The sequence below is a fragment of the Eurosta solidaginis genome, chromosome 5 (assembly GCF_040869045.1).
Source record: "Eurosta solidaginis isolate ZX-2024a chromosome 5, ASM4086904v1, whole genome shotgun sequence".
In the NCBI taxonomy this organism is placed as follows: Eukaryota; Metazoa; Arthropoda; class Insecta; order Diptera; family Tephritidae; genus Eurosta; species Eurosta solidaginis.
Window position 1 is genome coordinate 23358741 of NC_090323.1, and position 144179 is coordinate 23502919.

At 37.6% G+C, this 144179-nt stretch overlaps 1 protein-coding gene and 1 pseudogene across 1 annotated transcript; one reads left to right on the forward strand and one right to left on the reverse strand.

The window, feature by feature from the left end:
- Window positions 1–20582: 20582 nt before the first annotated feature.
- On the reverse strand, window positions 20583–99652 carry LOC137254131 (piggyBac transposable element-derived protein 3-like; annotated as a pseudogene).
- A 3873-nt stretch (window positions 99653–103525) lies between these two features.
- On the forward strand, window positions 103526–104492 carry LOC137253722 (kallikrein-4-like). The gene is made up of 2 exons (XM_067791127.1): window positions 103526–104054; window positions 104125–104492. Exons 1-2 carry the CDS (start codon window positions 103539–103541, stop codon window positions 104194–104196), a joined length of 588 nt encoding a protein of 195 aa, XP_067647228.1. The 5' UTR covers window positions 103526–103538; the 3' UTR covers window positions 104197–104492.
- Window positions 104493–144179: the final 39687 nt, after the last annotated feature.

A 144179-nucleotide genomic window follows, 5' to 3' on the forward strand; every position in this document is an offset into this window, starting at 1 on the left:
ACCCTCTCGCTTGGTTAAGTGATGAGGCAGTCCCTTCTCGGCAGCACTGGCTTTTACTGTGAGCCGGTTCTACAATTTCGAGGCGGCGATGCTATTATGTCACGTTTTCCCGCACTAAAACCAACGTATCGGCCAGATCAACGTTTCTACCGCCAAAGGAACCATCTATCGCTGAAGGAACTACTGACTGCGCCCCTACCATTCCATTTCTTGGAAATTGCAAATACTCTGATAGACAGAGTTGGTTTCCATGGGGAGGGACCCATAAAAACTACTGATGGAGATAAGCTGAGACCATCTTTCAAGAACCGTTCTGATACAAACATATCGAAAATCTGGGGATAAACGCGATTGCTTTTTGTTGGTAATTTATAATGTAATGGTCGATCGGCTCAGGCACCCAACATCAACTATCACTCATTACCTTTACATCTGAGGTCATTAAGGAAGTCAACCAAATTTCTTTCGCCACCTCTTGTCGAGTATCGGGATCCATCTAACCATTTGTTGATAAAAAGTGCTTAGCGATATTAAGATAAAAACCCTTTCCTCTATGGTGATTGGTGCGTTGACGGGGCACTGCCCTATTGCAATCCATGCAGCGCAGCTCAAGAAAAAACCTTAACTATCTCAGATGTATAGAGGACCACGGTGTTGAGTCATCAAATCACTCCATGTTTAACTACTCAGTTATTGTAATGACAATGCGTAAATGTAATTCTCGGTAGGGATGAATACGAATCCCCGGAGGAAATTTTGGCGATCGATGTTTACCTCAGTCGGAAGTCTATCGGTGCTTCTCAGCGTTTCATTTAATTATAAGATATCGCCGTTAGCTAACCTGGTATCACAACGGGTAGTAAAAGTGTTCAAGAAAAACAATATCGACTGTGTTGGAGGCACTTAAAAGCGTTCTACTCCTTATTTCACAGTAAGACTTAGTTAAGTCAACTATGCCACCATAGCTTACCCCAAGTTTAACAAGGTGGCCCCACAACTATATGTCTGAGCCCCTACTCATATAAGGAACGAAATATCCAAACTCAGTCGAATATGAATATGTATGACATCATGTCATTATCCGTCATTTAACTTCTATAGAGATACTGTAATGCATGACGCAGACGTCAGAAACCACATTCATGCAGAGTCGGTAAACTCCTTTGTTGGGTTGCGAGCTTGATGAACCCAGTCATTGGTGCCGAGTTTCCCATCATTGTAAAAGGCACATAACTTATCCGGTGATGCCGAGGAACATGCAAGGATCCAAATGCGAACCCATGATAAATCGACAAGAAGCTCTTTTGTGTGCTTTCCATGTGTTTTAGATCCGCGATATTTTAAACATTAAAAAGGAGGAAAGCAGACTTTTCAGGAAGACGCATTTCGCTGTGACTCATTTTAATTTGGACATATAAAACTCTTACCATTCAAAATCGACTCAGACGTATTGTAAGTCCTGCATGCGAAGTATTCCCTCATGATAAAAAGTATTTGGTAAAGTGAAATGAGATACACCGAGGGCTCTAAGTTAGGTTAGGTTGAACTGGCCGGTCGATAAAGACCTCACATAGACTGAATGTGCCATAGTATTACCAGAATTTGTTTGACGACCAAACGGAAGAACCCAATCAGGTGCTACGACATATGCTATAGAATAACTCCGTTCTATTGGCAAATACTAGCTGTTTTCTAGGACCCAGCTTAATTATTGCCTCGAAATCTGGCAACTCTGCCATCCCTACTCAACCGTTTCTTCCTGCAGCTCACACTTCCTATACCTACTGCTACTGACGAGGCCTAATTTATAAACATGTGACGCCGGAAGACAGTGTCCAGTCAGACGCCTCTAACAGTAACTACTTCTGTTTAAATATTGCCATTATGATTATTGACTGCTAATGCCTACTAAATAGGGTGAAGTACTGTTTCAGCAACATCTAAGTGACACTTAGTTAGTTTGGTCCTCCCAATTTCTGTGCACATTCCATTTGGTTGCACAGATGACCTATTGAAAAAGATACCATTAAAGACCACAAATACTTCAAATACATCAATCATAATCGCCATTATATTGGTATTGTCCCCATAAAGCACTTAGCGTAACAATTTCAAATGTCAAATGCCGAGCATCAAATGTCAAAGATAGTTGTCATGTCACAGCATTCAGTTGTCAACTTTTTTCATATAATCATGCATTTGCATGTAGGTTGTATGTAAATAGGCATACATACATACAGTTGTATGTAGTTGTGATAATAGCTAGTGTCATTTCAAAAGAAAAACAAACTCACAACATTTATGAATAACAGTAAGCTATCATTCAAGATGATAGTTATACTTCAAAATCAATACCTATCGGTGAGTCAGCAGGTGAGCATCTATTTATAAATAATCGTTCAGCTAGGTAGCCTTTTTCTTAATTTGTTGGTTAGTGAGGTAATAAAAAGCATTTTTTTTTAATATTTCAGCATTCAGTGAATTTTTGCTGACATCATTCGGAAAGTGTGCATATGCACTCATCATAGCCTTAAAAACATATGTATTTATAGGTGTCGTTATTATACTCAGCTGGGCAGAGCTCACAGAGTATATTAACTTTGTTCCCATAACGGTAATCCGTAATGGCATGAACTAATGGAGATAGATATAGACTTCTATATATCAAAATGATCTGGGCGAAAAAAGAAATTCATTGAGCCATGTCGGTCCGTCCGCCCGTAAACACAATAACTTGATTAAATTTTGAGGTATCTTGATTAAATTTTGTATGTAGGTTCCTGAGCGCTCATCTCAGATCCCCATTTAAAATGAACCAAATCGGACTACAACCACGCCTACTTTTTCGATATCGAAAATTTCAAAAAAACCGAAAAAGTGCGATAATTCATTACCAAAAACGGATAAAGCTTATGAAACTTGGTAGATGCGTTGACCTTATGACGCAAAATAGAAAATTAGTAAAATTTTGGACAATGGGCGTGGCACCGCCCACTTTTAAAAGAAGGTAATTTAAAAGTTTTGCAAGCTGTAATTTTGCAGTCGTTGAAGATATCATGATGAAATTTGGCAGGCACGCTCCTCCTATTACTATATATGTGCTAAATAAAAATTTAAAAAATCGGATGACGAACACGCCCACTTACAAAAAAAAAATTTTTTTAAGTCAAATTTTAACAAAAAATTTAATATCTTTACAGTATATAAGTAAATTATGTCAACATTTAACTCCAGTAATGATATGGTGCAACAAAATACAAAAATAAAAGAAAATTTCAAAACGGGCGTGACTCCGCCCTTTTTCATTTAATTCGTCTAGAATACTTTTCAGCCCATAAGTCGAACAAAAATTTACCAATCCTTGTCAAATTTGGTAGGTGTATAGATTCTATGACGGTAACTGTTTTCTGTGAAGATGGGCGAAATAGGTTAAAGCCACGCCCAGTTTTTATACACAGTCGTCCGTCTGTCCTGCCGCTCGGCCGTTAACACGATAACTTGAGGAAAAATCGATATATCTTTACTAAACTTAGTTCACGTACTTATCTGAACTCACTTTATCTTGGTATAAAAAATGGCCGAAATCTGACCCTGACCACGCCCACTTTTTCGATATCGAAAATTACGAAACATGAAAAAAATGCCATAATTCTGTGCCAAATATGAAAAAAGAGATGAATTGGATTGGTTTATTGACGCAAAATATAACTTTAGAAAAAACTTTGTAAAATGGGTGTGACACCTACCATATTAAGTAGAAGAAAATGAAAAACTCCTGCAGGGCGAAATCAAAAGCCCTTGGAATCTTGGCAGGAATACTGTTCGTGGTATTATATATATAAATAAATTAGCGGTATCCGACAGATGATGTTCTGGGTCACCCTGGTCCACATTTTGGTCGATATCTCGAAAACGCCTTCACATATACAACTAAGGCCCACTCCCTTTTGAAATCCTCATTAATACCTTTAATTTGATACCCATATCGTAAAAACACCACCCTTATTGCAATATCTCGAAAAAGCGTCCTATAGAACTAAGGCCCACTACGTTTTAAATAATCATTAACACCTTTCATTTGATACCCATATCGTACAAACACATTCTAGAGTCACCCCTGGTCCACCTTTATGGCGATATCTCGAAAAGGCGTCCACCTACAGAACTAAGGCCCACTCCCTTTTAAAATACTCATTAACACCTTTCATTTGATACCCATATCGTACAACACACATTCTAGAGTCACCCCTGGTCCACCTTTATGGCGATATCCTGAAATTGCGTCCACCTATAGAACTGTGGCGCACTCCATTTTAAAATACTCTTTAATACCTTCCATTTGAAACCCATGTCATACAAACACATTCCAGGGTTACCCTAGGTTCATTTTGCTAAATGGTGATTTTCCCTTATTTTGTCTCCAAAGCTCTCAGCTGAGTATGTCATGTTCGGTTACACCCGAACTTAACCTTCCTTACTTGTTTTTCCTTCATATCACTTATACGATTTTCACTCGAGTCATGCAGTCATTCATTCAATAAATTTACACATGCCGACAGTCTGCTATTCACTCAAACTTATCTACTTTATGCTACTTTTCATATTCACTCAAATATTCAATGCAATCACAAACATATCCGCCCGCCCCTTGATGCCTTTTCCTGTGCCTCTTGCCAACACCCACCATATTCGTGCATATTTTGCTTTTAATTAAATTCACGCAATAAGTATTTTTTTTTTACTTTCATCTCCAATTTCCATGCACGAATGGCATACAAACAATGACGTCTACTTACAATAGCGCTGAACAGTAGAGTTTTTTGCATATATATATGTATGTATATTAGGGTGCTCCTCATATTGAACATATTCGGTGTTTTGAAATGCTATTAAAGTTTGGTTTTAAACATATTTTAAAACTTCGCTCATAGAAAGGTATAAGCTCCTTTAATGTACTCCTCGCAATTCTCGCAAAGTGAATCAGAATGTCGCCCTGTGTGCCAACAACCGTTGTGACAACAAACAAAACAATGCCGACATCAGCAACTACCTAGGAAATCACTGCGTGGTCACGTTTTCGCTTCAAATAAGATTTATCTGGGCCTTGTAAAAATCCTGCGAAGGTCCAGGAAATCCGAGACAAAATACTGTCGCCTATTTCTGGTAAAATGAGTCAGTCAAGCATGAACTGACTCGATGACTCACCTAATCATCCTTCAAGCAGCTGCAGCACGAAGGGTTTTCCAGTATGATCAGATGTATCGAATAAACTGCGATATCATAACCCAAATACACACGTGGTAAGTGAGCCTTAGTGAACGCAATTACATTGGCTGATCCCCCAGACAAATCTCGCCACCTCACAAGGAGCTGTAGTAGGACACTACAGGCGACCTGCGATTCTCTGAATTCCCTACGGAATGCCACGTTCGCTTCATTTGTACTAATTCGTTGTAAGATATTCGAGTTACAGTTGCCTGGGATATTATTATGCTTCTAAACTCCCAGGTCAGTGCTGATTGAACCGGAGTCGAGCACGAAGACTTGATTTCCGCTTTGATATCCAACTAGATGTTGAATTCTCTAACCATAGTAGCTCCAGATAATATCCTTGTGGCTTATATCGAGCTTATGATGGAAAGCCCCGACTCCTACTTTCCATTCCATTTCACCAATCCGTGATCCACTGCCCCAGTTGGGTTCTACGCTCGATATCTGGTTATGCCCACCCTAATAAATGGAAATTCATAACTATACTCATATCGGAAATGTAATATACGCCTATAATACTTGTGGAGACATGACTGTTGTCAGAGTAAAACTGAATATGAGTTGAAAAAGCTTGGCTTCGTATTTCCTTTTCATGCTCTTTTTTATATAATTTACATTAAATGCATTTGTTGTTGTTTCTGTTGCCATCTCTTTTGCTTGTCTTATTTCCTTCGAACTGTCATAGATTCATAGCACATTACGGTTATAATAGAGGAAGAACTTTAAGAGCAGCAACATCTCAAGTTTTATGAGAAAACTTTATCGTACACATTTGATCGGTAGTAAACTCCTATAAAAGCTGAGCTAATTATTTGCATGTCTTTTGATAGTATATAGGTATGTAAGTATGCAACATGAGTGCATCTTTATAGGAGGAACGGAAATATTGGTATTCCCCCCTTCACATATCGCAAGTGCTGCTTTTGCTTCTGCTAGGATTTGAGCACCGTTTATGACATGTTAGTGACTGGCAAACTTAAGTTGTTTCAAACTTTGGTAATGTCTTTTATTCTCTCTTCTAGTATTTTTCTACTTTTAATAAAATTTTGTATATATAACTTCTGACTTGCCTGAGGAGAGCTTCGATACGAAATTTGCTCTTATATTTTCGATATCGTGCCACAAATCTTTAGTTATGGTTTCTTAGAAGCGTGCAGGCCGGTGTTGTTAATACCTGATACTCGTTGAAGGGTTCGGATCGATTTTAAGCCATGCACGTGGAGCCGATCGTTACTCCTTTGACCGCTTCGTGACTCAAACCTGACTATTGAAACTAGATAAAACGAAAGCGTCGAAAGTGTTTTTAGTAAGAATTATGGCCAAGATTTATCTACGCCATTTGTATAGAATAGGTTGTTGCTACCCTCAATCTCAAAGGGCAGACCACGGTTCCAGAACTAGGCACTGCAGCTTTGGTATACTGCACGTAAAGCTGTATCGCCGAAGATGCAAATGTAATTTGTCGAGAGCTGACGTCTACATTAGATCCCCCAAATTGAGTTTATCCAGGAACCTGTTAGCATCGTCAATCTTCTCTTAACACTCGCCGAAAGCGTAAGAACTGTTATGGTAATGAATAAAAAAAAATAAATGAAAGGCGCGATAACCTCCGAAGAGATTTAAGGCCGAACTTTTCTTCCAATTTGCGTCGTGCTCCTTTTTAATTTTTCCTACAAATTGGCAGGACGGGACCTACTTGTTTTTTGCTGACTCCGAACGGCATCAGCGAGGCAGATGAGTTTTCACTGTGCGCTTTTCATGGCAGAAAGACACTCGCAGTGCTTACCAAACACTGCTGAGGGGCGACACCGCCTAGAAAAATTTTCTCCAAATTGAAAAAACTTGTTTTTAAAAGTTTGATGTTGTTTGGCCCGTGGCGTGAACACAGGGTCTTCGGTGTGGTAGGCGGAGCACGCTACCATCACACCAAGGCGGTAATGAATGCTCTTTCCGGCGGTAATGAATACTCTTCCGACACGAACAGCTACCGCGGAAATATTCTAAGTTTTATTAACTCGCTGTGGTTTTCTCTTAGTTGTCATCCGGTGCTGTTGCTGCTGTGAAAATTAGCCTCCCTGATAACAAAGTTTCAAAACAGCAGAGGCACGGTTTGGCTGTTACACTGTTATTTCTTGATCACCAGGTATATTAAATCGTACAATACATTTAGAATCTTCAGCCTGAGATTCTAAAATATTTTGCTGATCTAAGTTAGACAACGCTCGAGATCTCTTCATAGTTAAAGGCGGAAACTGAAGTTTGTTTCAGTACTCGGCGGCCTACGCCTTGCAATGTTTTGGTTGTTGTTACTTTTGCTGTCGTGTCTGTATGGCAGGCATTTTGGCGAGGGCAATCTAGTACTCTTTGGCCACCATAGCTTGTCCGTTCTCATTATCCCTTTTGTAAAAACTGGCCATCTTTTCTGGGATTTATATAAAACCATTAGGTGTATAGCTTTCATCATAGCTCTTGACAATATACTCGATTTTCTGATGACGTACTTTCTATAGTATTCGTTGTCGATTGATTTGGTATGAAGGCAAGTTATGGCTGAAACCCGTGGAGTTCTTTATCTTGAAGCTTTTCTGAGGTCTTTGAAAGTGAGTATGATGTCCCAAAATTTATTTTCAGAGAATCGTTTCTCTGCTCGTACTTATAACATATGTCTCCCATTGGAAGGAAACACTCTAGGAGAGATTGCAATATAAAAATCGTGTTTCTTATACGCCGCAAGGTGATCATGAAATGAAGGACAACACTGGTAGAACTGACTTTTCACATGATACAGAATAAGAATGGGTATACACCCATTAGATTTGCTGTATTTTCCTTGCAAGCAGGGCGCAGATAGCCTAGCCGGGTCCCTGGGACAGTTCGCGTTTACGAGCCACCCTAAAAAATAAACTCAATCCAGTAAAAAAAAAATAACATAACATACATAAATTTTTCAATTCACATTGTCAGTTTTATCTAATATATAAAATTCTTCTGTCACGGTTTTAGAGGCTTAATTCCTCCGAAACGGCTGAACCGATTCTCATGAAATTTTGTGAGCATATTGGGTAGGTCTGAGAATCGGCCAACGTCTACCTTTTTTTCGGTACGTGCCTAGGGTCTTGAGATCAAAACGTGGACCCGGGTACCCCTAGAATGTGTTTATACAATATGGATATCAAATGAAAGCTGTGATGAGTGCTATAGTATAGGATAATTTTCATACAACTGGGGGCTAGGGTCTCGAGATATAGTCCAAAACGTGGACCCGGGTACCCCTAGAATGTGTTTATACAATATGGATATCAAATGAAAACTGTTGATGAGTGCTATAGTACAGGATCATTTTCATACAACTGGGAGGCCAGGGTCTCGATATCAAATGAAAGCTGTTGATGAGTGCTATAGTACAGGATAATTTTCATACAATTGGGGGCTAGGGTCTCGAGATATAGCCCAAAACGTGGACCCGGATACACCTAGAATGTGTTTTTACATTATGGGTATCAAATTGAAGCTATTGGTGTGTGCTATAATACAGAGTACGTTTTACACCGCTAAGTGACTAGGGTCTCGAGATATAGGCCAAAACATGGACCCCGATACCCTTAGAATGTGTGTAGTATGGATATCAAATGAAAGCTGTTGCTGAGAGCTCTAAAGTTCATTTTGATATTCGATTTAGTCGCATCAACCTGGCAAAACTGATAAATATGCATGCGAAGCCGAAATAAAGACAAAAATTAATAATACCCACATACCTATTTACGTACGTCCTATTCGATTTGCCTGAAATTTCGTATATAAATTTGCCTATATTAGTATTTACGATGCTTTTTGCCGGGATGTATACCAGAGACGGACTGGGACTGGGATTAGGACTCAGAGTGGGACTGGGACTGAGACTCGAAATGGGACTGGAACAAAATACATACCACCCTCTAAGACTGGCAATAAGAGACGAAGAAGAAGGAGAAAAACTTGAGAGAAGAGAAAAGAGAGAAGGAGACTGAGAAAGAGATAGAATGAGACGAAGATGGAGATGAAGCGAAAAAGACGGAGGGAGGAGTGAATAAAAAGATTAGAATAAAGTGTAGAGGGGTAGGGCAGAGTTAGACGGAAAAAGCTTATTAAAATGAATGCAGATAGGCCAAATTTAGTGCAGAACAATGTCTGTCGGGTCTGCCAGTTTCATATAAAATAAGATTTACTGGAGCACTTAGAAATTACATAACAGTTAGAAATTATACTTATACATACTACATTGTTAAATTAGAGAACATTTTTAATGAAATGTTAGATTACATTATTTGATTTGCTTACATAAACTTTTTCTAAATATATACATTTTAAGAGTTTGAATCAGCCAAGGAAAACCTTCCGTGCTTTTTGGTTTGATCTCATCTATTAGATCCGTAGGAACATCGATGCCATAAATCGTGCAAAATGCAAAAAACTAATTTTAATCGCAATGTCATTTACGGCTTCGAAACATCTTGTACTGTTACCAATCAAGCAGTCCAAAAGAACGTAAAAAACTTGCTGTTTGAATTTAGTTTCGGAATCACACTCAGATGATTCGCCAGGTAATTCATCGAACTGGCGCTTTCTTATCTTCTTTCTTTTCTCTGCGAAGGTTTTCACAACTCCTATACTCCCTGCCACAACTTTACATTCTTGAAGTATGATCGACCATTGATCCCTGAACTTCTCCAACTCATCAATCAGGCTACGTATATTTTCTGTTTCCACGTCCAGTGTGGCATTTCTAGCTTGCAGTACCAGATTTCGATGGTTGATTACCGTCAACACTTTAAGCCAAATGGATGCTAAGAGGATACACTCAAATTTCCCCATATATGCTTCAATACCTTTCAAATCCGTTACAGTTTCTGAACTCAGATTCAAAAGCTTGATTTCATCAATAGCTTTCAATATTTGGGGAATGTGAGTTGCGAAAGGTTTCACACTATCCACACGAGCAGACCATCGTGTTTGTGACATGCTGTGCAAGGAGCAATTAGTTTTTTCCTTGAGAATTTCCGATCTCTGAGGGCTTGCGCTAAAGATATTAATATTCTTAAGCAATACGACCAAACCGATAGGGGTATAGTTATAGTCGAAATAAAATGTGATTTTAAGTTAGTTGAAACATTTTTGACTGATAGCGCTTATACATTTGTGCCAAACCCGTTTATCTAACTTAAAATCACATTTTATTTCGACTATGACTATGCCCCATAGTATTTGATTGTATGCTTATGATTTTAGTTTAGTCATTTTCAATTTTAAAACAAATTTTTGTAGCAACAATAAATGTATATATCTATGAAATCCTAGTTAGAGTACTGTCAATACTGCTTGGCCTTGCGGGGCTGCCCCCGCCTCTCCGCGGCCCTGCTTGCAGCGATGTCCTCAAGCAAGATACTCGGCTAAAAGTTAACTGCTTACTATTTGAAGAGACTAAACCCCTTTATTTGAATCAATTGATCGTTTTAATACAATACCGTAAAATGCATTACAATTTTTTGTAGAGCTCGGGGAAATTTTCAGTCTAAACCCAACTTAAATTTTAGCAAGAACGAACAGTTGTAAATGCAATAAGATTTTCAGGGAATTACAACATAGTTTTATTGTGTGAAAACATTTTACATTATCAGCTGCTGTGCACACACACAAGAATATTTATACATACGTATTACCAACACACTCTTAAATGCTTATCTGCTTGGCATTTAGCACATTAACATGCACTATTCACGTTTTTTGTTGGCAACGAAATATCACTCATACGCCCTGGTGACCTTAGAAATTCGCACTTTACGTGCGCCTTGAATTATGCTATGAAAAACAGTAAAGCATGTAAAAGGGGAAAAACTGTATTGAGCATGGATTAAACGTGAAACTAGAAGCTTACGGGTGACGTGGAACGTGGAACGAGTAAACGAAAATCGTAGGGGAATAAATGTGGGAAGATGTGAATAGGCATGCAATGAACGAGGGCGTTTTTACAACACAGCACATTTTAAGCTCTCATCCAAATATTATTTTTATTGTTTTTGTTTTTTATCGGCCTATTGATAAATGATTCAAGGTTCGATTCAAGCTCAAGTCTAGAACAATAATTTTTTCCTAATGATAATTATTGTTTTTTTCTTTTTGTAATTTTTCTATAATTGAAAAATTGTATTTTATTTTTGGAATAGTAAGTAGAAAATTTTTCAGAAAACCTGCCATAGCTGCGCAGATAGATCCATTTCGAAGGGTGTTAAGCCTTCATCATCAGTACGCACGAATAGAACCTTGGATTAATTTTATTATTAGGTTCGATGCACTGTGACCTTTATTTTGATCTATTGTGCGGAACCTTTCTGCCAATTATTGTACGTAGAGGCTTCCAACGTACTTAAGTACCTCTTCCGTATTGTTATTCCATATCACAAAAGGAGAGTCATATCCCGTAGAAGGGTGATGCCTTGCCAGAGCGAATCATTTGCAGATAATGTGACCCACTTTTCATCCTCCAGCTCACAAAAGCGATAGATTTGTGTATCGAAAATATTTAATTTACTAAGGTTATATCGTCGACTACAATGTCCCGTATAGTACTCAGTGAGAGTATGAGATCTTCTCTGCTTAGATTGAATTTGGCTGATAATCTCGTTTCTAGGAGTATAAACAGTTTGGCTTACCCTCACCCTGGGCATTCAATACAATATTATCTGAACTGCTTTGTTTTCCTAGTGAGTGCTTTTGTGTATGCCAAGGTCTCTGGACCATAAAATGCTGCAATGATACCCTGTTTAGCTAGGTAGTCTCCCTGCTCAGTACATTCATATCCCTGGTGCCCCTGAACCCTTCCTAACAAAACCTTGCTTTTGGCCCCCAAAACTACATGGCAAGCAAACCTGCCTGGCTCTCTGACATATTGAACATACTCCACGAGAACAAACCTCCGTGCAAATATTCTCTATCGCAAACTTTTACCGAATGAATTTCTGCCTGAAAAATAGTGCAGCAGCATCCCATTCATATTGATTTCTTAAAGGTCGGCCTTTAGAAACCAGTTCCAGTTTTTCTGTCATCAAATTTCGATGCATCCGTGAGCCAGTCCTCTAAGTCAGTGTCGGTATAGGGATTCCCGTTTCCCGAAGAGTTTTGTTCATAATGCACACCTAAAAATTTCGTGAGATTCTGAACATAGAGGCTGGGTCTTAAAAAGTACCCGATGCGAAAAAGCACCTCGATCTTAAAACTACCCGGGTCGAAAAAATCACCTCCTAATAAAATACGCGGTTCTAAAAAAGTACACAGTTAAAAAAATACCCGGATTTATAAAAGTACCCGGTTCTTTAAAATTTATCTGTTGAAAAGGGTACCCGGTTATAAGGAACTACACGGTTCTATAAAGTGTCCTAAAAAAAATCTAAAAAAGTATCCGGTTCTTAATAACTACCAAACTCTGAAAAAATTCCCGGTTCTGAAAAAATAACCGGTGTTCAAAAGTTTGCCTTTTTCAACACATTTCCGTTTCATAAATAGTACCAGGTTCGAAAAAACAGTTACCTAGTTTTGAAAAATTATCCGATTAAAAAGGGTACTTGGCTCTAAAAGCGCATGCGGTTTTAAAGAGTGCGTGGTCCTCAAAAAGTTCTGGTACATAAAATGTACCCGTTCCAAAATAGAATCCAGTTCTAAGTAGTACCTGGATACCCAGTTGAAAAGAGTACCTGGCTTTAAGCAAGTACCCGGGTTTCAAAAAGTAGCTGGTTCAATGAAAGTACCCGAATCTAAAAATGTACCCGGTATTAAATATCTACCAAATTCTGAAAAAATGCCCGGCTCTGAAAAATAAAAAAAATTAGCTTTTTTCAACGCATACCTGTTTCTTAAAAAGTACCACTATCTAAAAAGTACCAGGTTCCAAAAACCAGTTTCCTGTTTAGTTTTGAATAATTATCTGATCCAAAAAGCTAACTGGTTCTAAAATGGTATGTGGTTCTAAAGAGTGCGTGCCCCTGGAAAAGAACTCGGTACATTAAATGTACCCGTTTCCAAAAAGTATCCAGCTCTAAGTAGTAACCGGATCGAAGAAAGTATTCGGTTCTGAAAAAGACCGAATCCAAAAAAGTACCCAGTTCTGAAAAAAACGGAATCTAAAAATGTACCGGGTTCTTAAAAACCGAATCCAAAAAAGTACCCGGTTCTGAAAAAAACCGAATCCAAAAAAGTACCTGGTTCTAAAAAACCATAAATGTGAATGTAAACTATTCTCAAATCTGCTTGAACACAAAAAGTTGTATGAAAATCGGTACAGTCGTTGAGAGGAGTTCATATAAGAAGTATATATGTAGATATGTATGTATGTGTATGTACATATGTATAAAGATATTGTATTATTGTTTCCTCAACTACCGATATTAAAAAAAAATTCTGCGAAAATTCGAATCATATCAAAATCAATATCACTTTGCCCAAGTACGGATTTTTACATTCCTAGAAAATCCCTGCCGCCTTACTTTATTTCGCTGCCTTGGTAGCCTTCGCATGATTCAATTTGGCTTTGGCATATTCGATTGCGCATGTGTGCGTGCGTGCATTCATTTATTGAACCGAATCGCATTGACAGCAAATAACATCGTAATGTAATAATTTTTTTGTTGTTCGCACTCATAAAATTCGCGGCATAAACGTATTCGATTTGCTATATGAATGAGTTTGTCGCCTTTTGTACGTAGTACACTGAAAGAAATGGTGTTAGTAAAATCAACAAATCGGTTCTGTTGTTCTTGACTTAACGGAGATTCGGTAAAATTGATCAAATTACGGTTAATTCGACCGAGTTCTTTGTCAAACGAACAAATTAGTTTAGTAATTTCAACAGAAGAGAAATTGTCGCTCTTAAGTTAACAAAATTCTGTAAAATTGACAGATTCCTGGTCAATCTGATTTTTCTGTTAACACAACTGATCTCACTGGTCATTTCAACTGCGATCAACAGTCAATACGTGAGCAAATTTCAAAGACAATTTTACGCTCACAGCGCTCTCTTCTTTGTACTTATGAAGATGGTGCCACTTGTTAAAAAAAAATACCAAAATAAGAAATCCACCAAATAGAAAAAAGACACAAAATGGGAAAACAACAAAAAACTAGTTTTTCAGTTATCAATACAAAAAAACCCTTTTTTGAATTTACTGTGCAAAAAATTATGAGATACCGGGACACCTATTTATCGGGTAAAATTTTGCAATTTCTCCTCCAAGCGAAATGCAAAATTGCGCCCTCTTGTTGCAAAATTTTTGTTTGAACGAACTGGATTTTTCCAAAGTTAGTAATATTTTGTTCAAGTTTTTACGAATTTTCACTCACGCGAACGAATTTAATAGATGATAAAAAACATCCTTTTTTAATGTTGATGTTTACGACAACATAAAAGTTTGAGTTGTTTTGGAATCGCTTCAACTTAAAGCGTTACGAAAATTAAACTTGCCGAATTACATGTAAAGTTACTCCAGTGGTGAATTACCTTCTAGCAATTTGATTCTTTACTTTTCTATAACTTACAAGTTCTTTATTTAAAATGTTATGTCAAACATTTATACAAGTTTTATTCGAAACAATCAAGTGTGGCAACTACATGCGAGAGAAGAAATTGAGAATGAGCTGAGCTGCAACCGAAAGAATTGAGAATCAATTTTGTGACCATTATTTTCATTTCTATTTGCAAAGCGAAGTTCAAAACTATAAATTAAATAAATTATAAAATATAAAATTTGATGAAAGTGAGTTTAATAAAACAAAATAATAAAATGTATAATGTTTATTGTGTGCCAGCATATTTTATGTAAGCCCAATTGACGTTTGGTTAGTAAGTGCCACCGTGGTGTGATGGTAGCGTGCTCCGCCTGCCACACTATATGTCCTGGGTTCGCACCCCGGGCAAAGCAAAATCAAAATTTTAGAAATATGGTTTTTCAATTAGAAGATACTTTTTCTAAGCGAGGTCTCCCCTCGGCAGTGTTTGGCAAGCGTATTACTGCCGTCCGAGTGTATTTCTGCCATGAAAAGCTCTCAGTGCAAACACATCTGCCTCGCAGATGCCGTTCGGAGTCCGCATAAAACATGTAGGTCCCGTCCGGCCAATTTGTAGGAAAAATCAAAAGGAGCACGACGCAAATTTTATGAGATCTCTTCGGAGTTTATCGCGCCTTACATTTATTTATTTATATGGCAACATAGGTACTTTCGTACAAAGCTGTCGCAACAACTTTTTTTGTTCATTTGACTACTAAAACGGTCAATTACGAATCAACGGTTTGTGCGCAGTTGATTCAACATCTTGTTGCGATGGATAAAAATTAACAGAAATTTCGGTTGAATTGACCCGTATTTCGGTTGATTTTACCAGTCTTTTTCTTTCAGTGCATAAGCACACAAATTTCTAAAGCTCCACATGCGCTTTTAGCTCGTGCTACGATACCACTAATTTGTTTTTGGATGTGAACAAATTGAATAAAAGCGTTAGTTTATAATTTTATTATATTTCAGCACGCATAATAATATTGCTTTTATGTAATTTAACGATATGTAGTAGTATGTCTGTATAGCTTGACTAGCTGTTTGTTGGCGTTTTCTCTTGTGGAAAACATTTTGGGATTGGTTTGTATTTTTTGTTTTTTTTTTGAAATATCGAAAATAAAAAAATAAAAGTTCTGAAAATTGATAATAATTGCATTTTGATTATTACTTGCATTACGCACTTATTTCGTTGGCAGCAATATATCACTGTTGTTGTTGTTGTAGCGATAAAACACTCGCCGAAGGTTTTGAGGAGTGTTATCGATGTTTAGGTACAAGCCGGATCATTTCGAGAACGAATTAATACGACCATATTGAACCTTCTAGGGCATCTCTCCACTCACCCTTTAGTTCCATGAGGAAATTGGGATCCAGAGCCTCGGCTGCTAAAGATGCAGGATTCGCCACGAGCAGCTAAGCTTGACAGTTGGGTTGGCGATGCTATAAATTGCGCTGGCAAAGCCTTTAATCGTTTGGGTATTTTATCATGCCGTGGGTATATTTTAAGCACCCTAACCCGATGTATTTCGCTGTGCTACAAATCGACCTTCGCGGATCTTCTACAAGCATTACGTAATGGCGCCGTAGAAGTTATAAAGGAATAGATGACGTACATGGAGCTGTAAAGGGCTAGCAATAAGACATAAGTTTTTTTGGTGACCTCAAAGCGAACTGTGGATAAGTTAGTTCTAACCATAGGAGATTATGAAATAAAGTGAAAGCCTTTCTTTAAAAATTTAGGAGTAAACATTGACTCAAAACTAACTCTGAAGGACCACTTCAGGGTGCTGTGAGAGAAAGTCTTTAGAGTTAGTGGAATCCTAACACGAATAGCGCCCAATATTAACAGCCCAAGCGAAGCTAGCAGTCAGCTTTTATCCAACGTAACCAGCTCGATAATATTATATGCAGCACCAGTATGGTACGGATCTCAAATGATCCACCAAAAAGGGATATTCGAAGCCTGCCGTATTACTGCTTTACGAATAGCATGTGCTTACCGGACGCTGTCCGACGAAGCGATCTTTCTTTTATCGCGAAAATTCCCAGTAGATCTACTGTCAAGCGAAATGACCGATTTATATGGCATTTTAATGGGTCGACCATCTAATGATACCAAGTAAAGCACAAGGTCACAAACATTAGTACCCTGGTAAGAAAGGTGGGAAGAATCGAGGAAAGGGCGCTGGACCTTTATGTTAGTTCGGAATTTACTAGAATGGTACGAGCGGAAGCACGGTGAACTAGACTCCCACCTCATGCAGATATTGGGTGGGCAGGTCTCATGATGGGCATACTACTAGATATTACATGCATAAAAAATAAGGCCTCGCTAGTAACAGCAGATGCAGGAAGTACAGGCTGCAAGAAGAATCGATTGTGCATGAGTTGTGTTCGTATCTGGAGTTCAAGGCTCCAGCTACTACTACTACAGCTAAGTCGTCTACTAGTCGTACTATTCCAAATGCTCCAACACATACTGTGTCTCATGTTTCCGAATGGAAAACTAATAATAAACCTAACCGAAAGCCTCGTAAGCAGCCTTTACTTGTTGGATCCAGGCACAGTCAGGAACTTGGTGTCGTACGATCGATGAAGTGACTCCACATATCCTCGTTCTTACCTAGCGTAACTTCCGACAATATCATATCTTATGTTTCGAAACATGCCTCAATTGAGAAGCGGTTTCTGGTGTGCATTAAGCTTGTGAAGAAGGATGTTATTGAAGTTGATCTAAGAAAAGTCAACTTTAAATTGGGTGTTGAAGATTGGTGCTATGGGAAGGTGTTAAATGCAGATATTTGGTCTGCGAATGTTAACTTCGTCCCTTCCAGTTTATTCGAAAGGAGGAGGTGTCACCACTCAAACCATAAAGGCCCAGTCTCCGGTCATAATGCATAATAAGCCCTTAAAAATATATTTTCATAACGTGTCTGGTTTAAGAACAAAATCTAAGGTACTATTCGTTTTGAGCTCTCACTCGGACTATGATATTGTGGTACTTATTGAGAGCTGGCTCAATGAAAATTTTTTTAGCAATGAATTCTTCGATCCTAAGCTCTATAGGAAGGACAGAGACTTCGCGAAAACCAAGGCTTCAAGAGGTGGAGGTGTACTCATTGCAGTTTCCACGAAATATCGCTGTTCACTGGTTTCCTTGGCAAATGGGGACTCGCTCTTAGATCAACTTTGTGTATCAATTTGCGGCAGCTCTAAACTTCTAATCTGTGCATCGTATATTTCGCCGTCTAGTGCTGATGGACTTTATAAAGCACATATTGATAATATTTTAGCTTTATTTACTAAGCATTCTAACAGTAATTACTGCGTTCTTGTTGATTTTAAACGGTGCAATATAAGCTGGAATAGACTAGATGTTATTTTTTCTTTGTTTCCTAATAATGTTACTAGTTTCGCTGAGTCTTATGTAATTGATAATTTGTTAAGTCTTAATCGTGTCACATCTGAAATGTCCTCTTTAGACTGGGATTGTCTTTTCTATGGTCTATCTTTACATAACTGCTTTGACATTTTTAAATTTAAAGTTAACAGCATCTGCAAGAGCATTATTCCTATTAATAAAAATAGATCTTATAAAATTCCATGGTATACTAAAGACATAAAGAAACTAAAAAATTTAAGAAACAAATTTTATAAAAGATATAAGTCTTCGGGTTCTTCTTCCCATAGAGATCTATATCTGCGTTACTCGAAGGAGTTTAAATCCATGAGTAGGGTTCTACATAAAAATTATGTTCAGAAATATGAAACTGAAATCAAAACGAACCCTAAAGCCTTTTGGCTTTATGTTAAAACTAAAAAATCGTTTTCTATTATTCCGTCTGAGGTATTCTATAAAGAAACCATTGCTTCGACCTTCTATGAGGCTGCAAATCTTTTTGCGGACTTTTTTCGTTCCAACTTTGAGTATGACATTGAAGAAACTGAAAACCAGGGCCCAGTCGTTGACTCTCCTATTTATTTCGGTGCTCACAACCTAATAATTGATGATGTAATAGATGGCATTAGGAATATTAGTTACACAACACAGACTGATGTGGATGCTTTATCTTCCTGCCTATTTAAAAATTGTGCAGCTTTTACTTACCCTCTTTTAATTTGACTCAATAAATTGCTTGATAGTGGCGAATTTATCAATGCTTGGAAGATTACTTCTATTACCCCTATTTTTAAAAGCGGTAACAAGAATGATATATCCAATTACAGACCCATCTCTAAATTGTCTACGGTTTCTAAATTATTTGAGTACATCGTTAAACAGAAAATTTTGTTTGCCGTTAAGAGCTTGATATCACCTAATCAGCATGGATTCCTGCCAGGAAGCTCTACCACAACAAATCTAGCTATATTTTCAGAATTCTGTTTATCATCTTTTGGTAATCGTTGTCAAGTTGACACCATCTATACGGACTTTTCGAAAGCTTTTGATAAAGTTAACCACTCGCTTTTATTATCCAAACTAGCCAGTTTGGAATTTCACTCCATTTTTTTATCGTGGATAAGGTCGTATCTTTCATCTAGAAGCTGTGTAGTAAAAGTTGACAATACTTCATCACGTTCTTTTATTGCCTCCTCTGGTGTTCCCCAGGGTAGTATTTATTATCTTTATAAATAACATATCAAGCTGCTTTCGACACTCACAATTTCTGTTATATGCTGATGACCTGAAAATATTTTCGGCTGTCACCAGTCCCCTGGACTCTGTTAAGTTACAAGAAGATATTAATAACGTTGTAGCCTGGTGTAATAGTAACCGATTACATTTGAACATAAAAAAGTGTTTTCATATTTCGTTCTCAAAGTCTCGTTCTCCCATTCCCACCTCATATTGTATAGAGGACTCTCAACTTTGCTCACTTAGAGAAATTTCGGATCTCGGTGTCGTCTTTGACTCCAACTTCTTACTTCTTGGTCATATAAATTACATAATTGCTAAATCCTACTCAATACTGGCATTTATTCATCGGTTTGGCTCAGATTTTAAGGACCCTTATACACTGAAATTATTGTATACGAGTTTGGTACGTTCAAAGTTAGAATATGCTGTCTTTATCTGGAGACCTTATTATGATTGTCATATCAATAGGATTGAACGAATTCAAAAATCTTTTACACGATTCACTCTTCGGTCGATTGGGTTCATGGATCCGTTACCTTCGTAAACTGCTAGATGCCAGCTAATTAACTTAAAATTGTTATACTCCAGAAGAATCATTCTGTCACTTTCTTTTGTTTATGACATAGTTCGTAGAACTATTGATTCCTCTGCCTTGCGAGAATGCATTTCATTTCATATCCCAGCCCGAAGCTTGAGGAGTAATGGCATCTTTTTTATTGATCGAGTTAGAACAATGTATGCTTTTAATTCTCCTATTCTAAGAGCATTAAGAGAATTTAATTTGTACTCAAGTGTACATGATGTGGATTTCTCTCTACCAAAAACTAAATTTAAATTGTTATTAAATAGGATCGTTAATTAATTTGTATTTAATGTTTTTATTCTACTTAGTCTGTATGAAAATGTATATTTTCTAGATGTCTGAAATAAATAAAGTCCTTAAAAACTTCTAGAAGAGAAAATATAAGAATTTAGTTGACGAAATACGATAAAAACGGCCACTGATAATTGCATTTTTGCTATTGCATATGTAAACTTCCTTCTTAACTTCTCACTGAATGTGGAAACTCTCTTCGGTCAGTGCGGCTGCAACTGCTTATATAACTTTACTACTACTACTACTACTACTACTACTGCTACTACTACTACTACTACTACTACTACTACTACTACTACTACTACTCATCATACAACGGTATGTCTGCATCGTGTAGAATGAGCAAATAAGTTGCAATTTTCTTATTTTAACGAAGCACTACATAACTTTTAAATTAAGTGGAACTCAATTATTTTATTATTTTATATTTTGCTACTTCAATTTCTGCACCAGAGTGCTTATATCTTTTGGCAACAAACCTTGAAACATGAGAACTTTTTTTTTTTGTTTTTTTTTTATGATTGATATGTTAAACATTTTGATACCAACAAAATTGCAAGAGTATGCAAAACTTATAAAACTATATCAACGAATCAGAAGTATTTTAGTTTTTTTTAATGTTCTAGCCATCAGCGTCAGCATTCCTTGGAATTCATTTTTCCTGCTCCATAACAATTTTGCGGTTAAATGCATACAACTACATACATACATAAACATAGACAACATCTTTGAAGCCAATTTAAAACCAAAATGCGGTTAAAATTGAAAAAGAGATAGACAATTATTGCATGAAAAGTGAAAAACGATGAAAAACAGAGATGAACAAAACAAAATATAAAAGAAAAATACAAGAATGCAAAGTTATCAGAAAAGTGCAGACAGGTCAATTCTTAAAAAGCGTTCAACTCGCTTTGAAAAGTTGAATGAAGAGTTTGTGTAAAAAGCAGTTTTTTTTTTTCAAAAAAGCGCTTTGTATGTAAAAGAAAATATGTACGTAATAGTGAAAAACTATGAAAAATTTATATTGAAATACGAATATGCAGGATAGATGCAAATAGAAGTTAAATTATATTGAAGTCGAACGAATATTACAATTCATGGCGTATGAAAGGTGAATGGAAATTTGTGTCTGATTGTAAAGCTACTTACATATGTACATATGTATATCTCTAATAGCATTTGTGTTCAATTCAAATAATTTCAATCAATTTTAACAAACGTAACCAAAATTCATTCAGCTGTAGTAAAATTTTAAGCTTAGCCTTAGCATATATATGAGGAACAGTGGCGTAGATAGCGTTTTGTGATGGGGGGATTTAATTTGATATTTTTTTTTTAATTTTAAGTTGTCTTTATTGGTTCCTTTTTATAATAATGAGAATCATTTATTATTTTGTATAAAAACAAATAAAGGATAGGGATACATTTCTTGCTTGGGTGCGCTCAATATGCGAAAAAGTCTTTCAATAATTAAATAAGGAAATGAAGTTTTCGGGATTTTTTCGATAACTTATCCATGATTTCATCACTTGTGATTGCAGTGTCATGATGAATAGCCAGAGCAGCCAGTACAAGCGGTTCTACAATAAAAAAAATTTGGCAAAAATTAATTTTTAATTTTAGAATAATATTCATAGATCTTAAAGCAACTATAATTACTTACTTCTTTTGTCATGTTTCTCAGAATCGGCTTTATCCGTTTTAAACTTGAGAAAATGCGTTCGATACTGGTAAAGTAGCTAATGTCCTCAGCAATACGCTGATATTCGGAAAATTTTCTTCTGTACAACGATCAAGCTCATCCAAAGAGTTTCGAGGTTTGATATCGCCTCTACGAATAAAAATATCTGTTCCACACTTCTAAGTCGGCAAAAACAGCAGGTGGCTCCGCAGTGAGAAATTCCTGATAAAACTCGGCTGTCTTGATGAATTTATCAGCTACTTTTTCAATTTCATTCAAATCATGCTTGAAAAGTGCCGAAAATTCTTCTGGTATATTATATAATTTTTCGGTCAGTTTATTTATAGTATTAACTAGGATTTTTTGTTAGGCTATTGTGACCATTTGGCATTTGATGCAAATAACACAACTTATTTCGTTTTTCAACCCGACGTTTCGCTAGTCTCTCTAGCGCTCTCTAGTTTCTAGCGAAACGTCGGGTTGAAAGATGAAATAAGTTGTTTTATTTGCATTAAACGCCAAACGGTCAAAATAGCCTAACAAAAAAGCCCTAGTTAATCCTTCTAGTATATTTTCATGTTTAGTGAATCTTTCCCCAAGATCCATGATGTAAGAATCTAGGAAAGGATTGAACACTGCTACACAAAAATAATCTTTTGTATTTTGAACTTCAGGATTTGCCCGTGTTTTTTTTTTTTTTTTTGTCTATTTTGTGTTTAAGCTCAATGTCAAGAGTTTCAGCAATTTCTTGCGAAGCTTCGTATATTTCAGAAGAAGCGTCTCCTTTTGTAGAAATCTTTTTTGCTTCTTCGCGCAAATCTTTGGCGAGATCCATGGCTTTAACCAAATCTAAATTAACATTTTGCAATTCGCGACGCAAAGGCAACGAAAGTTGAAAAATTACATTGATAATAGTATACATATTAAAAATTCAAAATCCATGGCGTTTTTAAATTTGTTTGCGTCTTTTTTCGAGGTTCTCATTTCATTTAGTTTCGTAAACGAACGCAAATATCTCATAAAAATCGTTGACGGTCTCATATTTCGAAACCTATCGAGTCAGGTTCAAACTTTTTAAAGAGTTCGTTCGTGGATTGATCCCCTTAGATTGGAGACTCACTGCCTTGTCAGAGCGACGCATTTGCAGAGAACTGGCGTTTCATCGTCATGCCCACAGAAACGACAAATTTGAGTATCGGATAGATTGAATTTACTTAGGTGTTATCCACACCACACTGTTCCCTATAGTACGCAATGAGAGTTTTTAAGTTTTTGTTTCCCAGTTACCTGTGGTTTTTCTGGCGTGTGCCTTTGTGAGTCAACAAAACGGTTATTGACCATAGAATGCTGCTGTAGCACCCTACTTGCGAGATAATCTGCATATTCATTACCTTCATGTCCCTGATGTCCGGGAACCCATTCTAACAAAACCTTGTTTTGATCTGCCAGGTCATTAAGGATTTCAATGCAGTCATCCACTAGCTTAAATGTAACTATGTAAGATTGCATGGCACGCAGGGACGCCTGGCTGTCCGACATAATGTAGTTGCTCTTCGAGGATGAGCCTTTCCGTAGATATTCTCTACCGCAAACTTCTTTTGCATGGATTTCTGCCTGAAATATGGTGGGGTAACATCCCATTGGTATCGATTTCTTGAAGTTCGGCTCATAGATGCCACCTCCCGTTCTTCTGTCATCGAATTTCGATCCATTTGTGAACCAGACTTCTGAGTCAGAGTCATTATAAGGATTCACTGCTTCCCAGAGGGTTTTGCCACAATGGACACTTCAAAGTTCCGTGAGATTCTGAGCTTATGGGACATTACGTCACGCAGTTGTAATGTAGGATTACCTATGAACATTTAACATGCTCTCAAGCGCTTGATGGCTCGAGATTTCTAAGGGTTTATGTGTCGATGGCAGCTATTAGCCTTTCAGTGTTTATTTTCGAGCTGCTCCATCTGCGGGTGCTTCTGTTTCCAAACTAGGCGCTTCTTGTAGAGATGTATGCCAGTAAAGTGTTCAAGTACTTTCCGCTCTCTTATGGCTCCAGAGATGTCCATGTGCCATTGTGATATCTGGTATTGTGTTTACGCAGCCTAGTCTCCTTAAGGTGGTCGATGAGCCAGAGCTTATGACTATTAGTCTCAGTCTAGCCGCTTTGTCCAGTAAACATCTTCCTCTTATGCTAGTTGATGGCATTCCCCACTTAAAGGCTCTTCCATCTGCGGGTGCGCCTGTTTCCAAACTAGGCGCTTCTTGTAGTTCTACTAGAAAATAATGTGATGATCGCTGTCAGTAAAGTTTTAAACCACTTTTAACTCTCGTATGACACCAGAGATGCTTTCGGGCGTGAAAGCAAAGAGTCTTGGCTTCAATGCGGTCTTCCACCCAGTGTCTTTGCGTTTATACTGCTCGCTAATTGATGCAGAAATAGCGATCCAGTTTATGCCAATGAACATTGGTTGGGTCAAAGGCCTAAATAAAAAAAAATGCTTGCAATTTCCTTGAACAAAACTTCTCATCTTGTGCATCCAAAAAATTATATTGTAACGAATTTTTGTGAAATTCTTGATAATTATAGACTTTCTGCCAACGTTCGAATCGTTGAACTATCAAATAAGTAACTCCAATATTCAGAATTGAAAAATGGTCTTTATTTAGACTACTTTGGGAGTAGTACTTCACAATCACAATTATACTACACTAATAACGTGTTTAAGGCGGCCACTGTGGTGTGATGGTAGCGTGCTCCGCCTACCACACCGTATGCTCTGGGTTCACACCCCGGGCAAAGCAACATCAAATTTTAGAAATAAGGTTTTTCAATTAGAACAAAATTTTTCTAAGCGGAGTCGCCCCTCGGCAGTGTTTGGCAAGTGCTCCGAGTGTATTTCTGCCATGAAAAGTTCTCAGTGAAAACTCATCTGCCTTGCAGATGCCGTTCGGAGTCGGCATAAAACATGTAGGTCCCGTCCGGCCAGCTTGTAGGGAAAATCAAGAGGAGCACGACGCAAATTGGAAGAGAAGCTCTCTTCGGAGGTTATCGCGCCTTACATTTATTTATTTTATTTAATAACGTATTTAAATCAAACTGATTGTTTATTCCTCAGCTTGCGCTGCTTTTATACTACCCATTGCCTCGTTCGCATTTTTCTCCTAAGGTCTAGATTTTTCATGAACGTGCAATCTGGAACAGTTGTATCTCATACTTGGTTATTCAGCTATACGAGTATGCGTATGTATGTGTGAGTAACAACGTCTGCTCTTAGCTAATGGCTACATAAGTGTATGTGAGACGATCTCTTTGCTTGAAGTTGCTGGTTGTTTGTGTCAAATATTCTTCGTCGCCTTCTATGTATGTGTGTAAATGGCTTACTTTGATGTGTTCATGTACACAAGTGTGGCTGCTTGCTTTATTTTTGTTGCGCATTTATTCAGTAGCAGCATATTTATGTATAGAATTGCTAATATTCAATACAATATATTCAAAAATTGCCTTAAATAAAAAACCTTTAAATTCAAAATTTGGATTCTATAAATACCAACAACACTCCCTATCGATGACATCTCTTGTTGACCCTTTCACCAGATATAATTCAATTAAAATTCATTCATGTGCACTCTAGAGGAAAAAAGGATATTCATTGGAAAATTAAATAAAAAATAAAATTAAATGAATTCAATAAGCTAGAGGGACAAAAATGTGAGAATTTATAAAAGTATTTAGAAACAAGTAAGGAAGGCTAAGTTCGGGTGTAACCGAACATTACATACTCAGTTGAGAGCTATGGTGACAACATAAGGGAAAATAACCATATAGGAAAATGAACCGAGGGTAACCCTGGAATGTGTTTGTATGACATGTGTATCAAATGGATTTAAAGAGTATTTTATGAGGGAGTGGGCCATAGTTCTATAGGTGGAAGCCATTTAGGGATATCGCCATAAAGGTGGATCAGGGTTGACTCTAGAATTTGTTTGTACGATGGGTATCAAATGAAAGGTGTTAATGAGTATTTTAAAAGGGAGTGATCCTTAGTTCCATAGGTGGACGCCGTTTCGAGATATCGCCATAAAGGTGGACCAGGGGTGACCCTAGAATGCGTTTGTACAATATGGGTATCAAACGAAAGGTGTTAATGAGTCTTTTTAAAAGGGAGTGGGCCTTAGTTCTATAGGTGGTCGCCTTTTCGAGATATCGCCATAAAGGTTGACCAGGGGTGACTCTAGAATATGTTTGTACGATACGGGTATCAAATTAAAGGTATTAATGAGGGTTTTAAAAGGGAGTGGTGGTAGTTGTATATGTGAAGGCGTTTTCCAGATATTGGCCAAAATGTGGACCAGTGTGACCCAGAACATCATCTGTTGGATACCGCTAATTTATTTATATATATAATACCACGAACAGTATTCCTGCCAAGATTTCAAGGGTTTTTTATTTCGCCCTGCAGAATTTTTTCATTTGTTGTTGTTGTAGCGATAAGGTTGCTCCCCGAAGGCCCTGTGGAGCGCTATCGATGCGATGATCCTTTGCCGGATACAGATCCTGGTACGCTCCGGTAACACAGCACCATTAAGGTGCTAGCCCGACCATCTCGGGAACGATTTATGTGGCGAAATTAAACCTTCAGGCCATTGCCCCTCCCTTCCCACCCCCAAGTTCCATGAGGAGCTTGGGGTCGCCAGAGCCTCGCCTGTTAGTGAAACAGGATTCGCCGCGGATAGGTGAGGTTGACAATTAGGTTTGGAGAAGCTATATATTGCGTTGGCAACCTGAAGGGTTGCGCTACACACCCCTTGAATCTGGTATTTTAGTCGCCTCTTACAACAGGCATACCTACCGCGTGTATATTCTTACCCCCTTACCCGCTGGGTCAACTTATTCATTTCATTCTACTTAATATGATAGGTATCACACCCATTTTACAAAGTTTTTTTCTAAAGTTATATTTTGCGTCAATAAACCAATCCAATTACCATGTTTCATCCCTTTTTTCGTATTTGGTACAGAATTATGGCATTTTTTTGTTTTTGGTAATTTTCGATATCGAAAAAGTGGGCGTGGTCATAGTAGGATTTCGGCCATTTTTTATACCAATACAAAGTGAGTTCAGATAAGTACGTGAACTGAGTTTACTAAAGATATATCGATTTTTTGCTCAAGTTATCGTGTTAACGGCCGAGCGGAAGGACAGACGGTCGACTGTGTATAAAAACTGGGCGTGACATCAACCGATTTCGCCCATTTTCACAGAAAACAGTTAACGCCATAAAATCTATGCCCCTACCAAATTTCAAAAGGATTGGTAAATTTTTGTTCGACTTATGGCATTAAAAGTATCCTAAAAAAATTAAATGAAAAAGGGCGGAGTCACGCCCATTTTGAAATTTTCTTTTATTTTTGCATTTTGTTGCACCATGTCATTACTGGAGTTGAATGTTGACATAATTTACTTATATACTGTAAAAATATTAAATTTTTTGTTAAAGTTTGACTTAAAAAAATTTTTTTTTTTAAAAGTGGGCGTGGTCGTTCTCCGATTTTGACAATTTTTATTAAGCAAACATATAGTAATAGGAGTAACGTTCCTGCCAAATTTCATAGTGTTATCTTCATCGACTGCCAAATTACACCTTGCAAAACTTTTAAATTACCTTCTTTTAAAAGTGGGCGGTGCCACGCTCATTGTCCAAAATGTTATTGATTTTCTATTCGGCGTCATACGTTCAACTCACCTACCAAGTTTCATCGCTTTATCCATCTTTGGTAATGAATTATCGCACTCTTTCGGTTTTTCGAAATTTTCGATATCGAAAAAGTGGGCGTGGTTATAGTCCAATATTGTTCGTTTTAAATAGCGATCTGAGATGAGTGCTCAGGAACCTACATACCAAATTTCATGAAGATACCTCAAAATTTACTAAAGTTATCGTGTTAACGGACGGACGGACGGATTGATGATTTTGATATACGGAAGTCTATATCTATCTCGATTCCTTTATACCTGTACAACCAACCGTTATGCAATCAAAGTTAATATACTCTGTGAGCTCTGCTCAACTGAGTATAAAAAGTAAAAAAAAATGGAATTTTAGCATAAAAAAGTTGACCCACTGTGAAAAGGATATGCGAACAGGATACCTCAACATATTAAAAAAAGTATTGCACACCTTGTAGCAAAAATATTTTTAACATCCATCACCATTTTGCGGTAAGCCATTGGAGCGCATTAAAATGACCTCATACACACGCTGCGCTTTTTCATCACAACACACCGACCAACCAGCTGACAGATGAAGTGACCTGTCTGTCAGTTCAATTGACCAAGCAAAGCGCCAGCAAAAGATGGAAAGAAAATTGCAAAAGGGATCATGCAGTGTGCAGTAAACACAAAAGACGGGAACGACAAATGTTGACAAAAAAAAAACTCATACCATTAACAGCAGCGCCATAATGGAGCTATGAATAGATGTGGAGCTTAAGGAATAAGATAAAAAAAAGTAGCAAATGCTGTAATAAAAAGAGGGTAACAATGAGGACGAACAGCGGGTTGCACGACGCGCGACAATTTCGTTACAGATTATTTAACAATTCGTTAGACATTCAAAGGAGGAATATGAAAGCATTGGAATGAAGTGCTATGACTATGATAATTACTATCGCACACACACAGAGCGTTGTGCTGTCATCGCTATAAACTTATTAGAATACTGGTTTGAAGAGAAGGGTGGGCTGCAGAAAAAAACTGTTTGCATAAGCATAAAAAATTTAAATCGTCTTTCATATTCATTGAACAACAAAGCGTTAATTTTGCTCATCCACTTATGCCAACAAGGTGCGTTCCATAACAAACCGTCCTCCTTGGATGTTGCTTTGATCAAAGCTTTGTTTCAAAATAAGCCGCAGGAATGTTCGAGCTACATATCATAACTCAACCTTTTAAACTTTCGGGACATGTGTGTGGCACATTGGTTTATGACGACTTAAACGACGTTAGGCTTGTTCAGCTTATAAATAAATCCAAAACCCCTGAACTGCCGAATATTGATACCATATGTTCCAGAAATTATACCAACCATCTCGCGGTCGATCCTGTCCTTTTCGTGCTGCACGTCGGCGACGTCGTACGCAGGACCCTTGTCGGCTGAAGGAGCTTTATTCGGAATACTGAAAACTCTCTCAGCTGATGCTTTCGGCGTGCATGCTAGGGCGCCACGAACTACGACATAGATACAGAGCTTGTTTTTTTTTCAAGAGAGACGTTAAGCATGCAGTTTCCATATTTGGCAAAGAAGCAAATGTTGGCAAGAGGGTTGAATATCTTATACTGTAAGCGTGCATGCTCGGGCGCCATAAATTACGACGGGTTTCCAGACGCAAATGTTGGCAAGATAGTTGAGTATCTCAAATGTGCATGCTAGCGTGCATATTAGGGCACTATGAATTAGGAAAAACTTAGAGAGCTTCATTTTTGTTCCAGATAAGTTCAGTACTCAATATCCTCATCAAGCCAAAAGAGCGAATTTTGATAAGGTAGTTAAATATAAGAAAAATATTTTGCGAGAATCAGCCTCTAATACAAGAAACGGCACCAAAGCTTTCTCCAAATTAACCACAAGGCTAGAATATAGTTTCTCTTATCATTTGTCCTCTCGCAAATGTGGTCGAAAGCTTGCTTACTAAGTCTGAATCCGTACTTATAATGTCAAATCAGCTTACTTATTGGTGATCTGAAGTGTTTGGCAAAATACTCTTGATAGAACTTTAATTTCGATACTAAGCAGACTGGCGCTCTTTGCGTAATGATCTTTTTTGTGGATAGGGTAGAGCGCATTAAGGCTCAAATAGGGAATTAAAGCGCACGTTACCCTGCTTTGTAAGCTCTTTAGCACGTAATGGCCAGTTCGGTTAAACTTTTTTTACTGGGACACATACAAGTAGCTCGATGACATTTTTTGTGGTAAAATCTAGGTACCACTAAAGATAGCCTCTTGATATTAAGATACGGTACATATTTTGAAATCAAGTTTTTTTAATTAGAAGAAAGTTTTCTAAGGGGGGGGGGGGGGGCGTCCTTCGGCCGTTGGCAAGCATTCCGCGTGCATTTATGCCAGGGAAAGCTTCTATGTGAAAACTGATCTGCCTTGCAGATGCAGTTTGAAGTTGACATATCACATGTAGGTTCCGTCCCTCCAAAAATTTAAAGGAACGCGAAGCAAATTGGAGGAAACCTCCGCCCAAAATCGTCGGATGTTATCGCGCCTTACATTTGTTTATTTATTTATTTATTTATTACATGGTGGGTACTGAATTTTTCGCTTATTGAACCGGAGGCTTTTGTTTTGCCCACCCTGTCCAAAGTCACTTACCAAATTTTGACAGCCTTGCGAACGTGGAACGCGTATGCTTTTTTTGAGCTCACAAAATAACAGTTGCTGTTTTGGTGCATTAGCAGTGAAGCAGTTTTTATCTGCATTGCTTTGCTCTTTTACTCATTTGGGAAAAAACTTGCTTTGGTGCGGATCGTGGCGAAATACGTTCTTCCACAGACATGAACGACAGTATTATGTAGTGCAGTCTTATTCCTTCTTCAAGTCCAACAACGTAACAGCTTTCCATTTTCTTTCTTTAAATGGCCTCTTCAGAAAGCAACACAAGACCTAAAATCCCTAGTGCCCTGTTCCATCTATCGTATTCTTGTATATCTCTGATGTTAGCCTCTGCTCTCACATCAAATAGTCGAGGAAGTTCCTCTTGTAATGATTCGATAAACTAGGGTACATGCCTTCAAATCATTGTCCTTGAAATATTTGAGTATTCGGCAGCAAGAAGTGGTTGCGTCAACTGAGTGCCGTTGATAGGGCGTAACACGCCCAAGGAACTATCCGGGTTCACCCAGCAGATCACAATCGTGTGCAAGAAACTTGAATTACGATTTAAATATAAGACATGAACACATCAAAGTAAGCCATTTACACACATATATAGAAGGCGACGATGAATATTTCACACACATAACCAGCAGCTTAAAGGAAAGAGATTATCTCACATACACAAATGTAGTTATCTGCTAAGAGCAGAAGTTGTTACTCACACATACACACGCATACTCGTATAGCTGAATAACCAAGTATGAGATACAACTGTTCTATGCTCGTGAAAAGTCTAGACCTTATGAGAAATATGCGAACGAGGCAACAGAGAGTATAGAAGCAGCGCATGCTGAGGAATAACTAATCAGTTTGATTTAAACACGCTATTAGTTGTGAAGTGAAGTAATTTTGTACTACTCCCAAAGTAGTCTAAATAAAGACCATTTTGCAATACTGAATATTGGAGTTAGTTGTTCGACAGTTCAGCGATTCGAACGTTAGCAGAAGGTATAAAATAATCGGAATCCCCCCGAATTCGTTACAGTATGCTAAGTCAAAGTTGCCTGTTAGTACCAACAAGGACTCTCCTGTTCTTAGAAGGTGTATTCTGTATCACAAAAATTGAAATTTGTAAAATCTAACTTTAATTAGAAATAAAGTTAGTTTAGGATTGTAAGAAAATATATATTTTTTATTTGTGCCCAACTTGCCATACCCGTCAAATGGTTTTGTCATATCCGTCACAGTTAAATTTAAAGCAAAAAATTAAAGAAAAAAAAAAACAAAAAAGAGAAAATTCCGCGAGCCTAGGTAGAATTGATAAAGGTATTGTGGATACAATGTTTTCAAAACTTAACAGCGATGTTTTCAAATTCAGTCATCTTTCAGCCCTTTTGCTCTATCTAACATGGAACTTCCCACATAAAAACATATTTAAATAGATTCTCATTAAATTGTGTTCAAATTGAAGCTGTGGCTAAAAATATAAATTAACTAGAATGGCGAAAAAACTTGTTCGTGCATTAGGTCGAGCGCATTGAGGGTGCCTTTAACAGCTCCACATATCATGGCTAGGCGTTTAAGTGTGGCATCAAACTCACACCAGTAAAAATTCTAATTTTATTTACATATACACTCACTTGTGTTGTATGTACAATGTATGTATTGTATTAAAGGACCAGTTTGGTTTGCATAAAAGTGTTAGTTGATGAGTAAAAATGACAAAGCTTTGACCAATAATTACCAGTAGCCACACTTAACTAGACAAGGATGGTGTAGAGTTGCCAAAAAAGTAAGATAAAGATTTTTTTTCTTAATACTAAAACCATGTAACTACCTAAAGTAGAGTGCGAATATATAAAACGCCTAAATTATCCTGCCCATGGTGAGTTCGCCTCTTAAGGTCTTCTTGATCAAAGTAATTTTTTGAAAATGAGTTTTGGATACGAGTTTATGAATGAGTTTTAGGTTAATTTAACTATGTACATGTTACGGCAAATACGTTCAGTAGGCCGGGTCGATTTGTGGGGAGGCAAAAAAATCGCCCATTGCTCTGTGAAAATCATATTTTAGGCATCAAAATAAGAAACTTTGCCGAAGGAACCATACCTCTAAAACGAATTCTGATGTCCCCCCCTTTGGGTCGTAGGGGAAAATTTTGAAAAATCCCACTTTGAAATGCCTATGTTTTTTCTTTTAGGAGTTTATTTTTCTCTTTAGACATTTATTTATTCAGAACATATGTAAATGAAAAAATGAATTTAACTTAGTAATAGAAATAAATTAAAAAAAATTATTAGAAATTAGCGTTTTTACAACCCCCTTTTAAAATCAAGGCATCACTGTGATGCATTTGTATGACGTAAACATAGTTGTGTGGGTTTTTATTCAACCATTTTAAAAAATGAAGGTATCACTGTGACACATTTGCAGATCGTAAAATAGCTTGTGTTGTTTTTTTTTAAGCCACCACAAGACACAGCAGGTAGAATTGAAATTGCCCCTACCCCAAAAGTTCTACCCAAAGGGGGGGACAGCATAATTCGTTTTAGAGGTATGGTTCCTTCAGCAAAGTTTCTTATTTTGATCCCTAGAATACGATTTTCACAGAGCAATGAGCGATTTTAAATCGACCCGCCCTAATGTTCAGGCATGAGTTAGGAGTGGATAAGACGAGAATTGCCAAAATTTTAATGTCAATACAAAGAACAGCGCTGGGTGGTATTAGCGACTCTCAGGAAAAAATCAACCGTGACATTGAATATCTTGCGGGGCTTACATCTGATGGATATTTTGGTCAAAGCGACCGCGGCCTGGTTTTTTATTGGGCCTCATTCTTACCAACTTCGATTTTACCACAGACAATACAAACTATTCCGTGCCCCAGTTCAAGCCTTTTCTATGTCATTCTGCTGAGAAATTGGGAAGGCGTCGGGCGCAGAAAGCTGTAGGCAATATACTATCTACCTGTGCTCTTGTATAGATGGGCCATGAGTTAGCTAGGCAAGCGCTGGACAGGCATTACCTCTTGCCCAATAGCAAGGTCTTTCTCTCCTCAATTGCATGGCAAGCGGCCTGCTGATATTATTGGACTAACTAGTGCTAATGCTTCAGTGTTCAATGTGAGTCCATTCGGTATAATGTAATATACTAGAAAATCCTTCTGGCTGCAACTGCACGGAGGATTATGGGGTGAAATCACCTAGTCAATTCATGCTTGACTGTACAGTTTTTTCTAGAACTATGCGAAATTATTGGGGCCTAGGCTCCTTTGGATCACCAGAGGATGTGTCAAGGATTGCAATGGGTCATTTTCGAAACTATAACGAGAAGTGGTCAGTTAAGCTGCATATTCTCTATATAGAAGTCATTGCTGTATGCTGTAAGATGAACGCCTGCAGGGCTGCTGGACTCGCTTGCGTGACTTCCTCCTTACATACGGTTTCGACTGAACACTGTATTCTCAAAGGAAGACTCGCCCTAAATTATCGTCAAAGTAATATTCTTCCCCTCTTTGCCATCTACATTTCTATCCACCTCTTCGACTTCCCCCTCTTTTCCTTCATAACAGTCATTTTCTGTTCCGTCTGTTCTTATATCACCTCGTATGAAAATAGAAAAACCCTCATTAATTTTGTTAATATTTTTCTTATTTCTTTTACTCTGCCTTCTTATTTTCGGCCCCCTCTCCCCTGTATTTGCTTTGTTTTCCCTCTTTTGCAACATGGATTGCATTTATCTGCACTTAATTACCTTGGAAATGTGATTGATTTTTATTGAAACTCCCTTCTAGGTGTATAGTGCCTGTAAGTTTATTAAAGGCTATTTCGGTTTTTCTACCTTTAGCAAAGACATCTTAAGTCAAAGAATGATACGATCCAATTAGGACTGGATCTTTTTAGATATATAAAAGACTTTTAAGAATTTCAGCATAAATACGGCAGCTTTTAGTGATCTGTGATCTAACCGTAAACCATTCGTATTCTAATACTTCAGACGTGCATGACACCGAAATCCTAGCAGACCAATTGCTTAAACATTCTAAGGATTATTTCACGCCGTTACGAGAAAGACATAAGCAACATCAAAGAGCAGGCTTTGAAATAGTAGTATTGATCGAATATTTTGAGACCAATCTTGTCTTCTGTTAGCCATAAACTTCCACTAAAAAAACAACTCTCAGAATTTCCTCTGGCAACCCATTCACGCGCACGTGCCCATGGAGGGACTTAAAGCAATAATGTACGTAAATCCTTTAATAAGTAATCACTTTATGAACACAAACATCCCTTGGTTCACTGGTTCACATTTGAAGTGATGCCCATAATTTACATAACATATGCGCCAACATCTAGTCACACATACAAACATATGTTTAAGTTCATACAGCTCTGTGTACTTGAGATGAGTAATAGCCGTTTACATGCACACAAACTTTGGTGGCCTGCAGAGACCAACAACAAAATAACATTTTCTATGTTGCTTTCATGGAATAGAAGCCAAAGTTTTCTTGTGCAACTTGCACGTAAATACATACATACACATACACTAGTACACTCGCTGTGAGTTAATAAGCATACATTAACTATATAGCTTTTTAGTAGTTGAAGATGTACATATATAAATGTGCTTTTGTGTATAATATGTATGTATGTGTGTGTGTATAACGTATAGCAGATTCGGTACGCTTTTAGTGGGCCTCAGCGTGAGCTCCTCCTTATGGCGTATTATTGTTTCAAATTTACATGCTTATTACACTATGCTACTTCCATTATGCAGAAACCATGCCGAGCTATAAAATCCTGAAATTTTAAGGACGGGCGAGCTATTCACCGGAAATGTAAATAAGAAGTTCTTTAAGAAGACTTCATACCTTTCATGAATGGGGATGAACAATAATCTTATCCCGTTCGTAATCTCCAAATAATAGGATGTATAAAATAAGAATTATATAGTGAACAGATGTAGATACCTAAACGATTTTTAAGATAAATATAAAATAAAAAATGACAAAAAACCCCCTTATCTGAACGATCGGTCGTATGGGATATATATTATATATAGTTCCGATCCAAATGATTTTTACAGGAAATCTTCTATGATATATTAGAATATATATCACCAAGTTTCACGTTTTTATTTTGGAAACTAAGGGAGAAATGGCCAAAAATCTTTCTATCTGAACGATCGGTTGTATTGGATATATACTAGATATAGCTCCGATCAAAGTGATTTTTTCAGATAATCTTCTATGATATATTAAAATATATATCACCGAGTTTCACGTTTATACTTTCTAAATTGCGGCAGGAATGACCAAAAGCGTCTTATCTGAACGATCGGTTGTATGGGAGATATATGTTATAGTGGTCCGATCCTACCGTATCCGACAAATGTGTAATATAATACAAAAATACATCCTTGTGCCAAATTTCATTGAGATATCTCAAAATTTGAGGGACTAGTTTGCGTCCAAACAGACAGACGGCCGGACAGACGGGCATGGCTATATCAACTCAGTTCGTCGCCCTGATCAATTCGGTATAATTAATGGTGAGTCTATCTTCAATATTTCTCAACGTTACAAACATCGGACCAAAGTTAGTATACCATTTCATGTTCATGAAAGGTATAAAAAGGTTTCCTAAAAGTATGCAATAAATTTAATAAAATTCTTTCGTTTAATATTGAGGAAGTAAAATGATGTTTGATATCATCTCAGACTAAACCTATATAGCAACCACTGACAACCCAACTAAAAACAAAAAAGTATTATACCTAAAAGTATGCAACATTTTATGAAAATATAGAAAAAATGATAAAGAAACGTACCGATTATTAAAAAAATTTCCTAGGGGGCACTTAGAAGAAAGCTCTTTAACAGAAATCCCAAATCCAATATAAAAACAAAAAAGTAATACTCCTAAAAGTATGCAACATTTTATGAGAGTGAAGAAATTATTGCCTAAAATAATTGCATGTAGCGTAACACTTTTCATTTGGCACTCTTCGAACTTAATTGAACAAAAAGAATGACTAACCGGTTATAAAAAATATTTTCCTAAAAGTATGCAACATTTTGTGAAAATATAGAAAACATGATAAAGAGACGTACCGATTATTAAAAAATTTCCAAAAAAAAATTGCCAAATCCAATATAAAAACCAAAAAGTAATACTCCTAAAAGTATGCAACATTTTATGAGAGTGAAGAAATTATTGCCTAAAATAATTGTATGTAGCGTAACACTTTTCATTTGGCACTCTTCGGAATTACTTGAACAAAAAGAATGACTAACGGGTTATAAAAAAAACATTTTCCTAAAAGTATGCTACATTTTGTGGAAATGCTGAAAAGACATAGAAAGAACTCTATTTTCTATCTCTTTTCTAGGCCACAAGAATTACAGATTGGGATACACAGTTTCCTGGATATCTTTAAAGTATTCAAAAACATTGTCTCCAAATATACCGTTTAGGATATAAATCTTGGCATCCATTTATTAGCTATCACCATCCTATTTAGCGAGGTCAACCTTAATGCTTATGATTATCGATCCCGCTACGGACTCGTCGAACTATAGGTTTACGCGTGAGTACAAGACGCCGAAGCATCCACTTCGTTCTTTATCAGCACTCATTACAACAACACCTAGATATATAAAGTCGCACTCTTAGTGATTTTATTGGACGTTTCCAGCCACACTTCACTACCTCGGGCTTTATTATTTTAAAACGCATTTCTCTAGCGAGCTCTCTACGTTCATTTACTACTCCGGGACAAGCGCTGAACTTCCATCTTCTTCTGAAAACTCCTTGCGCTATCAGGGATCCTGAGAGAGGACTGGTACCGGCCACCTTATCAATATTACTCAAGAGATGCGCTCTTCGCAATTAAACTCATTTCCCCAAGCCAGCGCCGATTGCTTTTCTTTCTTATGCTGGTTGTGTTGAGCTCGCCAAAGCCTACCGCCTAAAGCGAGTTCCCACATATACATGAGGCATGATAGGGTAGCAGTTTTAAATGTGGGCCTTCCACTGCGGCAAGCTCCCACGTGTCCCATCAGATGATATTGTGTATGGGTGCCGATTGAAGATCCGGAAATCTATCAAGCCTACTTTGTCTACTACTTGTCTTCGATTTGGAACCTATAGAGGCTTTTTTTATCCTAGATGTTGAGTTCCCTATAAACCTGTCATGAGCTTTGTGAAAACGAACTTCTCTGTCGCTAACATGCCGCCTATTATGACTCTTATTTTTATGCCTGTCTCTCTAAGAGCCATTTTTATAATCACCCTTGCTCCTTCTCTAAACATATTTCTGACTTAAACTCTTTTTGGGGAAATATCAATGCATTGGGATTGCTGAAATGCATAAACGTCCTGGAACATAACAGGAAGTTGTGGGACTTTCGTGATCTTACTATAGTTAGCCACTTGCAGTCGAGGTAAACCGTACTGCATATTTTAGAAACTCAAACTAAGTTGCTGTTGTTGATGCGATAAAGACACTCTCCGAAGATTTTGCGAAGTTTTATCGACGCTGATTGTCCTTTATCGGATATAGGTCTGGCACGGTCCGGTATTAAGCACCATAAGGCACAAGCCCGACCATTTCGGGAAAAATTTAGTATGGCAACATGGAACCACCTATGACATAACCCCTCCCTACCCCCAGTTTCATGAAGTACTTATGTTCACTCGAGCCTCGCCTCCTTCTGCTCCAAGTTTCGTTTCCTTTTCTCAATATGGAATACTCAAATAATGAAAATACTAAAAAAAGCTGAACGAATAATAACGGAGTTGGTTTTTTGTTGAACAGTGTAATTGTTTCAAGTCAACTCGGTTATTATTAACTGAAACTGTTTCCAGCAGTGGCTCTATCTTTTTCATCAATGCGTTTGCCCAAATGCTCAAACACGCAGATAAAGTGAAGCAAACGATTATTAATTGTTAGGCTTTACCTTAGCTTGCTGAAGCTCACTACCTGCTAAGACCGCACCTCACCAGCGTATTTTGTCTTGCGTTTTCTCACCTTTTATTGCCGCATCATTCCTTACTACCACCTTCAACATGCGGTTTCTCTCCTTGCCTCCACTGTTACTACATCTCCATCTCAATTTCCTTCACCCTTAACTTTTCTCATTCTTTTTCCTTTCAAGTACACTCTCACCTCGTTTATGTTAATTTCCCTTTGAAGCCAATGTTTTGCGCCCACTCATGCATTCAGTGAATTCACCATTGAACTGACAGCTTTAGCTCTGGTTCAGTAGTTACATTATATTAGACTTCATTGCTACAGTTTAAAACAAACAGCCAAGTAAATGTGGTTATACACCCATCCTTGCATGCACTCAAACAAGCTTTTATATGCAAACATACGTACATAACTTTGTATATGGCAGTATATCCATTGTCTTGTCGAATAATATCATAAGCAAAAATCTCTTAGTATCGGTTTGTATATAAGTAGATTGTGTTCCCAATTCGAATCGACTACAGTAGAGCAACGGAGTTTTGCTATAGTTATCCTTGAAGCTGATTGTAAAGCAGTAGGTGAGCATTTAACTGTTAACCGCAAATATACTTCCGTATGCTTAAGCTCTTTCCTATAAATCCTTATTCATTTGTTGTACTTGACTGGTTGGTTTAAGTAAGGGGCGTTTGCAGCGGATACACCGAGAACTGGGGCCAATGCGATCACTGCAGTTAGCAGTTAACGTGAAGTTCCTTGACAGAGGGGCAGATGAGGACAGAGAAAAGAGAAGAAATGCGAGAGGGATTGGATACGAAGACTGAGAATGAGAGGAAAGAGGAAGGAAGAAGGAATAGGCCCACGTAGAAATAGGTACTTAGTGGTAAAGCGCAATGGTTATAGGGGGGAATGGAAAGGTAGCTTGGAAACGGCGTTGAGAAAGGGAAAGAGTAAGGGCAGAGGGAAGAGAATTAACTTAAAGGGCAAATAAGGTGAAGAAGCGTATAAAAAATATAGGAAAGGGCGATGTAAGGAAAGGAAGGGTGAGGTATAAAACCAATAATAAACTACTTCAAAATTATGCAGGTAATCAAACAAACAAGCGCAGTCGAAGAGTTCGGTGGTTGCACAACATGAAGGTCCATTGTGATATATCTATTGAAAAATCCGTTGCGTGGCCACGACGTAGTTTCGAATACTATCGAACTCGACATCGGATAAGTCCCTCGGAGATCCTTGTGAGCCTAAACCAAGTACAGTGCCAACATTATGCTTAACGGCAGAGATAATATTATATCTAGCAAATTAGGAGACTATCTGTCTTTCTTTTCTTATTGGAAAAGTTGCACTGGTAGCTCTATCCAGGCAGGGCAATAGGAGGTTAAAATCAGCCAAATCAATGATGGTATCATGGTGGATGCACATCTTTCAAAGAACTGTTATGGCGGAGAAACTCCCATAATTTTTGCGACAAGCATTTTTGCACAACAACAGTAGAACGAGCATGGACTTCGCATCTCTTCGGTATGTAGGAAGAGTTTCTTTTTAATGTGGAAGAAACACCGAAAGCCTTAAAGTTAGTACTTGACTTCAAGACAAACGAATCTTCCTACTGTTCTAGTATCGATCCTGCCATCACTCTCATTACGCATTCTGTTGGAGGGTGTTCTGAGGAACTATTAACAGCGTCTGTTGGTTCTCGCTACCAAACGCATCTTCTCATCTCATTGACTGGCTTCCTTGATCTTCTTCTTCCCTTGACTTCTAGCTCTACTCTTTTACTTATCTTATACCCACGCTGAAGTGAATTCTTATTAGTTATGATAACTGCTGATATTTTCAATCAATAATATCACACGAAATTGGCCCCTCTCTGACATTCCGAAATTCTTTGCATAGAGCTAGTGATCACAGTCGCTGAAATCGCGAATGAGATCATGCAGTGAACCGTTGTAAATGAATCTTTAGAATATATATAAATCCAAACGACAGTCTAACCATTCTGGGATTGGCGCTTTTCACGATTTTTTAATATAAATAGTTAAGATTTAAAACTTTTCATCTGCCTAGCCCGGAATAACCAATAATGTGGCCTACGTGTCTCAACAATGATTTTTCCCTAAGAAGCGTAGACAAAAGCTTTTGGAAACTCGTTTGTATTTTATAGAATTACTTTACTGTTAGAGAGGCACCTGATGAAGCAAATACATCAACGAATATCGCTTGGCATTCAAGGAAATGCTAAACACAATACATAGTTTTATTGCTTCACATCATCTCCAACCCTATTTGCAAACCTCACTTACGTGAAGTGAGCTTCAACTTCCCCACGTAAGTAGCAGAACGGATAACCTAGAAGATCTGACATGGTTATATGAACGCGTTTTCATATAGTATGGAAGGTACTAGTTCTGCAGTGTACTGATCTGTATCCCCAACACCGGTGATACTCGAAATCTTCGGGGAGTATCTTTTGCGCTACTTCAACAAGAGATCGTTTTTTTTATTTTTTATTTTTACGTAGTAGTACTGGATATAATTTGGCTTTAGTGAGAAAGCAAAAGTTATGTGGCAATGAAAAAACGCATGCCTTGTCACTAGTCAGCAATAAGAAGAGACCTTGATTATTTGACATTACTTCGGTACATCTCGCGGCTTGACTTTTATTTGCGACAAGTTTGGTGGGAAAACCTAAAGGGCTCTTTAGAAGTCCTAAAACATTGTCATAACTAGGCGGGATAGAGAAGCGCAAAGTAGTGAATATGTTCTACAATGCACTTCTCTGGCTCTACGACGTTTAAAACGTATCATGGTCGTACATCTTAGATGGCTATTCATACACAAAACAATATAAGCCGACTGAGAATTACTGTCACGCGCTTGACGGTATAAAAAGTGCTGACATCGGTTACGCTTACTCTCACCTCCTCAGCACATTCAAAGGCTATACTTGCTTAGTATATCTACGTTAATATGTATGTGTGTGTATGTGTTTAAACATGCCGCTCATCTCCAGCAACACACACATATTGTGCACCACAATATTGTCACATTTATAGCCCACACTCATTACAGATTTAACTACACCAACAGACTCGCATTTTATTTCATTTTCCAACTATGTTGATATAATATTACACACAAGAGAGCCACTGAGTGCGCACATTTACATTCATTTCATTTCATCTCATCTCAATGATGACTGTAGTTTAGTGTCGGCAATAGGATTGGTAATAATCATAGCTAACGATTTGCCTTACACATTTAGTGCAGAGTAAAATGGCACAGCCGGAGTCATCATTTGCCACAGCTTATGACTTATTTGCATTCAGAGTTCTAGTCGTTTGCTACTCAATTACTGCCACTATTCGTACAGTAAGGTTTATTTCTTCTTCTGTGCTCGTCGGAGCTGTCGGTTGTAGTTTGTATGCAGGATGAAGGAAGTGGAAGGCTATCCAGACGTTTATTTAAATCTCTGTTATATATTTTGCTTTTTTATTGTTTTTTTTTTTTTTTGTTTTGTATATCAAGTTTTCTTTTCTTTCCTCTTCTTTTTTTACTCTTTCTTGGCGTGTTGAGTAAATTAACTTGGCTGCACTTCCAATTTGTTTTTAATTAAATTACACTTTAAACACATACCATCCACGAAAACAGTCAGTGAAGGCAATTCACTTAACGTCTTTACTTAGGCACCTATAGGGTTAAGCAATTTGGCGGAAAGCGTTGGTAACGATGACTACTGCACTGGCAGTGTCCATTAAGGATTAGCCAAATATATTTTGGAAAAATCTTACGTAAGCATATTTCCTTTTAAATGTGTTCACATCCCACTAGGGACTCATATTCATTTTGAGATATGAGAAATGGTTAATGTGGTCCCATTTCTTATGGCTATGAAGTCAGTCAACTCAAGCGTGGAAAACTAACCATACATCACAATCAAACAAGGTAAACACTTTGAGCCCTAAACCATCCTCATCATCATAAAAAGTACTCGAAAGCATTGATCTAGGGTGCTCTAACGAATATTGAAAACCCCAGTTATACCCAAAGAGAGCTTGGTGGAGACTTCCATGAGTTGGATAAATCCACTACTCCCTGGCTCAACTTGCTTTACTAATAAAGACAGCCACACATTCTCACGATAAATCCACGCCATATCCACTTGAGATAGACATTAATGGCTCATTGTTAGATAATGCTTTCGGAACTCGGACATGGTGGGACGGCAGTAACCAGGCTTTGACAAGCATTGATTTGATTTCGAGATCAGATCGTTGAGCTTGAAATGTGGTAGATCCAAAATCATAATATTTTTAACACCCGAAAGATCCTCCAGTTTTACTAGCCCTCTGTGGCTGCGACAAATAACGGTTGCCTATCACATAATATGAGACAAGCTCTCTAATTTCGGGCATGTCGCTGGTGTTAGCTCCCTCCTCAACGTCTCAACACTTGTTCCGAGATCACTGACTGCACGCTTTCCTCGCTATTCACGTCCGAATAATTGCTTATAATGGTTTCTTTTTCCTCAGTTGATACTCTCCCTTCTCCTCATCCATACAGTACTTGAACATTTTTAAGTTCATATGTGTCAGAATCAGCGGTCTAATATTAAATGTGGGGATAAATAGCCGTTCGTCGTAGCATATTGAATGGCTGCCAATCATCCAATAAGTACAGTCCAAATAACATCCTAAATTCAAGGTTTGGCAATCTTTGGTCGCCGGCATTCTGACGCACTTTTATGAAGCTGAACACAGTAGGTGCAGGCAGATAGTCCACTGAGCCATATAGTCGAGTGCAATGGAGATCGGTTAAGCCCTCACACCTTCGTCAAGGTACCTGCCATAGTTAGGGGCTCTGTCCGTGTGAGATCTTTCTAGAGGTTTTTCGACCTCAAACAGCCGTCATCGATTGCATAATTATACGGTCAGGCAGGTCTTTGGATTGAGCGGTACGATAAGCATTATTTTGCTTTATACTACCCTAAACTATTACATTATTCTCTTTTGTGAAGTTTGGATCTCGTATTTATTGTACAGGGTTTTTAATAAGAGGATAGCAGTCACTCGTCCAAATAGGTGCTCAAATATACCACTCATCTTTCGTATCACATTTATCCGTCTCTTCCAATTTATTTCTGTAGAGATGTCCTTGTTTCGGTCGTGCTAATTTCCCAGTTGTCCTGTCCTACTTTCGTTTTTGGTTTTTATCGGGTTTCTTCTTTTTCGATCACACAGGTATGCATGGCAAGTCATCTTCACTGACTAGAAGGTACGGATATCCATCTAATCCTTCTGCTGCCTCTCGAAGCTATAAAAAATATTAGGTTTTTACTTTAGCTTGTCTTATTTTGGAACATCGCCCAGAACCAATTTGGTATTCGGGTCTAAGCACGAGATCCACAGGATATAGAAACGACCACGAGCTCTCATATTATCTTTTGCTACACGGAGTAATGCTGCAAATTGCCTCAGCTTACCGCATGATTTCCGAAGCTGGCACGCCGGCCGGTGCGTGTATCTTATCGCAGCATCTACTCGCGAAGGAAGGGAAAGCAATGTGCTACATCCGCGCAGTAGTAGCACTAGTGGCACCTATCGTACAGGCATGAGAAGAATCGATGCGACCGTGGCAATAGCAATGGATTAGCAGCATTTCAAGGTAGTGTACTAAGTAATAGTTTCACAAGGTTCATGAAGCGGTCACATATCGAGATCGACTTCAACCTGACCATATCTAAACTAAATATAGGTGCAGATGAAAATCGGAACTGCTTATACTGTGAACACATTGATGACTTACGTTACCACATCTTGATTGCCGAACAACGAATGATGGAGAAAGGGACTGTTAGCGATCTATCACCAGTGAGTGCCATTTATCACCCGCGGAGCCCACGTAGTCCGCGTACATACCTTAGTTAGTTCTATACGTTCTATAGTTCCACGTGAAACCCTTCGAGATCTAGATTTCGAGCACTTTCAATCTCCAATTTGAACGTTATAAAAGTTCGAAGGCATTCTATTCCAATAATCTACTATATTTATAAAGAGTAGAATACAAGGAAGTGCTCCTATTGCAAACCCCTGTACTTTTACGAACATTACCTAGGCTATCATTCATTTTACTTCGAAGGAAGAATGCTAAAAAATAAACATCACGCCAAGTTCGCTTCAATTTATTCTTTAAAATCATACTTGCTTTTTATCCACTCGCTCCTCCATCTCCTCCGCCCCCTCCTACTGCTTTTATTACAGCTCTCCTCTTCATCTATCAACTTTGTCTCAATTCACTTGAATTGCTTGAATGGTCACGCAATTGGCTTACTCTGTCTCGAATCTGCGCTACATCCAGGAAATGCTCGTCTACGTAAGTAAGCTTATCAATGCTTTTATGGAGTGTTAGTCTTTTACTGCTTCGTTCGCTTAGATTTATTACTTTGTTTTAAAAATTATACACTTATTGATTACAATAACAATTGCTACTTACTACGAGTATCTGCTGAAGAAGTATTTGCAATGTGTTTGCTTTTGATGAATGTGAAATTATTTTCACATCGGATTTATTGGTAGAGCTTAAGGACTATGTAAACTTTAAAGTCAGCTTACATTACTTAATAGATAACCAATTGTGGAAGTAATGATACATGAGTTAAGTCGCAAATAAGTCATTGCGTGATAATCGTACAAATAGGGAAATGAATCAAAATTTTGAGAAGGACGGACATATGCCGATTAAGGAAAGTTTGATTTCCAATAAAGATTGCATGAAATTTAATTAGTAAATAACTCAATGTAGTAAAGTAACAAGTTAAAAAGACCGATCCTTTTTCGAAGGACATTGATTAGAGCCATATTTGTAATTTCGCATTACAATCAGCACAAACCTGAACAGATATGGGATAAATGGATAAAATTCGATATGAATTTCACCCAGGTTAACGCGATGCTGTAACCAGTTTGAAAGCAAACAAAATGATTAAAAAGCGGTCTGAAAATTGCACTGAAGACGGCACTATGTCAAAACCTGTTTGTATTCAAAACGAGTTCACTAAAAGTTGACAGAAAATCGGATCAGATTACACAAAAGTTGCACAATACCAAAACCCATTGATCTTCAAAGAAACTTAAACTGAAAATTACACTGACGATGGCACAACACCGAAACGGAAAACCGTTTTGAATACTGCCATGAAGTTGATATAATGCTAATATTTCTATGACCAAATGGAACCAAATTTTCTATAGCTTTGGTGGAAAATCGACCTAAAACTTAGACTGAAGGAGGCGCAACGCCAAAAGCCGTCTCTAAACTGAACTTATCAATCGTTGAAGGAAAATCTTTCTGAATATTACACTACATTTAACACAATGCCATAATCTTTTTAGCCTTCGCACCAAATTTGGCAAAGGTTTAGAGAAAAGTGGCCCAAAAATTACACTGAAGATGGCACAACGCTATTTATTGCCAAAAGAAACTTGACAATCGATGAAGGAAAATCGGTATGAAAATTACGCTGACAATGGTACAACCCCGAAACCGGTCGATGCAAAAAACAAATTTTAGAAGCGACTATGCGAAGTTGAAATCAGCTTCCCTATAAACCAGAAAGTTTCAGCGATGAAATTTCGCAGAGAAATTGCTCTAAAAGATATAGAATACGGTATCACCAAAAATTGGATTAAAATTTCTATCAGTTTTAGATTTGCTCGTGATTCCTGATATAACTGACATTCAGATATTGAGTAAAAGCGATAGAGTTGAGTTTCGAAAGGTTGTGTAGCCCAACTCCTTCAATGGGTGCCAGCTCAATTTATACCTTTTTCAACCCAATTGTCAACCTCACTTACCATTGGTGAATCCAATTTATTTAGTAAGGAGGCTCAGACGGCCCCAAGTTTCTTACAGAACAACGGATTTGATGAGCTGGTAGCATAATGGTGCATTTTTCCGGAACGTTCTGGATTAATGTCAGGCAAAGGACCATCAACCTCGTTGAAACTCTCTAAAACCTTCAAGGAGTATATTTAGCGCTACAAGAAGAAGGAGCAGCGAAAGAAGTTTCTTCATACCAGAAAACAGCCTCTGCATTACAAATAAATGTGCTAAATCCACAAAATAACTTTTGAACTCCAATCCTTGAAAAGTGTTCAGTTTTATTATATCAGTCATAACATTCAAGTGAAAACGAAAAGCAACCAAAAAATAGTTCAAGCGAGGCATATACGAATCCCATACCCGTTTCTTCATCAACCACTCTGCACTTCTCGGCTGCTCTTCCTACAACAGTCCTCCCTCCCACCATTAACATCTAATATCAATAAATTTATTAATTTTACTCTTACTCTCAACTCTTCGCTGCCGTACTGTGACTATTATTACGATCTGCCTATCTCGCTTGGATCTCCCGATCCCTTCTCCTTCTTCCGTTATCTTGCTCTATACCCTCGTTCTCCTCTTCCCTTTCAAATTTCTTCGTTCCCACATCAATCTCTTCTCCTCCCGAACTCTTGTTATCTTTCCCTTATTGTGCTGTACTCTCTATCTCTTTCCCTTCTCTCGATATTTTTTCTCCTCTCGATGTCACTTCTCTTACCGAAATCTTCCGCTTCCTCCGATTCCTTCCTGTTCCCCCGATTTCTTTTGCTCCTCCTGAACTCATCCTCCCTTCCCAATCTTTTCTTTCCTGTCGATCTCTTCCGCTCTTTTCGTAATCTTCCTATCTTCCCGATTTCTTACTTTTCTTCCGATTTCTTCCCCTCTTCCTGATCTATTCTTATCCTACCGTTATCCATAACCCCAACCGATATCTTTCTATTTTCCCGATTTCTTCTCCTTCTTCCGATTCTTCCTGTTTCTTCCTATTCTCCCGATCTCTCCCTCTTATCGCGTATTCTCGCACTCCTCCCGAAATCTTCCTGCTTCTTCCTCTCCTTATCCCTTACTCTCCGGTTTAATTCATATATCCAAATTTGTTTCTGTTTCTATATATTTCCCCTTTTCATTATTATATTTTCATCTAACGTACTATTTACCTTTCTATAGCAGCAACTGCCCCAGTTTTTCGCTTGTCCTCTTCGCCTACCTCATTCCCTTTTCCTAATGTCTACCCTTACCACTTTTTTTCTATTTGCCCTTTCTCGTTACCATCATTCCTGACCTCATTCTGTTAATCGCCTCTTCCTTTGAAATTTCTGCTGATCCATTATTTCTTTGTGGTACTTAACGCAAACTTTTAAGTAAGGTTTAAGACCAAATTTATGTTCCTGTCCGTGATGCTGACAGCGAGTATCGAAGGAGGTATAATGATGAGCTGTATGAGCTTTACGCAGATATGCGAATGGACGAAGACGTTTCGGCCAAAAAAGTATTCCAGTCGACACCGCTGTTTGGAAGCAAAGGTAAGGGGAGACTTCCACTGGGTTAGGAGAGGAAGTTGGAGGAAGACTTGAGCTCCCCTGGTGCTCCCAATTGGCGTCAGTAATCGAGAAACAGGGATAGCTAGCGTGACTTCTCACGAAACGGTTAAAAACGTCTAGGCGGTTGAGAGCCAACTAATGGTGATGAATAAGATCAAACATGCAGAAATAGCAATAATATTTTGGCGCGTTGTACCTCCGAGGATATTAAGGCCGAGCTTTACTTCCAAAGCGATATATTGTCAAAATTTAGGAAAAGTTTGCATTGGGGTCCGGCGCTAGTAGAATACATTGGTCTGTTATCATGATAGAGCCAGAACGTGAAGTACTTGTCCTGAAATCACATCAGCGTTCCTGTGATGTAGGTCAATCCTCTGTAACAAAAGCCATATAATCCCAGTTCGTATAACTACACCAGTGTAATTACCAACTCTAACAATCTGCACTCTCTACTGCACAGCAATTAAGCTTCAACCTCAACTAAAATATTAATTAATTATTTTAATAAATATGCGACACATCAAGACTTGTTCGTATTTTCAATTTCAATATAATTTTCAATTAATTTTCAGTAATATACTAAATTATTAATAACTTCATTCATATGAAATCACAATATTTGCCACACAGATTTTGATATGCCTGAAGTTATTTAATTTTAAATAGATATTATTATACACAAATTGCAAATGTATCTTGTTGTATATTTGCGATAAATCTCCCATCCTCTGTCGCTAACGCCTAAGGCAAACACTCAACATTGACATTGTTGACAGACAAAATTGCCACACTACAACTACAAGTATCGTCAAGTCAAATTTACAAACTAATTCGATTTGAACTTCATCATTAATTAACTCGTTCAACAACAATACATACAAGTATCGACTACTTCACTCCATATAGTTGAATTGTAAGTTTGTTTGTGTGCGTATGTGTGTGTACGCATAGGTAAGTCAGTTGTTACCCAGCAAAAAATCGTGCGATTAATCCCTAAACAGATTGGTCTTCGATATAACTCTTTTGTCTACATTTGGGCATAATTGATCCCCTTTAGTCCCTTTCGGGTTCAGTTGGGATTTGTCAGTTTGAAAACGTTTCAAGAAATATTAAAAAACGGCAATGAAATGAATAAAATATTAAAAATTACAGGTGATTGAATTGAATTAAAAAAAAAAACAAGTAAGGACGGGATTGTTTTCGGCTGTGCAGAAGAGTTCATACCTTTCATGAATGGAGCTGAACAATAATCTTATCCCGTTCGTAATATCCCAATAATCGGATGTATAAGATAAGAAATATATAGTGAGCAGATGTACATACCTAAACGATTTTAAGATAAATATAAAAAATGGCAAAAACCCCCTTATCTGAACGATCGGTTGTATGCGATATATATATATATATATATATATATATATATATATATATATTTTTTTTTTTTTTACAGGAAATCTTGTATGATATATTAGAACATATATTAGAAAAAATATCACCAAGTTTAACGTTTTTATATTGGAAATTAAGTGAGAAATGGCTAAACATCTTTCTATCTGAACGAACGGTTGTATGGGCTATATATTATATATAGCTCCGATCGAAATGATTTTTTCATGAAATCTTCTATGATATATTAAAATAAATATCACCAAGTTTAACGTTTTTATATTGGAAATTAAGGGAGAAATTGCCAAAAATCTTTGTATCTGAACGATCGGTTGTATGGGATATATACTATGTATAGCTCCGATCAAAGTGATTTTTTCAGGATATCTGCTATGATATATTAGAATATATATCACCGAGTTTCACGTTTATGCTTTCTAAATTGCAGCAGGAATAACCAAAATCGTTTTATCTGAACGATCGGTTGTATGGGAGATATATGTTATAGTGGTCCGATCCTACCGGATCCGAAAAATGTCTAATATAAAACAAAAATACAACCTTGTGCCAAATTTCATTGAGATACCTCAAAATTTGAGGGACTAGTTTGCGTTCAAACAGACAGACGGACGGACAGACGGACATGGCTATATCAACTCAGTTCGTCGCCCTGTCTTCTATATTTCTCAACGTTACAAACATCGGACCAAAGTTAATATACCATTTCATGTTCATGAAAGTATAAAAACATGTAAGGCGCGATAACTTCCGAAGAGATTTTAGGCCAAGCTTCTCTTCAAATTTGCGTCGTGCTCCTCTCTATTGTTCCTACAAATTGGCGGAACGGGACCTACTTGTTTTATGCCGACTCCGAACGGCATCTCCAAGACAGATGAGTTTTCACTGAGAGTTTTTCGTTGCAGAGGGGCGACCCCGCTTAGAAAATGTTTCTTCTAATTGAAAAAACTTGTTTCTAAAATTTTGATGTTGCTTTTACCTGGGGCGTGAACCCAGAAGGTTCGGTGTGAATGGCGGAGCACGCTACTATCACGCCACAGCGGCCACCAAGATTGAATCGAATTATTTCAGAAAAATGCGGAGCCATATACCGAACCTAAGTTAGTAGGACTTAACGACTACGCCGAGTAAGGGTTACATTTTTGGAGAATATTTCTTATTGCTTTTTGAAAAGCTGGCAAACAACTTATGTCAAATAGATTTGGTGGTTGCGCAAACTCTTCTATTGTGTTACTGCCATGAAAAATGCGACTGGTCTCTATTTGAACCTATGTTGAACCGAAAAGGCACTAGTCTTCATATGTGCCCATATGGTTACTACGGGGATTGGTTCTATGGATCGCTTTCGGGTATAAATGGGTATAATTAAGAGACTAATAGGACATGCTCAAACAAAAGGGAACATTTCAACTCATACAAAGAAATCAAAACTGGCATTGGTCGCATACTCCTTTGCGACTCATCCCGGATTCATCCTAGACTAATCGCATTTTTTGCATGGTAGTAATTTCATGCATAGAGTTTGTATGTGTATATATGTACATATATATGTGAGTCTGCAGTGACTAAAGGATGTACGTCATTTTACGGTATTGAGTGTTAAATAAATAATTACCTATATGTGAGTACCTACATACATACGTACATATAGATTTAAGTTGGTATTTACAAACGAAAATAGTAATAGTAAAAATGTTAGAATATGTATGATATTTGCTTCAGCTTAGAGATTTGCAAAGGATTATCCAACTTGTAGAGAAAATCTATTGAAACGAGAGCCAATGTCCGAATAAAACTATTTATCCTTGTACGGAAGTACTGACACATACATATACAGAGCTAAATATATGTATGTATTAAGCGCACAAAAAAGGCACAACTTCAAAACACAATTGTTGGAAGTCTACTTTCAGGCGTATGATATAGCAAAGAATTCCTTAAATACAGGGTGCATCATAATTTCTGCATATATATAGGACAAACATGCCCAAACTGATCTTAAAGTATATGCTGAAGTTTGCGTCCTTTATTTGCGATGTCTGCATAAACCTGCACCGGAATGTGAAAATCCTCTTTGCTTGAAATTCACATTGCCTAAAAGTCGCTTAAAAGCATGCAAATCCGAACTGCTTATTTCCCTCGTTGACAAAGTAATACTCGAGCTGAAGTACTAAAGCAAATTTTTTTAGGACACTGAAGTTTTCTAGACCTTGTCTGCCTACGAAATCTGATAACTCTACGATCTCTTGAAGCCAGTGCCTTCTTTCTCGAGCGGTGTATATGAATACAGAACGGATTTAGTTTCTGCTATTGCTACCGCACATACTGCATCTGCTCTTACCGATGATACCTAATTAATAATTATGTACCGCCAGATGCAATTCTTACACTCGTACTTGCACTCTCATCATGAGCCTTAAGTCTGCTCTTTTTAGAAAAGTTAACAACTTTCACGACATTGTAAGGCGTGCGTATTATCTCAGCGATATTGCAGCCCCACGCTTGATTCCAGCGGTCCTGTGTATTTCTCCATTATCGCAAATACATTAAGTGTTACATTTCTTATATCATCTGTTGTTGTAGCGATAAAGACACGTTCGGCTTCTTCCTCTTTTTAGCTTTCAAGGTACAAGATTCCCCGCTATATCGAGGCCCTGTATCGTCAAAGTGCCTAACTTGCCTAACATTCCGACCTCTGCTTCTTCTTTCCGCCCCAAGTCTGTTCCTTCTTCTTCCGGAAGCGACAAGGAAACTTCCCGAAGGTTTTGGTTCGATACATTCTGGAAGTAAGCACCACTAAAGTAATAGTCCGACCATCTCGGAAAGCATTGATGTGATAAAGTCGCACCTTCTATGTCTCTACCATTCCCTTGCTCATACTCTTCTCCCCTTTATTGTTATGATCACAGGCAGCCAAATAAAGAGGCGTCACAGAGCTCAATGACCCAACGTTTCCACTTACTTTCAAGATCCGACCCAGCGATTGTAGAGGTATCACGTGACCTACACTTCTAGCTCGTCTTTACCTTGGTTATAATGTTGCCTGACAAAGCGGATTTAACCGTTGAAGATAGGGAGGAAGATCCGTCTACCGGAGTTGTGCTTTTTTCTGCGGTAAGACCACCATTACTTACTGACTAAAGCGCTGGGAAGACCCCATTTTAATACAACGTAATATACCCCAGGCTATAAATCATGAAATGATACACATAACAGCCTTGGCTGCTGTGCTCAGCAGATTAAAGGCCCTAGAATTTTTACATCTTAGGTTAGGTTAGGTGGTAGCTGCCCTGATTAGGACATTTTTACATGTTACGGTATACCTTTCGTAAGTAGCGACTAAAAAAATTATCCTGAAGCGTTTGTGCGGTCACAACAACAACAGCAATCTAAAGGGGCTGTGCAGCTTCTGGTCGACGGCTTCCTTCACAGTTTATCATTACCAGTCTATGCGATTTTGGCCATTTCGTAACGAGTAACGCCAGCTTTTATTGCTATGCGATAACTGACGCCAATTGGGAGCACCAATGGAGATCAAATCTCTTTCCAACTACCTCTTCTAACGCAGCGAATGTCACTCGCTTTCTTTGCTTCCATGTGGCGGTTTCAATTGAACAACTTTCTTAGTCGAAACGTCTTAATCCATTCGCATAAATTGACTTAGCCATCAAAGCCGTTGGGTTTTTATTCACTATCTTCCTGCACTATCTTCCTATCTGCGTAAAGCTCAAACAGGTCATCAATCCATCACTTCTATACTCGCTTTTACATTACGGACAGGACCATACATTTTTTGGCAAACTTTTTCTTCGATCACTCCAAGAACCTCCTTCTATGAAGTGGAACCGCGTAGATGCAGTCTCCTTGTTCGCTCGGCCACATTGGTTAGTGGTATCGAATTCGTCTACGCTCTCACACCAGCAACAATGTACCTGTCCTAGCAAGTGGCGCATACAAATATTTTGAAATTTTTTAATGACCAAGTCCCAGAGAAATCCACAGTTTGTAAATCAGGTTTGAAAATATACTTTACTGACTTGTAATTAATCGGTATTGGTCCAAGACAGTTCTAAATTTGACGGTCTTCACTTTGGTGAGAGGTTATGAAATGTCCTTGGCACAAATTCAAATAGAGTGAATTGTGTCAGAGTGTATATAAAAGTGTTCGTTTAGTTTAGTTTATGCGCACTCACTAACCAAATTGCTTGCACATCAAAAAGCGACAGCACACCCTGTATGTATCCACACTCATACACTCATATGTAAGCAAACTGCAGCTAACAAATAAGAATATAGCAACTAAAATAAGCGAAAAAGGATGTAAATACATACATACATACAAAGATTATAAATGGACTAAATAGTAACGGTCTATTTCGAAAAGCGTGTAGTAAGAGTTGGCATCGTACGACGAAAGCAAAGCAAACTTAATTTCCTTTAGCAAATGTATGGGATCAAAGTAAACACACTTACGTTGAGCAAATACTATCTCCGGTACAGACAAAGCAACAACAACGACACAAAAATGTGGAAGGAATTCGCCTAATTATTTTGTTTACGAAATAGGGGGTACTAGACTGAAGAGGGCGACAATGAGAGAGTGAGTAGCTAATCGAAACGAAAACATTGATGCATTGACAATCAAGCGATTGTGCAGCGAGTGCAAATCTATTTGTGGTATTTTCGTTAAGAGTTTTGCACTTCTTTTCATTTGATTTTTGAAGCTTATTTTGTTGTAATTTCTGGTTTTTTGTTGTTGTTTCCTTCACTTACGTACGAACTTTATTCTAATACAAAAGCGTCAAGCACAAAAGGCTGATAGCGGCAAAGGTTCGATAAGCGTTGACAAAAATTGATTTTGTTCATTGGTGTGTGTGTGTGTGTGATGAGGTAGGGGGAAGTGTGTTTGATATTTTGTGCCATAGGCAAGGATTTCTAAAAATTTTAGTATTTTGAGTGCCATACCAGATGTTCCGTTAAAACTGAACTTTAAAGCAAAAAGATATACGATTTTTATGTTATTTCTCCCCTCCACTTTGGGACAGTTGATGAATGTTGGCGAAAAGGTAATGGAGATGCCCAATATTTATATTTTTACTAGATCTCCTTCTACTTCTAGGTCATGTTTTTTGTTTTTTTTTTGTATGTCGGTGATAAGCTCAAATAATCTTTTGGTACTTATCCGCTGTATTTCTATTAGGACACATGCTTATGATGTGGGTTATGTCAAGAGCTTAGGAAGCACGCAGTCGGTGCAGAGCTTAGCAGGGGACTTGCTAACTGCACTGAATGAAATTATAATATTTATGTATTTGAAAAGAACACATATGCCTGACATAATGGTAAACTACCCGCTTTCCGTGACAATGAGATTGAAAAGGATAGAGAAAAGGTAAAGACAGGCGAAGAATGTCCACAGCTCCCTTTTACAGCAGAATGTTCGGTAAGTGGCAATTATTGGGAGTAGACTGCGAATGGAAAAGTAGAACGACTCGTAGTTTGCGTAGTAGGAAGCGAACTTCTGAAGTAGGAACGGAAGCAGTAATTCCTGAGCAACAATTGAGTGCCAGTACGAAACGGATTATAGAGGAGATATGATGAGCGACAACAGTTGAACAAGCGCTGTGCCGGACTATGACATTATGAGCAACAGTTGTGTGAAAATTTTACATCTGTTGCTCGAAATCAAGTACATTCTGCTTCAGTGATACTCCGCGTCGCGTCTATTCCGACAACATATTCCCTATTATACATATTCAATAGTACACTAACGGTTATAAAATTCTAATGAATCGCGTATATATGTTGTGCACTTCCAACTACCAGAAAGGGAGAATAGTTTGAAGAGTAATCACTTCGAATCTGTATAAAAAACATCTGCTCAGAAACACGTCCATCCCGACACCATAGCAATAAATCAACATAATCATTAATTGGCGTTTAACTGCATAAGCGATTTGGCCGTTTTGTAAAAAGTCACGCCAGCTTATCCTGTTTCACGATAACTGATGCCAATTGGGAGCACCAACGGAGGTCAAGTATTTCCTCCACCTGCCTCTCCCAACTCAATGGAGGCCTCCCCCTTGCACTGCTTCCAAAACGCAGTGTCGACTGAATTACTTTGTTGCCAAGAGCGTCTTTGTTTCTTTGTCTATTCGCATCACATGACCGAGCTAGTGAAGCATTTGGACTTTTATTCGCTGCACTATCGTCATATCTGCGTAAAGTTCATACAGCTCATCATTATACTTCCTTCGATACTCGCCGTCGGCATCAGTGGCAGGAGCATAAATCCTCCAGAGAATTTTTCTCGCAAACACTCCAAGAGTGATCTTATCTTCTGTTGACACCGTTCATGATTACGAGCCACACATCGGATCAGAGACTTGTAGAGCGTGATTTTTGTTCGTCAAGGGAGGACTTTTCTTTTCATTTTTTTTCAAAGTAGCACTTGTTTGCAATAGTTATTCTCAGTTTGATTTGTAAGATGACATTGTTTTTGCTAGTTCTCAAATATACGAAATCCTTCACAGTCTTGGCAAGTCTCCCGAAACTCCTCAAAATGCTGCACTTATTTGAGAAAGCGAAAATTTTGGCCAATCATAGAGAACCTTAACATGGGCTTTAGAAGGGGGCTTTCAAGCTTGGTGGCGTTCTTTGTTATGGACGAATATCATCTTGACAAAAGTCTTTACGAACTGGCCTGTTTAGCCTAGCCTAAACCGGATGCGTGCTTCCTAATTAAAAGTTAGGAACTTGCGATGACCGTCCGTCGTTTTAACATTTCATCTTGCCTCCGTCTTCCCGTAGTAGAAAATACTCCCGCTGTAGAAAATATTCGACTTCTCCTCTTGTTCACCTGCCATAGCGAGACTCAATTTAGATTTACAAGAAAAAAGGCTACCAGTGGATTAATTGGCTATAATCTAAGCCCCTTAGTTAGGCATGCCTGAAGTACAGACAACTAAAGCTTACAGACTCGCAGATGCAAGGGATCGTATAAATCGTTCTCGCTACAGTACCATAGTACCAGTAAGTGCTTGTACTGGAGGATATCGGATTCTTATTCGGATATGGGCTGCCGAAATCTTTATCATATCCACAAATCTTCAAATTCCAACGAAAACAAAAATCCTAAGATACTAAGCTAATACTTGAATCTCTTCATCACGACAGGCGTCCAGCAATGAGAAGCATGCTGACTTTCCAGCGGGTTAGGGGCTTAGCATATACCCGCGGCAGGTATGCCTATCGTAAGAGGCGACTAAAATACCAAATTGATTAAAAGGGTTGTGTAGCGCAACCCCTTAAAGGGGTTGGCAGCGCAATTTATAGCTTCTCTAGACCAATTTTCAACCTCAGCTACCCGTGGCGAATCCTTTTTCTTTAGCAGCAGAGACTCTGGATCTACGAGGTGGGGGGCATTATGGCCTAGAAGGTTTGATATGGTCATACAAAAACGTTTCCGGGATGGTCGGGCTTGTACCTTAATCAACATCGATAATACTCCCCAAAATCTTCGAGGAGTGTTCTTATCGCTACAACAACAACGTCAGGAGCTTGCTGGGTATACCCTATACATTTACGACTCTTCGCTCATGTCGTTCTTTATGTTATTACCCACTTAGTAATATTTCTTAAGTACTGCATATATCATTTCAGTCATACAAACTGACAGCAAGATATATAAATCACGGTAACATGGACCATGAAAAACAAATGAAGTAGAAACTGGAATTTAATAATCTCGTTCTTATTTTGCAGCTGAATAAAGTGGAATTAAAAGGTAATTCTTATATAGACATAATATACACACACAAATATGCAGTAAACACACACACGTACAAATGACTGAATTCAATACAATTTTTCAAATTTTTTTACCACTAACGGATTTCATACATAGCTCTTCCTTTCAAATCGAAGTTGAAAAAAATCCAAACAAAGTTGTACACCTTTTTTTTAATTCACTACACCAAACCATTTGTTTCCTTTATTGATTCGATCTGTTGGTCATCCTTGTGCTGCTCTCTCACCCTCCGAACACACGAAACTCAAAGTGATGAGAGACTAGCGGTTGCTCACATTTAACAAATCCTCCGCTCATGTGTCTCGAGCAGCTCTTGACCCGAAGTGTGAAGCTGGCTTAGTAAAATTGGAGTGTGTCTATAATCCTTTTTTTGTGTGCTTACATGTTCACGCCCGACAAAAACATGCTTCCTTGTATCGTTTTATTGTATGTCCTATTGTTGTTATTGTACACCTTTACCATCCTCACTACGACTGTAACGGTCACACGCTCCGCCTTATCAATTGCAATATGCTTGCTCGAGCCCATCCGCTGTCAATGTTTATACTTTATCTGTTATTTGGGTATATTTTATTATTGTTGTTGCTTTTGTTGCTTTCACTGTTGTTGTTGTTACTATTGTTCAGTCATGCTGTTTTTATAATGTTTTTTTCGGGCGGTTTTGGCATTGTCCTTCTGTTTTATAAACAATTTGTTGCTCCACATCCTGGCATTGTTGTCAGTTGTGTTCCTGCTGTTACGGTTGTTATTGTTGCATTTGTTTTTTTGCACTGCTTCACATGCACATGTGTTCAGCGGCGTTGCGCGCTTCGATAAAAGTGTGCTCATGTGGGTTCTTTATGACAACGATGATTATGATATTAATCAATATAAAATCTTTGCGTAGCAATCATGCAACCGGAAGCCTATGAACTGTGAATCTGAAAACTCCTGTTCTAGAAAAGGTTTCAAAACTTAGCACGTCAGAGTGGTTAAAGCTGTTACGGAAAAGAGTTTACATGTCTTCTTGGAGCTCTCATAGAATAAGATATTGTTGTTGTTATACTAACTTCAACAAGAAGGTCCCTATGCTACTAGCCCCATTGCTACAGAATGATTTGTATGATCCCATCTTACCTTGCTTATCTATATACCAAAAAATGTTTCTATTACTAACTTAAAGGAAAGTAGAAAGAGATTGTTAGAGAAGAAGACTTTACATACATACGTTCATTCGACGATAAATTTAAGGTGCCCCTTCCTTAAGGAATATAAATAATATTTGATCGGATCATTACACTGCTCCTTAGGGATGGAGGCATGGATAAATGGTACCTTGAAGAACCTTGCTGGTGCTGTATGCCCCCCTCACACGTAGGACAGTATTTGTCTCCGCCTCAACACAAGCCTCATCACATAGTTGCGCTTTTTTATATGATCACCATATTAGTTGATGTCACAAGGCCAACCAGACTTCCTGACATGAGCTCATTGGCCCTGTTTATAGAGTCGTGCTTGCATGTGGGCGGTTTTACACTGCCAGACTGACATATTAGCTCTATAAAATATAGGCGGAGAGAAGTCTCTAGTCCAAAGTCCTCTAAGATGATATCTCCTGCCACTTTCCCGGCAAACTTAACGCCATCCCTACCCTGAGCAGTATGTGTGTTCTATTTTAGTTATGTCGTGTGTGAATTTTTACAGTAGAGCTCCTTGCAGACATCTTGCGAGATGCGCAATAGTCGGCTTCAGGGTTATTTTCCGTACCAACAAGTCAGGCAATGGTAAGTGCAGTAAGGATGAGTGCCCACACACGAGTGCAGAGAAGAGCACTGCCAGCGTACCACTTTTTGGAGAAAACATCCACAAGTCATCAAACGTTCTCTTAGAGAGATTTTCGTGGGTACAATTACTCACATATATTTTCTCATTAAATACTATGCCTCTCCTAAGAGGCAAATAAAATACACAAATGTTTCAAGGGGTTGTGCAGCGCAACCTTCAACTAGTTGCCAGCGCAATTTATAGCTTCTCCAACCCAATTGTCAACCTCACCTACCCGTGGCGAATCGTGTTTCATTAGCATTCGAGGCTCTAGCGACCCCAAGTTCCTCATGGAACTAGGAGGTGGGGGGCAGCATGACCTAAAAGGTTCAATTTGGTCATATTAAATCGTTCCCAAGATGGTTGGGGTTGTACCTTAATGGTGTTTGTCCAGCAACGAAACATCGATAACACTCCCCAAAATCTTCGGGGAGTATCTTTATAGCTCCAAAAACAATAACACTCTTCAGCCTCTCGGTTATATTAGCAGCAGCATATCACCATCACAGGCTGGTGCTGGCAGCTCTCTCCACTGCACCGTTTCTATACCTTGGCTTTGAGTTAACAAAAACACGGCCGCCTTCGACCCCTTGACTACGCCCATGCCTGTGCTTGTTACTACTGAATTGCAAAATTGATATTGCTTCACATTTCATCTTCCTTTTTTTGTTTTTATTTAGACTCTTTTTCATTGAAATTTTTGATATTTTTTCGTGACTTTTTTATTTACATGCTTCGTGTTTTCTTTTTCATTTTTATCACACGTTTTTCAACTTTACATATTTTTAGACCAATTATTTGTATGGTATCCATGTCACACATATCTTTTGTTGATTGAAATGTTTGGGATTTGCACTCCAACTTTTGCTGAGTGCTTTATTTTTATCCTCCATATTTGAAAAATCAATTAAGCGTTACCAAAAATCACAGTGTTGTCCACTTATCCTAACCTTTTTTTTGGGTGAGAACTGGGAATAAACAGCACACTCTGCTCTTTCCTTTTTTCTTAGCTACTAATCATCCTAAACAAATTTAAAAATTCAAGATACGAAGAGTATTTTCATTAAAAGCATAAAGATTGTGTCTAAGGAACTTTACCGACGTACGACAACGAGATGGTCTCCAGCTGGTTTCCGCCAACACCCAGTCAAGTGCCTGTTACTTTAGGTTCATGCATTTGTTTCGACAGCCAATATACGCGCTAACTGCTGTACCAGATTTATCGAGCATATCGTGTTTCCTATGGTTAGTGGAATAGGTTGCAGAGAGTTCAATAAACCTAATACTTCGACGAAGGAATATGATTTTAGTCAGACTGGCACTGAAACCTTTAGTAAGACCTATTGTGGATTTGATCCATTGACCACTTATTTTATTTATTGAATCTTTAGCTTTTTTATGGTGCCTACTCGGTCGCCGCTTACGTGTTTTATTTGGTAGATCACAAAAGGAAAGTGAAAAAGAAACGGAGGACAGATGAAAGGAAATATTAAACGTCAAAACCGAAGCAGAAAATAAAAAAGAGTGGCGTGTAATCAAACTGTTGCTATCGACGAGCTACTGGCGTGTTATCTTTTTCTTATCGACAATATATCGGTTTGGTGTGCATATGTAGCTGTGTTATCGACTGATAAAGAGGAATTATATCTTTGTTATTTATGTTTTATAAATTTGCTATCGATAAAAAGGGTTATCAATAGGGTAACGATTTTTTATCGACTATTTATCGGTTTAATATCAAAATGTTATCAATCTATTATCGAAACTTATTGGTAGGTTCGACAGTAGCTCGACATGTTAGCAAAAAGTTCTCTATTTGTTATCGAAAATTTATAAATAATTTATAGAAAAGTTATAGATATTTTATCATAGAGGTGACGATTTGCTATCGGTTTGTTGTCGGAGTGTAACCAGTTTACTATCGTAAATGTATCGATTTTGTATTGAAAATTTATCGATTCGTTTTTGAAAGATTATGGATTTTATATCGAACATTTATAGATATCTAATCGTAGTGATACTTATATGTTATGGGTGTGTCATCAATGTTTTATCGACGAGTGATTGGGTTTTAATGATGCAAATACCGATAAAGTCTAAAAAATGGATAACAATTCTGCAACCCGTCGACAACAAGTCGGTGAGAAACCATTAAGAAGCTGATGACTATTAGAAAACTCGACCTCAATAGTTTCCTATCGGTAATTAGCCGATGATTAAGCAATAACTTGTTGGCATCGGTTGCTACCGATAAGAGCTCATGAAGCTTCACTCACCAGTACAGGAATGTTCATGCTGAGCCGTGCGGCCGAAACACTCGCATTGCTGCTAAGGAGACCATAAGTTCTACGGTATAAACATAGTTTTTAAATTATGAAGAAAACATTTGATGGGGCTAGGACAAGCATAGGTAACTGCCTCTCTGACTACTGTAGTGCATTTCAGATTGCATATTAGCAATCATTTGGTGTTTTCCCCTTCAATAGGAAATAAATAATTGAACATTTTTGAGACAGCAATAAATTCCTTGAGCTCGTGCTCCGCTCTACTTGATGAAAGTTTATACAGATAATTTTAGTGCATCTTTTATGGCCGAGTTGGCCATTGATACTTTCTTTAATAATCTACTTGAATATACTTGAATTCACAACTCATGTTTCTAATGGATTTAGAGAAAATCTTCACACCGATGTTATATACACTGATTTCAGTAAAGCATTTGATAAAGTTTCCCACTCATTGCTTATCCACAAGCTTGATCGACTTGGCTTCCAACCTGGTCTCACCCAGTGGATCTCTTCGTATCTCTGCGGTAGAACGCAAAAAGTAATTTTTAAAAATACTCTTTCAAATGTTATTAATGTTCCCTCTGGCGTCCAACAGGGTAGTCATCTCGGTCCAATTCTGTTCTTGCTATTTATTAATGATATCTGTACCACAATAAAATATTCCAAAATTTTAATGTATGCTGATGATGTAAAACTTTTTAGGTCCTATGCGTCTTTTGTTGAACGTCTCTTGCTTCAAGCGGATTTAAACTGCTTAGTTGCTTGGTGCAACACAAACTCAATGCCGCTGAATCTTAATAAATGTAAATTCATGTGCCTCTCTCGAAGATCTTTGCCAGCAGCCTCTTACGTAATTAGTAATTTTTGTCTTGCATCAGTAAATTATTTTGTTCACTTAGGAGTCAACATGGATGCTAAACTTAGTTTCAACCTTCATATTATGACTACTGTCAATAAGGCTAGAGGTGTTCTATCATTCGTGAAACGATGGTCTGAAGAATTTAGTGACCCTTATGTAACTAAAGCCCTTTTTACCACATTAGTTAGACCGATACTAGAACACGGATCAATAGTCTTGAATCCCCGATATCAAGTTCATGCAGATAGACTAGAGTCAATACAGAAGCAATTTTTACTTTTTTCTTTAAGGAATTTTCATTGGGACTCTGGGTATAATATTCCACCTTATACTAGTCGGTTAAAGCTTATCAATCTTCCAACTCTCGCAATTCGAATAGAAATGCTAGGCGTATTATTCATGGCTAAACTACTGAATGGACTGATTTCTAGCCCCTTTCTTTTGAACGAAGTATGTCCCATCACGAGCGTCAAGACATTACAAACCTCTTCTTTTGAGGCAGTGCAGAACTAATTTTGAATTAAATGAACCTTTTCGGTGTTTGTGTCATGATTTTAACTCTCATTCGAACTCGTTTGATATAACAGATTCACTTTTTACTATAAAGAAAACTGTCCTATCCTGTCTTAACTCGTAACAAAATAATAAAAAAATAAATAAATCTTTTGTAACGAAGCTTTTTCCGTCCCGGCGCTTCTTCAATAGGTGCTAGGGGTATACTCGCCGTGTCCAAGGTTCGCTTACAATAGATTTGTAAGTTTGGGACACCGTGCAAATCGTTTTCATATAAATTCACTTTATTTCTCTAATTCTATATATGTATGTACACTATAATTAAAATGAAAAAATTTTACGTAATCAAAAGAAGAAATATTTGTTGTTTTCGTTTCACTGTATGCTTGCTCTATACTGCGTGGTGGGCCAACGGTACTCGTGTCCCGTTATGACGCCTCGATGGTCGTTGCTTGTTTGTGTGTAAATGTATTTTGTGACGCCCTGCGTCGGCGTGCGTGTCCCGTTAGGAACGTCCCGTTAGGACGCCCGGCTGGTCGTTGCCTGAGTGCGTGTAAAACGTGTTTCGGTGACGCCTTGCGTTGGCGTGTATGTACGCAACCCTAGTGTGGTTAACGTCGTGTATTTGCGTGACTCTGCTGTGGGCACCGTAGTATGTGTGCGTAGTGCTGTTGTGGCCAGCGTGGTGCGGTGACCAACGTAATGTGCTTGCGTAGCGCTGTTGTGGTCCGCGTCGTATGTTGGCGCTTGCGGTCAGCGTAGTGGGTTGGCGCAATGCTGTGGCCAACGTCGTATGTTTGCGTAGTGATGCGGTCCACGTAATATGTTAGCGTGGTGCGGTCGCGGTCAGCGTAGTGGCTGGCGTAATGCTGTGGCCGACGTAGTGTGTGTGCGATTGTGGCCGGGGTAGTGGATTGGCGTAATGCTATGGCCAACGTAGTATGTTTGCGATTGTGACCAGCGTGGTGGTTTGGCTGGCGAATGTCACCTGCTCGCGGGGCGCGTCACTGTGGTGGTGCCGTAGCTCACGAGGTCTCAAGCGGTGTTTGGTGGTATAACCGACACATTCACCACTTGAGGCCACGACTCACTCCTGTGAAGCGACCTGTCCGCATGGTAGAACTGACAACTTCAAGGGACGCTCCACAAGTAGCTCTGGTCACGACCACAGCTCCGTGCTTCGGCACGAGGGTAACTCTGGTACAGTTGACGTAGTAGGTTTGCGTAACTTTGCTGTGTCAACGCAGTATATATAGAAATCAAAACAATTTTGATTTTTTCCGTAAGAACGTGTCAGCTGATCGCTCTCTCACTAGACAGAGTTGCCCAGTAAACTTTTGTGCGCTAATTTTTGACCGTTTGCAGTCTTATACAAAAACACCTAATTAAAGTTTGAAAAATTGTGAAAATAATCCGAAATAATTATGTAAAAGTGCAGACTAGAAATATGTAATCTATTTATATATAATTAATATTAATTCTAGCCTTTTACAACATCAAAAATTAAATTGGAAAAAGTTGATGTTTCCATAAACATGCATGCAAAATGGTCAATGGCAACAGTGCTTATCTGTAAACAATACACACACAAATATGTTATGTACATGTACACAGACGCACACAATGATTCCTACGGGCTTGAGAGTTCGGTCAAACGTGCTTCGTACGACAAACGGCCGTACGTACGGCACACGTCGGTGAGTAATTGCCGCATTACTCCTGTGAAACGGCCTGTCCGCATGTTAGAACCGACAACTTCAAGGGACGCTCCACAAGTAGCTCTGGTCACGGTCACAGCTCCGTGCTAACTAACTTCTGTCCTGCTGTGTTGCTCCTTTTATTGCTTTGTTTGATATTGCTGGCTCGAATGGTTGCGTTGCCATGGTTGCTGTTCGATGTTGCGAACGCTCGTTGCGTTGCTGAGATTTGTTAGTTTGTTGTGTTGGCATTAAAGTGTTGTGCTTGCCCGTTGTGTTGCTGAAGCGGCAATTACCCACCGACGTGTGCCGTACGTACGGACGTTGGTCGTACGAAACACGTTTGACCGAACCCTCAAGCCCGTACGAATCAATGTGTGCGTCTGTGTACATGTACATAACATATTTGTGTGTGTATTGTTTACAGATAAGCACTGTTGCCATTGCCTATTTTGCATGCATGCTTATGGAAACATCAACTTTTTCCTATTTAATTTTTGATGTTGTAAAAGGCTGGAATTAATATTAAATAAATATAAATATATTACATATTTATAATCTGCACTTTTACATAATTATTTCGAATTATTTTCACAATTTTTCAAACTTTAATTAGGGGTTTTTGCATAAAACTGATAACGGTCAAAAATTAGCGCACAAAAGGTTACTAGGCAACTCTGTCTAGTGAGAGAGCGATCAGCTGACACGTTCTTACGGAAAAAATCAAAACTGTTTTGATTTCTACGTTCCGGGCTACGTACGTACGGGCGTTGCACGTCGGTGAGTTTTCGTTTACATTGCACACTCATAAGATAGGTCGTGTCAGCTGACACGTTTTTGGTACGTACGTTCGTGAGTAACTGCCGCATGAGACTTGTTGGTTGGTCTGCTGCTGTAGCCTTTTGTGACTGGCTGTTGTGTCAATGCTGTATTAAACTTGTTGGTTGGTCTGTTGCTATAGCCTTTTGTGACTGGCTGTTGTGTTAGTGTTGTATCGAATATGATGTATGCTGTATTGAACTTGTTGGTTGGTCTGTTGCTATAGCCTTTTGTGACTGGCTGTTGTGTTAGTGCTGTATCGAATATGATGTGGGGTCGTTTTGTGTGGGTCAAATTAATGGTGTTATATTTGGTCCTCGCACTTTATATAAAATGTTCACTTATTTAACTATGTAGTATATGTATTATTTCCAACTGTTATGTATAATACTCAGCTGATGATATTTATTCTGTAGCTGAGCAGTTTTAGATCTCAACGCTTAACAAAGCTCCGCCTATCAACAACTCGGCAAAAAGAAAATCCATGCGTCATGCGGATGCGCCCCTTGTGTCGGTTGGGCGGGCTTTGGAGGGTATTTATCCGTTGGGTTCATTATGATTATTATTATTAATTCAATGAAACTTCAGGTTTTAAGTGGCTCCTTCCCGGGTGCCACTGAAGTTAAACTTTTTCATAGCGAAACATGTGCTACCCAATCAAATTCACGTTATTGCCCATATATCGTAGGTTTCGAGCTGACTCTTTGATTCTTTCATTTATTGGATGGACATTCAGGTTTTAAGTGGTCTCTGCTCCGGCGCCAGTTAAGTTATACTTTATAAGTTAGATCACACTTCAAACTCGCTCTAAAGCAATAAAGCAGGTACCCAATCTAATCATATATGTTATTCCTAATTGCTGTTTTTATGTGCAGGTGCCTTTTTCGCTCTAATTTGGAATGCAAATCTATAAATAAAGGGCTATTAGCGAGCTCGTAGTGCTTTTGTTTAGCTTTGTTTTATTAAAATAATTTGTTAAAAATAAACGATTGTGAGCGAGCACACAAAGAAATCTATTTGTACTATGGCACTATTGTGAATATTTGCACTGCATTACCGGTAGTTGCTATTATTCGCCAGATGGCAGAGCAAGCTGAAATTTTTAATTGATAGAGAGAACAGCTGATTTCGGTTGATATTTGAGTAGATACTTTTATATTTGTTGCGCAAGATGCGCACGAGTCCGGCTCATTACAATTATTGCTTTTAACTCTTGCCTAGAATGAAGGCTTGATTTAATTAAAGCCCGCTCAGTAGATATTTGCAGACACTTTCTTCAAGTTGTGTTGTAATAAATACGTTCGCTGATAGCTAAAACCAATGAGACTCATCCACAATTATGAGATAATGACTAGGGCCATTTATTTACTCTTCATAATCGCATATACAAATTACAATGGAAATCGCACTTAAAGCAGACATGTTTGTTGGAATTTTATCAATTAATACAAAACAATGCAATGACTACATTGAATGTATTTTCTAATATTTTTTTTTACGTAGCAGTAATTTCTCTAGTTGTCAACTAGAACAATAAATACTACAAAATTAAAAAAAAAAAAAAATTGGTAAAAAGTAACGCTAAATGTATTGCCTGTGAATACCCTGTAGGGAGTTCAACTAACTATTTTTAAACTAAACATAAGCTAACTACCATTAAACTAAGTGTGATTTTAACTGGTGTGCTTTACCTCAATTTGACCCCCAGCGGGTTAGGGGGTCAGAATATACCCGCGGTAGGTATGCCTGTCGTAAGAGGCGACTAAAATACCAGATTCAAGGGGCTGTATAGCGCAACCCTTCAGGTTGCCAGCGCAATATATAGCTTCTCCAAACCCAATTGTCAACCTCACCTATCCGCGGCGAATCCTGTTTCACTAACAGACGAGGCTCTGGCGACCCCAAGCTCCTCATGGTACATGGGGGTGGGGAGGGAGGGAATGACCTGAAGGTTTAATTTGGCCACATAAATCGATCGCGAGATGGTCGGGCTAGCACCTTTATGGTGATGTGGTACCGGAGCGTACCGAATCGGTATCCGGCAAAGGACTATCACATCGATAACACTCCCCAAAGCCTTCGGGGAGCAACCTTATCGCTACAACAACAACAACAACCTCAATTTGATAAATATTACATTTAACTTTTATTCTTGGTAGAAACAAAGAAATATCGAAATATAGAAACAAAGATATATCGAAATCGATAAAAATTGATTATTTATAATGTATGTGATGAGTGTTCTTCAGCAAGCTAATATTCGACATAGACCATCTAATAAACACAAAAACAGTTCAGAAAAATAAAACTGAAACGTTAAAACCAAATGTGCTTTGAAAATAGATAAAATCATGGAGAAGGCAAAATTATCAACAGAATAATCAGCCGAGTTCGATGACAAAATAAAATACAGTTATTTCAGTATATACATCACAAATTCGTTAGAGGGTAGGTAGACACAAAAAACTATTTCCATTTTTAAATTCTTAGCCATTCTCTATTCAACTAACAGCAAAGAGACAAATGCTTCTAAGACCCGGTTTTTTCAATTGTCAATTAAACTACGCTTAACTCTGTTCAGCAGTTTTTCAGTCTACTTTAACTGAAGTTTAAGCTGAGCTTAAGCGACCGATTTTGCGGGGTTAAACTCTAGTTAACCTATCAGCTATTTTCGGTCGTTCGCAATAGCGTCCAATATACCCAACAAACATTTGGGTTTAAATACCATTGGAGCTCATGTTGATAACTAGACATACTTCTAAAATCTCAAGTAGCGTACTTAGCAAAAGAGGGATTTTTTTACAAAACAAAAACTGCTATTATAAAAAAAAAAATTAATTCCCAACTGGTGGTTCTCTAACTGGACTCGAAAGTAAGATTCCATACCACAGTATTTTCACGAAAATAAAATAAAATATATATAATTTATTTTTGATTAATTAAGCTTCATTACTGCTATCAACCAGGTGTTTATTTCTCACAATAAATAGCTGTTGGTTTTGATGGTAACAACTAGAGAGATTTTTTCAAATCCACCTCAACTCGGGTAGTATCGATGGGACTCACATTCGCATTATTTCACTTATTTTGGCTGCTCGTCCAATATCGGGATGTCGCTCCAAACGGTCAAAAATTTTTTAAATGTAATCTTTGGTTGAAAACTTGTTTTTTTCACTTTCCATTTTTTTTAAAATTATTTTCCGGGAACGTTTTACAAGAAGGTGCCCCATCTGAAGGTGGTATCAAAAGACACGTTTCGAGATCCGTTTTTAGAATCCGTCTTTTTGGGGAAATATCGTTTCCCACTATAAGACACAAGTTTGGCATTTGAGCCACACTTTAGATTTCATTAGAAACAAGTTAGATTACCACAATTAAGGGATGTGACCAACATTTTCAACTGGGAGGTGACAGATATTAACTGGAGAAATGTGTTGAATATTCATTTGAGAATTGTACATTTCTCAAAATCTCTCAAAAGTCGGAAAATAATTTAAGATCGACGTCTTATGGAAGGTTTCGACGTTGGAGATTCGAGAGCCATAAATTTTACAAAATTTCTAAAAGGTTGGATAGTGATTGGAGAATGAAGTTGGATATCAACTCGATAACTATCTGTTTTAAGAATAATTATATAAGGATGTTGGATATCACCTCCAGAACTAGATATATTTCGATGGAGAATTTTTTTTTCATGTTTGTTGGGTAAAAAAAATCCAACTGTTGCCGTATATACAAATTATCTAGATAATGAAAAACGAATGTTGCCGCACAAAAAAACCTACCCCAAAAGGCGGCCTGAAACTTTGACTGAAAAACTCCTCAGTAGTTTAAGTGGAGTTTAAATTTGACTAGACTTTAAGCAAACTTAGTTTAAACTTAGGTTAACCAACTACTGAAAAACCGGGCCTTAATATCTGCCGCTTTTGCCGCACACAGACATACCCACACATACAAATATAAATTACATATCCTGTGATTGTGCCTGCAAGTATGTAAATGTAATTTTTATCTCATTTGAAACACACATACGCACACACAATAAACTATACAAACTCATTTCAGCAACACAGGTTCAATTATTAGTATTTTTTCTACTCCTTTTTTTAAGTTCTGCATTTTTTTGCAAACTTTTTATTTGCAGCTTATTTCCCAGTTTGAGTAGAAAACGAATAAAGCGACCAAAATACGGCGCCGGTGACAGCTCATATAGGAAGCTCACACAAACGCCTGCGGGTTTGTAAGAATGAGGTGATGGCCTTTGTAAGCCTGAGCAGCTGAGTTGGCTGGCTTGATACTTTAGTTGGCTGTTTGGTGTGGACAAATAACACAAAATGTACAAACAGCTAAATGACATGAGTGCTTATCTACAATGCAAAACTTTTTTGCACTCAACTTTGTATGTGATTTTTTTTTTTTTTTTGTGCTTTTTATAAAATCAGTAACTTTCTTTTTTTGTGAAAAAGGATTTATTGTACAGTAAAACAACTGAAATGTAGTAAAAGTTGATGGATGCATAGAAAACCGCAGGAATTGTGTAAAAAAACACACACAAATAGTATTTTACATGTTAATGATATAAGTAAAGGGTGGCTCGAAATAGAAACGTTTATACAGAGAGCGATAGAGTATGATTTTTTCCGACTCTTCTTTGTGGTCTATATTGTCGTGCTTTATACATCTCCGCTATGCCTTCTTTTTCTTCTTCCTCTTTTTTCGGATTTTGCTTCTGCTTATGGTTTTTTTTATATCTCTCCTTCTTGTTATTCTATGTAAAATATGAAGTCGAACCACGTCCTTTCCCGGTACCCAAATTTAAGAAACGACTTGCTAAGTCAATTGCTTATACTCTGCAATGCCTAGTGTGGCTTGATGTCGTCGCTATTAAGCCCGTGAACCCGAAGAGTTAATTAGCTATCCGATAGTTTATTTGCTTCTCACCAGCACCCTAAGATCGTGTTATATTATAAGGTAAGTATATTAAGGCCACAGTGCTCTAGAGAATTTTCAGAACTGTAAAATTTTCCATATATTATTAGCCTCATTCACTCATTGCTGAGAGATACGCTTCGTAAGAAACCCTTTCTTCCTGTATTCCCTCTGGCTCTGGTTTCCAAATTTAAGTTATGCCATGTCGACTCCTTAGGGCGAAAGCTCAGTATCTTGTATGCCAGAAGAGGCTTATTATTACCGATCCGAGACTCACCAGGCTATCGGAGAATATGGCTGCCTTTTACCAGTACAATCCGTTGACCGAATTATCAACTACACCTCCTAACGCATTCATGCCTTGGTTTTGATAGCAGACCCCACTTCTTTCTTAACGTTTTTTCGCAGGCATAAGGAGCTGCGTACGCCCGTTTCGAACTATGTCATTTGTTAAAGCTAAGATACTTAATTTGAAGGTAGTTATATTCGTCATAATGGTGAAAAGCACTAGATATGTCTTTAACCGACTCACACTGGTACCTGACGTTTCAGCCTATTCTCAGCAGCCTAGTGCACGCCGGTAGATCTATTTGACCAAGTTGGGACACAGGAAGGTAATACCACGTGGTGTACATTTGCAGCTACTTCAACCAAATTTTTGTTGAGAAGAAAATTAGTGATATCAATGAGATAGAGGTAGGTTGACAAGATACAAGATTATTATGACTCTGGAATGCATAACTTACCCTATCAAGTTTAAAATAGAGTATTTATTGCCAACACCTAAACGAAAAACTTTAGTAGTTTTCTCCATTGAAACTCCTTTCCTGTCCACAAAAATGCAACCAGGGTAAATCCTATGATTGCAAAAAATATCTTGCGACCATGCGCGAGTAGTGGAGTTTAGCAACGTCTCATGGTCGCAAAAGTTGGAAATATAGAGCCTATGGCAAACAAGGGCATGTAGTTTTCTTTTATTAAATTTTATAAAAACCAAAGATTTATGACTAATGCATCTAAGCTAGTTTGGCTTTTCATGACGCCTTTTTTAATGAAGGTCACTCTTAACAAATGGACGACCAGCTAGCACTGATTTAACTAGTAAGCTCCGAAGGGAGTGTTAGGTTAGGTTAGGTTGAACTGGCTGGGCGTAAGGACTATTTGAAAGAGTTGGTGATGGAATCAATCAAGATCAAACCAGCACTATCAGCGAGAGCGTGTAGCTGTCATTATATAACCATGTAAAATTCGTCAACCCTTTGTCTCTCGTTTTCACTTTACCTCTATATATCTGTCTCGCTCTCTCTCCCTTTCGTATAGTGCAAATACAAAAGCACAAGTTATTGGCTCGTGAGCTTGAAATTGTCATATGGCACCACTATAGTCGAATAAGGCTTAAAAATATTCCTTTGCCCCGAAATGTAGCATTGATTAACATGTTGCTATTGAAACACCCTTTTTATGCATAGTAAATACACTGGACATGAGTGCTGAAGGCAACGTTGAAAATTTAGATGAATGATTGCATGGCTAGTTGAATAGGTGATGGCTTAATCCACACAAACACACACACACACACATGCTCACTAAAATTCTTATGCATAGTCATAATGTGCAATCTGTTTTGTGTGCAGTTGGTCAGTTATACTGTATAAAGCAGACAGTGAGTGGTTGGCCATAAAAATATCAATCCCCCATCCCTATACTCTTTCACAGCAGCTTCTACCCACACACTTAGCATTGTTTTTATTTTCTAGGTTCTGCTGACGTACATTGATGACATGGGTTGATATATGTTTGAATATCTAAGTAAGTATGTCGTGCACTGAAAGAAAAAGACTGGTAAAATCAACCGAAATACGGGTCAATTCAACCGAAATTCCTGTCAATTTTTATCCATCGCAACAAGATGTTGAATCAACTGCGCACAAATCGTTGATTCGTAATTGACCGTTTTAGTAGTGAAATGAACAAAAAAAGTTGTTGCGACAGCTTTGTAAGAAAGTACCTATGTTGCGGCATTTGCAAGGCAGATGATTTTCACTGAGATCTTTTCATGGCAGAAATACACTCGTAGTGCGTGCCGAACAGTGCCGAAGGGCGACCCCGCTTAGGAAAATTTTCTTCTAATTAAAAAACCTTATTTCTAAAATTTTTATGTTGCTTTGCCCGGGGTGTGAACCCAGGATCTTCGCTGTGGTAGGCGGAGCACGCTATCATCGCACCACGGCGGCCGCCATATACATACGTAAATATGTGCATACATATAGTACACATCATACATAAGTACAAAGTAGAGAGCGCAGTGAGCGTAAAATTCTCTTTGAAATTTGATCATGTATTGACTGTTGATCGCTGTTGAAATGACCAGTGAGATCAGTTGTGTTAACAAAAAAATCAGTTAGATTGATTAGGAATCTGTCAATTTTACAAAATTTTGTTAACTTAAGAGCGACAATTTCTCTTCTGTTGAAATTACGAAACTAATTTGTTCGCTTGACAAAGAACTCGGTCGAATTAACCATAATTCGATCAATTTCACCGAATCTCCGTTAAGTCAAGAACAACAGAACCGATTTGTTGATTTTACTAGCACCATTTCTTTCAGTGTGAGGATATTCTTGTAGTTGATGATCGGTTGTTGATGATTATGGTTTTTTACTTAGCATTCTTGTTGTCTTCTATCACGCCCCCTCTACTATCGACATTTATCATATGCTGTTTTGTATTTGTCATCAAACAAACAAAGTGTTCTTTAACATTGTCATGTAGTGTGAGGTAATAGTTAATGTAATACTGTAACACTATAAAGGTGTATATGAAACGTGGTTCCTACAGGGTCAGCTTATAAAGTGTTAGTTGTTGCTATCTCTGTTGTATATAGGCGCGTTTTGTGTGCGTAACTCAATTAACTACTAAATTTAAGCACACACAAACAGCCATTCAGTTGATGTTGACACAGCTTTTATAATGAGAGATTAAAGCAAGCTTGTTGTGTTTGGAAACACGTGCGTTGTTTTTTAAGTTTGGAAAATTATGCCTTTGGAGCTATGTATGTTTCTACATAGCGTTAGATTTTTGTCTTGTGTGACCAAACGTCAATCGCAAGAAACTGCATGATTCTTTTTCAGCTGGGTTTTTTGGCTTTCCATAACATACTTTGGAAACCTTTTTTGCTTGAACGATTTATGATACTTAATAATTAGTATCTAGCGTAACCGACAGACCTTTTCCTTTCCGAAAGTGGGTTGCCTACATTTAAAAAGTCAACTTCGCATTCTTTCTTACACTCTATCCAATTCTTTCCTATTTTATCTTCCATTTCTCCTCCTTATACTTACTTATCTTCCTCCCATTTCCAAAGCCATTCTCACTCCCACCCACTTCACTCCCACCGCTACTTCGAATCACACTCTCACTTTCATTCCTACTACTACTCCCACTTTCAGTCCCACTCACTCCCACTCCCACTCTAAGTCTCACTCCCACTTCAAATCGCAATCCCTATACCACTCCCACTCTCACTCCCGTTTCTGATTCCTACTCCAACTCCAACTCTCACTTCCACTCCTTGATTGCTAAACTGTCCATTAAACATCATACAGTTCTGGAGTCTCTCGAAAAAGGTTCTTGAATAACCTTCATTGTACATAGTGACCTGTACAGTCGCACGGTATGTGCTCCGCTTTTTCCACTTCCTCTAAAAGTTTGCAGCGTGACGCATAAACCCCAATTTTCCAATGCCCGCTGTGAACTACTACTGATTGTATATAACCTTTCCATTCATCTTAAGAAAGTATGATAATTGGGTTTCGTTGGCGTATGCTTTTGGAAACATGACAGAGGTTGGAACCCCTTCCAACCGCAGTTGCAAGGACATCCTATGTTCCTGCGTGATCAAGAGTCGATCAACACTCATCAACCGTCTCGTTTTCCTGCATGCTACGATGATTTGGCAACCAAATCAAAGATATGCTAGATTTATAGGGCCCTATTTGACCAAACAGATTTCATGTTATCGTCGCATGCCCGAGAACCCGAAGAACGCCTGGCTACTCTATAACCGGTGACATTCGTTATCAGTAATGTTTTGCAAGCCTCCGGGAGAATAGAGAGAATAATACGAAATAGTAGATTGAAGACAGCCAGTGAACAAAGACAGATTAGCATCAACAGCAGAAAGGCGGAGAAATCACCAGTACTAGTGCCGTAATGATGATTGAATAGCGTTGACGAGATGTTGACAGAGTGGATGTTGGATTGTTTACCACAATGACTGGGGACACTTTTGTTAGTATGTTGGCTTCTAAAAGCGAATCGACAGGTCCTTGTTCTGATGAACCAGTCCATGATTAAAGCCAAACCTGGTGTGTGGCTAGTTGTACGGGTAGTGAAACCTACTTTTATTAACTAAGCCAGTGGGGGATAAATAGCTTTAAAAACATCGTTTCCATAGCTATCTTAAAGTGAAAATTTCCTCATGCTGTGACATGGAACAACCTCTTCCACTGCGCTCGTAAGAAGAAGACGCTTAATAGCTACAGAAGCATGCACTTCTACCAGCTTACGAAAGAAACCAAGCCGTGTTGTATTGTCTTTCCTCTAGACACTATCGTTTTCATGTTTCAACGATACAAATTATGTTACGGGATCATGGTTGCATTGTGTTAGCCGTAAAGTGAGAATATATGCGCCCAAGCGACACAGAGACTACCCTTTCCTCGCACAAATCGGCCTGCAGCCTAGAGCTGAGGGGAAAACGCCATGGTATCAAGGTGGGCAGCGGGTCCTCCTCCACATTACCAAACCACGGCATTATCGTCTTCTCAAAGTGAAGGATGGCTCGTGCTTTGAAAATTACTCAGCTAACTGGTACCAGGCGCCTTTGTCGGCCTTAAAGGCATCACCTCCCATTCCTTTTTCCGTGACAGGGGTTTAACTTCTTGTAATTAGTACATATCTCGATCCAATGTAAGGTTCAGCTGAATATTCTTTCGGGCAAGACGTTGACTTACCGATGCAGTTCCAATGCCAATTCCAACGAAAGTTCTTCGTCTCCAACAACTTGAGTGACCAAAAGCTCTCACAAATATGGATATTCTTAGTAAAATTCACTCATACTATTTCATATTAAACTTTATCCGTTACAATCAAGCCAAACTCAAACAAAATAGGTTAAGTGCATACCTGCGGGTGTTATCGAGTACACCTAAAGGGTTGTGTGATTGGCAAAGTGCAACTTATGCAAGTAAAACGTATATACAGCTAACGGCAGATATTGACACTTGGCTAAAGGTGTGTAGGTATGTGTGTTTTTGTGTATGTGCGCGTACTCGAAATGTGGCACGCTGAATGCGAGTTCAGTTTTGGGTTATTTCAATGCATTTTGTGAAAACAATGTCCGGTGCCGACAAAAATCTCCAAACACTCAACTTAACAAACTATTGAACACCACTCGAATACTAAGGGCATATGTAGTGGATTCAGGCAGGGTTGTATATGTAATGTAGGTGTAATGGTATGCCCAATGGGGCAATATTTGAATTGTGTTCGTTGTATGAGATCCTCCAAAGAAGTTTCGGTTATTTTTATAGCTTTGGTGAGATTCGAACTTATCGGGACCCGCCTATGGAAGAAGAGGAAGAGTGCGGCCCCCACTCCGCTGGAAGGACCAAGTGGAAAACGATTTAAACTCCGTTGGTGTGAAATTGCTTCTCCGTACTCGACATCGACAATGCGGGAAGGCAATCAAGCAAATGCTTACATTTTAACCCAAAACTCATATCCGATATTATTAAAAATGGGAGTGACGTGCAAAAATGCTTTTCCGTCTTAACTTTCACAAGGATAGGAGGGCTGTAAAGCCAGAAGTGATGCTGCCAACCCAACGCCTAGTACTTTTTCTAAGCAAAGGCCGTACAAATACACTAGGGATGTTCAACAGTTTCATTTTTCTAACGGCGTCTAGACCTACACTTATTCTTCTAACAAAGTTCTTATAACTGATCCCATACAAAGCCGGGCAGAAGCCCAGAAAATAATCCACCATCTAAATCTCCTTACACTGTTGACTCAAAGTTATAATACCTGATCCTTTTTAAGGCAGAAGGGGCAATAAAGTCTACAGCTTCGTTTTTGATTCAGCGCAGTGAGGCCTGAAGTTACACCATGGCTAATACTTGTTCGCACTGAATACGGCTTGGGCCCTTAGCGACATTCCTCAATCTTTCAAAGGCCAAACAGATGACCAGATAACCTACTGTCGCATCCTCTTCAAGGCTGGTAAGGTTGTAAAGCCCAAAATTAAACTGCTATACCCAGCGTAGGCAGAGGAGATGACTTAAAAATGTTTCGGGATTACGTTTTTGTTTTAACTGTAAGAATAGTAAAGTCTTCACTTAATACTGTGACCAAAATACGCCTATCTGATCCAAGCCTTCACTTACTCTTATGCATACCCAAAGCCGCATACCTTGTCTTAGCGAAAGTGTACAGAAATGCACTAGCATTCCATTATATTTAGGACAGAGAAGAAAGATAGTAAAGTCATCATTTCCACTTTCTACTCAAAGCATAATACCTAATAGTAATCAAATCAGGTCATATGTATGTACTGAAGATATTCCGCCATCTCATACCACACAAGTCAGAAAAGGCTGTAAATTAAGAAGTTGCACTTCTGATTCAAAGAGTCCTATTTGATGCAAAAGAAAACTGCTCAGCTGTTTGTTCTTCTACAGGTCAGGGATAGAACTTAGCGTCAGTTTAATCTTCAAGAACCGTGATTTTGAGCGCCTTTTACGTAAGGAATACTTTAGTGCAAGTATATTGCAACCACACCAAATTAACCTGACAGCCAAGCAGGAATAAGCTCTGCACTCCGTACCACAGACTTTTAACAATTTTAACGTTAAAGTTGCTTCTATCATTAAAACGAAGGGACTGTAAACTCATGGCGGGTATTCTGACTGTACACTGCCATCTGGCGTCACGAGCCTTTAAATTAGGCTTGGTCAGTGATATCAGGTGTAGGAAGTGCGGCTTGGAGGAGGAAACGATCGAGTACGTTCTATGCTCGTGCCCTGCGCTTGCCAGGCTAAGACTCCAGCTATTAGGAGTGATTCAGCTGTCAGATCTAGAAGCACTTAAGTCCTAGGAAGCTTCTAGTATTTGCCTAAAGGACGGAGTAATTTTATAACATACGACGTGCTTTTTGATAGGGTCTGTCAGTTTGGTTGTTAAAACAAACTTCTGGTAACGCTACGGACTCATTAAGTCTATGTGAGGTCCCCATGGACCGGCCACTTCTACCTAACCGAAGGTTAAAGTGGTTTGGGTTCTTAAAAGCCTCAATCACGAAAAGCAAACGCTCTTCGTATCAGTTAAGCTGGTTTTAAGGTTCAAGTACAAGTCCCCATTATGCGCCTTATCAGGATTGGCCAACTTTTCACAGTAGTAATACCTTGAATAAGGCCTTAGGGCCATCTTCTGCCTCCTACTTAATTTAACCACTTCAGACTTTGCAACGCCTTTGAATATGACAACAGCATTGACAGTTCAGAGCTCATCGACGATATTCATTGAGCACTATTTGGTATGTAGTGGGCGAGTATCATTTGCAATTTTCAGTATCACCTTTGCACCCATAGCGGCAATATGAGACTTGTACGTGCAAAATTGAAATTTCTCATTTACACGCAAACTTGCATATGGACAAATGTTGTAAATGTCAGTTGTGTTGGTGTTTACATTATTTAAGTTTTTGTTGTTAACTGCCAATAGCAGGAAAGGGGATGTAATTGACGGTGATAATAGTTGTTGTTTTAGTCGCCAGTTGTTGTTGTTGTCCTTTGTGGTATATTAAATGCATACACACATATATGAAAATGTGAATTCTACAAATAACTCTCTCCCTGTTCCACTTCTTCACACTAAAATATTTCTTCCTCTCTTTGCTTATCTCAGCCCTTTAGGTGCATTTGCCGTTCGAATCGTTGTTTAATTAAATTAGGATTTATTTAATAATTTTGGAAAAATTTAAACAACGTGACATCAGGACGGACAATGCGACAGCTGTTTCGATTATATCTTGTAAATCTCTTCAAATCCTTTTCTCCCGGGAGTGGGAGTCGAACCCGCACTCCTACGATAGTTGAAATGGTTACAAACGCATTCAGCTACGTCATGCCTTAGTTGTTGTAAAGTTTTTCCCAATTGCCTTCTTTAGCATATATTATCTTCCACACATCACATAATTCGTATGTAGTTATGTGTTGAAGTTATGCATGTTTGTAAGGCGGTTTCATAGAAACTTGGTATTTTGCTGTTCTTGTTCTATTTATAGAACTACAACGAATTGACCAAATGTTGTCTGTTTGTATGAGTTAATCGGAGATTGCCCGTATTGCTTTAAATGTATGAAAACATTTATTTCAAGCTGAGAACAGGCTTTGAAGAGATTTACAAGGTATAATCGAAACAGCTGTCGCCTTGTCCGTCCTGAAGTCATGTTGTTTAAATCTTTCCCAAATTATTAAATAAATTATAAAATTAAAAATTGCTTGAAATAAATGTTCATACATTTAAGCCAATACGGGCAATCCCCGATTAATTCATATAGAGAGACAACATTTGGTTAATTCGTTGTAGTTCTATAAATAGAACAAAAACAGCAAAATACCAAGTTTCTATGAAACCGCCTTACAAACATGCATAACTTCAACACATAACTACATAAGAATTATGTGATGTGTGGAAGATAATATATGCGAAATAAGGCAATTGGGAAAAAATTTACAACAACTAAGGCATGACGTAGCTGAATGCGTTTGTAAGCATTTCAACTATCGTAGGGGTGCGGGTTCGACTCCCAGTCCCGGGAGAAAAGGCTTTGAAGAGATTTACAAGGTATAATCGAAACAGCTGTCGCCTTGTCCGTCCTGATGTCACGTTGTTTAAAATTTTCCCAAATTATTAAATAAATTATAAAATTAAAAATTGCTTGAAATAAATGTTCATACATTTAAGCCAATACGGGCAATCCCCGATTAATTCATATAGAGAAACAACATTTGGTTAATTCGTGGTAGTTCTATAAATAGAACAAAAACAGCAAAATACCAAGTTTCTATGAAACCGCCTTACAAACATGCATAACTTCAACACATAACTACATAAGAATTATGTGATGTGTGGAAGATAATATATGCGAAATAAGGCAATTGGGAAAAAATTTACAACAACTAAGGCATGACGTAGCTGAATGCGTTTGTAAGCATTTCAACTATCGTAGGAGTGCGGGTTCGACTCCCACTCCCGGGAGAAAAGGCTTTGAAGAGATTTACAAGGTATAATCGAAACAGCTGTCGCCTTGTCCGTCCTGATATCACGTTGTTTAAATATTTCCCAAATTATTAAACAAACTATAAAATTAAAAATTGCTTGAAATAAATGTTCATACATTTAAAGCAATACGGGCAATCCCCGATTAATTCATATAAATTAGGATTTGTTTTATAATTTATTTAAATTTATACTATGTTCAAACAGAAAAATAAATTGAGACTATTTCGATTTAAATTGAGTGGTGTTCATACAACTCTATTTAGCTTACACAATAGTAATTTGATAGCTGGTTGGCTCATCTCTACAGTAACAACATATCTTTGTTGAGACTGTCAAAATGTGCGTGTTGGTATTAGGTGAATGGAATGGAATGAAAACATAAAACTTTGAAATTTTTGTGTGTTGTAAGAAAATGTGTTCAATGTTTTGGTTTCATTTTGATTTTGCCATCTTCGTTTGACAGTCCCTACTCCAGTGAAATGAAAGACATAAAATCAGCTGATGAAATGAGCCAACCATATAGTTCAGCCATGCGTAAGCGACGTTTAAATATACTCAATAAACACACTTTACAATGTTGCATTTGCAGGTTGAAACAATTTATTACGCAATTTTTTTTAAATTGGCAATTTATTATTACAATTTGTTATATGACAAATTGCGTAGTAAATTGCCCAAACAGTGTAAATTGCTAATTTGGTGTGTGTTTGAACCTAGTATTAGATGGAAGAAAGACATAAACTACAGATAAACATGTATATAGCTAAATAACCAAGTATGAGATACAACTATTCCAGAAGGCATATTCGTCGAAGCTAGACCTTATGAGAAATAGGTGAACGAGGCTCACTGAGAGTATAAAAGAAGCGCAGTGCAAGCGAAAATGAATCAGTTTTGATTTTAACACGCTATAGTGAAGTACACGATATGTAATTGTGAAGTACTACTCCCAAAGTAGTCTAAATAGAGAACGTTTTGTTATACTGAATATTTCCGTTATTTATTCGACAGTTCAGAGATTCGAACGTTAACAGAAGCTGCAAAATAATTATTAGGAATTTCCCAAAAGTCGGTACAATACCCTCCTCTAAAAAAACTTCTGTTCATTTACATTGAGGTGTAAATTTCTATAGCTATTGGTTGGTAGCGAATTAATGTTATGGTTTGTGTATAGTAATTGTTTAGTGACGCAAATCGATACTAATAGATCCTGAAATATTAAATTTGTCACAATATCTCCAAACTTTTGTTTGCATTTTTCTTTAATAGATTTTGAACATAATTTAAAATACGCACACTCCCACCTTAGCAGAGTTTATATAGTCAGAGCCTCAAATAATTCTTCAAAGCAAGTAGTCGCACTATACCGTCATAAAATACACCTCTGCATCTGCAATAATTGTATGTATGCTACAAAAATTTAAATATCAACATCAATTGTTGCGTAAAGATATCGTCGATTGTAATATTTTTGTTTATTGAGAAGTAATCCACTCTGACTTTGTCATTAAATATACAAAAACAAATACATATACATATACAGTTGCGAGCACGGAAATAGGAGTGACTTTAATAGTTGTGTTACTGAATCTCTGCAAAACAGTTTGGAAAATGTTTTCGAAAAAGCCGAAATTAAATTAAAAAAAAAAACTTTCGCATTTATATTTAGTTAATAACTTTTTTATTGTGTAAAAAAAAAAAATAAAGCGCGATAACCTCCGTTGAGATTTTAGGGCGATCTTCCCTTTCGACTTTAGACAAATCTTCAATAAATTGTAAAACAGAAACCTTGCGAAAAAATTCCAAAAACAATTTCAGAAAAATTCGAGATTTCAAAAAAAAAACAAAGTTTTGCATTTTGTATTTAAAAAATTAAGCATATTTCTGAGTACCGGTTATAAGTCATTGATTGTTGATAATTTTTTTCCAAAAATTGTTTTCTTCCGCATCACATCGAAGAAAATCTTAAACACGCTTCGAAAAAAATGTGTCAAAACTTTATGCGAATTTGTACTGTTTTATAATTTTTGCTTTTATAGGGCTACAAACTTCATACTCAACCACATGCGGAGTTTTTAGAAAAGAAATTCGAAATTTTGTTTTTGATACTTCGAATTTTTTCGAAAATCTTTTCAATTTTTTTTTTTATTGAGGTAATTTTTTCAAATAAACCAAAATGAATGAAAGAGAAAAAAGTTTTAATAAAACATAAATTTGAGATACATTTTTTTTAATTTCAAAAACTTCTTCTAAAAATTCGAGTTTCTCGTAAAATCTTAACGAAAATGTTTTTCAGATTTGTTAGCATTGTTAAAAATTTCGTGGCCCTTTTTTCTTAAACTATGAAAAATAGATAAAAACAAAAACAGTTTAATTTCTACTGCTATTTTTGTGTTCGCTTATATTTTTATGTATCCGCATTTGTGTATGCAATACAATCCTATTTTTAAAGATAAATATAGTGCACTTCATAGATACAATAGCGAATTTAGGAATTCATAGCTTATTCTGCACCTTCTGTTACATTAAAATCACTGAACTGTCGAATATATAACTCAAATATTCAGTATAGTAAAATCTTCTTTATTAACAACGCTGCTTTCGTAATAGTACTTCACAAATGAATTACACGCTTACTTCACTTTAGCGTGTTAAAATCAAACTAACTACCTTTTCCCCAGCTGGCGCTGCTTTTATGCTCTCAGTTGTTTCTTTCGTATACTTCTCCTAGAGTCTAGACTCTTCGCGAACAGCCGTCTCGAATAGGTGCTAATTTATTTCTCGTGTATGCATCTCAAATTTGATTAGACTATATGCATGTATATCTGTAGTTTATGTAAGGTCATATGCGCTATTTATTTCTGTGTACATGTGTGTGAAATATTCTCTTCGAGCTTAGCTGCTGGCTATGTGTGTGAAATATTATTTGTTGCCTTCTATGTATGTATTATATATACATATGTCTTGCTATTGTTGTGTGGAAACTGCTAATACTCTCCGCTTGGATATGCAATGTTTAAAACAACTTAAATTTCTAGATGTGTTTTGTAAATGGACATCTAACTTCAGCGCTCGAACGATTGTTGAGAGAGAAAGTAATATTGTTGTGAGCTATAGAGAGCCATATAAAAAAAAAAAAAACGTTCGATCTTTGTATGGAGAAAAATCGAAAACACTCTTCGCAAAAAAAGTGTTAAAATACAATGCCTAAAACTGGTACTTTATTTGATCAAAATTGACACAAAACTGGGTACCCAAAAAAAAAAAAAAAATAAACAGAGAACTCCCAAAATTAAGTTTCGTGAAATTTTCTGGGATTTTTTGGAAAACATTTTTGAGGTTGGCTTCTGTTTCAAATTCAAAGAAGTCTCTTCTTAAGAAAAAAAAATTGTATTGACTAAGATTTGATAAAACTTGCCAATGCTAATTTTCAGCTCACTGCTGTATATACAGAGTATTTTATATATATGAAATGCACTATTGCGCACCTGTATTTCATAGAAATTGATTGCATTGATGTGCATTGAAACGTTAAATGTAAAACTTTTGTTACAATTTCAAAAATTAAATAAAATTTACAAAGTTTGAGAGGATTTCAATTTGCTATACCTAAAAGTAGGTTACAAAAGTTGTATTTATGTGACTTTTTTAAAATTGTTTTTCATGAATGCTGCAACCTACATTAATCCCGTTGTGAATGCATCAGGTAACAATTTAATATGTGACTTATCGTGTGAGCTTAAACAGTTAAGCTATTTATTGAAATACTGCAGCTTAAGAGACTAAAGAGAATTTTTTCAAAAGGATTTGTTTTGTAAAAAAATATAAAGCAATTTCACGCGAAAGTCGATTAGTTTCACGTACAAGTAACAAAAAAATTGGTTTATGCTGGCAACACCTGACCAAAAGAGCACCACCATTCGGCACTGGCGTCATGAACTAATTGTCTTCTAGTTAATTGTAATGCTGTCACGAGGCATTCTTTGTAAGCACACAACTGAGTAAACCAAAAAGTTTTTGTACGCAATTGCGTTAACGCAATGCATTGATATCGTTCATGGCGCTGCCTGTCGTGGTACACTGAAAGAAAAAGACTGGTAAAATCAACCGAAATACGGGTCAATTCACCGAAATTTCTGTCAATTTGTATCCATCGCAACAAGATGTTGAGTCAACTGCGCACAAATCGTTGATTCGTAATTGACCGTTTTAGTAGCCAAATGAACAAAAAAAGTTGTTGCGACAGCTTTGTATGAAAGTACCTACGTTGCCATATACATATGTAAATAAATGTAAGGCGCGATATCCTCCGAAGAGATTTTAGGCCGAACATCTCTTCCAATTTGCGAAGTGCTCCTTTTTAATTTTTCTTACAATTTGGCGGGACGGGACCTACTTGTTTTATGCCGACTCCGAACTGCATCTGCAAGGCAGATGAGTTTTCACTGAGAGCTTTTCATGGCAGAAATACAGTCGGAGTGCTTGCCGAACACTGCCGAGGGGCGACCCCGCTTAGAAAATTTTCTTCTAATTGAAAAAGCTTGATTCTAAGATTTTGATGTTGATTTGCCCGGAACGATTTATTAAGATAATAAAAAACATCCTTTTTTAATGTTGATGTTTCCGACAACATAAAGATTTGAGTTGTTTTGGAATCGTTTCAACTTAAAGTGTTACGAAAATTAAACTTGCCGAATTACATGTAAAGTTACTCCAGTGGTGAATTACCTTCTAGCTATTTGATTCTCTACTTTTCTATAACTTACAAGTTCTCTATTTAAAATGTTATGTCAAACATTTATACAAGTTTTGTTCGAAACAATCAAGTGTGGCAACTACATGCGAGGGAAGAAATTGAGAATGAGCTGAGCTGCAACTGAAAGAATTAAGAATCAGTTTTGTGACTACTATTTTCATTTCTATTTGCAAAGCGAAGTTCAAAACTATAAATTAAATAAATTATAAAATATAAAATTTGATGAAAGTGGGTTTAGTAAAACAAAATAATAAAGTGTATAATGTTTAATGTGTGCCAGCATATTTGATGTAAGCCCAATTGACGTTCGGTTAGTAAGTGTCACCCTGGTGTGATGGTAGCGTGCTCCGCCTGCCACACCGTATGCCCTGGGTTCGCACCCCGGACAAAGCAACATCAAAATTTTAGAAATAAGGTTTTTCAATTAGAAGAAAATTTTTCTAAGCAGGGTCGCTCCTCGGCAGTGTTCGGCAAGCGCTCCGAGTGTATTTCTGCCATGAAAAGCTCTCAGTGGAAACTCATCTGCCTCGCAGATGCCATTCGGAGTCGGCATAAAACATGTAGGTCCCGTCCGGCCAATTTGTAGGGAAAATCAAGAGGAGCAGGACGCAAATTGGAAGAGAAGCTTGGCCTTAGATCTTTTCGGAGGTTATTGCGCCTTACATTTATTTATATGACAACATAGCTACTTTCGTACAAAGCCGTCGCAACAACTTTTTTTGTTCATTTGACTAATAATGATTCAACATCTTGTTGCGATGGATAAAAATTAACAGACATTTCGGTTTAATTGACCCGTATTTCGGTTGATTTTACTAGCCTTTTGCGTTCATACAACACTTCGATCTCGAAGCGTAAGAACGAAAAATTTTAAATCAAGTACAAATAGTTCTTGAAATGAGCACAGAAGGTTCACACATCAATACCAAACTGGTCATAAAATACGAACGGTCCATAGGCCATATATAATTATGCGCTGAAAAACGCACGAATATAATAAACCCATTGAAATTTGGATAAGATATTCCCATTTAACCTTTTCTAGTCGACAAATATATATATATATATATATATATATATATATATATATATATATATATATGTATTTATTTATTTTTTTCAAGCAGATAAGATTTACAAGAAAAATGCATTTCTTTTGCGTTTTCATGTGTTTTCTTTAGAATTAATATCTTGTTGAAATCAGAACTGATTTTCCTCAGACAATCCGTTGTACATATAAATTAAAAAAGAGATACAACAATTTAAATTTTCGTCATATTTTGTAAGATTTCCCTAACATCTCCACGAATCATTTAAGAGTTTATACTCTGCTGAAAGCCCAAAATGCTCTCTTTCTGGCTAAACAGAAATAAAGTTATGGGCCAATATATGGATCAACTAATGGAAGAGATGTAATAGACTAGACAAATTTTAGGCACCAATAAAAAATTTTACCCGAACTTTCCGGAAAATGTTAGTAAACAGACCTATTTAACATCTGAAAACTTTTTAATTTCAAGCCAGGATCAATTTATAAAATCTCTCTTTTCCAAAATTTTTTTTAATGCTAATAAAAGTCCAGACTAAATTTTATTAAATGCAAAAATATAGATCTGGTTTTAATAGCGCAACAATATAAAGAAAGGGCGTTATATTTTGTTATTAAAACATCCAAGTTCGCAAACCGATGAAACATTTCTTTGAAATCATGTGATGATTTGTTATGAAGCTTATTTGGGATTGGCCCACGTATAAACAAACAATTGCATGGAAATTTTCTTTTGAAAAAGTATAGCAAAATGTTTTGTCAAAGCGGCGCTCATTTCATTTCGCTAGAATTTCAACCAATACATTTTAATTTGTTGTTTTGATGGAGCAAAATCTGTTTGTTCAGCTAATTAAAAAAAAACAAAAACAAGTAACGGTTTCTAAGTTTGGGTGTAACCGAATATTATATACTCAGCGGGAGTTTAAATTGTATAGCGCATTTCAGATAAATTACTTTTTCGAATTTTGTTACGAGGGATTTATTTTTTTGAGGCTCTGGAAGTGTTTTGTAGTGTTTGATCGGAATAGGAGCGTGGCACCGCCCGTTAAAAAAATGTTTCTTAAGTTCCTCTTACAATAAAACTTCTCTGAATTCATTGATACAAAACTATTTTTCGCTAAGATATAGCTTATTATTCTAGTCTACGGCCCTTTTAAAAATTTGTTATATAAAAGAGGGCGTGGTCTTTAACCGATCAATTTTTACTAGAAATATTTCCTGCTATAAGGAAAATATGTGTACTTAATCTTATTACGATCCGAAAAATAGACAATTTTTGGGTCATAAAAAGGGGCGGTGCCACGCCTATTTCCAAAAATTATACTTTTTCCTTCGTCGTGTTATAATTCCACTTGGGAAATGAAACACCATTGATATAAAGCCTTTTTTTGCAAAGATATAGCTTATTTTATTCGTCCCCGACCTCTTTAAAAATCTTTTTCTATAAAAGTGGGCGTGGTCATTCACCGATTTCGTAAATTTTTCTTCGAAACGTTCCTTATAGTAAAGGCAAACTTTCTGTCGATTTTTTAATTTTTATCAGGAATCTTAATATCATTAAATACATCAAATTTCAACATTCCAGATGAATTTACTAAATAATCATGTTTTATGTGTTTTCCAAAGTAAAGAGTGATTACCATCCAATTTACCAAGGAACCCTATATATGTATAAAGATTTGTTTATGGCGTTTCTGTTGGCAAAGCACGTTGAGTATAACAAGATTGACTTTGTATAGCTTTAACTTAAATTTAGATGTTCTTTTGTTATATCAAATTCCTGGAATCTTGAATAAAAAGTTGTTTCTTATTTTTTATTCACATAACTCAATTAGGTATTAACCACAGAATTTATATTGACTAAGGCGTCAACGCATTGATAGACGTCATCACTAATTATCGCTACCGAATGTGGAGTTCACTCTATTCGTGTATTTTGGCAGCTAAGGACAAATAGCAGCGTGAAATGATTTCGCGGACTCATATTAGTTTAAAACTTTTTCTACCACTTTTTAAGTAATAAATACACCGAGATACATTTTGTGGGCGCTATTTATACCTAATTGAGCCATGTGAATAAAAATAAAGAAACAACTTTTTATTTAAGATTTCAGGAATTTGATATAGCAAAGGAACATTTTAATTTAAATGGTAACCACGCCCACCCTTTACATATATAACATTTTGAAAAACACATAAAACCTGATTATTTTGTAAATAATTCATCTAGAATGTTGAAATTTGATGTGTGGACTGATATTAAGATTCCTGATAAAAATTAAAAAAATCGACAGAGGGTTACCTTTACTATAAAGAATGTTTCGAAGAAAAATTTACGAAATCGGTGAAGGACCACGCCCACTTTTACAGAAAAAGATTTTGAAAAGGATCGGGGACGAATAAAATAAGCTATATCTTTGCAAGAAAAAGCTTTATATCAATGGTGTTTCATTTCCCAAGTGGAATTATAACACGAAAATGGAAAAAAGTTTAATTTTTGAAAATAGGCGTGGCACCGACCCTTTTTATGACCAAAAATTTCCTATGTTTCGGAGCCATAACTCGAAGAAAAATCAACGGATCGTAATAAGATTGGATACACATATTTTCTTACAGCAGGAAATATTTTTAGTAAAAATGGATCGGTTAAAGACCACGCCCACTTTTGTATAAAAGATGTTTAAAAGGGTCGTAAACTAGAATAATAAGCTATATCTTAGCGTAAAAAATTTTGTATTAATGATATTTCACTTACCAAGTTTTATTGTAAGAGGAAATTAAGAGACATTTTTTTTAACGGGCGGTCCACGCCCCTATTCCGATCAAACACTACAAAACATTTCCAGAGCCTCAAAAAAATAAATCCCTCGTAACAAAATTCGAAAAAGTAATTTATCTGAAATGCACCGTACTATGCAAAATCCCGCTGAGTATATAATATTCGGTTACACCCAAACTTAGAAACCCTTACTTGTTTTTGTTTTTTTTTAATTAGCTGAACAAACAGATTTTGCTCCATCAAAACAACAAATTAAAATGTATTGGTTGAAATTCTAGCGAAATGAAATGAGCGCCGCTTCGACAAAACATTTTGCTATACTTTTTCAAAAAAAAAATTCCATGCAATTGTTTAATTATACGTGGGCCAATCCCAAATAAGCTTCATTACGAATCATCACATGATTTCAAAGAAATGTTTCATCGGTTTGCGAGTTTTGATGTCTTAATAACAAAATATAACTTTATATATATAAGTTAAAGTTAAAGTTAATTTATATTGTTGCGCTATTAAAACCAGATCTATATTTTTGCTATTAATAAAATTTATTCTAGACTTTTATTTAGCGTTAACAAAACTTTGTAAAATAAGTAGGTCTGTTTACTAAAGTGCTGGTAACATTTTTTATTGGTGGTTAAAATTTGTCTAGTCCATTACCTCTCTTCCATTAGTTGATCCATATATTAGCCCATAACTTTATTTCTGATTAGCCAACGAACAAAACTTATATGTTGTCAGAAAGAGGACATTTTTGGCTTTCAGCAGTGTATAAACAGTTAATTGATTCTTGGACATGTTAGGGAAATCTTACAAAATATGACGAAACTTTAAATTGTTGTATCTCTTCTTTAATTTGTACTAGTATCGCCTTTCGACCACAGGCGATTCGACCAATTTGCATTTTTTTTCAACTCAGTCTATGCATCCAGTGTTGGGGGTAGTGCAATAATGCGTTAATAGATAAGCAGTGAGTGGAAATATAGCAAACTGGTCTAACTTACTTAAATTTTTCATTAAGACGTTGTAATTTTTGATTGTATTTTCTTAAATTTTCTACAAAATTTTCAAATGTAATTATAATGTTTTGGTATGGAATTCCTTAAACAAAAATATAAAAAATATGTAAAATCAAAAGAAAGTGACATGGAATTATGGTGAAATTACTTGAAATTAAATTGAAAACTAGCTTTTTCCACACCACCCGGGAGGTCCCCGTTGGGCGCTACCAAAGTTAGTTTTGTGTGCTCGGTTCCCCAGTAGGCCTATATCACCCATATACACATATCGCCCATTTACTTCAATAGCGTCATAATTCAAAAAACACGAACTTTTAGTTAAAAATGAAGAAATGTGCTAAAAGAATTTAGCCTATTTCACGCCACCCGTTAGGTATGTAATTGGCGCTTTACCGAGTTTAACTTTTTATAAGTACATTTGTAGTATGTATATAAGTGTGACACAAAACGAAAATTTCGAATAGAATAGAGGATACCTTCATAAAGAATAAAAATATAAAAAAAATATGTAATGAGAAAGAAGGCAGAGTTTACTAAAAAAATTGAAATGAAAGAAAAAAAATAAAATACTTAAAGTGCGAAAAAATTAAGTGAAATAAATAAACAGTTCCATATAAAAACGCAATAAGTGCACTTAGACTTTTTGCGTGTTTTAATGTTATTATTGTGAAATATGAAGGTTCATGTTATGATGTTAGGATATTTAATGTGGAGATTGCAATTCAGATCTATGTACGTAATTAATTTATATTAAATTTGTGAACACTCCATTTCATGAATATATATGACCATATCTACCATAAAATATCGTCTGTGAACGATATAATACTAAGATATAACAAAGCAGAATAAACTAAAAGGAAAAGAAAAACAAACAAAAACATTGATATTATTCACGCAAACATATTTACTAAAATTGATTTCATAACTTTAAGCGAAATAAACTAATTAGGATTATAGGATCTAAGCATCCGATTAATGGGCATATAATCCAACAAAGTTAGCCTAATAATAAATATAGTAGGTAATGTACTGCCTGTGCAATATTTCGACCTAAAATCGAAAACGTTTTTGGGTCTTTTTTTTCGTTTAATATACAACGTGAAATTTTCCGATGCAATCAAGTTGCATTTAAATAATAATAAATTAAGTTGAAATATAAATAAATGTAAGGCGCGATAACCTCCGAAGAGATATAAGGCCGAGCTTCTCTTCCAATTTGCGTCGTGCTCCTCTTGATTTTCCCTACAAATTGGCCGGACGGGACCTACATGTTTTATGCCGACTCCGAACGGCATCTGCAAGGCAGGTGAGTTTTCATGAGAGCTGTTCATGGCAGAAATACACCCGGAGCGCTTGCCAAGCGCTGCCGAGGGGCGACCCCGCTTAGAAAAATTTGCTTCTAATTTAAAAACCTTATTTCTAAAATTTTGATGTTGCTTTGCCCGGCGTGCGAACCCAGGACATACGGTGTGGTAGGCGGAGCACGCTACCGTCACAGCACGGTGGCCGCCAAGTTGAAATATAAGATAATATAATAAAATAAAATAAGAAATATCAAAATAAATTAGCATAAAAGACAATATACAAATTTTAATGTAATATCTTTGTAGCAAATTTATTTATTTTTTGTTCACTATAAGACGTGCTATATCTAAAATTTTAATGCTCAATCTGGAAATGCAAAAAACATTTGGGTCAAATTTGCAATTGATTGTTATAAATAAATATAAATATTTCTGATTTAATTTTTTTTAAGCAACTAAAATGAAAAACAAATAATCTGTTAAATAAAGACCCATGCTTTTACGTGTAAGTAAAATTTGTCAAAAAAAATAGGCCGGTTAAGTCATTACTTCTCTTTAAAGTTTTTTTGTGCCCTAACAAATATTTTAGAACAATTTTTTAAGGATTTTGGTACAGACCAATATAGGTAAGTGGCAACAACGGGAAACAATATTTGATTTGAACTGAAAATGAGTGAAGCATTAGTTCTTTCACCGCTTGGCGGGTACGAATATATACATATGTAGAGATGAAAGATTTGAGCAACGCGACAATGCAGCATTTGGAGCTTTGTACTCAGGGGGGTTTGTGAACATAATGGGTCCTACAGATGGCATTTTCGATAGTTGCACAGATTTTCGAATTTACAAAAAACTTTTTCTATTAATTATAAACAAACAGAGTAATATTTGTTAACAAAAATAGGTCTATGTACTGCGGCTGATCAATTCGAATCGATTCATATAACTTTTATATGATTTTACGTTAGCTAAGTATGCGAAACAGCCTGTCAATTGATTGTATGGAAATTTTGTTAGCGTATTAATATAAAGATTTAGTCTGGACTTTTATTTAGCATTAAAAAAACTTTGGAAAAGACAGATTTTATAAATTGATCCTGCCTTGAAATTAAAAGTCCATTACCTCTCTTTCATTAGTTGATCCATATATTGGCCTATAACTTTATTTCTGTTTAGCCAAAGAACAAAACTTATATGTTGTCAGAAAGAGGGCATTTTGGGCTTTCAGTAGCATATAAACAGTTAATTGATTCTTGGAGATGTTAGGGAAATCTTACATATATGACGAAAATTTAAATTGTTGTATCTCCTTTTTATTTATATATACAAAGGTTTATCTGAGGAAAATCTAAAATCAGTTCTGATTTCAACAAGATATGAATTTTAAACACAACATGAAGACACAAAAGAAAACAATACAAACTACATACCCAGCCAGCATTTTTTGAAAATTTTGATCAAAAAATATTCAAATATCATACCCTAAGATGATTAAAAACGTTCAAATTTAAAAGCATTTTCTGTTCGAATATTAGCGTATCGTCGGGAGAAAAATGTACCATAAATGTGATTATTCTTGAATAATCATTTATGATTCATATTTCGAAACGCTTTTTATTCATATTTGATATCATTGTAAAATTGAGCTTTAATTGTTTTAGAGTAATATTTGACTGCTTTTCACAGTCATTTTATGATCATATTCGTGAATATATTTCAATCGCTTTGGTTTAGATTTTTGACTCATTTTTGAATGCGATAATGATGCATTTATTCTTCATATCTCATTCAAAATAAGATACTACATAATAATCTTATTTCATCAGGGGAAGAAAGCATGCGGAAGTGAGCTATTTGAACCACAGGTCACTCGCAAACAAACTTGACCGATATTCACCTGCGACTACAACATCCAACATCAGCTATGATCGTCAATATCTTAAATTACGATATGGTACGGGATGTTGAAGACATATCCAGGTACATATGTCAAGAGAGTTTCACTTACCTGGTCAAATAGCTCACAACTTTTGTATTGTCCAACTATAATGTATTATCTGAGAAGGTGGAGAAATGGTTGGGGAAATCTTCGGGAATGAGCAGCATTTGCATTAAATTGTCTTGAAGAATGTCTTAATAATAAAAATTTTATATACATATTTTTTCTGAACTGCATGATTGAAAAAATGTGTGTATGTGAAAAAATAAGTTTTTCAATGAAAAGTAAAATTTTTACAAGTATAAAACATTATTCAGTTAACAAATATAGTCAGAAAAGATTCAGAAAGCTGAATTAAAAATGATTATAAATGTTTGATCACCTAAAGTAAACACATTTGATTCAAATATGATTCCAAAATGTGATTGAAAAACTATATTCAGTTTTTGTTCATCGAAAGGTGAGCATATTTGATTATTCTTTTTGTTGACTTTTATTAAATATTAAAATTTAATCATCAGAGGACTTCAAAAATGATTCCAAAACGTGATCGAAAAATGATTTTCAGTTTTTGATCATCAAAGGTATTCATATTTGATTATTTCTTTTGTTCAATTGTATGATAACTCATTATTTAGTCAGAAAGAAGAATCAAATTGTATTTATATGTAGGGAAATTCAAAATTTAATCATCTAAATGCCGTGTGGGTAGCTTGTATTTTTCTTGTAAATCTTATCTGGTTGAAAAATATATGTTTGTCGACTAGAAATGGTAAAATGGGAATAAATAAAAAATAAAAAAATGGGAATATCTTATCCAAATTTCAATAGATTTATTACATTCGTCCGTTTTTGAAGCTAAATTATATATGGCCTCTTTAGAGTTTTGATTATTTTGTACTTTTTTTCTATTTCTGCTCTAAAACTAACATTTGTACATCGATAAAAGCACATACCCTATTGAATGACCTCAAAATTTATAGAAGAATAAACAGAGGGAAAGTCATGTACCGGTATACGCCTCCGCTTATGAAAAGGGGGTTTCTGGTCCCTTAGCCAGGACTTTGAAGGCGTATTCAAAATTCCAGGTATGCAAATTTTCTTTCCTGGACTAGACCTAAAACTTGAGGTATGTCTCGCAAAGAACATATTTTCAATGGCAAACACTCAAAGAAAAAATCATTCTTAAACGAAAGAGACAAGTTCAAAATTGGGAATATTCGTTGTCAAAAGTCTGTTAAGTACGTTTTTTCTCACACAGTACGCTATGCATAATCTTATACGCGATATTAAGCAGGCTGATTCCAAAGTAATTGAGAGTACACTTAAGTACCAATCTGAAGGCATGCACGCATCCGACCACATTTTTCATAGGAGTTGATGCATGCTTAAATAGGCCGGCGGGTATTCCGTCATTACCTGGCGCCTTGTGCTTTGTGATGATTTGTGCCGGACCGCTGCTCATGTTCTCTTTTATGCAGGTTGAAATGCGTGCGAATGTTGCGCCGTTACCAAGGACTTGCCCATGTGTATTTGCACAGTTGAATTGTGTTTTTAAGTGGATACGTGTACAATGAATGTATTTTTAATGAAAAGTGCAAACACTTAATTAGTTTTATGTGTTTCCAAGCTGAAAATATTCCATCGTGCACTGGTACAAAGCTAGAGTTGGGAGCAGCGCACCAAATTTTGAGCAACAACACTTACACCTTAAGTGGACTGTCATAATCAAGGTCTTCCCTGAAGTATTAATGAGACGTTAATTGGTTATGGATTTAAACGTGTGTTCACCTTTCACATATGTTTTAGTAAAAGTAGCCAATACCCGCGGGCCAGTCTGCACGAAGAAAATACAACATAAAGCTATTGCGATATACCAATATATGATCTTGAAAACAGGACCGAGACCGTCCAGAAAATAATCTTAGAATAGTGCCAACAAATCGCGAAATGTTTGCAGTGGCGGAGATAAAAAATACTCCCCTGAAATACTTTTATTTTTAAATGATCTTGAAACGGTTCCATTAATATTCATATTATTTATTTGTTAATGTAAAAACCGGAGCGTTAAGATGAAATTGTGTAAAAGACACAACACTGCATTGACATGCATGGTTAGGTTAGGTTGGGATGCGCCCTCTTTAGCTGGTGCATCCGCTTGTCAATTCCCATCTATTACCTTATTCCCTAGGCCCCAATATAGATGTATCCTTCTCCCTATCCCGATTTTTCCCAGTAATTGCTTACACTCTAACACACTTTTACATGCTGTGATATGCGAGATTATTGCTTTATTTGCTGCTTGGCTGTCAATATAAAAGTTGACGCGGCTGCAGTTGAAGCTATTTTCTTCCAATGTTACTACTGCTTGAAAAACGCTACAGTGAGCTCGGAGCTTGTAGGATCCGTTTTTTTCGGATCAGTAGAGTATACCGCAGACCCTTCTCCTGTGGAGAGGAGTCTGGCAACTCTGTTAGTTTGCAGAGAACGAGACAAACTGGTGATAGCGCGGAGAGATGAACAAGCAGCGAGAGTTGACCGACAAACAAGAAACACCTAAAAGACGTGATCTATAAATTCTTTAACTAAATTTATTATATTAAACTTTGCATCTCTTTTTAAACATTCAAATTTATTTGAAATCAGGTCGTATGTTCTCCTACTATTGTAAATAGAAAGGTTCTCTTAGTTATCTTGCAGTTGTCTAAGGAGTTTGAGTTGGAGATTGCCAACTCCTTGAACCTGCTTTGTATGTTTATTTTGATTGATGTAAGTAGATGATGCAACTCGAGCGCTGCTGGATCTTTCAAATGAGATTTGATCGTGATCCAGAGCTCATTGGAACGCCCTAAAGAACTTTGAGCTTTTGTTCCTAATGAAAACTGAAGCCACGTAAGTTATTGCTGCTTATATTAAAAATGTATGTATTCCTAGCCTATTATGTTAACGCAATTGTACTAGATGGTCTTTCGATGGTGCTCAATAATATGTTTGCTATCATTCCCGCCGAAAGTTAGAAGACGATTTGCGAAAAAAGGGAACTTTGCTCTCGATATCGAGAAAAGAGTTAAAGTTCTAATAGAACTTTAACCTCAATTTCTAATTGGTCATGGGTTCAACAACCGGACAAAATAACATGAATAATTAAGAAAAAAAAATACAGTTTCTATAATTAAGTTCGTTTTTTAAACGAAAACAGAATAATGTTGAGCAAATTCATAACAAGTGCTGCAATAAGTATACATTGGTATGTTTATTCAAAATTTCTCGAATTTTTGAATGGAAAACCAACGTCAGTATAGTCAATTGAAGGAAGCTTCTCCAACAGGTCAAGTACAACCGGTGCCCAATGTAGTGGGCATAATTCTCGTCTGACTGCAAGGAACAACATTTAATTTAGTATACTTCGACTATGAGGTAGAATTTCGAGATAAAAAACGATTTTCCAAAAGTTCAAAAGTTAAAATCAATTAAATTTTCATTGTTTTGTTATATCGAAAACTTTTAATGGGTTATAAGCTTTTATACTTGATATGAGAATGTTTCAAATGCTTCTTATAATCAATCAAAGCCTAACCCATGACGCAATAAAACCAGACAGGTGAAGTCAGTAGTACAACAACAAAAATAATACGGCCCTCGTAATCCGGTCATGAATTTCAAAGTAGTAAGAAGGGACAATTTTTGGTATTATTTTGCTACTTTTTTACTACCGTGGTAATGAGATGTGCGGAGAAAAGCAAAATTCGATATATCTTCACATTCGAAACAAGGAGAATAAAGAAAAGAGAATGGAAAACAGAGGAAATGGGATGGAAAAGTATAGGAAGTTGGAGGGAAGTCAACAAAGTCAAGATAACAAGAAGACTAAAGATCACACCATTCCGTGCCATTGACCAGAATATTGTCATTTCCTCTAAGCAGCTTCGTAATTCAGATGCAGTGAAATAATGCCCTCGGAATCGACGCCAAAGGCCAGCAGGCCTTATTTTATGTACAAAAGTAAATAACAACCATTTTCAAAAGGAAATACAGACCGCAGGTGTTTTTTTCCCGCACGTTACCTCATGTTTGAGAAGGGTATTTTTTATTACAGTAAAAAATAAAAACCATCATTGCAGACAAGTCAAGCAGCAACACTTTAATTTATGAGGGCTGGTGTTGTCAAGTGCGACTCCATTTGGTAATATTGACTTCACCTGTCTGATTTATTGCATCAGGGCCTAACCTAAACTAAAGTTTCGCTGTAACTTATCCCTTCAGTATTTTAGTATTGATTTGAAATTTAATGAGGGCACAGTAGATCTGCACAAAGTTCGGTGTGCTTCCATTTTACTAATGAGGGCACGTTTTCCAATCAAATAGTATGCAAACATTTTGCTCCCTTTCCCTCTTTAATTTTTTTTTTAAATAATTTTTCACTTATAATTATTACAAATGAAAAACTGATTTTTGGCAAAACTTTTGACCATTTTTAATACTTTTGTATAACACTAAGGATGAGTGATCATATCCTGCAAATAATCAATAGCTGTGACAACATTGCATTTCCAGTGTTCTCAAATAGTTCTCTAATCGCATTCTAACCTAATTTTCTAATCTAGTTTTGATTAGAGATGCACTAGAGAACTATATTATAATTCTAATAAAAAATCATAGTATTTCTCTAACGTTAAATACACTCAGAGAAAAACGCCGTTGAAAAATCCAGCACCACCGGAATTGAATACAAGCTTTTCTTGTTCTTACATTTTATTCTTGAAAAATGAACGACGAGTTCTTAGTACAACAACTTTGTGCTTGAACTGACACCATTTTCTTGAAAAGAGAACGGCTGGTCTTAAAATATGAACAAATGTTCTATCAACGAGAACAATGTTCTTACATTAAGTTACAGAAAAAACAAGTAAAGATGTCTAAGTTCGGGTTTAACCGAACATTATATACTCAGCGTGACCTTTAATTGTACAGTTCATTTCAGATAAAGTACTTTTCTACAGCACGTGGCACCGCCCACTTAAAAAAAAATTCTCCCCATTTCCTCTTACAATATAACTTTATAAGTGAATTATTATTCATTCAAACCAATTTTTTTTAAATTATAGCTTATTATTCTAGTCTACGACTCTTTTAAACTCGTCCATTTTTTCTAGAAATATTTCCTGCTATAGGGAAAATTTGTGTACCCAATTTTATTAGGATCCGTTAATTTTTCTTCGAGTTATGGCTCCCGAAACAGAAAATTGCTTAGTCATAAAAGGGGTGGTGCCACGCCCGTTTTTTTTTTAATTTGAAGTTTTTCTTATTTATTGTTATAAATACACTTGGGAAATGAAATACCATTGATACAAAGCTCTTTTTTGCAAAGATATAGCTATTCGTCCGCAACCCTTTTAAAAATCTTTTATATAAAAGTGGGCGTGGTCCTTAACCGATTTCGTTAATTTTTCTTCAAAGCAATCCTTATTGTAAATGTAACCTCTCTGCCGAATTTTGTTACGATAGATTTAACGATTTTTGAGTTATGATTAATAATATTTGTAAAATTGATTTAATCACAAGTGGGCGGTGCCACGCCCATTTTTTCAAATTTTTATCAAGAGTCTCAATATCAGTCCACATGTCAAATTTCAACATTCTAGGTGTATTATTTACTAAATAATCAGGTTTTTTGTGTATTTCCAAAATGTTATATATATAAAAAGTGGGCGTGGATATTATCCGATTTCGCTCATTTTCAATACCAATCTATTCTGGTCCAGGTAAGCTCGTGTACCGAATATTATGAAAAGATTGGGAGCAATTTTGATGTAGCACAACCCCACATTTACTGCACTTAAATTTCGTATTTTTGTGGCAATGGCGGCATCGAATTTGAGTTGTATTTTTTACGATATAATTTGCGTTTCCATCCAGTGTTGTAGAACCAGGAACTTTTGACTTGCCAGTCAAGGGTGCTGCTGCAAGTCGTCGTGGAATTGATGCCGATTTTCTAAGAATCAAGTACGTCTGCACTATATACCTCGTGAAAGATAAAAAGTCATGAGAGTCTTTACCTTTTCCTGCTTCTGAAAGCTGGTATAACTGAAATGCATTATTAACGCACACGTTTATGGGAAACATCAACATTTGCCAATACCTTCAGCCTTATTCCGATTTTGTATTTTCAGGCATTTTGATCAAGTCTATTAACTCCACCAATAAACTTGTTGTACATTTGGTAGCAATGCGGCTGATCAACATCCACGCATTTATTATTGACGCATCTCTTTACCTTGCCGACTGGGCGAACACCACGATATTGTTGTCGTTATAACGTACGGCGACGGTCACGATATTGTTGTCGTTATAACGTACTAATGTTATGTCGGAATTTATATCGGTTACTTGAAGGTAGGAGCCCCTTGCAGTTTTTTTCATATTTTTTACATCTTTGAGTGGAGCGTCTTCAACTCTGTTGGCTCTAAGAGTTCCAGTAGCATCGTGACCAGCCTTGCTGACTTCATCTAGCAAGCGCAAAGATGTGAAGAAGTTATCTATATAAAAGCTATAATGGTCTTTCTCAGGCAGGTTTGAAATAAGATTCATAACAACAGAGCCACCTACGCCTAGATATGGGTTTGTACATCCAGTTTTAGCTCCCTTATATGGTTCACCAAAAATGAGATACCCCAATCTTGTGCAGAGTGACCATATTTTATACCCAAAACGAATTGGCTCGCCGTGAATGTGCTGCTTGGTTCCATGCTTTCCAAAATAAGGTATCATCTATTCATTTATAGATAAATGTTTGTCTCCGGGAAAAAACTTTAGCCATCTTTCATTCATCATATCCCATAAAGGCCTTACTTTCGCAAATTTCTCATCAATATGGCCATCCCCACTGGCATGGAAATAACGTAGTAGTTCTTCGAACCTATTACGGGACATGCACAAGGCCACTTCTGGATGATGAGTGTCTATACTATGATCCCAATATAATCTGTATAGCGAAATACTATTATAACCAGATAGGCGTAAAATACCGATAAAACTTTTCACTTCTTCAGTTGTAACTCTGAAGTTAATTTTTGATTTTGCAATTGCATTCTTTTCCGTACTAGAACGTAGAAGTTCGTAAACCTTATCGTCAAAAATCATCTCGAAAAACTCTAAGGGATTATTTTTATCGAACACAAATTCGGGTGGAACTGATTCTTTTCCTTGCTTTGGAGTAATATCCTTTGATTTCCATTTTCTACTGACGACAATTTTAGCTTTCTTTGTAGGTGGTCCCTCTGAAGGCGATAGTGTTTGATTATCCTGTTCATTTAGACTCACGGAGAGTATTTCAATAGTTTCCAAGACGCCCTCCGTTGATGGAACCGTACATCGAACTTCGGCTTCAGCCAATAATTGAGGGCGACCGAGATTAGTTATGTCCCCAGAATCTTCATTTCCACTATCTTCATCACTAAAATTACCATCCTCAGGTGGTGTAATAAATACATATGTCTGCTGAAATTGTAGAGCTTTCATTTTCTAGGACTGATATTATTTCGTTAACAGTCAGTCTGTAAATAAGAAATGTATACATAGTATAAATTACAATAAATCGTTTATATGATATTTCACGCACGCTTCTATGCCCAGCGCAACTTAAATGGGGCACTGAATGAAAAGTATCAAAGTCATCGTAAGAAGACGAAATATAATTTTCTTCAAAATGACAAATATATAATAAGTTCAAGAACAAAACAAAATAATAACTCCAAAAATTATAGCTTAAAGTCTAGGCAAATTTTGAGTTACGTTTTCCTGGAAGTCATGTCGGTCAAAGTTCAATAAATTTCACAACCTTCTCACAAAAAAATAAGCACGCGTGGCATTCTTTAATTACAAACTGATTATGCGGAACAACGAATATTTTACTATAGATTTTAAAATCTAAGCCTACTTGGTCAACCGCGAGTAGTGCAATGGAAAGTATAAACGCACCCTATATGGGGCGATAGGATAATATGGAATAAGAACGAAAAAGGGACCTGCACACAAAAACAGCAATTAGAAATAATATATAAGATATTCCCATTTAACCATTTCTAGGCGACAAATATACATATACATTTTCAAGCAGATAAGATTTACAAGAAAAATCCAAGCTAGTTTGTACTGTTTTCTTTTGTGTCTTCATGTATCTTCTTTAAAATTCATATCTTGTTGAAACCAACACTGATTTTAGATTTTCTTCAGATAAACCTTTGTATATATAAATTACAAAAGAGATACCTCAATTTAAATTTTCGTTATATTTTGTAAGATTTCCCTAACATCTCCAAGAATCAATTAAGAGTTTATACACTGCTGAAAGCCAAAAACGTCCTCTTTCTGTCAACATATAAGTTTTGTTTGTTAATGCTAAATAAAAGTCTAGACTAAATTGTATTAAAAGCAAAAATATAGATCTGGTTTTAGAGGCGCAACAATGTAAAGAAAGGGCGGTATATTTTGTTAGTAAAACATCCAAATTCGCAAACCGTGATGATGATTCGTGATGAAGCTTATTTGGGATTGGCCCACGTATAAACAAACAATTGCGAGGAAATTTTCTCTTGAAAAAGTATAGCAAAATGTTTTGCCAAAGCGGCGCTAATTTCATTTCGTTAGAATTTCCATCAATACATTTTAATTTGTTGTTTTGATGGAGCAAAATATGTTTGTTCAGCTAATTAAAAAAAAAACAAAAAGAAGTAAGGGTATCTAAATTTGGGTATAACCTAATACTCAGCGGGAGTTTGAATTGTACGGTGCATTTCAAATAAATTACTTTTTCGAATTTTGTTACGAGGGATTTATTTTTTTTTTGAGGCTCTGGAAATGTTTTGTAGTATAGCTTACGAAGAGATTTCTCGCATCTCGAATTACTCGTAAGGCTCGCGAGCTTCTCGAAATTCAATTTAATCGATTAATTAGCTGTTTTATATATATTTCTTTCGGAGCACAAGCGAATATTTCCACAAAACCACAACTAAAAACACCGAAATGTCGAGCAGCTCGCGGGTATTACGAATATTTGAGAATCTCGCGAGAAGCCGTATTCCCGACGTCTCGTTAAAAAATAAAAAAACTATTGCGAACAAAATTATATTGTGACGAATATTAGCATCACTAAGTGATACTATCACCACTAAACTAATACTAAGCAGCCACTCGTATGTACGTAAACAAATCAATCATCATTTACTCACATACATACAAGGCAACGGAGAGATACCCACAAACATATGTAATCATCAGCCGAAGTAGTACTCATATATACACACGCATATGGCTATAAACTACAAATATACGTTTAAATGGCCGGTAACCAAGCATGAAGTTCACGAAATTACTAGATCTTAGGAGAAATGGGTGAACGAGGAAACCGAGAGTATAGAGGCAGCGCAAGCTGATGCATGACGAATCAGTTTGATTTAATCACGCTATTCGTTGCGAAGTGAAGTCTAATTGTGAAGTACTCTCAAAGTAGTATAATAAAGACCATTTTGCATCATTGAATATTGGAGTTATTTATGCAACAGTTTAGCGATTCGAACGTTAGCAGTAGGTTTGGAATAAGCGGAATTTCACTAAATTTGTTACAATATGTATAATAAATATGTTTTGAGTTAAATGTCATTGAAAAGCAATATAATCAAAACAAAAATTCACAAGTAAAAAAAACCAAGTGTAGAATACTGTCCATACAGCAACTAAGTTTATGTCGAGAAGTTCGCGAGATTTACGAGTACTTCTAGACACGAGAATCTCGCGAGAAGCCGAGTTCTCGATTTCTCGGATCTCGAAAATCTCGCCTGTGCTTGAGAAGAAATCGTATGCTCTATTTTGTGGTGCTTGATCGGAATAGGGGCGTGGCACCGCCCGTTAAAAAAAAAATCGTGATTTCCTCTTACAGTAAAATTTGGTAAGTGAAATATCATTGATACAACACTATCTCTCGCTAAGATAAAGCTTATTATTCTAGTCTACGACCCTTTTAAACATCTTTTATATAAAGTTTGGCGTGGTCTTTAACCGATCCATTTTTACTAGCAATAGTTCCTGCTTTAAGGAATATATGTGTACCCAATCTTATTGCGATCCGTTGATTTTTCTTCGAGTTATGGCTCCCGAAACATAGGAAATTGTTTGGTCATAAAAAGGGGCGGTGCCACGCCTATTTTCAAAAAATAAATTTTTTTCCTTTTTCGTCTTATAATTCCACTTGGGAAATGAAAAACCATTGATATAAAGCCTTTTTTTGCAAAGATATAGCTTCTTTTATTTGTGCACGACCCTTTCAAAAATTTTTTCTATAAAAAGTGGGCATGGTCCTTCACCGATTTTGTAAATTTTTCTTCGCAACATTCTTTACAGTAAACCTCTATGTCGATTTTTTTTATTTTTATCAGGAATCTTAATATCAGTCCACACATCAAATTTCAACATTCTAAATGAATTATTTACTAAATAATCAGGTTTTATATGTTTTCCAAAATGTTGTATATTGTAAAAAATTTAGGGAAATTCCTCTTATTTCAAACCTTCTGCTAACGTTCGAATCGCTAAACTGTTGAATAAATAACGCCAATATTCAATAATGCAAAATGGGCTTTATTAGACTACTTTGGGGGTACTTCACAATAACACTTATACTTCACAACCAATAGCGTGCTTAAATCAAACTGATTACTGACTACTCAGCTTGCGCTGCTTTTATACTCTCCGTTTCCTCATTCGCATATTTCTACTACTAAAGTCTAGACGTTTCGCTTTCTAGAACTGCTGTATCTCCTGCTTGGTAATTGAACTTATAATATTTCTCCATATGCGTTTTTATGAGTAACACTGTGAGTAACACTTCGGCTGATGAATACATCTCTATGTGAGTTATCTGTTCGTTGCCTTGTATGTATGTGGGTAAATTATGATTGATTTGATGTACACAAGAGTGGCAGCTTGCTTTATTGTTGTTGTGCCTTTATTTAATAATCTTAGTGATGTGAGTATCACTTAGTGATGTTAATATTTGTCACAATATGTAAAGAGTGGGCGTTGTTACCATCCAATTTCTCTCATTTTTAATAGCGATGGGAGATGAGCGCCAAGGAACCCTATTTATCTCGATTCGTTTATGCCGTTACGCTATGTTACCTAAATTTAATATACTCTGTGTGCAAAGCACGCTGAGTATAAAAAGATTGTCTTTGTATAGCGTTGACTTAAATTTAGATGTTCTTTTGTTATATCAAATTCCTGGAATAATGAATAAAAAGTTGTTTGTTTATTTTTATTCACATGACTCAAGTAGGTATAAATAGCGCCCACAAAATTTATCTCGGTGTACTTAATACTTAAAAAGTGGTAGAAAAAGATTTAAACTAAAATGTGTCCACGTAATCATTTCACGGTGCTGTTTATCCTCAGCTGCCTTTTAAACTATACGAATGCGCAATTTCGTGTTATAAATGGCGAAGATATACGAATAGAGAAAATCCCACATTCGGTAGCAATATTTAGTGATGGGGTCTATCGTTGCGTTGGTGCCTTAGTCAATATGAATTCTGTGGTTACAGCTGCGCATTGCGTAATAAGTGAAGAACAGGATAAACTCGTCGTTGTAGCTGGTGTTACCGATTTACGTCACCGATGCAGCAGATCCGAAAGAAGAAGAGGGCAACGTCGCAATGTGCAGCATATACATCATGATTATGATCCACCAACAAAATTGATGGATATAGCTGTGGTTAAAGTGGATGAATCATTTGAAGAAAATAATGCAGTAAAGCCAATATTGCTTTGCGATCAGCAATTAGTACCGGGCGAGACTATGCAAGTTAGTGGCTGGGGTTGGATATCCAGAACTAGTGGGGATTATTCTCATCATCTCAAAACTAAGCATGTGGGTATAGTAGATACGCAAGAATGTAAGAGTGCATATGCGAATAAACCAAATCCGTTAAAATTATCAGAAACAATTATTTGTGCTGGATGTGGTCGAGGTGATGTGTGTTTTGGAGATTCTGGAGCAGCAGGCGTTCTGAATAATCGACTTTGTGCGGTGGTAAAAGGTGGTAGTGGGACCCCCAATGTACCGGATAGGTATACAGATGTAACAAATGAAAGAGTTAAACGCTTTATAACAACCTGGATGTAACTGACCGATGTGGTTATAAACTGACTGTTGAGTGGAATATCACCCTAACCCGACTGGACGCAGAATTTCGAAACATTTTGAGATATGCCGTTTTCGAAACAGCAGCTGAGATATGGTGATATTCCGCTCAGCAGACGAAATGCCGATATTTTTTCTTGTATCTGGTATAAATAAATTATTATGATTGTGAGTAAATAAATATTTTTTATTGTATGCAATTAAAGTGTGAAGCATGTAAATGACTTAAGTTGTGAGACTAAACTTTGATCCATCGTGTATGAATAGATCATGAGATAAAAAGAAGTTGCGAAATAGCTAATTTAAGGCCCTGCAAACTCCTTGTAAAACAGCTGATTCAACGAATTCTAGGAAAGTCAATCTAATCGGTTATTGAAGGCATTGAATAACGTCGTAGTCATAACGATACCATAGCCAACCAATTAATTTTTGGTTTTCCGCCATATCCATAATATATAAATTTTTGCGTCGGCGAATTTCTATACGTTTTTGAGATTGTATTTTTCGTTTTGAAATTTTTTGCATTTATATTTTATGAAGTTATTACATGTTTTATGCTAAGGCACCAAAAAGCGATGCCAATATACATTTATCTATGACTAGCAGAACCGGCAGACGTTGCTCTGCACTAGCTTTGGTGTATATCCCTTACTTTTAAACAGTTTTTACCTGTTACTCTCCCCCTTTTCCTTATCATTTTATTCACTCTTCACTCTGCCTTTCTCTTTTTCAGCGTCTCTTTCTCCCTCCGTCTTTTCACTCAATTCTTTTCCGCTCCATCTATTCATACCTCTCTATGTCCTCCTTCTCCTTCCCATCTTCTCTCTAGTTGTTCTTGTTCTTCTTAATTCCTTTTTCCCAGTGCCACTCCCACCCCAAGTCCAAGTCCCAGTCCCAGTGGGTGCTGCTCGATATCCTGAAAAAAGTGTATAAATACTAATATAGGCAAAGGGCTACCTATATGCCTAATTTCAGGTAAATCTAACCAAGAACAAAATGTGTTCGAAAAGATCGGACCCTAGTTCCTCCCTGGAAAAAAATTCACAGGAACGTACACGGCATGCAAATGTGATTGAAATCGGTTAAGTAACTTAGGAGTCCATCGAGGAGAAACAACGGACACGAAATTTTTATATTTTAAGATTACAACTGGGAATCAATTATTTTCGTACTCCCAAAAGAGTTTTGCAAAGTTTTCTTTTTCGCAGATTGTCTTTAAGTTTCGGCGGGAATGAGAGCAAATACATTATTGAGCACCATCGGTAGTCCACCTAGTGCAATTGCGTTAAGACAATGGGCTAATTCTGGCTAGGGCGCTGGTATGAGCGAATGAAATTATCCAGCAGTACACAGCCTTAAGGCAGATTTACTTATACATTTGGGTCGCTTCAAAGCGAAGCAACACGATCAAAGCGTTTATGTAAGTCCGCCTTTGAACGGTACAGAACAATTCTCTTCGGAGGCTATGGCGCCTTGCAATTTTATTTAGTTCGTTCAACCCAACCTAAAATCCAATCAAACTTGAAAAGAAGGTTTCTTTTTCTTTCCTCTTCTAATTATATACAATTTATATTTTATACTTCTTTCAGTTGAAGTGTCTCTTTGCATTCGTATGCCACTCATATATGCAATAGGAATACAAAAATGTCAAACACAAGCAGAAATAACTTACGGGGTTTCAGTTTTCATTAAGAACAAAAACTCAAAGTTAGTTAGGGCGTTCCAATGAGCTATTCAGCTCTGGATTACGATCAAATCTCATTTGAAAGGTCCAGAGGCGCTCGAGTTGCATCATCTGCTTACATCAATCAAAAGAAACATACAAAGCAGTTTCAAGGAGTAGCAGTCCCCAAATGATACTCCTTAGACAACTGTAAGATAACTAAGAGAACCTGTTCGATTTACAATAGTAGGAGAACATACGACCTGATTTCAAATAAATTTGAATGTTTACAAAGAGATGCAAAGTTTAATATAATAAATTTAGTTAAAGAATTTATAGATCACGTCTTTTAGGTGTTTCTTGTTTGTCGTTCAACTCTCGCTGCTTGCTCATCTCTCCGCGTTGTCACCAGTTTGTCACGTTCGCTACAAACTAACAGAGATGCCAGACTCCTTTCCACAGGAGAAGGGTCTATGATATACTGTACTGATCCGGAAAAAACGGATCCTACAAGCTCCGAGATCACTGTAGCGTTTTTCAAGCAGTAGTAACATTGGAAGAAAATAGCTTCAACTGCAGCCGCGTCAACTTTTATATCGACAGCCAAGCAGCAACTAAAGCAATAATCTCGCATATCACAGCTTGTAAAAGTGTGTTAGAGTGTAAGCAATTACTGGGAAAAATCGGGATAGGGAGAAGGATACATCTATATTGGGTCCTAGGGAATAAGGTAGTAGATGGGAATAGACAAGAGGATGCACCAGCTACAGAGGGCGCATCCCAACCCAACCTAACCATGCATGTCAATGCAGTGTTTTGTCTTTTACACAATTTCATCTTAACGCTCCGGTTTTTACATTAACAAATAAATAATATGAATATTAATGGAACCGTTTCAAGGTCATTTAAAAATAAAAGTGTTTCAGGGGAGTATTTTTTATCTCCGCCACTGCAAACTATTCGCGATTTGTTGGCACTATTCTAAGATTATTTTCTGGAAGGTCTCGGTCCTGTTTTCAAGATCATATATTGGTATATCGCAATAGCTTTATGTTGTGTTTTCTCCGTGCGGACTGGCCCGCGGGTATTGGCTAGTTTAACGAATACATATGTGAAAGTTGAACACACGTTTAAATCCATAACAAATTAATGTCTCATTAATACTTAAGGCAAGACCTTGATTATGTCAGTCCACTTAAGTTGTAAGTGTTGTTGCTCAAAATTTTATGCACTGCTCCCAACTCTAGTTTTGTACCAGTGTACGATGGAATATTTTCAGCTTGCAAACACATAAACCTAATTCAGTGTTTGCACTTTTCATTAAAAATACATTCATTGTACACGTATCCATTTAATAACACAATTCAACTGTGCAAATACACATGGGCAAGTCCTTGGTAACGGCGCAACATTCGCACGCATTTCAATCTGCATAAAAGAGAACACGAGCAGCAAGTTGGACCTTATCAGTGCGCCTTCAATAAAAATCTATTATTTATAAAAAAATAACTGTGTTTCTATTAAAAAAATTACCTTCACCCTCCCGCCAATGATCAAGCAGAAACCGTTATTTAATTGAGAACGAAAAATCTTAAATCTAGCACAATACCAAATTGGTCATAAAACACGAACGGTGTGCTAGAAAAAACTGTTCTTAAAACGAGCCCATGTGTCATGAGTTAAGAAAAAACGTACTTAACAGACTTTTGTCAACGAATGTTCTTAATTTAGAACTTGTTTCATTCGCTTTAGAACGGTTTTTTCTCAGAGTGTATGACATTGAAAATATATTCTTTGCGAGACATACCTCAAGTTTTAGGTCTAGTCCAGTAAACAAAATCTGCATACCTGGAATTTCGATTATGCCCTCAAAGTACGGGCTAAGGGGCCAAAACCCCCTTTTCATATGCGGAGACGTATACTGGTATATAACTTTGCCTCTGTTTATTCTTCTATAAATTTTTAGGCCATTCAATAGAGCATGTGCTTCTATCGATGTACAAATGTTAGTTTCATAGAAGAAATAGAACAAAAGTACAAAATAATCAAAACTCTAAAGAGGTAATATATAATTTTGCGTTCAAAAACACACGAATATAACAAATCCATTGAAATTTGGATAAAATGTACCCATTTAACCATTTCTAGTCGACAAACATATATGTGACCCTATGAAAAGGTGGCTTATGACTAAAAAAAGAAATTGCGAGAAACAGCTGTTAAAGATAAAAAATGCATTTCTTCAGTTTCTGAGTAGTAGTAAGCCACCTTTTCATAGGTCGGGTCATAGGTGGGTCGATTTATTAACCGATATTGCGCCATCGATTTTTCGAAAGGATTTGGGCTCAGGAAAAAAATTTTCCACTACGCATACCTAAAAAAAATAATTTTCGAGCCTGTGAAATTTCATTTTTTTCTTCTTTCGACTTTGATTTTTAAGGGTTTTTTCATGACCTACTAACAATTTTCATTTGATTGTAAAATTTTTATGTATACCCTGTCCGACCCAAAAATGTCCGCTAAAACCGTTAGCGATGACAGTTGTTTGAGAAAAAAATATTATTTGTTATAAATATTTTTTTTTGGCGCGATGTCGGTTAACTTTCGTCCGTGCGCCCACCCTAATATATATATATATTTTTTTTTCAAGCAGATAAGATTTACAAAAAAAATCCAAGCTAGTTTGTACTGCTTTCTTTTGTGTCTTCATGTGTCTTCTTCAAAATTCATATCTTGTTGAAATCAGAACTGATTTTAGATTTTCCTCAGATAATCCTTTGTTTATACAAATTAAAAAAGAGATACCTCAATTTAAATTTTCGTCATATTTTGTAAGATTTCCCTAACATGTCAAAGAATCAATTAAGAGTTTATACACTGCTGAAAGCCAAAAATGTTAGTTATTGCAAGGAAATTTTCTCTTGAAAAAGTATAGCAAAATGTTTTGCCAAAGCGGCGCTCATTTCATTTCGTTAGAATTTCAACTAATACATTTTAATTTGTTGTTTTGATGGAGCAAAATCTGTTTGTTCAGCTAATTAAAAAAAAAACAAAAACAAGTAAGGGTGTCTAAGTTTGGGTGTAACCGAATATTTTATACTCGGCGGCAGTTGGCATTGTACAGTGCATTTCAGTTAAATTACTTTTTCGAATTTTGTTACGAGGGATTTATTTTTTTAGGGCTCTGGAAATTTTTTATAGCGCTAGATCAGAACAGGGGCGTGGCACCGCCCGTTAAAAAAATGTCTCTTAATTTCCTCTTACAATAAAACTTGGTAAGTGAAATATCATTGATAAATAAAAAAAAAATAAATGTAAGGCGCGATAACCTCCGAAGAGATCTAAGGCCGAGCTTCTCTTCCAATTTGCGTCGTGCTCCTCTTGATTTTCCCTACAAATTGGCCGGACGGGACCTACATGATTTTATGCCGACTCCGAACGGCATCTGCAAGGCAGATGAGTTTTCACTGAGAGCTTTTCATGGCAGAAATACACCCGGATCGCTTGCCAAACACTGCCGAGGGGCGACCCCGCTTAGAAAAATTTTCTTTCAAATATCATTGATACACATATATTTTTCGCTAAGATTTAGCTTATTATTCTAGTCTGCGACCCTTTTAAACATCTTTTATATAAAAGTGGGCGTGGTCTTTAACCGATCCAATGTTACTAGAATATTTCTTGCTTTAAGGAAAATATGTTTACCAATCTTATTACGATCCGTTGATTTTTTTCGAGTTATGGATCCCGAAGCATTGAAAATTGTTTGGTCATGAAAAAGGGCGGTGCCACTCCTATTTTCAAAAATTAAACTTTTTTCCCATTTTCGTGATATAATTTCACTTGGGAAATTAAACACCAATGATATAAAGCTTTTTCTTGCAAAGATATAGCTTATTTTATTCGTCCCCGACCCTTTTAAAAATATTTTTCTATAAAAGTGGGCGTAGTCCTTCGTAAATTTTTCTTCGGAAGATTCTCTATAGTAAAGGCAACCTCTCTGTCTAATTTTTTCATTTTTATCAGGAATCCCCTTCCAGGGGAGTGCTAGCTAAGTTTAGGAATCATCTCCATTTGTGCCCCAGCTCCTTAATAGCTTAGGCATATGGAAATGGTTTTTAAACGTGGCCTCAAGGTGGTAACTGGACCACGCCCAGTTGAAAAGGTGGTCCACCCCTAATCCAGGGTGTTATGCGATTCCGTGCCCATTGGATGGTTTGCAGTCAGGGGCATCCGACTGTATTCTTACGGAGCCTCCCGGATACCGGTCCACCTTCGGGAGTAACGGCGACTTGCTGCGGTATGGTATGGGGCTCTACCGCAGTCGACCGCATTGTTTCCCCTATCCCTTTAACTTCAGGCTGCCGAACGGTCTCACCTTAGTAGGCAGCTAAAGAACAAGATTTGTAATGAGTAACAAAAACCTGGCCTCGGATCCCTGCACGGGTAAAGATGGCGCCCTTGGACTAGGCATTAAAAAAGTCCACAATTCGTCGGGAACCGCACTGACGGCGCCGACCAGGCCTTCACGGCAACAAAAAAATCTTCGGCCACCTGTGCAAGCTAGCGGAAGAACTAAACCCCTTGAGGGCAAGTCCAATTCCGCAGCAGCCGGCAAAGCTAGCCCCAAAGAGGGAAAGCAATGTCCGACTGAGCAAGCACAGGAGGCCCGTCCCACGCCCGTACCGGGCACCTCTTGTCAGCAGGTGGCCGGCAACAGCACTAAATCCTCCACGGACAAAAGTACTGCCTCCACCGCTGCAAAGTTACCTCGCAAGCCGGCTGAACCCCTAGAGGGTTCCAAGGCAAATAAGCGAATCCCGACTTCGGTCCGCAACCAGCGGAAAATTCGCAATGCCGTCAAAATCGTTGAGAAACTTGGCAACTCTCCCAGCGACAAGTTGACGGCAGAGCAAAAAAAGTTCTCTGGCCTGGGCCAGGAAGATTATTGCTGCCAAGAAGAGCAGCAACAACCCCACCCCTTCCTCTTCTGCCACCAAACTAACTTCTGACCCGAAGATGCCGACCCTTAAGAGACAAGGTCTATGGGAAATGCCTCGAGCGATCCCAAAAGGCACCGGCCTTCGGCCTCTACTCCCCCTGCCCTGACCAAAACCTTCAGCGAGGCGGCTAAGGCCAACTTTACGCTGGCGGTTTTGAACCGGATGGGAACATGACCCCGGATAACTGGAAGGATGTCCTTAACGGCCTTCTCAAGATCTTTAAGGACATCATGACCAAGCATCCGGCCCCACTATCCGTGATGCCGGCTGGTACCAGGGTAGGGTCAAGCTTGTTTCCTGCGCCGATGAGCGCTCGTGCAAGCTCTACAAACTCGCCATAGCTTCGCTAGGACAGCTGTGGCCTGGGGCCAGGTTGGATGCGGTCGGTGTGGAAGAAATTCCGAACAGACCGAGAGCCTGGGCCTGGGTCCCAGACGGCATAGCGGATCCTGGCGAGATCCTTGATACCATCGCGGAGTCGAATCCGGGGCTACCTTCGAGCGATTGGAGGATAGTCCGGGTCGGCGAGACAAGGGCGAAGCAGCGTTATGTTGGTTTCATCATAAACGAGGCTTCTCTCCCTTGGCTTGACGAATGTGGTGGAGTATTAAGCTACGGCTTCTACTCCATCACGTTGAAAATTCGACGGGATGGTGCGAAGGAGGAAACACCGGACGAGGGTGAGCCTGTACCGCAGGGCGAGGAGTCAGACAGAAACACCCCGAGTGGATCTGCTGCCCATGGCACTGGGGAAGGGACCGCCACCGCTCCGGAGGATCTGGTGATCGGGGATACCGCCTCGAGCGAATCCGCAATCGCCACAATGAATCTCACGGACCCATGCAACACCTTGAGTGGACATGGGGCCGATATCGAACTGGCACGCAGCACTCCGGATGCCGAGAGCGATACACTCTCGGTATCTGAGTTTGCGGGCCAGTTCTTTACGGGCATGGACGAGCAGCTTTTGCTTGAATCCGACCCGTGGGATGCCGAATTCGACGATACTATCGTAGAGAAGGCATCCGACGATGCGGATCAGCAGAGGATGGACGTCGATGCCACAAACGAATCGTAACGGGCGCGCAGGTACTACAGATAAACCTGCACTATTCTAAGGCAGCCTCGGCTGCCCTAATATTACGCCTTAGCACTACGTATGAGGACGTCGTTCTAGTCCAGGAGCCTTGGGTCGTTGGCAGCAAGGTCTGTGGACTCTTTTCTAAGGACTACCGGCTGGTGACACCGCCCGTGACAGGTAGAATCAGATCTTGTATTCTAGTAAAGAAAAATCTAGTATTTATTTTACTATCTCTTTTTAGCGACGAGGACTTTACCTGTATTAGCCTCGAGCTACAGGGGCAAACAATCTGGCTGATGTCCGCATATCTATCGCACGATCGCCCAACTTCTGTGCAGGACCGGGTCTGCAAAGCGGTACGGGAGGCCCACAGTAAAGGGTTCCCGATAATAATTGGGGCCGATGCCAATGCACATCACACTGCTTGGGGCTCTACCGACATTAACAGTAGGGGTGAGTCTCTTTTTGATTCTATTATGAGTAACAATCTAAGTTTATGCAACTCTGGATACAAACCAACTTTCATCACCTCCAATAGGAAGGAGGTTCTAGATGTTACTCTAGTTTCTGGGGCATTCTCTGACCTTGTCAAAAATTGGAGAGTTTCCAACGAAAACTCCTACTCTGATCATATGCATATCATTTTCACTCTGCTCTTGCGTACACCGCCTAGGGTGGCTTACAGGAATAGGAGACGTACGGACTGGAACCTTTATAAAAAAGTCCTATCCTCTACTCTCCTAAAGAACGCTTCTCACGGTAGGCCGAGCCTACCGCTAACAACTGATGAAGCGCCTCCTTTAGACACAACATTTGCTTCTCTCGGTGAGCTAGACTCATCGTCAAAAATAGAAGAAGCAGTAGATTTTATCACCAAATCTTGTAACGCTTACTTCACTGTAGCCTGCCGGGAGATTAAGGTGAGGGGTAAGAAGAAACCCTATTGGTGGAACCAAGAAATCTCCGAGCAGAGGAAAAACAGCAGAAAACTCTTTAACGAGGCTAAGCGCACGGGAATCTGGTCCCATTATAGGGACGCCCTAAAATCTTTTAAGAAGTTAATCCAGAAGGCCAAAAGGGACTCATGGAAGAGCTTCACTAATGACATCGAAGAAGTCTCAGAGGCCAATCGCCTACGAAAGGTCCTCTCCAAAACCCCATACCACCAAGCTGCATTCGCACAACGAGCGGAGAATGGGCCACTTCTAGTACGGAAATTCTCGAAACCCTGATCAGCACTCACTTTCCGGGCTGCAGATCTCAACCATACATCTTAACCACGCAATCTAACCCAGAGCCATTTCAACCCCTGGACCACATTGTAAGTGAAAAAGGAGTTATCTGGGCAATCAAGTCCTTTAAACCCTTCAAATCTCCGGGAACGGATGGAATATTTCCCGCTGAATTGCAAGCTGCAAGCGATCTTATAAGCCCGCTGCTAGCTAAAATCTACAAGGCTTGCCTCAACCTGGTCTATATCCCCACGGAATGGACCAAGGCAAAGGTAGTCTTCATACCCAAAGGAGGCAGGATATCGGGCAACAGTCCAAAGGATTTCAGACCAATAAGTCTGACCTCCTTCCTCCTAAAAGTTCTAGAACGATTGCTGGACGCCTACATTAGACGATCGGCAAAAAAGGCACTCATCTCCAACAACCAACACGCCTACTCTAAGGGCAAATCCGTAGAGACAGCTCTACATGCTATCACTACTAAGATAGAGAAGGGTCTTGCCTTTAAAGAATTTACGCTGGGTATCTTTCTCGACATAGAAGGAGCCTTCAACAACGTTCTCCCAGCAGCGGTCACAAAATCTCTACGTTCTTTAGGGGTGGAAGAGCCTCTTGTGAAGTTCGTCGAGCTCCTCCTAAACAAGAGAATCATTATCTCTGAGCTGGGCAGCTCATCGTTAATAAGGTATACCAACAGAGGAACCCCCCCAGGGGGCGTTCTTTCTCCTCTACTATGGAACCTGACGGTGAACGCTCTGTTATCTATACTACAGCCCACCGGATGCCAAGTCATTGCATATGCCGACGACATAGCCTTTACAGTTACCGGCAAACACCTTCCGGTGCTTGGCGAACTCCTGCAAAATGCTCTTAATCTAACAAACACATGGTCTATGGAATGCGGACTCAGCATCAGCAGTGAAAAAACTGAGATGGTGCTTTTTACCCGCAAACGCAGTATACCGGAATTTACCCTCCCATCCCTAAACGGGAAGGAAATCAAACTCTATACCGAGGTTAAATATCTCGGAGTTATTCTAGACAGGAAGCTTGACTGGAAGCGAAATGTGGAGGAACGATCCAGGAAAGCCACAATGGCTCTCTACGCTTGTAAGTCGGCAATCGGAAAAAGGTGGGGTCTCCAGCCACGCATAGTCCATTGGATCTATACGGCAGTGGTGAGACCCATACTCTTCTACGCCGTCACCGTATGGTGGACGGCACTCGATATCGAATCTAACAGGAGTAAAGTAACGAGAGTACAGAGGATCGCGGCAATGCTCACCAGCGGTGCCCTTCCCTCCACTCCCACCAAAGCTCTTGAAACCATATTATTCCTTCTCCCAACTGATCTATATGGTAGATACTGTGCCTCCTGCAACGCGGCGAGGCTCAACGCTATCGAACCATGGAGGGATTGCAGGTTTGGTCACACCCGGATCCTGAAGCAAGTCCCTGAAACCTTCTTGAAATTGGACCATACAACATCGCCCCCTTGCTGGGACAACAAATTTTCCAGAAGAATCCCAGAGAGGAACGAGTGGGCAAACGGCGTAGAGCCGGGATCACACGAAATCTCCGTCTTTACAGATGGCTCTAAACTAAACAACAGAGTCGGCAGCGGGATATTCTCGGAGAAGCTCAATCTAAGCGAGAGCTTTCGCCTTCCTGATCACTGCAGTGATGAAACTCTCAACAACTAGCTGAAAATTGCAACCTAAGCATAATATGGGTTCCTGGCCACTGTGACATCTCAGGAAACTGCGCTGCGGATGAGCTAGCTAGGGAAGGCACCAACTTGCAAACAACAACCTCCGCTGATTGGACCAGCCCTCCTCTAAACACTTGCAAATACCACCGCGATCTCTTTTCACGGATCAGGCAAAGGCCAGATATGCGAGGGAACCTACATGTAGTATATCCAAGCAAATCTGGCCTAAGCTGGATGAAAAGAGATCGCGATCGGTGATATTATTAAACCGTATCTCTATAAGCCCACTAGTGGGCCTTCTTACAGGTCACTGTCTCATGGGCACTCACGGTGCCTATATGGGCCTGCAGACAAATGACTTCTGCCGCAGCTGTAGGGACGAGGAGGAGATAGAAAGCGTTGAGCACTATCTGTGTCACTGTCCCGCACTGTCAAAAACCAGGTACCAATGCCTCCACAGACACTCTTTTGGGTGCCTTGCGGAGCTTGAATCTATAAACCCAAACGATATCTTGCGTTTCATTAGGCAAACGCGCTGGTTTAGCCTCACTGGGGTCTAAACTCTCCTCTTCTTCGAAAGTAGGGTAATAGGAAATAGGGGCCTCCCGCGTGGTAGCACAACGGGCCACAACGGCCTACGTGAGTCTCCGCTCGGACAGCGGAGGCAGCCACTCTAACCTAACCTAACCTAACCTACTAAATAATCAGGTTTTAAGTGTTTTCCAAAATGTTGTATATTGTAACGAATTTAGGGAAATTCCTCTCATTCCAAACCTTCTGCTAACGTTCGAATCGCTAAACTGTTGAATAAATAATGCCAATATTCAATAATGCAAAATGGGCTTTATTAGACACCTTTGGGGGTACTTCACAATAACACTTATACTTCACAGCCAATAGCGTGCTTGAATCAAATTGATTCTGACTACTCAGTTTGCGCTGCTTTTATACTCTCCGTTGCTTCATTCGCATATTTCTGCTAAAGTCTAGACGTTTCGCTTTCTAGAACTGCGGTATCTCCTGCATGGTAATTGAGCTTATAATGTTTCTCCATATGCGTTTGTATGAGCAATACTGTGAGTAACACTTCGGCTGATGACTACATCTCTATGTGAGTTATCTCTTCGTTGCTTTGTATGTATGTGGGTAAATGATGACTGATTTGATGTACACAAGAGTGGCAGCTTGGTTTATTGTTTTTGTGCCTTTATTTAATAATCTTAGTGATGTGAGTATCACTTAGTGATGCTAATATTCGTCACAATATGTAAAAAGTGGGCGTCAATACCATCCAATTTGCCTCATTTTTAATACCGATGGGAGATGAGCGCCAAGGAACCCTATTTATTTATCTCGATTCGTTTATGCTGTTACGCTATGTTACCTAAATTTAATATACTCTGTGTGCAAAGCACGCTGAGTATAAAAAGATTGACTTGGTATAGCTTTAACTTAAATTTAGATGTTGTTTTGTTATATCAAATTCCTGAAATCATGAATAAAAAGTTGTTTGTGTTTTTTTATTCACATGACTCAATTAGGTATAAATAGCGCCCAAAATATTTATCTCGGTGTACTTAATACTTAAAAAGTGGTAGAAAAAGTTTTAAACTAATATGGGTCCACGAAATCACATCACGCTGCTGTTCGTCCTTAGCTGCCTTCTGAACTATACGAATGCGCAATTTCGTGTTATAAATGGCCAAGATATACGAATAGAGAGAAGTCCACATTCCGTAGCAATATTTAGTGATGACGTCTATCAATGCGGTGGTGCCTTAGTCAATATGAATTCTGTGGTTACAGTTGCACATTGCGTAATAAGGGAAGCAAGGGATAAACTCGTTGTTGTAGCTGGTATTGCCGATTTACGACACAGACACAGCAGATACGAAAGAAGAAGAGGGCAACGTCGCAATGTGCAGAATATACATCATGATGGTGCTTATAATCCACAAACAAAATTAATGGATATAGCTGTGATTAAAGTGGATGGATCATTTGAAGAGAATAATTCAGTAAAGCCAATATTACTCTGCGATGAGCAATTAGTACCGGGCATGACGATGCAAGTTAGTGCATGGGGTTCGAAATCTAAAGCTAGCAGGGTATATTCTGATCATCTCAAAACTAGGCAGGTGGGTATAGTAGACACGCAAGAATGTAAGACTGCGTATGCGAATGGACGAAAGCCGTTAAATTTAGCAGAAACAATTATTTGTGCTGGACGTGGTGGACATGGTGTGTGTTATGGAGATTCTGGAGCAGCAGGCGTTCTGAATAGACGACTTTGTGCGGTGGTACAAGGTGGTAGTGGGAACCCCAATTGGCCGGATACATATACAGATGTGACAAATGAAAGAGTTCGACGCTTTATAACAACCTGGATGTAACTGAAGGGTGTTGTTATAAACTGACTGTTGATTGGAATATCACCCTAACCCGACTGGACGCAGAATTTCGAAACATTTTGAAATATGGCGTTTTCGAAACAACAGATGAGATATGGTGATATTCCGCTCAGCAGTCGAAATGCCGATATTTTGTTCTTGTATCTTGTATAAATAAATTATTATGATTGTGAGTAAATAAATATTTTTTATTGTATGCAATTAAAGTGTGAAGCATGTAAATGACTAAAGTTGTGAGACCAAACTTTGATCCCTCGTGTATGAATAGATCATGAGATAAAAAGAAGTTGCGAAATAGCTAATTTAAGGCCCTGCAAACTCCTTGTAAAACAGCTGATTCAACGAATTCTAGGAAAGTCAATCTAATTGGTTATTGAAGGCATTGAATAACGTCGTAGTCATAACGATACCATAGCCAACCAATTAGTTTTTGGTTTTCCGCCATGTCCATAATCTATAAATTTTTGCGTTAACGAAATTATTCACGTTTTTTAGATTGTATATTTCGTTTTGAAGATTTATGCATTTTACGAAGTTATTAAATTTTTTATGTTGATACACTAATAAGCGATGCCAATATACATTTATCTATGCCTAGCAGACCCGGCAGACGTTGTTCTGCCCTAGCTTTGGTCTATTTGTCTTTCCTTTAAGCAGTTTTTACCTCTTACTCCCCCTTCGCCTCTCCCCTCCTTTTCATTATCATTTTATTCACTCTTCCCTCCGCCTTTCTCTTTTTCTGCGTCTTTCTCCCTCCGTGTTTTCCCTCAAGTCTTTTCGGCTCCATATGTCCATATCTCTCTATCTACGTCTAACTCTACCTTTTTCTCATTCCTTGCTCTCTCTAGATATTCTTGTTCTTCTTCATCCCTTTTTCCTAGTCCCAGTCCCACCCCAAGTCCAAGTCTCAGTCCCAGTCCGTGCCTGCTCCATATCCCGAAAAAAGGTATATAAATACTAATATAGGCAAAGGGCCACCTATGTTATACCCAATTTCAGGTAAATCTAAACAATTACAACATGTGTTCGAAAAATTCGGTTCCTGGTTCCTCCCTGGAAAAAACTTCACAGGAACGCACACGGCATGCAAATGTGATTGAAATCGGCTAAGTAGCTTAGGAGTCCATCGAGGAGAAACAACGGACACGAAATGTATATATTGTAACGAATTTACTTGCAAATCCTCTTATTTGCAACGCTCTGCTAAGTTCGAATCACTAAACTGTTGAATAAATGACTCCAATATTTAATAATGCAAAATGGCCTTTATTAAAGTACTTCACAATAACACTCAACATTTGCAACGAATAGCTTGATTAATAACCAAACTGATTGATAGCTCAAATGAAACTACTATTCAAAATAATACTGTTCTTGCTCGCTAGATAGCGTCTTAATCGAAATCTCAAATCAAACTAAATTCCAGCGCCTCTGCAATTGCCGCCTTTTATACTCTCGGACTTCAACGTTCGCATCTTCTAGCCGCTTCCAGAATCTACTAGTCCAGCAGCTCTCAAACTTCTCAGCTGTAACTACAATTGCATGATTTTATAGTTTTTCTCATTGCATACTTTCAGGAGTATCTCAGATATATGCATGTGCTTGTGTATTGACTCTCCGCTGCTCGTATACGTACATGGTACATATGTGTAGACGCAATTATTGTTTCGTTTATGTAGATACATAATGATTGATCTATGGATGTGAATTCACGTCACTGCTTAGCATCGGCTTAGAGACGAAAGCATCACCCCTTAGTTTTGCTAATATTCGTAACACTGCCCTCCACCTAAGTCTGATCGTCCCTATTAGACAAATCTCTCGACCTAAACGCTGCTAACTTCTCCAAATGAACCACTTTCATTTTGGTTCGTGGTTTGGTAGTGGTTTGTATGCGGTACACTACATCGTTGATCCGTTTTACAACTTTGTATGGGCCTTCCCAGTTACACTGCAATTTCGGGGACAAACCTTTTTTTCGTTGTGGGTTGTATAGCAGCACCAAATCTCCTTCCTGAAACCCTTCCGAATTAATTGCTTTATCGTACCTCGCTTTCATCTTGTCACTCATAATCTTTGCTCGTTGCCTTACCAGATCGTGTATCTCTCTCCGCTCTTCTTCCAAGACACCAGTGGATTTCTTGACATTCCTCTCCGCATCGGCATCTATCCCATACTTCAAATCAGCTGGCAGTCGAAGGTCATTGCCAAAAATTACCTTTGAGGGAGTTTGGCCCGTTGTGTCATGTACCGCCGATCGGTAGGCCATCAAGAATAATGATATGTGTGTATCCCAGTCCTTATGGTACTTGTCTACTACTTTCCTTAAATGATCCTCCAATGTTCTATTGAAACGTTCCACCATACCATCGGACTGAGGATGCAATGCAGTTGTCCGTGTTTTTCGAATGCCCAACTTCTTGCACATTTCTTGGAACACAGCTGATTCAAAATTCCTGCCTTGGTCAGAATGTAACTCCATTGGTACACCATACCTTGCAACCCATTCGTTTTTAACCACTTCTGCTACTGTTTCTGCTTCTTGGTTTGGGATTGGGTATACCTCTGGCCATTTACTGAAATAATCCATAACCACCAGTACGTATTTGTTTCCGCGGTTGCTAGTAGGAAATGGACCTGCGCCATCCATGGCGATCCTTTCAAATGGTACATCTGAAATATACTGCTTCATCTGGCCATTACTTCGGGTTTTAGGCCCTTTCGCTCTGTTGCATACCTCGCAGTTGGCAATCCACTCGGTGACCGACTGGCGGCAACCAGCCCAATAGAATCTCTGCTTAATTTTCTCGAGTGTCTTCGTGATTCCAAGATGACCTCCACTTGGACCATTGTGCAGCTCGCTGAGCACGTCAGGAATCCTCTTTCTGGGAACAACTATCAGTTTCTTCTTGCATTGACCATCCTCACTCTCCCATACTCGATGCAAGCAACCGGATATCAACTCTAAACTGTTCCACTGTGCCCAATATGACTTCGCAATGGGACTCTCTGCTGACATCTCCTCTCTGGTTGGTATTTCGTTTCGTTCGAGCCCTTGCATAACATGTGACAGATCTGTATCTTCTAGCTGACACTTTCTTAGTTGTTCCTTGTCCCATTCATCCGTACACGTTATAGTCATTAGCCGGACATCTATAATGTCTTCTTTAGCCTCGGCCTTTGAACAGTGCTTGCATTCCAAACTACATGGTATTCGTGACGTTGCATCGGCATTTCCATGGGTACTAACTTTTCGATGCTCAATGGAAAAGTCATAGCTTTGTAGACGCTCGATCCATCGTGCCAATTGTCCTTCCCGATTGCTGAACTGCAGAAGCTATTTCAACGCTACGTGATCTGTCCTGACACGGAATCGCTGGCCGTAGAGGTATTTGTGAAAATGTTTAATGCACTCTACCAATGCCAACAGCTCTCTGCGCGTAACACACTAGTTCCTCTCTGGTTTTCCAATCGAACGGCTGTAATATGCAACTACCTTCTCCTGTCCATCGACCAGTTGTGATAAAACGCCTCCTATAGCATATCCACTCGCATCTGTATCTAGAATAAATGTTGCTCCTGGAATCGGATATGCTAACAATGGGGCAGTGCACAAACGCTCCTTCAATGTTTGGAAAGCCACTTCTTGCTCCTTCTTCCATTCAAAAGCTTTGTTTTTCTTGTAAGCTCATGGAGGCTATGGGCTACGCTGGAAAAATTTGGTACAAATCGGCGGTAATATGTGCACAGCCCAAGGAAACTTCTCAATTCATGCAGATTCTGTGGTCTTGGCCAATCCTTTAGTGCCTCTATCTTTTCATTCGCTGTACGGATACTTTCTGTCGTTACCTTGTGACCCAAATAATTTACTTCCTTTTTAAACAGCGCACACTTTTTGGGACTTAACTTCAGACCAGCGCCAGCTATTCTCTGGAAAACTTCATCTAAGTTTTTAAAATGTTCATCAAAGTTCTTGCCCAATACGATGATGTCGTCCAGGTACACCAAGCATGTTTTCCAATGTAGTCCTTTCAATACCTGATCCATGAGTCTCTCGAAAGTAGCTGGTGCATTACATAGTCCAAAGGGCATTACTGTAAATTGCCAAAGACCATCTCCGACGCTGAAGGCTGTTTTCTCTTTGTCTTCCTCCTTCACCTGCATTTGCCAGTAGCCGCTTTTCAAGTCCAGTGTGGAAAACCATTCCGTACCAGATAGCGAGTCCAGAGTGTCGTCAATTCTTGGCAAAGGGTAGCTATCCTTTTTCGTAATGTCATTCAACTTCCGGTAGTCCACGCAAAACCTCATTTTTCCATCCTTCTTCTTTACAAGTACTACAGGTGAGCTCCAGGGACTAGCTGATGGTTCGATGACGCCGCTGTCGCTCATTTCTTGTATAATTTGACTTACAGCTTCCCGCTTCACCAGTGGAACACTACGTGGAGCTTGACGTATCGGCCTCGCGTCTCCAGTGTCAATTTGATGTTTCACAACATTGGTGCGGCCTGGTTTGGAACCATCCTGGTCAAATATGTTTGCGTACCTTAGGAGCAGTTGCTTTGCCTTACTCTGATAATCTTCCTCTAGCCCCTCCGTCCATGCCGTGATGTCATTTGAAAGATCAGTATTACTAGATGAAACGTGTTCCTGGAGCTGTTCACAGTTAATAATTACTTCAGCCTCTTGGCATCTTCCCAAAATAGCTCCTTTGGTCAGTTTGAGTGGTGAATTGAACTCATTGAGTACTCTTACCGGAATACGTCCATCTTGTTTTGTCATAGCCAGGGTTTTTCCTACAAGTATGTTCGGTGCTGATTTGTTTGCTGCTAAGACAATCCACAATTTGTTTGTCCCACAATCTCCATCAACCTTTGCCCAGATGACTGCTTCTGATTTTGGTGGTATTTGCTGACTCTCTTCCACCAGCACTCGTTTACTGCTGTAGCCTCTCTCGTAGCCGAAATTAAGTGGCACATCCATGTTCTTATATCGCATAGTCTTGCTTTGCATATCGATTTTGATGCCTTGGTTGATTAAGAAGTCCACTCCAATTATGATTTCATCAACAATACCTGCCACTATAAAATTGTGTAATACCGTGACGTTCCCAATTGCTACTTCACATTCTACTTCTCCAATTACCTAGGTGTTCTCTCCCGTGGCTGTACGTAATCTTGCTCCAAGCAATGGTCTTATCTTTTTGTTGACTAAATCTGATGGAATGATGGAATGGGATGCACCAGTATCTACAGTCAGTAAACGTTCCTTTCCATCCACATGTCCTCCAACAGTAAGATTGCTCGATCTTCTTCCAATCTGCGAGATAGAGATTATGGGGCATTCAATTGCGGGAGCCAGCTGCCGCCTCTTGCGACTGACTCGACTTAGTTTAACGATTGAGTGGTCTTGGAGATTTGCTCATCTCCTTCTGCTCTGCGTTTACGACCACCCACATTATTGGAACTGTTAGGGTTGGTGTTGCAACAACGCGCAATATGCCCTGGCTTTCCACACTTAAAGCATTTGACTGCATCATTATTCTTCTGCTGCGTACCCTTCAATGCTTCCAAAATTGCGTCTACCCAGTTTGGCCTTTCCACTTCCACGCGATGAGCTTCGTACGCTGGCTTACTCAAAAGTGACGCTGTTTCGTGAGTCAGTGCATGGGATACCATTTCTGCGAATGTAGGCTTTGGGTTTGCATATGTCGCTCGCTTCATTTCTACGTCCCGTATGCCATTTATAAAACTCTGGATTTTTACCCTCTCGGTGTACTCCACGGGTGCGTCCGCATTTGCCAAATGTGCCAACCTTTCAACATCCGAAGCAAACTCCTGCAAAGTCTCATCCGCTCTTTGGTGACGGCTTTGCAACTCAATTTGGAATATCTGTTTTCTATGCTCGCTTCCATAACGTCTCTCGAAAGCGGCCATCAATGCTTCATAGCTGTTCCGTTCGTACTCTGGAATAGTCTGTAAGATTTCGGCAGCTGGTCCTTTCAATGCTACGAAGAGTGCAGCAACTTTATCTTCAGCATTCCAGTTGTTCACTGTTGCGGTCTTCTCAAATTGTAGCTTAAAGACCTGGAAAGGAACAGAACCGTCAAAGGATGGTGTTTTTACTTTTGGATTACTCGCTGAAACTGCTGGACGATTTAGTTGCAACTGCTCGATACGTCCTCTCAAAGCATCCACCTCGGCCTCGATTTTATCCTGTCGACCACTGAAGCCTTCATGAAACTGGGTTAGTTTTTCTTCCATTTCCGAAATATGCGATTCTTGTGCTTCAATCTTTGATGTTATACGTGTCTCTTGGGATTCCATCTGTGATGACATATACGTTTTCTGTTCTTCCAATTGTGTTTCCATCTTGGATGATATATGGTTCTCCTGGGATTCCAGTTGAGATGCCAGTTGAGATGTTATTTCTGTCTTTTGCGATTCCAGTTGGGATGCCAATTGTGGCGACATGTTGGTAGATATTTGTGATGACATTTCGGACATTTGTGCCGATATTGCAGCCAATATCATGTTCAGGTCTGTGTTCGCCATTGTCTGCGGTGTTTCATTTTTCAATTCAATTTTTGCTGTTGTCTCGTCCCCATCAGGATAAAAGACATACTCGTCCACATCAATTCCTTCTGCTTCCATTGCCTCTCGTAGCCGTGCCTGAAGTTCGAGTTTAACGCCGCTTGTATTCAATCCACGGCTTTCCAACTCCTTCTTTAGTTGCTGGATCTTCAATTCACTGAACTTTGCCATGTCCTTGTTGTCCTCTGGAATTTATTCAACAATTCCTCTTCTGACATCAACTATAACGAATTTACTTGCAAATCCTCTTATTTGCAAACCTCTGGTAAGTTCGAATCACTATACTGTTGAATAAATGACTCCAATATTTAATAATGCAAAATGGCCTTTATTAAAGTACTTCACAATAACACTCAACCTTTGCAACGAATAGCTTGATTAATAACCAAACTGATTGATAGCTCAAATGAAACTCTACTTTTCAAAATAATACTGCTCTTGCTCGTTAGATAGCGTCTTAATCGAAATCTCAAATCAAACTGAATTCCAGCGCCTCTACAATTGCCGCCTTTTATACTCTCGGATTTCAACGTTCGCATCTTCTAGGCGCTTCCAGAATCTACTAGTCCAGCAGCTCTCAAACTTCTCAGCTGTAACTACAATTGCATGATTTTATAGTTTTTCTCATTGCATACTTTCAGGAGTATCTCAGATATATGCATGTGTTTGTGTATTGACTCTCCGCTGCTCGTATACGTACATGGTACATATGTGTAGACGCAATTATTGTTTCGTTTATGTAGATACATAATGATTGATCTATGGATGTGAATTCACGTCACTGCTTAGCATCGGCTTAGAGACGATAGCATCACCCCTTAGTTTTGCTAATATTCGTAACAATATATTAAGATACAACTGGGAATAAATTATTTTCGAACTCTCATAATCGTTTTGTTCCGTTTTCTGGTACGAAGAAAAATATGTGAGCAGCAGCACTATTTCAATTTTCCATGGAACACTAACATGTTCGCGTGCAAACGGCGTGAGTTTCTTCCCACGACTGCTAGTTTTGTGTCGCATAGATTCATTTCAATCATTAAATTGCGACAGAAATAAAATAATTTAAAAAAATTTGTTTGAGTTAAACGATTTTATTGAAAACAATACTTACATGAAGTAATAATAATACCAAAAGCTAGAAAATAATTAGTTAGGTCCTAGGTACTAGTCATCACACTCATCATGAATGTAGGGCGTTGATCAGACAATTAAATAAAAGCGTTGGGCGCGTGAAATTTCTAAAAATGTGAGGCGTAGCATAACCTGATTAAGGTTCAGTTGGCCTTATATATGACCATCAATACAAATTTAACGCGTCCAACGCTTTTATTAAATTGTCTAGATTTATGAGGAGTGTGATGACTAGTACCTAGGACCTACCTAATTATTTTCTAGGTTTTAGTATTATTAGTACTTCATGTAAGTATATATTGTTTTCAATAAAACCATTTAACTTAAAAAATTTTTTTTAATTATTTTATTTCATCAATCAATCCTCTGGCCTCTTAAGGCCATATATAATTTTGCGCTAAAAAACGCACGAATATAACAAATCCATTAAAATTTATATATATATATATATACTAGCAGACCCGGCAGACGTTGTTCTGCCCCAAATTTGGCCTATATGCATACATTTTAATAAGCTTTTTCCGTCTAACTCTGCCCCACCCCTCTACACTTTTTCCTAATCTTTTGACTCACGCCTTCCTCCGTCTTTTTCGCTTCATCTCCATCTTCGTCTCATTCTATCTCTTTCTCAGTCTCCTTCTCTCTTTTCTTTTCTCTCAAGTTTTTCTCCTTCATAATAACATTAATTATCATTAGAAAAAATTATTGTTCTAGCTTTGAGCTCGAATCGAACCTTGAATCATAAATTCTTTTCTTTCAACTTAGTTTATTATTATTTAAATGCAACTTTACCGAATCGGAAAATTTCATGTTGTATATTAAACGAAAAAAATGTCTCAAAAACGTTTTTGATTTTAGGTCAAAACGGCAACCGGCATCATAGCGGCCGTATTGCATAGGCAGTATATTACCCACTATCTATATATTAATACGCTAACAAAATTTCCATACAATCAATTGACAGGCTGTTTCGCATACTTAGCATACATAAATTTTATAAAAGTTATATGAATCGATTCGTATTGATCAGCCGCAGTGCATAGGCCTATTTTTGTTAACAAATATTACTCTATTTGTTTATAATTAATAGAAAAAGTTTTTTGTAAATTCGAAAATCTGTATAACTATCGAAATTGCCAACTGTAGGACGCATTATGTTCACAAACCCCCCCTGAGTACATATCTCCAAATGCTCAATTGTAGCGTTGCTCAAATGTTTCATCTCTACATATGTATATATTTGTACACGCCAAACGGTGAGAGAACTACTGCTTCGCTCATTTTCAGTTCAAATAAAATATTGTTTCTCATTGTTGCCAATTACCTATATTGGTCTGTACCAAAATCCTTGTTCTAAAATAATTGCTAGCGCACAAAAAGACTTCAAAGAGAAGTAATAACTTAGCCGGCCTATTTTTTTGGACAAATTTTACTTACACGTAAAAGCATAGGTCTTTATTTCACAGATTCTTTGTTTTTCATTTTAGTTGCTTTAAAAAAAATGAAGTCAGAAATAATGAGTCAACGTTCGTTCAAACTCACTAAATTTATTTATTTATAACAATTAATTGCAAATTTGACCCAAATGGTTTTTGCATTTCCAGATTTTATGCTCATTTTAGATATAGCACGTCTTATAGTGAACAAAAAATAAATAAATTTGCTACAAAGATATTACATTAAATTTGTATATTTTCTTTTAAATAATTTATTTTGATATTTCTTATTTTATTTTATTATATTATCTTTTATTTCAACTTAGTTTATTATTATTTAAATGCATTTTGATTGAAAAATTTCACGTTGTTTATTAAACGGAAAAAACGACCCAAAAACGTTCGCGATTTTAGGTCGAAATATTGGATAGGCCCACCCCCCGCTACTCCTACTCCCAATCCCACTCCCACTCCTATTCCCACCCCCCCCCCCCCCCCCCCCCACTCCTTCTACCATTATTGCTACTCCTACCCTCACTCCTATTCTCCTCCCACTTCTGCTACTCCAAGTCCCAATCCCACCCCCTCCTACTTCTACTCCTACAACTACTACTACTTCTACTCCTACTTTTTCTCCTACCCCCACTGCTAATCCCATGATACTCCTACTCCCACTCTCAATCTCATCCGTTTGCCCCTGACAACACCCACTCCTGCCCACACTACTCCTAATCCTATTCCCACTCCCACTCTTTTCCACCCCCACTCTCACCCTCACCACCACTCCCTCTCCTACTACCCCTATTCTGCTCCCACTCCTATCCCCACTCCAATTCACCTACCACTTCGTGTACTCCTACTCCCACTTACAATCCCACTCTTACCGCCACTCCCACTCCTACTACGACTCCCGCTACTCCTACTCCTACTCACACTCCACTCCTACTCCTGTTCCTCTCCCAATCCCACTCCCATTCCTACCCCCACTCCCACGGCTGATACACCTATTCCCACTCTTACTACCCCTTCTACTCCCATTCCCAATAGCACTACCAATTATATCTATATACACATGAATTTTTTAAATTTGTTTTTTTTTTAACATTTGTACATATACGGGCGCTCCCACTATTGCCCCACCCCTCCTTTTTCACCACCTATACTCCTACTCGAACTCCCACCGCTACTCCAACTGCAACTCCTGCTACTCTCACTACCATTCCCACCCCGTGCTACTCCTACTCGCAATCCAACTCCCACTCCTACTAACATTTCTACTACCAACCCTGCGCTACTCCGACTCCTATTCCTATTCCTACTCCCACTCCTATTTCCCTTCCATAACTGCTACTCCTACTCCCAATCCCACTCCCACTCCTGCTACTGCTACTACTACTCCACTACCTCCTCAATCACACCCACACTCCCACTCCAACTCCTTTTCCCACTCTCACACCCACTCGCTGTCCACTCCCAATTTATAATCGGTCAAACTGTTTAGGATGCAACCCGATTTATACCTACATACATACATGAGTTGAATTTTAATTATATCTATATACACATGCATTTTTTTAATTTGTACATAGGTATATGGGCACTCGCACTGCCCCACCCGTCCTTTATCCACTTATACTCCTACTCTAACTCCCAATACCACCGCCACTCCCACTGCAAGTCCTGCTACTCTCACTACCATGCCCATCCCCTGCTATTCGTATTTAAATTTGTTTTTATTTAAAATATTTGTACATATGTGGGCGCTCCCACTCCTGCCCCACCCCTCCTTTATCACCACTTATTCTCCCATTCCTTCTCCTACTCCTATTTTCCACTCACACACCTTTTCCCACTCCACTCCCACCCGCACTCCCGCTACTCCTACTTCTACCTCCACTATTATTCCCCCTGCTACTCCCACTACTACCCCCACCCCCACACCAACCCCTCACTTCCTACTACTATTCCAACTCCCACTCCTGCTACTCCCACTCCCAATTCCAATCCTACCCCTCTATCACCCCCCTCGCCACTGCCACCCCCACTTTTACTCCTTTTCACACTCCCACTTTATGATCGGTTAAAACGTTTATATGGGCGCTCGAACCACTGCCGCCACCCCTTTCTTTATCCCCACTTCCATTCCTACTCCTACTTTAACTACCGATCAAACCGTTAGGATGCAACCCGGTTTATACCTACATACATAAGTTGAATTTTCATTATATCTATATACACATTCATTTTTTAAATTTGTTTTTTATTTAAAATATTTGTACATATGTGGGTGCTCCCACTACTGCCCCACCCCTCCTTTATCACTCCTATTCCTTCTTCTACTCCTAACTCCCACCCCCACTTCTACAATTATTCCCACTCACTATTACCCCCACTCCCACTCAAAGTGGGCTAATACCAGAGGGTGCAAGTACCAGAGTGTACCGTATTCGTATTCGAAAAAGACCTGCCCATATCTGCTCCCACTCCCAGTGGGCTAATACCAGAGGGTGCAAGTACCAGAGCGTACCGGATTCGTATTCGAAAACCACCTGCCCATATCCGTAAAACTCTCCTAAACCTTCGCGGAGGATCAAGGGGTAAACATTCGTTCCCGCCTGGCTAATACCAGGAGGAGCAAGTACCGGATTCATATTCAGCAAAGGCTTACCCTTGTCCTTAAAACTCCCGTAAACTGTTGGGAAGTAATTTTTGCTGTTAAAATAATAACCTAGGTCGAAGATCCCAGGTTCGTCCCCCTGCGGGTTAAGGGGCTAAGAATATTCCCGCGGTAGTCATGCCTGTCGTAAGAGGCGACTAAAATCCACAAACCTGCGGGATCAAGGGGTAAAATTTTGTTCCCGCCTGGCTAATACCAGAAGGAGCAAGTACCGGATTCATATTCGGCAAAGGATTACCCATGTCCGTAAAACTCCCGTAACATGTCGGGAGTAAGTTTTGTTGTTATAACAACAACCCTGGCCGAAGATCCCAGGTTCGTCCCCCTGTGGGTTAAGGGGCTCAGAAAATTCCCGCGGCAGGCATGCCTGTCGTAAGAGGCTACTAAAATCCACAGACTCGTAGGTTCAAGGGGCCAAAATTCGTTCCCGCCTGCCTAATACCAGAAGGTGCAAGTATCGGATCGTACCAGATTCGTATTCGGTAAATGCCTAGCTTCAGGGAGTAATTTTTGTTGTTACAGGAACAACATCCCATGTTCGTATCCTAGGGCAAGTAAAAAGGCCTTAGAAAATATTTATTATTATGTTTTCAAATAACTTGAATGCATTACCAAGAAAGGAATTTTTCATAAATGCATTACTAAAAACTGAAGCATGTAAAAATGTTCACTACCTTTGCAGATTAGGCTCCATTACAGAACTGTGTTTTTCGACAATTATTACCGGATTATGTGAAATTATTTTCATTATCATTTCTGAAATATTTTCATGGGCATTTTGAAATTAATTTTGTTTCTTAATTTATTTTTAGTCATATATAATGCCACGACTTACAAGAAGAAGAGACAGGGATAGTAATAGGGAGAGTCGTCCCAATGTTAACACATATCTCGCATTGGTTGATAGTTTTAAGGGTGCTTTGAACGATGTACCTCCTAATTTTATTAGTTTGGATATTGGAAATATGGATTTACGTTGTGAGCATTGTAATGCAATGCATTTCGAGAAAGAAATTACTGCAAGAAGCAGAAACTCCTTTTCGTTGTGTTGTCAAAAGGGAAAAGTAACTTTGGCACCGTTAACACAAAATCAGTTTATCAATAATTTATATGAGGGTTTACGCTCCAATAACCTGGTTTTAAAGCGGAGATCAACAAATTACTTTGAAAATATACGTAGTTTCAATTCATCTTTGCGATGGTTAGTTCTGAAGCAGAAATAGCAGAGGATGTTACGCAAGGTGCTTATTATTTTAAAATTCACAATATCTTTTATCATAGAGATGGCCCTTTAACGCATGAGCAAAATGCTAGGTCGAATCCCTGCTATGCTCAGTTATATTTCTATGATATTGATACCGCAAATACTTTTAGACTGCGAGAACCATCAAATGCATTATGCGATAGAGGCTTGATGACAGAAATATCTGCCCAATTGAATCAAGTTAACCCTTTTCTTGGGTCTTTTATTTCCATGAAAGAACACTGTATTAGACACGAAAATATATATAAGGAAATGTGTTTACTCATTACGGTTAATCGTGAGATGTCGAATATAGATATGGGTAGATTTAATGATGCTATGGCAACAGATGTTGCCGTGATATTTAGTACAACAGATGGTGAACCTCCATTTGATAGAAGGATGGTATCATTTTATAAAAGTAGTGGTGCGGTAAAGAATATTTCCGCTTTAGATTCATCTTTGGATCCGTTGGCCTATCCACTACTATTTCCCAATGGAAACGCGGGATGGCATCCTGATATATTGCATAGCAGACGAAGTACGTCTACTTCAAATCGAGCTAGAATTAAAACTACTATGCTTGAGTTCGCGTCATTTCGACTTGCGATCAGAGACGATTCAGTCTTCTACATCATTCTAAAAAGCTTTATCTACAGTGGATTGTAGATATGTATGTTCGAGTTGAGGGAACAAGACTTAACTTTTTAAGACTTAATGAAGAAAACCTGAGGTGTGATGTTTTGTATAACATAACAGATTATCTGATCACAAATCCTCATAGTAATGGACATGAAAATTTTGGAAGAAGAATTATCCTGCCATCTTCATTCACCGGCTCTCCCAGAAACATGTACACCAAAACTATTTGGACGCTATGAATATAGTCCGTCCGTCATTTTGGTAAACCATCTGTGTTTATTACAATGACATGCAATCCAAATTGGCCAAAAATTACCAGGAGTGTTGATTTCAATGAAACACCAAATTATCGCCCAGAAATTATAGTGCGCGTGTTCAGTGCGAAACTAAATGATTTAATAAGCACAATAACTACAAAAAAAGTTTTTGGTACTGTTGCTGCTTATATTTATACAATAGAATTTCAAAAGAGAGGTTTGCCTCATGCACACATATTGCTAACATTAGATGAAAGGGATAAACTTGAAGGGGTTAGTGATATAGACAAAGCCGTATGTGCGGAAATTCCTGACATTGAAATAAATCCGAAATTTCATGAATACGTTTCGAAACATATGATGCATGGGCCATGTGGTGCTTTGAATGTTAACGCAGTTTGCGTGAGAAATGGTAATTGTTCCAAGAGTTTTCCCAAAAATTTTTGCGAGTCCACACGAGAAGAGGTGAATGGGTTTCAAATGTATAGAAGACGTCTCTTGATAACCGTTATGTTGTACCATATAATCCATATTTGCTTGCTAAATTTAATTGCCACATTAATGTTGAGGTTTGCTCAACGGTTAAAAGTGTGAAATACATTTATAAATATTGTAACGAATTTATTGCAATTCCCCTTATTTGCAATCTTCTGCTAACGTTCGTATCGCTAAACTGTTGAATAAATAACTCCAATATTGAATAATGGAAAAATGGCCTTTATTAAAGTACTTCACAATAACACTTATACTTTGCAACTAGCTTGCTTAACAACCAAACTGATTGATAGCTCAAATGAAACTCACTCCTCGCCTCTACTGTCGCGCCTTTTATACTTTTTGATTTCTCATTGCATACTTCCAGGCTTTTCCATTCCAGAACTTACTAGTTAGTTTCAGCTACAAAATCGCCAGCCACAACTACGTTTATAACTTCTCATTTGAGTAATACTTGCACAAATTATTGCCCTCTCTTGTGAGTAATTCAGATAAGATATATGCATGTGTTTGTGCATTGCTTCTCCGCTGCTCGTATACGTACATGGTACATATGTGTAGATGCAATTATTGTTTCGTTTATGTAGATACATAATGATTGATCTATGGATGTGCATGATAATATCACTGTTTAGAGATAGCAGCACCCCTTAGTTTTGCTAATATTCGTAACAATATGTATATAAAGGATATGACAGTGCAACTGTCAGGTTAGCTACTGAACACGTTAATGCTGGTGAAGTAGACAATTGTGACGAGCTTCAAAACTTTTTGAATGGACGTTACGTTGGTTCCACTGAAGCGGCTTGGCGAATTTTCCAATTCCCTATGCACTGTCAGTCCCATTCAGTAACGCGACTTGACGTTCACTTACCGCAAAGAAAAAACGTTGTATTTACTAATGGTCAGGCACAACGAGCTGTTCAGAATTTGAGAAAAACCTGGTTGTTGGCATATTTTCATTTGAATATTGAAGATCCTTCGGCAAATTCATATAAATATATAGAAATTCCATTGCATTATAATTGGGAAGATAAAACCAAGAAATGGAAAAAAAGACAGCGAGGCGGTGATAAAACTATTGCTCGCATGTATGTAGTGTCGCCGAAGGATATTGAACTCTTCCATTTACGTTTGCTCCTTTTTATAAGTAACTGGGCCAAAATCATTTATGGACGTTCGAACATATAATGGGGTTATATATAATACATTTGTGGAAGCGTGTCGTGCTAGGGGAATCGCCTCAAATGATAACGAATGGCGCGAGTGCTTAGAAGAAGCGCGACAATTTCATTATCCTAAACAAATGCGTCAATTATTTGCTGTGATATGTGCGCTAAATGTTCCAGCAAATGCTTTGGCGCTGTGGAATGAGTTTAAAAGTTCACTTTCTGAAGATTTCCTGAGAGAAAGCGATGAAACATTTTCATTTAATCGTGCACTATTAGAAATCGAAGATGTGCTACTTAGTCATAACGTGACATGTCACAGCCTTGGATTACCAGTGCCCACAGCAAATCCTGCTGTAGCAAGTACAGATGTTCCTCAACCTGAAAATGAGCTAATTTTATTTGAAGACTATTACTCACGAGCAAACAACGAGCAACGTACAATAATAGACCGCGTTATCCAGGAAATACAGTTTCATGATACTGGTTCTAATGTGTTCTGCGTTACTGCTCATGCAGGTTGCGGTAAAACTTTATGCAAACTGCTTTAATTCACAGGTTGAACTCACTTAATCTTCCATGCATTGCGACTGCTTTTAGTGGCATAGCATCGCCTTCTTTGATTGGTGGAAGAACAGTGCACAATGTGTTTAAATTACCCATTGCTGTTGTCCAAAATTCTGTACCGAATATCACCCCAAACAGTGCTCAAGGAAGATATATAATTTCAGCTACGCTGATAATAATTGACGAAATTTCCATGTGCACACTTTTAATTTTGAAAGCTATAGATAGACTACTGCGTGATTTGTGTTCCGATGAAAATGATAAATGCAAGCTGTTTGCTGGGAAAACAATACTTTTTTGTGGCGATTTTAGACAAATTCTACCCGTTGTTCCTCACGGATCACGTGCTGTTTTGGTTGAAAACTGTATTATTAGTTGGAATGAATTTGCTTCTTTTGATCATGAAACATTATACCGAAACATGAGAGCATTACCACACGAGCTGCAGTTTGTAGAATTTTTAAAGCAAATTTGTGATGGTAAAATACCTTTATATCCACAGTTTGGAGATAATGTCATTGAAATACCACAGCAAATCGTATTTTGTATAGAATTATGGCATTTTTTTTTTCATTTTTCGTAATTTTCGAAATCAAAAAAGTGGGCGTGGTCATAGTCGGATTTCGGTCATTTTTTATACCAACACAAAGTGTGTTCAGATAATTATGTGAACTGAGTTTAGTAAAGATATATCAGTTTTTGCTCAAGTTATCATTTTAACGGCCATGCGGAAGGACAGACGGACGACTGTGTATAAAAACTGGGCGTGGCATCAACCGATTCCGCCCATTTTCACAGTAAACAGTTAAGGTCATAAAATCTATGCCCCTACCAAATTTCAAAAGGATTGGTTAATTTTTGTTCGACTTATGGCGTTAAAATTATCCTAGACAAATTAAATGAAAAAGGGCGGAGCCACGCCCATTTTGCAATTTTCTTTTATTTTTGTATTTTGTTGCACCATATCATTACTGGAGTTGCATGTTGACATAATTTACTTATATACTGTAAAGATATTCCATTTTTTGTTAAAATTTTACTTTAAAAAATTTTTTTTTAAAGTGGGCGTGGTCCTTCTCCGATTTTGCAAATTTTTATTAAGCGTACATATAGTAATAGGAGTAACGTTCCTGCCAAATTTCATCATGATATCTTCAACGACTGCCAAATTACAGCTTGCAAAAGTTTTAAATTATCTTCTTTTAAAAGTGGGCGGTGCCACGCCCATTGTCCAAAATTTTACTAATTTTCTATTCTGTGTCATAGGTTCAACTCATCTACCAAGTTTCGTCGGTTTATCTGTCTTTTGTAATGAATTATCGCACTTTTTCGGTTTTTCGAAATTTTCGATATCGAAAAAGTGGGCGTGGTTATAGTCCGATATCGTTCATTTTAAATAGCGATCTGAGATGAGTGCTCAGAAATCTACATACCAAATTTCATCAAGATACCTCAAAATTTACTCAAGTTATCGTGTTAACGGACGGACGGACGGACGGACATGGCTCAATCAAATTTTTTTTCGATCCTGATTATTTTGATATATGGCAGTCTATATCTATCTCGATTCCTTTATATATGTACAACCAACCGTTATCCAATCAAACTTAATTTACTCTGTGAGCTCTGCTCAACTGAGTACAAAAAAACAAAAACAAGAAAGGGTGTCTCAGTTTGGGTGTAACCGGATATTATATACTCGGCGGCAGTTTGCATTGTACAGTTCATTTCAGATAAATTATTTTTCCGAATTTTGTTACTTGGGATTTATTTTTTAGGGCTCTGGAAATGTTTTGCAGTGTTTGAGCGGAACAGGGTCGTGGCAACGCCCGTTAAAAAAAATCTCTTTATTTCCTCTTACCATAAAACTTGGTAAGTGAAATATCATTGATACAACTCTATTTTTCGCTAAGATATAGCTTATTATTCTACTTTACGACCCTTTTAAACATCTTTTATATAAAAGTGGGCGTGGTCTTTAACCGATCCATTGTTACTAGAAATCCTGCGTGTACCCAATCTTATTACGATCCTTTGTTTTTTTTCGAGTTATGGCTCCCGAAACATAGAAAATCAATCAAAAATTTAACTTTTTTCCTATATTCGTGTTCCAATTCCACTTGGGAAAGCTTTATCTTGCAAAAATATAGCTTATTTTATTCGTCCCCAACCCTTTTAAAAATCTTTTTCTATAAAAGTGGGCGGACTCCTTCACCGATTTCGTAAATTTTTCTTCGAAACATTCTCTATAGTAAAGGCAACCTCTCTGTCGATTTTTTTCATTTTTATGTGAGTTATCTCTTCGTTGCCTTGTATGTATGTGGGTAAATGATGATTGATTTGATGTACACAAGAGTGGTAGCTTGCTTTATTGTTGTTGTGCCTTTATTTAATAATCTTAGTGATGTGAGTATCACTTAGTGATGCTAATATTCGTCACAATAAGTAAAGAGTGGGCGTCGTTACCATCCAATTTCCCTCATTTTTAATACCGATGGGAGATGAGCGCCAAGGAACCCTATTTATCTCGATTCGTTTATGGCGTTACGCTATGTTACCAAAATTAATATACTCTATGTGCAAAGCACGCTGAGTATAAAAAGATTGACTTGTAAAGCTTTAACTTAAATTTAGATGTTGTTTTCCTGTTTTCCTGTTTCCTGGAATCTTGAATAAAAAGTTGTTTGTTTATTTTTTATTCACATGACTCAATTAGGTATAAATAGCGCCCACAAAATTTATCTCGGTGTACTTAATACTTAAAAAGTGGTAGAAAAAGTTTTAAACTAATATGAGTCCACGAAATCATTTCACGCTGCTGTTCGTCCTTAGCCCTTTTGAACTATACGGATGCGCAATTTCGTGTTTTCGTGTTCGGGCTCATATTAGTTTAAAACTTGTTCTACCACTTTTTAAGTATTAAATACACCGATATAAATTTTGTGGGCGCTATTTATACCTAATTGAGTCATGTGAATAAAAAATAAACAAACAACTTTTTCTTCAAGATTCCAACGCTTTTATTTAATTATCTGATCAACGCCCTAGATTCATGATGAGTGTGATGACTAGTACCTAGGACCTATCTAAATATTTTCTAGCCTTTAGTATTATTATTACTTCATGTAATTATTGTATAAAAGCGTTTAACTTAAATTTTTTTTTTATAATTATTTTATTCAAGGTTCGATTCGAGCTCAAGACCAGAAGAATAATTTTTTTCTAATGATAATTATTGTTATTTCTTAATTTTTCTAAATTTGAAAAATTGTATTTTGTTTTTGGAATAGTAAGTAGAACCATGAGCACTTGGGAATGTCAAACAAAGTAATTGACAATAAACAAAAATCCAGCATTACCAGTGATTTGCACCAGATGGCGCAACACTGAATAAATAAAGTTGGTAAAAAGGAATAGAAGTAGCAAATTTGCCAGTCAAACAAACCAGCGCTGTATAGCTAAATGGTTAGCGCAGCATGCCTAAAGCGTACGGATGATGAAGGCTTAGCACCCTTCGAAATGGATCTATCTGCGCAGCTATAGCAGGTTGTCTGAAAAATTTTCTACTTACTATTCCAAAAACAAAATAAAATTTTTCAAATTTGGAAAAAATTAAAAAATAACAATAATTTTAATTAGAAACAAGTAAGGAGGGGACTGTCTTCGGCTGTGCCGAAGACTTCATACCTTTCATGAATGGGGCTATTAATCTTATCCCGTTCGTAATCTCCGAATAATCGAATGTATAAGATAAGAAATATATAGTGAACAGATCTACATACCTAAACGATTTTTAAGGTAAATATAAAATAAAAAATAGGTAGGTACTTTGTGGGAGGATGCAAATTTTCAGGTTTTTTGTGGTCTGCGTGTAAAAACTATGACTACGAATCACGTATTTCAACAATATATGACGTAAACGTAACTATTTGATGAAATTTGATGAATTTTGAAGCTTCTAGCCGTAAAAAAGGGGCAAAAATGACAGCTTATATGAAGTATATAATATATATACCACCGATCTCTATGATTTTTTCAGACAACAATATATGCTATATAGGTAAGCATTTGGTGAAACTTGAAGCTTCTAGCTGTTAAAATGGGGCATAAGTCGCGCAAATCTTCTTATCTGAACAATCGGTTGTATGAGATATATACTATATATACCACCGATCTTTATGATTTTTTCAGACAACAGTATATGCTATATACGTAAGTATTCTGTGAAATTTGAAGCATATAGCTGTTAAAATGGGGTAGAAATTGCGAAAAGCTTCTTATCTGAACAATCGGTTGTATGAGATATATACTATATATACCACCGATCTCAATGATTTTTGCAGACATCAATATATGCTATACACGCAAGCATTTGGTGAAATTTGAAGCTTCTAGCTCTTAAAATGGGGCCGAAATCGCAAAAAAAAATATATATATACTATATGTATATACTATATATACCATCATTTATATATTATATATATCACCGATCTCTATGATTTTTTCAGACAACAATATATGCTATATACGTAAGCATTTGGTGAAATTTGAAGCTTTTAGCTGTTAAAACGGGGCAGAAATTGCCCAAGTTTCTTATCTGAACAATTGGTTGTATGAGATATATACTATATATACCACCGATCTCAATGATTTTTTCAGACATCAATATATGCTATACACGCAAGCACTTGGTGAAATTTGAAGCTTATAGCTCTTAAAATGGGGCCGAAATCGCAAAAAAAAAAATATATATGTACTATTTGTATATACTTTATATACCATCATATATATATTATATATATCACCGATCTCTATGATTTTCCCACACAACAATATATACTGTATACGTAAGCAATCGGTGAAATTTGAAGCTTCTAGCTGTTAAAATTGGGCATAAATCGCGCAAAGCTTCTTATCTGAACAATCGGTTGTATGATATATATACTATATAGACAACCGATCTCTATGATTTTTTCAGACAACAATATATGCTATATACGTAAGCATTCGGTGAAATTTGAAGCTTCTAGCTGTTAAAATGAGGCTAAAATTGCGAAAATATATATATATACTATATATATATACTATATATACCACCATATATATACTATATATACCACCGATCTTTATGATTTTTTCAGAAAACAATATATGCTATATACGTAAGCATTCGTTGAAATTTGAAGCCTCTAGCTCTTAAAATAGGGCAGTAATTACGAAAAGTTTCTTATCTGAACAATCGGTTGTGGGGGATATATACTATATATACGACCGATCTCATCAATTTTTTTAGAAAACAATATGTGCAATATACGAAAGTATATGGTGAAGTTTGAAGCTACAATCTGTTAAATTGAGGAAAATATGACAAAAATCCTCTTTTTCTGAAAAATCGGTTGTATGGAGGATATATGCTATAGTGTCCGATCCGGCCGGTTCCGACAAATGTCTAATCGGACACCCAAATACACCCGCTCACCAAATTTTATCAAGATATCTCAAAAATTGAGGGACTAGTTTGCATACAAACAGACAGACGGACAGACGGACATGGCTAAATCAACTCAGCTCTTCATCCTGATTATTTCGGTATACTTAATGGTGGGTCTATCTATTTTCCTTTAAGGACTTAAAATTTTGGGTTTCGTGACGAAATTAATATACTATTTCATTTTCACGAAAGGTATAAAAAATTATTGTTCTGGCCTTGAGCTCGAATCGAACCTTGGGTCCTTTATCAATAGGCCGACAAAAACAAAAACATGGCAGGTTGTCTGAAAAATTTTCTATTCCAAAAACAAAATACAATTTTTCAAATTTAGAAAAATTAAAAAATAACAATAATTATCATTAGAAATTAGTTCTTGCAAAGAATGTACGGTACGGTACAAATTATCGGGCAGTGTAATTTTGCCCTCTTCTTCGGGGTATGTACCATTTCCAATCTTTAGCAAAGTTTCGGAGAAGTTCTGCGCATTTATGTTGCCTCCGATTCGAGCGCGCATATTTTCTGTTAAATGCATTCTTTTAATATTGCACCATAAATATGAGCTCTTCAAACACGCTCGTATTTCATCTCTCTTGTACGGCGTGGTATGACCGGTAGTATATGCCGAAAATCTCCACAAAAGAGAAAAGTAACACCACCCATAACTTGGTCATTTTGACCTATATCCCTCAGCGTTCTGTCCACAGCTTCTACGGCTGTCCGGTTCGTCATGGTGCATTCATACCATATTACCAACACACAGGTCACTCGCCCGAATACCAGCTGGTAATGTCAATACCTTAGAGCCCAATTACATACAACTTTGAGAACTTTGACAGAAGTTGCGCTCCCATTGCTATCACACGGTCCTGTCAAAAAAAGTTTGTGGAACGTAAGGTTGAGAAAAATTTTGAGCCATGGGCAACAAACGAAGCGCTAATCTGTCAAAGTTGCACAAAGTTGTATGTATTTCGGTCATAACACGTAAAATTTCGAAGGATCCACTTCCATACAAAGTTGCCCTACGTTCCACGAACTTTGTATGGAAATGAGAACTCCAAAGTTTTATGTAATTGAGCCATTAGTTACTGGTAAAATTGCTTGGGGTTCAAAAAAACGTTTCTTCAGATGAGGCTACCAAAATTGAACTACATCATCCGAATGCACCTTCCAAATAGCAATAGGTTGAGTTTACCAATATGTAATTAAAAATATTCAGGGTATTCGTTTTAAGTCGTATATTCCTCGAAAAGCTCATATAATAGTGTAAACCTCGCTTTTATTTCTGTGGCAACAAATCATAACAACTTAAGTCGAGTTAAGAAATTATACCAGTTGAAATCTCCTCCAACGATTTTTTAAAAGAAAACTGCTTCATAACTTAGCCAAACGTATTAGATTTAATGGTCTTGAAACCAAATAATATAAAACCGATAAAAGTTCTACAAAACTAAGCTTTTTTGTTACTAAAAACCGGCAGAAGAAATTCTGATTGGTCTAATTTCTTAACTCGACTTAAGTTGTTATGATTTGTTGCCACAGATTTATTTATTTAAACGAATACATTAATTGATTAACAATAAAAATTAAAGGAAAAACAATTTGTACTCACCAGTTTAAAATTCACTTATAACAATACAACTGCACAACACAAAATACAACTGAACTTCTTCAAACAACTAAAATTTATGTCCAGCTAAAATTTATAAAACCTCAAAAAATCAAAGAAGAAAATCACAGCTACTTTGATGAAATTTTTTTCATGAAAACTGATAATAGCGCTTGTCAACAGAACTTTGCGCCACCTGTCAGCGAATAGATAAATCGAATTGCACCAAAAGGTTTGAGTCCCTGATTAACGCGTGTAAAAGGTTTAAAATCTTAGCTAAAAGTATTTTATATTGTAGGTAAATTTATAGATTTTGGAGCAAATACATTTTGACCGATAACTCAGTTATCGATTAATTTATCGAAATATCACAAAATTCAAATGAAACCTGTGACCTTCCTCTATTGTTTGATGCCCATATTGTACGCATATTTAGAGGTTTTATGTAACCTCATTTTAACCGATTATCATAATATGGCAGCGTGAAATATTTTTTTTTCGTACGCCACTGTATCTATTCATGAATTTGATTTTTAATTTATATGAAATTGAAAAAAACTTTGCAAAGGCATTCTTTGATATTTGTTTGGAAACTAAGTGTATTTTCCTTCGTTTTTCAAACAAAAAATCCTTAAAAGTAGCTTAATTATAGCTTAAACAACTATATCTTTTTTGTTTCTCACGCGCTTTTAATGAAATAAGTTCTAGATTCCCTTCTCGATTACAGGCTATCCATCTGTGGAAGTCTCATAAAAATTCATTCGTTAGTTTCCGAGATTATCGATATCATACAGACAAACAGAAAAAAGTGGTGCGGATGAATTCTACGACATTCCAAACGTCAAGTACACTCATTTTTTTTTTAGAAATCTTGGATGTACAGACACGATTTTCTAGAGATTTATTATAGTATAGATTTGTTGTTGTGTTAAGTTTTTAATTTATTTATATTTACTTATTTTATAATTTGTGAGTTACCTGTTACACTTTATTTTATCTGGAATATTTTATTTAAAAATTTTGTTATATATATATATATATTATATGTATATATAGTTTATATGGGTGATATAGGCCTACTGGGGAACCGAGCACCCAAAACTAACTTCGGTAGCGCACCAACGGGGACCTTCCGGGTGGTGTGGAAAAAGCTATTTTTCAATTCAATTTCAAGTAATGTCACCATAATTCCATGTCAATTTCATTTGATTTTACATATTTTTTATATTTTTGTTCAATGAGCTCCATACCAAAACGTTAAAATTACATTTGAAAAGTTTGTAGAAAATTTAAGAAAATACAATCAAAAAGTACAACATCTTAGATCAAATTCAAAATTTTAATGAAAAATTTAAGTAATTTAGACCAGTTTTCTATATTTCCAACACTGGGTCCATAGACTGAGTTAAAAAAAATACAAGTTGGTCGAATCTCGACCACAGGCGATACTAGTATAAATTAAAAAAGAGATACAACAATTTAAAATTTCGTCATATTTTGTAAGATTTCCCTAACATCTCCAAGAATCAATTAATTATTTATGTTTATACACTGCTGAAAGCCCAAAATGCCCTCTTTCCAACAACATATAAGTTTTGTTCGTTGGCTAAACAGAAATAAAGTTTTAGACCAATATATGGATCAACTAATGGAAGAGAGGTAATGGACTAGACAAATTTTAGGCACCAATAAAAATAAAAAAATGTTACTCAAACTTTCCGGAAAAATGTTAGTAAACAGACCTATTTAACATCTGAAACCTTTTTAATTTCAAGCCAGGATCAATTTATAAAATTTCGCTTTTCCAAAGTTTTTTTAATGCTAAATAAAAGTCTAGAATAAATTTTATTAAAAGCAAAAGTATAGATCTGGTTTTAATAACGCAACAATATAAAAAAGGGCGTTACATTTTGTTAGTAAAACATCCAAATTCACAAACCGATGAAAGATTTCTTTGAAATTATATGGTGATTCGTGATGAAGCTTATTTGGGATTGGCCCACGTCCTAACAAACAATTGCATGGAAATTTTCTCTTGAAAAAGTATAGCAAAATGTTTTGCCAAAGCGGCGCTCATTTCATTTCATTAGAATTTCAACCAATACATTTTAATTTGTTATTTCGATGGAGCAAAACCCATGAAGCATTTCTTTGAAATCATGTGATGATTCGTGTGAAGCTTATTTGGGATTGGCCTACGTATAAACAAACAATTGCAAGGAAATTTTCTCTTGAAAAAGTATAGCAAAATGTTTTGTCATTCATTTCGCTAGAATGTCAACCAATACATTTTAATTTGTTATTTTGATGGAACAAAACCGATGAAGCATTTCTTTGAAATCATGTGATGATTCGTGTGAAGCTTATTTGGGATTGGCCTACGTATAAACAAACAATTGCAAGGAAATTTTCTCTTGAAAAAGTATAGCAAAATGTTTTGTCATTCATTTCGCTAGAATTTCAACCAATACATTTTAATTTGTTATTTTGATGGAACAAAACCGATGAAGCATTTCTTTGAAATCATGTGATGATTCGTGATGAAGCTTATTTGGGATTGGCCCACGTCCTAACAAACAATTGCATGGAAATTTTCTCTTGAAAAAGTATAGCAAAATGTTTTGTCAAAGCGGCGCTCATTTCATTTCATTAGAATTTCAACCAATACATCTTAATTTGTTGTTTTGATGGAGTAAAATCTGTTTGTTCGGCTAATTAAAAAAAAAAAAACAAAAACAAGTAAGGGTGTCTAAGTTTGGGTGTAACCGAATATTATATACTCGGCGGCAGTTTGTATTGTACAGTTCATTTCAGATAAATTACTTTTTCGACTTTTGTTATTTGGGATTTATTTTTTTAGGGCTCTGGAAATGTTTTGCAGTGTTTGATCGGAACAGGGTCGTGGCACCGCCCGTTAAAAAAAGTCTCTTTATTTCCTCTTACCATAAAACTTGGTAAGCGAAATATCATTGATACAAATCTATTTTTCGCTAAGATATAGCTTATTATTCTACTCTACGACCCTTTTAAACATCTTTTATATAAAAGTGGGCGTGGTCTTTAACCGATCCATTGTTACTAGAAATCCTGCTTTAAGGAAAATATGTGTACCCAATCTTATTACGATCCGTTGATTTTTTTTCGAGTTAAGGCTCCCGAAACATAGAAAATTTTTTGGTAATAAAAATGGGCGGTGACGCCTATTTTCAAAAATTAAACTTTTTTCCTATATTCGTGTTTTAATTCCACTTGGGAAAGCTTTATCTTGCAAAGATATAGCTAATTTTATTCGTCCCCGACCCTTTTAAAAATCTTTTTCTATAAAAGTGGGCGTAGTCCTTCACCGATTTCGTAAATTTTTCTTCGAAACATTCTCTATAGTAAAGGCAACCTCTCTGTCGATTTTTTTCATTTTTATCAGGAATCTTAATATCAGTACACACA

Bases quoted from the DNA above. Each gene is read 5' to 3' on its own strand.
- LOC137253722 (XM_067791127.1), top strand. From the start codon at position 103,539: ATGTGTCCACGTAATCATTTCACGGTGCTGTTTATCCTCAGCTGCCTT. The intron at 104,055-104,124 runs GTGGGTATAGTA...TAAAATTATCAG, and splicing joins ATCATCTCAAAACTAAGCAT to AAACAATTATTTGTGCTGGA.